This window comes from Lycorma delicatula, chromosome 1 (genome assembly GCF_047948215.1).
Source record: "Lycorma delicatula isolate Av1 chromosome 1, ASM4794821v1, whole genome shotgun sequence".
NCBI lineage: Eukaryota > Metazoa > Arthropoda > Insecta > Hemiptera > Fulgoridae > Lycorma > Lycorma delicatula.
The window spans coordinates 36,403,968-36,548,146 of NC_134455.1; the positions used below are offsets into that span (position 1 = coordinate 36,403,968).

Below are 144,179 nucleotides of genomic sequence, written 5' to 3' on the forward strand. Positions count from 1 at the left end.
TAAATCAATTGTGATATTATTTGTTGTGGGTTTCTATAAACTGATATTTCTATTACATTGTTTCTGTTTATCTCAATTTCAATATCTGAAAAATGTATTTTTCTGTTATTTTCTATTTCATATGTAAGTTTTAAATTCTAAATTAGTTTTAAAATAAATTTTAAATTGATGCAGGATCCTACGAAAATCAATTTTTGGAAATAATATGGTAAGTTTACCATATCTATTTACTGTGTTTTGATGATCTAAATGTCATTCAATATATATTAAATATTTTTAAGTATTATGTATAAAGTGAAATATTTTCAGCATTTTTAGAGTTGCATAATTTAATTAAAATAAGATTACATTCTTTCTATTTAATGAAATGTTAATTAAATAAGTTATCAGTTAGTATTTTCCTTATTTTTAACAACCTTTAACATGGCTTTTATGATATAATAGCTACGAATTTACAGAGCCCATGTCAAAAAACATAAAATACTATCCTCAAATAGTACCTTTTTGCATGAATGTCAGTCCTGTATAAATTTACAAGCAATACCGTGAAAATACATCTCCCATATAAGAATTGCAAACTTTTATTGTTTGGATGTTCAACCATTATGAGCTTTTCTTTTTGCACACCATCGCCTTATTAGAAGGGATCTAAAGAAATATTTATTCATAAAGCAGTGCCTTGAAAAAGATTTGGTAATACAGCTATATAAATTCATGCATAAATACATATACATATGTAAATTACGAGCTATCAATGTGCAAACGATACATTTGTAAGTGTAAAACGGCATGTGAATATGTAAAGCATTCTTATACAGCTGAAAAATACTGCAAGCCCTTGTTATTTTGGTGCTTATTTAGCATTACCAAAATGTAAAACCATCTCATTGTGTTCAAAAATTATCTTTCTTTCGAATATAAATTTCTAAGGCCATCTTGAATTAAAAAATAGTTATAAGATCCAGGTGACACTAATGCTGATAGTAATGTAAATGGAAATAGAATACTGAAGTTCATTATTCTCCACTAGAATTGACAGCTGTTACATATATATTATTTATTTATTTTAGTTTAACCTCAAGTTAAACTTGGGTTATCAGGTTGTGATAACATTAAGGCGTTGTACAAATGGCAATACAAATTTACATATTAGTAAATTATATTTTTCAACATATTCTAAATTTAACTCTTAAAGACTATTATTACACAGTAGTGAATAAAATCTTTCACAATTTTTTGCGATCATGCTAAATAAAGAAATATATAGAGAATAGAGAATTATATATTAAAACAATTAATTAAGCAATTTGAATTGCCTGCAGTTGAAACTGTTGCATTTTTTGTTGATTACTTCTAAAAAGACTAATATTTAAGTCTTTTTTAAGTTCTTTGTTATGCCAAAGAAAGGTTAAATTTCTGATTAAGAATAAATGGAAGTAGTTTTAAACACATAAATAATGTAGTATATGTCTTAGTAACAATTTTTTAAACAATTTGTTATTATTAACAAATTAAACACAATCACTTAAAAATAGTTATTGTAATTTCTTAAAATAATATATTTATGGTAATTTTTTTTTTGTAGTAGATAAAAAATACATGAATGATTCCATCTGGAATAGTTGGGCACAATGAACTGGTTAGGACAAAATGACATAAAATATTTTGAAAACCAAGTATTTATTATGTAATGAATCAGATACATGTAATATAACAGCCTACAACTAAGAAAAATATAAAATCAATAATATTATTTTGAATAAAGTTTATAATTATAAAAATTTATTCAAGTTATACAATATTTCAAAATTAGAAAACAATGACTATAAATATCTATAATTTAGAAAAGATTTTATTTTTAAAATAATAGAAATTATAAAAAATTATGCAATTGAAATATTTTTAGTTGTTAAGATAATATGTATGATTAAAGTGATCAAATTAATTTTTAAAAATAAACTTTTTCACGTGGAAAGTTTTGAAACAATTTTTTATGTTTGAAAAACAGTCAAATTACAATTAGAACATTTTACTAGCGATAAGGTTTGATGCAAAGCTTACATCGAGATTTGTTTTTCACATGTTCTGGCCAATGACCAATTGCATCATAATTGGCATGGCTGTTCTGGGCTTCCCTTTGGGTACAGATTTGCAGTAAATTTTTCCTGAGGATGTCCTTTTTTATCACTTGTTTTTTCAGTCAATAAAGAAGCTATTAACAGTGTTTTTATTCAAGAAACCTAATGAAATTTTTTTACCATATTAACAGCAGTGCCTGATATAAAAGCCATAAATTTACAGTGCTTATATCAAAAATATAAGATACTATACTATACTATAACAGTACCTTTTTGCATAAAATGTCAATCCTGTATACATCTACAAGCATGCCATGAAAATCTACACCTCACATATATGAATTGTAATTTTTTATTGTTCGGAGATTTCAACCACTATGAACTTCTTTTCTTTTGCGCACCATTGCCTTATATGCTCAATGGATTCCACTCTTAAGTAGAAAGATGCACAGTGGACAACCCTGTCAAACCAGTTGACATTCATAATGTGTTGCTAGATATTCCTTTCTGGTAATCGTATAAACCTCTACCAGGTTTATGCACATCTTTATTGGTGGAAAAATTACAATTTGAAAATTGATTTAACTGTAGCAGTAGAAAGAATGCTTACTTCTTTTAATCTATTAAGGGTATCCAAAGAAAACCAACTGACAAAAAATGACTGAAGTTTTCATACTTAGGATTATTACTTGATAATTTCATCACAATATCACCACTAATTCTTAATTTCATCTCTGCAGTAGTATCTTTTCCAACATAAATGTCAAAATGATGTACTATCCCAGCAGATGAAGCCAATGTAAACATCTTAATGCCTCATTTGAGAGGTTTATTTTTATAATATTGCTTTAATGTACTTCGACCTTTGAATGGAATAAACAACTCATCCACTGATGTGTATTCCTTGTAATGAATTTAAAAAAAAAATTTTTATACAAGATTTAATAGTGGACTTATTTTTCAAAGTTTATCATAATTGGGGTCATTTTACATTACACAGTTGCTGGTCAACTATCTGAAAATAACCTCTCAGTTTATCAAAGTGATTTTCACCTTTGCATCAGCAATCTTATCATACCTAGTGTCCTCAGCCCAGTACCTTCTATAAAATCACATATGAATAATTACAGTAAGAAAATGAATTGCTAGAAACTTTTCAATCTCCCATCTGTTTGTGTTTATGGAATTAATTTTCTGTACCGAATATAAATTGGTCTATTAACTATTTTATTAAGTATGTATGGTATTATCAATAAATATTTTAAAATATTACAACGGAGTTAACCATTCACTTCCTTAGAGTACTAGGAAGTTCTCCTTCATACTTAGAACTTACATAATCTATATCAGTTTTTCTCTATTAAAGTTTTAATCCTCTTTCTTCTTCTTCTTTGGTTGGCAACCACAGATTGATTTACAGCAGTTCTCTATCTAGTATTAGTCCCTTAAGAGTTTATATGACTGACCACCAAAATCTTGAATCATCTGACCAGTATACTCCAGCCAAGGTCCTTCTCTACAATTCTTACCTTACATGATATTTATCAACAAGAAATCATTCCTTCTTCCTAAATACACGTCCAATCCAGTTATTTCTTCTCTTCCTCATGCGATCCATCAAACATTGTTCTTTGATTTTTCCCAAAACCTCTTCATTGCTTACTTTCTCTGTCCATGATATTCTTTGGTAGTATCAAACTCAAAGGCTTCAAGAGCAATTCAAAAAAATAATAAATGCAAATTATCATCAAAATTAAGTCTAGTAAATTACAATAAAAGTTTGATATAAATATTCAACTATTCTTGTAAAAAAAAAAAAAAAAACTGTAAAAATATATGATAAATATATATTAGGTTATGTTTCCATTTAGGTTAAATTTTTCTTTTATAAAAATGCTTTAAATTTTATTTTACGTTTTTTTAATAATTATAACAAAATAATAATATTCATAAAAAATCATTAATATAGTGGATTTACTGTGTACATGTATTTAATAATGTTATATGATAAATTAAACATAATTTACAGTTTTTTCCCAATGATTCAAATTGGCGTCATTTGTATTTTAGAATTTTTTTTTGTCTTCAGTCATTTGACTGGTTTGATGCAGCTCTCCAAGATTCCCTTTCTTGTGCTAGTCGTTTCATTTCAGTATACCCTCTACATCCTACATCCCTAACAATTTGTTTTACATATTCCAAACGTGGCCTGCCTACACAATTTTCTCCTTCTACCTGTCCTTCCAATATTAAAGCGACTATTCCAGGATGCCTTAGTATGCGGCCTATAAGTCTGTCTCTTCTTTTAACTATATTTTTCCAAACGCTTCTTTCTTCATCTATTTGCCACAATATCTCTTCATTTGCCACTTTATCCACCCATCTGATTTTTAACATTCTCCTATAGCACCACATTTCAAAAGCTTCTAATCTTTTCTTCTCAGATACTCCGATTCTCCAAGTTTCACTTCCATATAAAGCGACACTCCAAACATATACTTTCAAAAATCTTTTCCTGACATTTAAATTAATTTTTGTGTAAACAAATTATATTTCTTACTGAAGGCTCGTTTCGCTTGTGCTATTCGGCATTTTATATCGCTCCTGCTTCGTCCATCTTTAGTAATTCTACTTCCCAAATAACAAAATTCCTCTACCTCCATAATCTTTTCTCCTCCTATTTTCACATTCAGCGGTCCATCTTTGTTATTTCTACTACATTTCATTACTTTTGTTTTCTTCTTGTTTATTTTCATGCGATAATTCTTGCGTAGGACTTCATCTATGCCATTCATTGTTTCTTCTAAATCCTTTTTACTCTCGGCTAGAATTACTATATCATCAGCAAATCGTAGCATCTTTATCTTTCACCTTGTACTGTTACTCCGAATCTAAATTGTTCTTTAACATCATTAACTGCTAGTTCCATGTAAAGATTAAAAAGTAACGGAGATAGGGAACATCCTTGTCGGACTCCCTTTCTTATTACGGCTTCTTTCTTATGTTCTTCAATTGTTACTGTTGCTGTTTGGTTCCTGTATATGTTAGCAATTGTTCTTCTATCTCTGTATTTGAACCCTAATTTTTTTAAAATGCTGAACATTTTATTCCAGTCTACGTTATCGAATGCCTTCTCTAGGTCTATAAATGCCAAGTATGTCGGTTTGTTTTTCTTTAATCTTCCTTCTACTATTAATCTGAGGCCTAAAATTGCTTCCCTTGTCCCTATACTTTTCCTGAAACCAAATTGGTCTTCTCCTAACACTTCTTCCACTCTCCTCTCAATTCTTCTGTATAGAATTCTAGTTAAGATTTTTGATGCACGACTAGTTAAACTAATTGTTCTGTATTCTTCACGTTTTTCTGCCCCTGCTTTCTTTGGTATCATGACTATAACACTTTTTTGAAGTCTGATGGAAATTCCCCTTTTTTATTAATATTACACACCAGTTTGTATAATCTATCAATCGCTTCCTCACCTGCACTACGCAGTAATTCTACAGGTATTCTGTCTATTCCAGAAGCATTTCTGCCATTTAAATCTTTTAATGCTCTCTTAAATTCAGATCTCAGTATTGTTTCTCCCATTTCATCCTCCTCAACTTCCTCTTCTTCCTCTATAACACCATTTTCTAATTCATTTCCTCCGTATAACTCTTCAATATATTCCACCCATATATCGACTTTACCTTTTATATTATATATTGGTGTACCATCTTTGTTTAACACATTATTAGATTTTAATTTATGTACCCCAAAATTTTCCTTAACTTTCCTGTATGCTCCGTCTATTTTACCAATGTTCATTTCTCTTTCCACTTCTGAACACTTTTCTTTAATCCACTCTTCTTTCGCCAGTTTGCACTTCCTGTTTATAGCATTTCTTAATTGCCGATAGTTCCTTTTACTTTCTTCATCACTAGCATTCTTATATTTTCTACATTCATCCATCAGCTGCAATATATCATCTGAAACCCAAGGTTTTCTACCAGTTTATTCCGCCAGTTTATTCCAAGGTTTTCTCTTTATTCCGCCTAAGTTTGCTTCTGCTGATTTAAGAATTTCCTTTTTAACATTCTCCCATTCTTCTTCTACATTTTCTACCTTATCTTTTAGCATATATATAAAAAATAAATGTGCAAGATTTGTTTAAATAATGTAAAATACGCATATATAAAAGAGTAATATGTAAGAAAAAAATTTAAACTTTATAAATTACCTAATTGCTAGTTGTTGACACAACAACAACTAAGAAGAGAATAATATTCTCTTAACAGAAAAGGCGGGAAATATTGGCAGTAAAGTTACATCATATTTTACCCACAGTCAACCTGATAGAAGGGAACAATTACATTTGGAATTACTGGACCTAAAAATGTTGGAGTTAATATATTAGACAAAAATCTGAATATTGCAGTTTGTAACACTTTCTACTATGAAAATAGTTTTTCTAAAAAATCTATTAAACGGAAAATTAACATTAATACAATAAAAAAATTACAATCTAAATATTAAAGTTTGATTAAAAACATAAAGCATCAAGAAGAAACAACATAGACAATTAATTAATTACAAAATATCATGACAAATTGTAACTAATAACAATAACAAACATAATATGAATAAAAATATCAATAAGGGCAACAATTATCCCAGTTAAAAAAAAAGAATTAAATGCAAGAAATCTAAATATTGTGTGTACATGAACTAACCTTAAATAATGTATTTCATTTTTGTGGCTTTTTGAACTTTGTTTTGTGAATAGGTTTTGCATGATAACCTTCATTCTAATGCATTTTAAAAAAAATGGAAAACTACCCATTCACACTTGTTTCCATGGTGGTTTGCATCTAAATATGTGTGGCATTTAAAAAGGATGTAATATTGTTTTTTTCTTCTTTATCAGTCCATTTTACTAGCTGCCTTTTTAGTTTTCTTCAGTTTGTTTCTTTACAACTTGCTAACTTGTTGGTTAATCTCCTTCCACAAGATCTTCTAATGGTAATGTGTCATGCATGTGTAACCTTATCAACACACAATCTTTTGTTATTCACATTAGTATTCTCCATCTCCTCCAGATTACCTCTAAATTTCATTTATTTATTTAAATTCATTCAGTTTTTACCATTTTTGACATTAACTAAAATGTAGTAGCCAAATGTTTTTTCCACTTCCTTAATGTTAATGTTTCAAGCACTTTTAACATTTTATATAAAGTTATTGAATTCATCGTACCTGGATTTGCAAAAATGAAATGGTTACATCCGTCAACTAAGTTCTTCCTTACTTTTATTAAAAAATTAATATGCTTCTACACATCATTGCTAAATAGAACAAGTTTCTTTTCTATAGCCTTGAATTATGACATTTAAATTTCTATATTAAAATAATTTTAGTTGGCTTTATTACATTTTCATATTTCTCAAAATATTGTTCAGAATTTATTTTTTCATGTAATTCAAATCTCTACAGCTCATCTATTCTTTTTCATCATAACAAATATTTCAACAGGCTGCAGACACTGTTTGAACCTTACTCAAAGATCAACCTTACTAAAGATTTTTATCATTTTTCTTTAAGCAGATGCTGCTTCATGCATATGACTCTCCACAAATCTTGCCACTGATACAATTATAACTATACTTTTAAACTGAAAGTTATTTGCAGCTTGATAAGAAATTTCAACTATTCATTTGATTTCAGAAGTAGAATCTTTCCTTTCTTTTCATTTTTAAAAGCATTCTCCTTTTTCATATTAAATATTATACCTATGTCACAGCTCCTTTAATGACGTGGCAGGTAGTATTCATGGCATACATTGGTGAATTGTCGTCATCTGTGTCTGGATCCTAAATTGCTGTTGATGTTGCAGCTACTACATTAAAATACTCTAGGTTTTAATATTTCGTTAGTTTTAATTATTTCTTAACTCCATAGGTTAGAAGAAATCTTTTTTCATTATTATTAAATCAGCTGCCGGCCTTGTTAATCCAATTCATTATTCAACATTTCTGGAGATGAAGCAAATGGTACCAGATCTGCAAACCTATTTTGTCAGACATCTGCCAATAACACTAATTCCATATTTTTTTTTTGTCCATTTCAGTTTAAAAATACTTTCTCTAACACTATATTGAACAAAGCCTGAAAAAGTATCTATTTATTTCACACCTTTTTCTACTTTAAAATATGAAACATCTTTGTTCATCACTACTCTGGCCTTATTGATATCTTTATTATTAAACTGAGATATTTAGGAGGCACATTTGAATCAGGTTATTTAAAACAACCTTGAAATAATCAGATTATTTCAAATAACCTGATTTAAAACATGAATGTGATCTATTTTAGAAAAACTGGAACAAAATCCTACTTGTTCTAGTGGTTGATGTTTTTCAAATTATGTTTAATTTTGTTAAAATAATTTTCATAAATATCTTGCTTATGGTAGAGGTAAGTGTTAGCGGTCTGTAATTATTTAAGTCTGAAGTACTTACTTCCTTGTAGATCACAACAATATCAGGGAATAACCACGACTGTGCTATTTCTTCTGTTTCTAATATTCTATTGAACAGTTGTCCATACATTTTTAAGTATTGGATAGGATATTTCATCATTTAATTGCTAATGGAATCACTTCTTGATGCTTTTTCACTCCTTTACATTGGCGCCACTCGTAAGTACTTATTCTGCACTTTCCTCAAGGCTTATGTCTCTAACAGCCTAACTACATACTTTTCTAAAGAGGTTTGATGCTATTTGAACAATGCCTTTCCTCTCTCTTTCCTTCTGACCAGTTTTATCTGTCAACCCAAGTGACCAACAAACTTCTCTGCTTATTTGTTTCTTGAGTTTTCTAACTGATTTATTATCTGGCACTGCTGTGATCAGCTGATTAGGTTACACATTCACATCCTTTTGGATTTTATATAACTAATTTGCAGAGTGCATTGAATTCAATCTTTTCTTATTCTGACTTATATTATAATTATATTTTTGGAATGCATCTTGAAAACTTTTACTCATTATGTTTTCACTTTATAATAAAAAGGATGTACTACCATATATTTTTGAACATTCAGACAATTCATCAACATACCGACCACTATGCCAAATAGCGTAAAATAACCACCAAAAACAGTAACAGAAACTAAAAAACTAATACCAAAAATCGACTTTCTCATATCAGTTTGTAAAAAATTCTAAAATTACATCAAACAAAAGAATAAATAAATAAAAACTAAAGATTTAGAAAACATGAACCCCCAGTACTTGAACAATATAACTCAATGCCAACTGGAATGATTACATATATATATATATATATATATATATGTATATATACACACACACCCACAAAGATCCAGTTAGGCTATTTTCTCTTCTAGTTAGTTTACTTCTAATCTGTTGATTGTTTTCTTCTATATAAATCTGAATTATGTTGTTACAGCTTGGTCTAGGTTTCATGTCTGCAATCTGCAAAATATTTAAAATTGAAATCGACTTCAATATTAGTAATTACTTCTTTATTTTTGCCAGAATATAGTCTATTTGTTTTTTTAACTTCTACATTGGGAACAATCCATACCCATTTTTTCCTCTGCGTTTCTTAAAAAAGGTGTTCATTATGAAAGGTTGATTTTCCTGGCAGAAATGGATTAACTGTCTTCCTCTGTGCATACCCACAGGGACCTGTCAGTTCCATTCTCCACTTCTTTATTCCCAACCTACTTTAAAAATCTTTTAATACTATCAATATATTCTTATAGTTATTTTTCAAGTTGTCCAAAACCATCTATAGATTCCTATAGAACTCTTCTTCTGATTTTTTGTAGGTGTGTAAACTTTAATTAATGTAATTTTTCTTTCTCCTCTTATTTTCATTTCAAGTAAAACTATTTATTCTATCTGTAATATCTTCAAAACTTATTAATTTATTCTTTAGATTCTATTTAATTAAGAATCTGATACTTCTTTGTCTGTAACTTATTCCATAATATGTAAATAAGTACAGACTTTTAGATAATTACTCTTTCAGTTCCCAACCTTACCTCTGAAATATCCAAAATGTTTATACTCGTTTCAAATGTTCAAGATCCATATATTTGTCTTCTGAGTGGGGTGATCTTACATTAAGAACTTAATGAATAACCTTCCTTAAGAAAGGTTATTAATTGGGGATGAAATCTACTATTTCTTCCTTGCTGACAAAGTTTCCTGGGAGAGTGTGGGGGGATTCTTTGAACAGGCTTAGTTTCAGTCATATACTAATCGTGTTTCTTAATTGGGCTCAGTGAATGGTATCTTTCTCAGAAGAAAGCACATATTTATTGTATTTTGATTACTTATATTTAGTTTTCCTCCAGAGTTCTAGTTTTCTTTTTTCATTTGTTATCAATCACTATAATGCTAGTTTCATCTTTAAGCTGGGTCTAATTAATATTTTTTTTGTTACTTTCCTGTTATACTCTGTTTTTTGTATTTTCTAAGTTAATTGTAAAGTTGCCCTCTTCCCTTGCTGTAAATAATCCACTAACAAAGTTCTTTCTTTTTTCAAGTATACTTCTTGGAAAATCTTTAGTTATGAACATATTTGTTCATAATTTATTTATTTAATTTATAATTTATTTAATTTAATTTATTCTTATTTTAGGTTTTCAATTTTCTAAACATAGTATTAAGAGTAATCATTACCGGTCTAATATTGTGTCTCTTTATCTTACCTATCTTCTGATGTCTATATCTTTTACAATTTTGATTTTCAAGTTTTTTCCAACATTTAAGTCACCTTTTGTACTAATGTTAAATTTGATAATTTATTTTCTTTTAGGCAATGGATCAATATATTTTTCTTTCTTACTTCTCACTTTAAAGCTTCAATTTACTTCCTGAATTTCTATCTTATTTTTAATTTTTTCTTTAGAATGTCTGTTGATTTCATTCTGTTGCTGTATTTCAGCTTTTATCTTGTTTTTAAATTCAAGTAAACTCCTTTACTATATTTAAATCCACGTTCAAAGCTGATAACTGAGATTTATAATTGAGTTAGCTTATTTCTTTTTTATGTAAACAAGACAATAATAAACACTTATTAAACCTGGCCTTTCTGCATATACCTCACCATCAATCTCCACTACTTTAAATGTCTAGTTATTCTTTTGTTTCTATTAAAAGAGAGTATATTATTTCACTTATTATACACTATTATTCTTGAAGTTATTACATTAAACCTGTATAACATCTCTTTTAATATTAAAATAAAAACCACAAAGTTTCAACTCAAACCATTACTAACCAGTAACAAAATATAAAGAGCATTAACATAAATATAAAGAGCATTCTCCAGTGGCAGTTGGTGTCCATGATGTTGGTCAAGATCATCCATTAAAAATAAGTTCAGAAAGTGGAGGGGTGAATAATTCCCCCTATATTCTCACTTGGGGCTGAGTTCATATTAAAGCAGGTCAGGCTCCAAGCTGATGTAACCGATTAAAAAAAAAAAAAATTAACCACAGTGAGTAAATCCAATAGTGTTTCATGCAACTTTTTGAGTACACAAGACTACTTGGCTGGTTCAATTTTGTTGACTTAACTGTAAAATATGTTCAATGCATGTTTTAAATTATATATGATCCAAAGAAATATTTATACATTGAATATTGTAATACAGCTCAATTCTGTTGCTATAAAATATGCAACTAAATTTCTGAAAAAATTCAATTTTTAAAGCTATTTAAAAAATTCTGGATGAAAACACAAATTTAAAGTGATAAAATTTAGTAAATATATAATAATCAAAAACAATTACAGTGAAATTGAAATTGTAAACCATATGGTGAGAGTCTCGCAGATATCATTTCTTCCACTCAAAAAACAAAAATTTCTGTAATGTAAATTAAACTAAGAAAACTATACTGAATCAAAAAAGGTAAGAGAATGCATTTTTATTTCAAAACCTGTTATTAATTTAGAATTTTGTTTAAAAGATACACAATAGATAATAAACGATGTTTAAGCGTTCCAAGCAAAAAAATAGAAAAAATTGTTACAAAACTCTTACCGTTCCGATTTCATTTATAAACAACGAATAATACATATCAAATTTACAGAAATAATACAACTGTTATGATTATTTGTGGTTTAATAAATGAAATCGGGGCATAAGAGCCTTGTAACAAATTTTTCTACTTTTTGCATGTTAACGCTTAAAGATCGTTTATTATCTATTACTGTATATATATATATATATATTGTCTATTACATATATTTAACATGTTTTTTTTAAACAAAATTCTAAATTAATAACAGATTTTGATAATAGAAATGTAATGTCTTTATCTTTTTTGATATCAGTACCATTTTGTTAAAAAGTTTTATTTACATTAGAGAAATTTTTGTTTTTGAGCGGAAGAAATTATATCTGTTAGACTCTTACCGTACGGTTTACAATTTCATTGTAATTTTTTTAGATATCGCTGTGTTTTGTTGTATTATTCTTTTATTTTTTTCATGAATTACTGATTGTTATCCTATGGATTTGTTATTAAAATTTATTGCCTTTCTAGAACAAACAAATATACACATATTTTTTAATTTCATGGCCAATTGTCCCCCATTTTCATTTCACTTTTAGGTTAGGTCACATTTAGAACTGTAAACATAGTTCATTGACTTCGCCATTTGCGGACTCTTACCAGCGAAGTTCTAACAAACTCAGTGTTAAGTTATTTATACAACAAATCAAAAAACCAGTTAATGCTCTTTTTATTGTTTATTTGTAGTTAAAAGAATGGATAAAATTATGCTTCATGGAAATTTGTTTATTTACAATTTTTGAGATAAAGGTTAGTCTTTATCATCCAACAAGTGTAATGTACTTGTGCATTGGCTATTACCATTGTTTCCACATATATATCTAATTTAATATCGGCAGGCGATAATGGTAGCAACGATGCGAGTGGGGCGCACAGTATATGGACACGTGGATACAAGCATCAATCCCGCCGCGTAATTCTCCCATCATAGTGGGGCTGCAGCCCCACCACTCTCAGACTCCAATAAAAGAGCATGTCTGAGAGTGAATTTGCAATTTATCATTGACCACCACCTGGAGAAGACTAAGAACAAGAAGAAGATAGAAGTTCCCTGGTCAGCTCAATGTGGGACCTCCTGGTGGATGCCAACATCCCCGCCAGAGCAGCTGGCCTGCCGAGGTAGTTGCTGGATGCAGATGCTACCTTCCTGCTCCAGCTCCAGCTTGCCGAGCTTCAGTCGTCCTGGCTCGTGGACTCCAGCCAGAGCCAGCAAAGCGTGGAATCGCTTGGGGAGAACCGCCTTGGCTGTGCCGGCGAGGAACGACCGACACCGACCCAACACTGCGGGGCTCTGGGGGCCACCACTGCCATGCTGTAGTGGGGAGCCCGGTTGAGGGCTCCACTGCTGAGGGAAAGCCCGGTTGGACTTCAATGGACGAGCCACAACTCTCCAACCTCGCTGGAGACCAACAACTCTTCTCAGAGGTAATGCAAAAAACAGCCCTTTTCAGGACCACCACATATGAAATACAAACCGTCAAAGCCATTCGATGACAAAATCGGCCCTCTTCAGGGCCACCATGAGATTAGTAATTGCCAAGTGCCGTTGAAGCCATTCGGCGACACCATAAATTATATGTGATTTACCAAATGTATGTCCAACTGCTACTACCATATACTGCAAAAAAATCTGTTAATAGATTTTTGTTGTAAATGCCATTTAATCTTATAAGAAATTTTAATATTTCACATAATTATTTTTCATTGAATTAACCAATACAAAATAATATCCTAAAAACAATCACATTTAGGAATCTTTATGTAATCTATTAATTTTAATTATTTTTTTAAGCGTTGCAACACATTGCTTTTAAGAATTGCAAGAGGTTTAATAACATTGCATGCATATGTATCTAGAAGTAACAGTAGCAATTGTAGTATTCTTTATATTTTTTTGTAAAACATTACAGCCCTTTGAATTAATTATTATCAATTTAAATAGAATTTGAGTTGTATGAAAAAAAAAACTTGAATATTTATAATCATTACACTTCACTATGAATTTGGAGTAGAGATAGTATAGATATATAAAATAATAATACTACTAACAACAAACCTGCAGAGAACCTAAAAATAATAAACTTACAGTAATGAAGTTTTACCTTTTATGAATCCAATCAGCCAGTTTATATGAAGAAGGATGAATCGCTCACTTCACAAGAATTATTTACTAGCAAGACGTAGGCTAGAATCATACCTCCTTTCTTTGAAATAACACTCAAAACACAAACCTAATGCTGTTGATGAATGCACACTCCTTCTGGCTAAGATCCTTTTGTGTGCCACCATCACTTTCATTACTACATGAACTCATTTAACAGTTAACAAAATGCAGACTAATAATTTAAACCAAAACTATTCAATAGCTAATATTCTGATTTTAGAGCCATTGATTCAAAAACAAATTTATTAAAAGTTCAAAGATAACATTGAAACGAATTTGTGCTTCAGTTTTATTTATTTGTTTGGTTTTTAATAATTATAACACAATAACATTTGATTTTATTATGTACTTAAAGATAACATTATTGCTGTATAATTGTAATTATACAGCAAAATTTTAAAGTTTCATTAGAATCCTGCAAAATTTAAATTAAAATTTTCTTAAATGTATCAACAGTTCTTAAAACTGTTTTCAATAAAATAAAATAGACTATTAATTTATATATCTGTATTATAAAATTTTTAATACAGTAATTGAAAAAATTTAAAATTAAAAATTTAAAAAAAATTGTATCTCAGAAACTACTAGAGATAATCAAGAGAGTATTTTTTTTTAAAGATTCACCTACTCAAAAAGTTTTTTACATATCTTAGAATGTTACAATATGAGCTCCGCTGGTTGCTCTGCAAACATCCAGCCAATAATCGACTTCTTCCCAGGTCTGCTGGATCATCGCAGATGTAACTGTGGCAATGACAGCGGTAATCTGCTGTTTTAAATGTTGTACATTCCAGAATTTTTCACTGTAGATGTTTTTTAATGTATTCCCAAAGAGTCTAGGGATGTTAAATCTGGGCTTCTCGGAGGTCCTATCTACCAAACCACAATTAGGGAATTTCTCAATGAGAGTGCATTGAATGCCTAGGCTAAAGTGTAGGAGCACACCATATTGTTGAAACATTGCAGCAAAATTACTTTCTCAATTTGGTAAACATATAGTTATAGCATGTCTAAATAAACATTCCCTGTGATAGGAGGTTCATGAAAAAAGAATGGGGCAATGACACGATCAACATCAAACCACACCACATGTTTATTTTTGAGGAATCCGACATACTCAATAACTTCATTGGATTGCTGAGATTCCCATATCCTACAATTATGACAGTTGACACAACCACTGACAATGGAAAGTCAATCATTGACTGGATGTTACGTTTGCTATCGATTGCTCCAATCGATAGCAAACTGTTGTTTGTTAACAGCTGATAGATGGTGAAGTCAATTATCGACTGCAGTGACTAACAGAGCTCATATTGAAACATTCTAAGGTATGTAAAAAATACTATTTCAGTTAGTGAAATTTAAAAAAAATACTCTTATGATTATCTCTAGTAGTTTGAGACACAATTTTTTAAAATTATTGCAACCTTTTTCGATGACTCTGTACTATAATATTAATAAAAGCAAAACAAGATAATTTAATAGCTACCTTAGACCTCAATTAGTGTGGATCATATCATAAAGCTAAAAATCAGTTAATGAAACTTGCTGAATGAACTTATTTTAAACCTACTGAAATTAAGTTGGGATACTTAAGTCAAGTTGGAATGCTTAGAAAGAGGGCAAACCATGACAAAAGATGATTTTTGGGATTTACTCACTAACGACCTGCTAAGTCAAAAATCTAACCAGATGAAAATTAAAAACTTACAATACACTACATTTTTTTTGTAATTGATTCACCAAAGGGCAATACACTGAAAGAATCAAAATGATAAAATTTAAAAAGAATTCTGTATGAAATAACTTATTTTATGACATTAAAAGATTAACTTTTGATAAAAATTATTTATTGTAAGTTAAGGATCTAGCAACAAATCCATTTTCATTTCAAATGGAAGAATCAAAACTAACATGTCTGCAGGAAAGTTGATTGAAAGTGTGATTCACAATTTTTTAGCTTCACGACCCCCAAAAATTATATAATCAATATTTTGCAACCTCCCAATGGAACCTACTTAAAACTATTTTGCTGCATTGATAGCAACATATATGAACATGCATGAAGTGTACCAACATGATATGTATGTGCTCCTTGTAATTTGGTCTGATTGCACAATATTCACTGTGAAAGCATCATGTTCAAACGTGCATATAATTTGAACACATCATGCTCTCAGCAATATAAAAGAACCATAAGGGACTGCAGAATGTCAGTTTAGTTTTGAATGCAAAGTGTGTATCTGAAGCCTTTCACCAGAAAAACGTAGTTTCATTGAAAATAATAACTGAGGTTTCGGTTTTCAGTGTGTGGTCAAACGATGTAACTGTTTTTTTTTCAATTCGATTCTTACGCAAAATGGATAAATTTATAAAGAAACAAAGTGAGCCATCTACATCCAGTGAATCGATTGGTAAAAAGACAAGATTGTACAATGACAATTATTTAGATTATGATTTTATCTCATTGTATGGAAAGCCACAGTGCATTGTTTGCTTTCAAGTGTTCCCCCATGAAAGCTTAAACAATCAAAATTAATTCAATACTTAGAAATTATACAACTGGATTATAAAAGCACTCAGTTTTTAAAAGAAAATTATATACTTTGACAAATTAACTAGATTCTAATTGTAAAGCTATAAGATCAAAGTACACTAGAAGCATATTATATCGTAGCAGAGTAATTATACTTTATAGCTAAGATGTCCAAACCCCATACAATTGCAAAAAATCGTATATTGCCTGCTGCAATCTATATGGTCAGTAATTATTAACAGGCATCAAAGAAGAAAAAAATTCCACTTTCTAATGACACAGTATAAAGACGAATCTATGACATGCTGCTGAAGTTTGGAATCAGATAATTCACAAACTGAATTTTTTAATATCCAGTTTGATGAATTGACAAATGTGGCATACATTTCTCAGCTCTTATGTTTCGTGAGATATAGATGCGATAAGGGTAGATTAATCAAAGAAAATATATTTTGCAAATTAATACGTGGTCATGCAACAGGAGAGTCTTTTTATGTTTTTTTTTGAAGCTACTAAAAGCTATAACCTAGATTGGACAGTATGTAGTGATGGTACAAAAACGATGATAGGAAAGAACAGTGGATTTCTGGAAAAATTAAAAGATAGTCTTATAACAAGGGTGGAATGGATGCACTGCTTCCTTCACAAACATGCTCTTGCCACAACATATATGGAGGGAAATCTCAAACAAATTCTTTGTAAAGCTGTAAAAATTGTTAATTTTATTAAAAGCCTATTCTTCAATAGGCGGTCTGCTAAAATATGGAATGAAATGGGCAAAAATGAAAAAAAATCTCTTCTGTTCCATATAGAAGTCAGATGGTTAATGCAGTGGAAAGTGTTAACCAGGATATTGGAAGTGCAAGATCAATTAATAATATTTTTCCACGATAAACAAATGCCATTCTAAATGTTTTTTGCATAATAATGAGAATGTTGCTGTTGGCTTACTTAGCTGATGTATTTTCAGATTTAAACGACTTGAATGTGAATATAAAAGGACATAATAAATTTTTTTTATTAATGACAAAGTTTATGCTTTCATTAAGAAGCTTAAAATCTGGATTATTCGCCTTCAAAGCAAAAATTCTGATATGTTTTCACTCACTACTGATTATGTCAAGAAAAATTTGGGTGAAAACATTATTAACACCACGGTTTGGATATCATGAAGATGCATTTGCATGGGCTGAAAATTCATTTGGCTAGTATTTCCTGGAAAATAAAAATTATTTCTCAAAGAAATGGGTACGTCCTACATCCATTTAGTGAAAATGCTGTTGCAGCTGCTAAATTACCAGTACTGAATCATTACGAGTTCATTGAAATGTGTTGATAAAACGTTACAACTTCAATTCATATCTGAAAGCTTAGATAGGTTTAGGCTTGCTCGTCAAAGTGAATATGGAAATTTACTCACGGAGGCGTTGAAAATATTAATCCCTTTTGTCACATCTTACCACATAGACCGACGTATGACAAATGCAGCCCATCTTTTTAATTTATTTTCTCTACATGTGTACACATAAGTGCAAGTAAATTATCTGAAATAAATGATTTTTTTCTCATAAAGTTATTTAATTATTATTTACATGTAAAGTTGTAGTTGTATGCTAATTTTATAACCAAATTTTAAATCACTGTAACCCCCAGGTTGAGAAACCATGTTCTAGGGTATGGAAAGTCCAATTTTTATTCACTTCACATCTGAACTTGAATAGTGAACCTGCTGTAATCACAGATGCAAAAATCAAATCCAAATGGCATGGGAAACTTTCAAAAGGTGTGATTTTGCTTTTGGATAACATTTGATCTCATATAACCAACAAAATAATCCTTTGCCTTTAAGGTCTTGATTTTGAGCTGTTAAACCAACCAAACATCTGACTTAACTTCAAGAGATTTTCATTTTTTGGCTCACTGAAGAAGAGCTGTGAGGGAATCATTTTTATTCTGATAGAGAGGTTATGGAAGAGATACAGAATTGGCTATGCACTAAACCAAAAGTTTCTTCCAGAGAAAAATTCAAAAGCTTGTTAAAAATGGTAAATTACATAGAAATAAGATGGGATTCTGTTGTAAAATGCATACTTCATTCACATAGGTGAAAATAAAAATGGCTTAAAAATTTCATTTTACTTTTTGACTTGGCTTTGCAATAAGATATGAAACGCTGTCAGTCATGTATTATAAATGAATATAGTATATATCTAACACAAATTACTTTAATGAACACTAGTCAATAAAATGGATACTAAATAATAATTTGTAAATAAATTTAACTGAATTTTTCAAAATAGTAAAGAGCCAGATAGCATAAAGCATATTGCTTTATCAAATTAAATAAAAAGGTTAAAAATAAGACATAAAGGGGTAACTACCAGAAAATATCAAGATTTATTCGCAATGACAAATACATTAAAAGTTAAAAAAAAAATTGTTTACAAAGAACCTACTTGATTTTCATACTTAAAAAGAAAAACATTAACATATTCAATTTTAATAAAAAAAAGGAACCAAATTTCTTTAATATTACTAGTCATTAACTGTAATGAACTAACGAATGATAGTAATGGATGAACTGTGTTCATCTACGTTCGTTTAGATAACATTAACAGACTCTAGTAATGCATTTATAATGTTAATGAGATAGTAAATATTTAATTTCTAAATAACTTAAACACAGATAAGGAATTTTTATGAACTAGTCAAAACCATGAAGACTAATCCACACTGTAAGATCTCAATAAAACTGATTCAATCTTGTCAAGCAATTAAATATTTACTTTGGAGAAAACATACTTATATAATTTGAATGAAAACAATAAATAAAAATCAATATAATAATGGTTTTAAACAAATTTATACAAGATATTAATACTGTTGGTTTTTCAAAAGTTTATTAAAAAAATTACTAAAAGAATAATGTCAGAATCCTCAATCACAAAATTAACAAGTATAACAATATTTTTCTATTGCCTGACAAAGATTACACATCATTAGAGATTTATACAGAAATGAAAAAAAAATCAAAACACATTTAACAAAGAAATTGATTTTCAAGAAATATGCGACTGTTTACTGGTAAATTAAGCAAAAGAAATACATTTATTCAATTCATGCTTGTTTTTTCATTTTGTTTACAACACAAAAAATTAAAATGTCATGTAAAGTTGGAAGTTAGAAATGAATAATCATCGAAATCATCAATGTCAAATTCGAAGCCATCAATATCAACAAAGAACTCATCAATCTCTTCATCACTATCTGTAATTTCATCATCATATTCGCCATTAAATCTAGCACAACACTGACAAGCTAAAAGGAAAACAACAAAACATAAAAAATTAATTAAAATACTTAGTAAAAGAGTATTGCACATATAACAAAATACAAACAGCCAATACTACAATTTATGACACTTAAATATTAAGCGATACAAATTTACTACAATCATTTGGTATAAATAAATTGCCAGCAGTAAATTATGGAGTTGTACAAAAATTGTTTAATTCTATTTTAGTGACCTATGTGAAGTTTATTTATGAGGGTGTGGTCATCTTTAGTTCACACCCTTCAATATTCAAGATACTACTCCATAGGCTGTTGAAGGTTTTGTGGAACCCACATGTTGTAAGGGATGCATTTACCAACTTACCCAAGATATATTCATTACTTATTAAAACTCAGCTAAACATTGTAAGAAAGATCTTTTTTCATTTTATAATAAATTATAATTCTGAGGCTTGAATTGGAATTCTTTAGAAAGAAAAAAAATTGAAATTGTCAAATCCTAACTTCTTTCTACACATGGCACAGTCACAGTGTTTCCTAAATTTGGTTACTTCTATCCCCAACATGCTATCTACATAAGTTAACAATTTTATATAAACATTTATGTTTATATATCTATGTTGCTAAGGAAAAATAAATAATAATCACATCAAATCTTAAGTTTAAAATTTAGAGACAAGATGTTAATATATTTTGATTTGACTGTCCCTAAACATTAAGAAATCAAAAAATCAAAGCGAGTGATTTCTTAATTAAAATGAATTCACTCTTATGTAATGCAACACCTAGGAAAGCGAAAATTATTTAACTTATACTATCAAAAAATAGCATTTTTTCTTTGGTATACGGTTATATATTTATAAAGTACAAGTAATGAAGTTGTGTATATTTTAGTAGGAGTTAAAAGATTTACATAATACTAGCTAGTTTTTTTTTCATTTCTCAAACATAGATATAAAAAATAATTCCAATTAAAATAACTGTTTTAATGTAATAACTTTAAATAAAATTCAATATTTCTTCTAATAATGAAGAATGTAAGTTTTAATAAACATCCTTAACTCTGTTACTCACATATTACATTACATATGAAAATTTAATTTTTTCAGATGAGATTAGTTGAATTTTCTTTGAAAATTATTCACAGTACCAGAGCAAGTCAATTATTATCCGCAAGATAGTTATAAATTTTATTGCAATACAAATAGGAAACTTACATGTACATCATTTTTTAACATAGTCCCCTTGCATTTCAATGCACTTGGACGATCTTGCTTGGTCCACAAGCTTCCTGATGCCCTCATAAAAGAAGGTTTTTGGTTGAGCTGCGAGCTAGGAATGCACTGCTTCTTTCACTGTTTCATCCGAGGTAAATCGACAGCCCCTTTGAGTAAACCAAACAAGTGGTAGTACAGAAGGGACAAGATCAGGTCTATTCGGAGGATGAGCCAGTACTTTACAGTTGAGTTTCTGGAGCGTTTCAGCAGTGTGGGCAGCAGTATGTGGACGGGCACACCGTCCACATACTGCTGCCCACCTTTTGACAGTAGTCCTCAGTGTTTGCTTCGAATTGCTGGCTTCAGCTTGGCAGTAAACATCTCACTGTAATGCTCACTGTTTATTGTCGTGCCCCTTTCCTTATAATGTTCCAGTACTGGGCCTTGTGAGTCCCAAAAAACCGTAAGCATCAGTTTTCCTGCGAATGGTTGAGTCCTGAACTTTTTTTGCAGGGCGAATTTGGATGTTTCCATTCCATACTCTGCTGTTTACTCTGTGGTTCGTAATGATGGATCCATGTTTCATCACCAGTGATGATTTTCTCTAAGAAGATATCCCATTCGTTACCATAGTGATCCAAATGTTTCTGGCAGATGACCAAGCGCGTTTGTTTATGCGACTGTGCGAGTTGTTTTGGGATCCATCTTGCACAGACATTATGAAACCCAAGTCTATTGTGGATGATTTCGTAGGCAGAACCGTGACTAATTTGCAGACGATGTGCCACTTCATCAATAGTTACTCGTCTGTCTAAGAAAACCATGTCACGTGCACGTTCAATGTTTTCCTCATATGTGGCGGTAAACGGTCGTCCGGCTCCTTCGTCGTGCATAACACTTGTGCGACCATTTTTGAATTTTTCAATCCATTTGTAGACACTCCGTTGCGGCAACATACTGTTCCTGTACTGTACCAAATGTCTTCGATGAATTTCGGCCCCTGATACACCTTCCGACCACAAAAAATGGATCTCACTGAACGCTGCTCTTCTGTGGTGCAAACAGAAAGCGAAGCAGCAATGGTTAACGGCAGAGCAGCGATAATGAAACTAACCTAGCAGCATCAAACCTGCACAGACATAACAACAATTAAATCACGCATGCATCATCTATGCAACACGACAGTACTACCAACATAAACAAAAATATAACTAAATTGCGAATAATTATTGACTTACCCTTGTATTTCTAATGAGAGCTACTTTATTCAAACAGAACACCGGTACAGATAATTCACTAAACCTTGTACATGCATGAGCTCTAGCACATTGTTAGTGGCATACCACACATGCACAGAAAAAAATAAAAATAAAAATCTTAACATATTACTGGTAAAATATAATATCAAATTCTCAATATACCGATTAAACTGACTATCACTGACTTTATTCTTAGAAAAAGAATTATTGCAATCACAAGTAAACTGGATTTTTGATACTAAGTTTTCTCTTCTAATCGAAGATAAATATAACTATTGTAATACTAAATTAATCCTATACTTAGGTAGTGTGGGCATTAAATTATAGAATGTATTGTTCATAATTTTGTCATGTTTACACAAGTATAATAAAAAAGTTCAAATACACATAGGTTTTCTGTTTGTTTTTCATCTTTAAAAAGAAATTCACAGTGTAAGATCCATGTTAGTATTTTAAAAGCAAATGCAGCAAGCAAGTGTTACATTTTCAAATTCTCAAGTAGTGATTACTTTCTCTTGTATATTTAATATTTTGTTAACTGATATTGGTTTATTAATGCTCTGAAAACATGAGATTAAAGGTCAAAGAAATAAGGTATAGGCAACAACTGAACACAAAATCACAAAACTTTCAGTATTCAGAAAGTTTTTTTAATTTTTCAACAGTTGAAGGTGAAAAATTTTAATTTTAGTATCCTAATTTAGCCACAGAAATTATTCTCAACCTATATGTTCAGTGGAATATATCCACCAATTCATGTAACACCACCACAGATGCTGTTTAATGTTAGGAGAGCTTTTCAACATTTTTACTAACCATGTCAGAAAAAAAGGAAGAACACTAAACATTTATGCTAAGGAAGATAATTACCATACTTATATTACCCCACAATTTTTTATTTTAAAGAGGCTTAAAACATTCACTGTCAGGCACTAAACATGATTTTTTAGTAGAATGATGGCCATTTTTCATGTTTTTCAAAAACTACTGATAGAATATCTAGGAAGTGACCAGTTACTGTACTTACTTTATGAGAAAGCTTATCATTTCTTCTTTATATGTTAAAGAGTATATGATAAAGAGTTATTTGAATGCCTTTCTCTTAAATGTTTGTTAAAATGTAACCCATTTCACACAAAAAATAAAATGTTGAGTGTACTATGTTATTTATTCTAATTAAAAAAATCATGATAAACTTATAATTTTTACAATTTTTCATAAAATAATTTTTTTTTTTCATAAAATAATACTAAAATTAATAAAAAAAGCCATTTTAAGTTAACTTTGTAGTTTTCTTTATGTATACATTTTTAAATTTTGTTCTTTACTTACTGGAATTTTACATTCGTTACATTGATATTAGTGTCTTCTCTGGTTGCTTTACTTGACTACTTATTCCTTACCAAAGCACACACATTACAATGCTTATTAATTCTTTTCTTGCCTGACGGAACAGGAATTTTTTCTAAACAGTGTTTTCAATCTTGCAGTCAGCTGCTGAGTTGTCTATCGCTGCTAATGGATGCAGAGAATCTTCTGGCTGTGCAAGTAGTCGCTGTATAGTTGTTTTATGAACTGGAATGTTGAGAACTTTTTTCTCTTTAGTTGATTGTGAAGGATATTAGAACTGACAATATACATCAGTAAATGGAGTGTCAAGTTTGTTCCACCACTTTAGAGAATTTTGAATAAAAAATTGGTTTGTGTGGAACTACATTTCGCACGAGATTTGAGCGTGACAACGTCTTGCAAAGACAGACAAGTTGCGGGCACTATGATTTGGATGTTTTAAAAAATTACTTGTTTAAACAAACAAATTGAATCGAAGCGATTGTTTAATTAGCTAATGAAACACGTTAATATTCCATTTTTCATTTCATTTAATAATAATAATTAATATTAATCATTTTTGCAAGTTTAAATTGAATGATTTGTTCAAAAATAATTATGAACAATTTGTTATAGAAATAAATTTTAATCAAATCAATGTTGATAAAGTGTCAATTTAAAACAATGAATTTTAAATCATAAATCAAATTCAAGAAATTGCTGTTTTTGAAAAGCCCACCAAAACCTGCTTGACATGATAGTATATTCCATTGCACGACGGTTCAACTTGTCATTAAAACTTCTAAATATTTTTAAAACTCGTGTTAAGTAAATCGAAATTCTGGTTAAAAAACATTAATATTCAATTTTTAAATATTATTTATAGTTTTTGCAATTTTAACTTAAATAATTTGTTTAAATATAATCATGAATAATTAATTAATTATAGAAATAAACTGAAATCAAATCAATGACAATAAATTGTTAATATGAAATCGAGTGGAAGAGAGATAAATGCGGCACAAACCGAACGGTTAGGCAGATTGTGCTGCGCTCTCGCTTGTACGCTCGGCTCAGGCGGAACGGGACAATGACTCATGCTTTTTCGTGCGTGCTGCCAGCGTTCATCGATTTATAAGACGTTGTCACATCATAAACATTTTGAAGAAAGCAACATTCAAGTGCTCCATAGCCAGGAACTCCTCAGACTAATCAACAACAGTAAAAAAACGACTCTCAGAAATGAATTGTACCATAAAAATTGCCTAATTAAAGCAGTAATATCAGTACAGTTTCATGATGAAGAAATAAAAAAAAGTGTTATACAGTAGTTGAATCAATGCCAAATCGTGTACATGAAGTGATTAAAAATAAAGAAGGACATTACTAGATATTCACAAATTGTACAGGTGTGATTTCTTTATTAAATAACACCTGTTCATATTAATTTGCATGCTACTATATATATTGGAATAATAAATAAAAATTTTAACAACAAAAAATAAAGAGTAGTGAGACAAGTTTGTAACATATTTCCAAATAACAAAACCGAAAATCAGTAAGAGCAAATAATAAAATTTTTTTAAAAGAATCTGACTAAACATTTATACTAACTTGAATTATGAGGAAATCCATCTTGAATATAAGCAATATATTGTCAAAACTATCACTTTCACTAAAAGATTGTTCAATTCTGCAATATTTTTTATTAGAAATACCACTTTGTTCCCCATTCTACTTTGTGTAAACAAGAACTGACCAAGTTAGGATAGCGATCAACAACGCACTATGGTCAGTGTCTTGATACAGAACATAATAGGTAAAATCGATGAACGTTTACAGCTTACAACTATGAAAAATGTTGAAGACTATAAGTCATCAATCGATTGATTATACAGATATGCCATCATCTGATAAATATCCTTAAAAAATTTAAATATGGATGCTATCAAATGACATTGTTAGCAATGAAAGTGTTATGATGATATTAACTAACAATAAATATATAAAAAATGTTTTTTAACTTTTGTTAGTCATCAGCTGATTTTATTTATTGTGTTTTAAACAACCCAAAAAATGCTGGAATCCTCAGGCAGCCAATAATTTACAGGTTTAACTGACTAATTAATAGTAAAAATATTTTTTAACCAGCCACTACTACTTTTTGACGGGTCAAATTATCAAGCACTGATTTTATCAAAACTGAATTATCAACCGCCATTCTATTTTCATTTAAAAGTAAATAAAGGATGCTTAATTACTGAAATATAATAACAATTTCTGACTTTTCTGAATACATTTATTAATTAATCACTTGATTTATAGTTATGGTGCTTCAAAATATCTATCTAGTCATGTTAAAAAAAAAAATTTAATATATTATAAGTCAAATATTGTCTAACATTGACCTTATGGATCATTAGATGTGTGTGTGTGCGTGTACATAATTTTTTTGAAAAGTCAAATAATTCATTAACTTATTGACCACACTGTGCTAATACAGTTTAATATTAAATGAAATATAAAACACCAAAACACAGTAATAAACAGATAAGTTAAATTTACCATGTTAATCCCAACCAAGAATCAATTTACACAGGATCCCCCATCTTCAACAACTGATTACAGCACTGGACAGCAGAATTTACATATTTGTCCAAATAAATTTCAAATTAAAAACAATTTTGACAAATTAACAAAATTATAAATAAATATGTTTTAATTTAATTATATAATTTAATAACACTGAAGATGCAGGATCCCAAAAAAAATTGATTCTTGGAATTAATATGATAAATTTAACTTATCTATTTACAGTGTTTTAGTGGTTTATATTTCACTTAATTTTAAATATATGTGTAACTATATTAAGTAAACATTTATATTATAAAATAAAATATGTGTTAATTTCATTTTCCTGCCATGTATCGACCAAAGTTTTCTACCCGTTTCGGATAGGCTATGGCTTTAATACATTCATATAATTATAAAAGAAAGTAGTTATATCAATTTTATATTGAAGTTTACAAAAGTTTTGAATGCTTATATTTTTTAACAAGAAAATATTCCTTCAATTAATTATTTATGAATTATACATTGGTGATTCTTTTTCAACTTATAAATGATGTAATATTATTTATATATATATATATAAAATACAAATAAATATATGTAGGTTTCCATCTGTGTTATATTTTATTTATGGATGAAGCATATCATTTATCTCTGGCTCAGAAGAAACCCTTTCTGTAAATTCATTATTAAGCAAATGAAATTCACATGCTAATTTAGCATCAGCTTCCTATTAATGTCTGGGCAGTTATTTTTATGAACAAAACTGGCTATTAGTTTTACTTACTGGGAAAGTATATTTTGAGTTTCTTGCTAATATGTTAGATCACCTATTATAGAATATTGTTCTTAATAATGTGACACAAATTTGGTTCATGCTAAGTGTACATGCTCATATTCTAATCGACTTTTTGGCAGTTTATAAATACTTCTTTTTCAGAACAGATTGGATGAGATGGTTCATTTGGTTTGTCAGATTTAAGTCCACTGGAGTTTTCCTTACGGTAGACTTAAATGATAATGTAAAAAAAAATTGCCTGAAATGTTTGAATCTATTCCTGGCTAATTTTTTTAAAGATTAGCTCTACAAAAAAAATCTAATGGTCAAAATTCTGCACTGAATAGTTCTTGGACGGGATTTCAACAAGCATAAAATGTTAAGAGAGAAATTGTTACAACCAGTACAGCTAACATGACATAATATGATATATGATATGTATAAATGTACCACAGTATTATCTAAACTAAAAAATATTTTCAAAAATTCACAATGAGGAAAAAATTACTATCAAGGAAGCAGTGGAAGTATCAAAATTAATTTTACAAATTTACGTTAATAAGACTTATAATGGAATATTTTTGCTACCTTTGTATTTTATTTAAATATATTATGAAATCCAGACTTCCTTTCAAATCTACAATGTAGCTATTATAAAAATGCTAAGGTGAAGAAAAAGGACTAACAGCATCTTATTTGTTTTTTTATCTAAAATATTATTTTTTTTCTTAAGTTTAAATTCAATAGAATCAAATTAATTTGAAAAAAAGAAAAAAAAAAATTTATTTATTTATTGTTGCAATATCATTACTTCCTCTCTGTTTTTTTTTTTGTGAGATGATGGACATTAACTGCTTTGGTCATTTTGCCTTATAAGATGGAAATTTGTAGCATATGAAAAATGCCATGCCTGACCGAGATTTATAATTAATAAAAAAGTAATAAATTATTACATTTACCTAATCATTTATAAGTTTTTAAGTGTGTGTGTGTGTGTGTGTGTGTGTGTGTGTGTGTGTGTGTGTGTGTGTATATATATATGAGTTTGTGTTATTGCTTTTTATCTGATATATGAGGTGTTAAAAAATATCTGATGTTCGGAAAGCAATACATAATGTATAGTTTCATAAATATAATGGATCAGAAGTAGGAGTTAGGTGGTCTGGCTTTACAAGCACTTCTGCCGCTAGTTTGGCTTTTTGTGAAACCCCTAAATAGGGGAAAAGAGTCCTTAGATAGTTCAACAGGTACATATGGTTGTTACTTCATTACCACCATAAAAAAGGTACTGCCCTGACAGCTATCAGCATGTTATTCCACAAGTGGAACCAGGGTGGTTGACCCAACTCCCATTTCACTTCTGTAAGAATGAAGGAAAATAAAGGATAATGAAAGAAAAGAAAAGAGGGAGGGGTCAACTCATTAAGGAACTGCCTCGTATCAGATTAGAATATGTTTTTAAGACCGAGTTCGAATCCCAGTCAGGCATGGCATTTTTAAACACTACAAAACTGCCATTTCATCTCATCTTCTGAAGTAATACCTAACTGTGGTTCCAAAGGCTAAAAGAAAGTAGGATAATACTGATGATCGATCTTATCATATTTTCAAAATTTTATGTTATAAATATCATTTATTTACATAAGCAAGGTTTTTTATACGACTTTCAGAAAAAAAATATGATTCTGATTTATCACCCTTCCCGATGTGTTACACGGCAGCATCTATTTTTGTAAAATACATTTCTAGATTTATATTACCAATATGAGATCAAAACCCATGTTTTAGTTGGTTTCTGTATGCTTTATCAAGATTTATTTATTCAGAGAAACCTATTAAAATATAAATGAACTTACCCGTGCCAGCTCGGAAATCATTGCCATTATCACATGGGAACAGGAACTCATCAATAAGATCAATGTGATTGTTGAAAGTGTTATCTGTGAAATCTAGTTTTAGCAGCCGATGAAAACATGATGGATCTTCTGTTATACATGTATCTACAAAAAATTAAATTAACAGCTTCAGAAACATTTAAAAAATAAAGTAAAATAATGCACTTCATGTTTTTAAAAGTTTAGGGCTAAGTTTTAAAAACCTAACTTTTACACTAAATGGTACTCAACAGGAGACACTACATCATTCACAATATTCATATCACTTAATGAGAAGTATTTATAGGTAGTAAGTTAACAAAATATTTCTATATGCCTTTGAATTTTCCAAAAATTAATTATGAAATAAAAATCTAATGAAATCATTAGTTTAATGTCCATTTTCAAAATTGGACTTTGGTAAAAAGAAATATTACAAGGAGAAATCACTTTGGGACTTTTGATATATATTTGCTTTAAACTAAGATTTTTTATTTAAATCACAATTAAAAATAAATAGCTAACGATTCAGTTACAGAACCGTGATGGATACCCTTGATTGTATTCATTATAATAAATAATGTTGGAAAACATCATTAAATTATAAAAGCTAACCACACAATGTAATTGTGAAAAACAATGTCTAATTTTATAGTGTAACTAAATAAAATAAGTAATACTTACTGTAAACCATAATAGTCAGCTGCACATTATTTGTTCTTCTTTTAACAATGTTTAACGCTTTCTTCACAGTTTCATTGGAAACAGTTATACAACCACTAAGATCAAATAATTCTAAGTCTTTATACAATGATAAAATGCTGAAACAAAACAATGTAAGTAAAATTAAAGAATTCCACATTTATAGTATTAAAAAAGTTCAGGTGCTGACAAGTTGGAAAAATTATACAAAGAATTACTAGTCAAAATTTACAAGCTGTGTCCATCATAATTTTGATTTTGTAAAATAATTCTTAATAAAATAGTTAATTGCCATTCACACCAACCTACATGTTTATTTATTATGATTTTATCATCAACAGTTTGAATAATCCATTTAAATTTTATATAAATAAATAAATGGAACATCTGTAAAAAAAAAAAAACGTAGAGCAGCGTTATAATTATAAATTTGACCAATAATCACTATCAAGATAAAACAAAACTACACAAATGCTGCATTTTTTATAAAACTGTTCAAAATGATCTTCTTGACTTACACTACCTAAGGTTCTACTAAGGCTCTGCTGGTAATTGTTAAAACCAATAAAATACTTAATGTTAAAACCAGTAAGTAGTATATGTTACAACATATCAGTGGTATGTTAATTTCAATTGTAATAGTTAGTATAAGCGATTACTATTAATTTCAAACAGATTTAAAATATAGAAAATATAAATTTTTTACCAGGATTAACTTATTCTGAATTACTAATTCTTTTATGATCCTACAAGCAATAATTAAGGTGATTTAGCCTTAAGTAAGAGAAACATTGAGACTAATTAATGGGACTTCCAAAATTAACCAAATTTCTGTTAACCAAATTTTATTTTGTTTTACTAAATAATTAAAAACCAACATAGTTATTAAATGAAAGTGTCTTGTACAGTAAATCTATTTGTGACGATTCAAAATAAAAAAGCAATCCAATATTGCAATAAAAGAATTAAAAACATATTGGATCTAAGTTTAATAGAAATCAAAGCAACAGTCTATTAACTACTTTCTTAATTGTTATGATAATTTCAGTATGTCGATATATGACCCAATCAGGAATCTTCTTAGGGGTGTTATATACAAATGCTTAAAATATATGTAAGGGTATCAGATAAATAAAATATGAACTGTTACAATGAAAACTGCTTTCCATTGAGAAGAATGTGTAATGTCAGTGCAGTTCTCAAGTATAATCCTTGATTATAGTTCCCATCATCCATGAATTCAATGGGGCTTCTCTCATCCTAAATTCTTCATACAATCCCTCCTTTCACTCTCGGGCTTTTATTCCCCTACACAGGAGTATTTAAGCAGATGAAATTAGAAAGTTATGAGAATGTACTACAGACTACTAAGAAGTGGTTATGCTTTATTCAAAAAGACTTCTTTCGAGTAATATCTGTAAGTACCATTTTGTTGCAACAAGTGCACTGCAAACCATTACACTGAAAAGCAGCACTTTCAGTTCAATAAGTGGATTCTGAAATATTAACCAATTATAATTAACTAAATATTAGTAATATTTGTGATATTATATTAGCCTACTAAAATTCATATTAGCACCTCTGACAAAAGTTTATGAAATAAAATGTTTTCTTGGTTTAATAATTTTAATTTTAGGAACAATAGTTAAGTGATTCTGGAAAATCTGGGTTTTTAAAAATCTTTTGAATGACCTAAATTAACAAGTAGTTTGTCAAAATTATTAATTTTAAGTAGACAGATTTATGTTGTTCTTCAAACAATAAAAATTTTCTTAAGGATACATACATACATACTGAATGAAACTACATTTTTGCTAAACCATAGGAATATTTTTAAAAATGCATGTTTATGCAGGATCGGTACATTAGGTACCCTAATGTGGGGAAGCAAAAATGACAAAACTGACAGCAAGGAAATAAGTTATCAACTACTATAGTAAAGTTTTCAAGGTATATGATCAACAATTATAAGCTTATTGTTCTAGTAAATACTAAATATCAAATGGAACTACCACTGTTACAAGTAGAACAAATGAATATCTTTATAATCTACAGCTAATTTGGATTTAACTATAACATCATAGTAAATAAAAGATATATCAAGTAAAACACTATATACAATGAGCCTTGAAACATGCAAGAAAGGAATCAACAAATGTGATAAAATGCTTTTTACCTTCTAATACTAAGATATTGACGGAATATAGAAATAAATTCACAAAATTGGAATATTTTAAATAAATGTAATATTACACGACTGCATAATATTCATTGTTTAATGCATTCTTTTCTATTAAAAGCCATTTAATTTAATTGTTTCAATTAAAATTATAAATTAATTAATTTTATAATAAACATTTTATGAAATATTACAAAGTATATCATTCAACAATCTTGAAGGCAAAATTACAAATTGGTAATGTCATAGTAATAATAACATATTTACCTTGAAGCACCTTTATCACCTAGTTTTTCACAATTGCAGCATATAAGTTTTTTAATATGTGATGGTGGTGAAGTGACAGAAAATAATTTCAGTGATTCATCATCTACTTGATCCAAATGACTAATGTTTAGTTCTTCCAGACTTTTTAATTTACTTAGCTCAGCAATTCCATCTCGGGAAATTACTCCACATTTTATTCGACCTGTAGTAAACAATAAAAAACAAAACTGTAACCACCATTGAAGTTACAAATTTTTTTTGGCACATTTTAAATAACTACAAAAAAAGGCGTTATAATGTAATTTGTATAGTGGATGTTTTCTTTAACTGATGAAGAGTAATTTAGAATAAAAAAAAAGAAAAGAAAAGAAACTAATGTTACATATAAATGAGTCGATGAGTTCTACAACAGAATATTCCATGATACTAAGATTTAAGGAAATGAGAATAACTTTTTTTTACTTGCAGCAGAAAACTTAATATTGACCATTACTAGTACTAACTCAGTACTAACAGTTTTGTTTAGTAATTTTCTCTAATAAGATTGCATAAAAGTTTACATATAACCTTTTTTACAGCCAGGAATATTCTCATTTTAGAACTCATTACACTTGAGACCTACAACTGTAGATGAAAAATCAGCTTTTAAAACTATCTATTTTATAAGAATACAAATGAAAGAATTTTGTATTTTTACATATATCTGAAGATTGTTTTATAAAAATACATTAATCTCTGTTTGATGAATATTATAATACTATTAACATGGATAAACAATCATTCATTTATCTTTTATCTGTTCTAATAATTTTCACTATCACTGACATCACTCATTCCAACTGATATTATTGCAGGCAAAGGCATAACCATTTCATAAAACTCTCGATTCTCACTTTGTATGTATTAATAACCTTTTTAATATCTGCAAGCTTTTTTGCTTTGACCGGAATCAGAATTTTGTATGCTTTTGACATTAGCAAGGTAACATCACTTGTCTTATATGGCTTAAACATACTGCATGTTGAAGGGATGTGCAGTAATGTAGCCTCGTTTAGCTGAATCATATTGAACATTTTTGTACTTGCTTATTGCGAATATTTCTGTTTTGTCTATGCTTTTAGTTATTTTTTTTTAAAAGATGAGATCACCTTTGAAGTTGAGAATGTCATAAGTTTTCTACATTTTCTATTGAAAATCTTTTTTCATTGACTTCCATTTTTCTTGACTTTTTTAATCATCAGAGCACACAGAGAAGGTATGTACACACGATCAAAGCAATGAACCACTCTTTTAACTGTTGCAAAGTTGCGGTGACAAGGCACAAAACTATGACCACAAACAAGAAAATAATGAATAACATTAAACAGATTGGTCATTGTAAAGGCCAAAAAAAGTCTAACCAGTGTATTATTATGGTTTTATCTGAAACATACCTCATCAGGTCCTTTTTAGGTGGGCCCTTCATGGAAGTATAAAAAACTGCTTCGTTAGTACCCAGATTACGAATACAAAATACAAGTATCCATAATTTTTATTATGGATACATGTATCCATAATTATACATAATTTTTTCCATAAAACATTTCTTGAACCAGCATTAAAGGTAACTGGAAGCTTTGCATGAAGTCAATAAACTTGCATCAACCTTTCCAAGTCTACAATTAAAATTTTCCTTAAAGTAATTTAAATAAAACCAATATTTCACTTGGCTACTCAATGATGGATTACTCTCCAGAAACATATCTTGCATTTTTTTAACTGTTAAATCTGAATCTAAATACGTTACCTTATTATTATTACTATTTGACAAATAATGGGATCTTAATCTTAAAAGCTACCAACAAATTCATGGATTTTTTTGGAAGAATGCTCTCAGATTTAAAAAAAAAATTGATTACCATGTCTTCCCTTGGCTATTCACCTTTATTTACAAGGTGAACCTTGATACAATTTATTACTCTTGGTTAATCTTGACACAATTTTATTTGAAATAGTATGTAAACTTATGTAAGCTTTTCTGCACACCTGAATTTTGGCGTTACCTTTTATGATAAAAAAATGAAATGATGACTGAATTTGTTTTGATCCTTCATCTATAGGTCTACATCACTTGACATCTCGTGTATCAATCAACTCCATAAAGAAATTACCACTTTCATTTTTTGGCCTATCTTTATAAATATTTTTAATAATACTGCTCTTTTCTTCATCACAAAATTGCTGCATGTACTTTTTCTGACAATCACAATCAGGACGTGATGTCAATTAGTTTACCTGTTTCATCACAAATTCAGCCCCACTTAACCTAGCTTTCTTTTCAGTTCTCTTTAATTTTCTACTAATCTTTTCTTGTCAGGCGAATTATCACTATCAAATTCTTACATTATTTAAAAATAAATATATCAATTTGAAAAATTAAAAATAAAAAAATTAATCACAAACACTTTATACTAACAAATACAAATCAAAACTAACACTTTTTACGTTAAATTTGAAGTTCGATTAGGAATGTACATAATTACCATATAAATTAAGAAAGTAAAAACTGTGATATACAAAAACACTAAAATCTTCTTATTGTGCAGTACTATTTATTATAATATGGATTTTTCACATTTTAAAACTGTTATACATAGTCAGTCAACACCGAATACAGAATAGAGAATATCTTGGAAATTTTACACTTTTGGAATTCCCTTTCATAAAAAAATGTCTTCAGATGTAACTATTTGAAGCAATGGATTATTTTTTTTTTCATCTTGATCTACACAGCATGGAAAAATGAATAAAATGGCTATTCCAGTAAAATCACATCAAAAATGGAATATTTCCCTTTTAGATCTCACAGATTCAATTTTTTATTTTCTTTTTTAAGAATACTCTTTTTTTGCAAATAAATAAACACAGGTATAAAATCCAATACACAAGTACACTTCCATTCCCTTCTATCAAACTGCACACGTATTTCTAGAATATGTCTGCTTGCGGCTAAGCTCTGAATGATACAATCTTGTCACACTGACATTAGACCTTCTTTCAATCAGTCATAAAATGATTCATTACTAGTGTCAGATGTTACTTATGTAGGCTGTATTTTGGGTAATTCCATGAATATATAACATGATTTGAAATAAAATGGTTGCAGTTCCATCTTAGATGTGTTTAATAATTTGTAGAGCTAAAAGGTGTACTTAATTTCTATACAAACCACACCAACTGCTAACAATAAGGTGTAAAAACTATTGTTTATTAGCACATATACTTCTTTTAATAATTATTTTTGTTATTTTCATATATCTGCCATTTACCCATCAGATATACAAAGTGCAATGTTAGAAAAATGCCAGCAAGAAAACATGTTCCTGGTACTTGAACATGTACCAGTTTAATTAAAAATACAGTATTAAATAAAAATTAATTTCCTAAAATAGAACTGGAGACCCATTATAATATATAAAACATAATAAAATGTTTAATATTAAACTACTACTAACAGTTTAACAATCTACACAAAAATTACTCTAAATTTAAATCACTTTTTGTATTAATTTAGTATTTTTTAATCGTTTATTAATTTATTTTAATAAACGAAATAATAATAATTTATTTTAATAATTTTTAATAATTTATTTTAAAAAATAATTTATTTTATTAATTTATTTTAATCGTTTTATTTTTTATTTTTTTTTTGTCTTCAGTCATTTGACTGGTTTGATGCAGCTCTCCAAGATTCCCTATCTAGTGCTAGTCGTTTCATTTCAGTATACCCTCTACATCCTACATCCCCAACAATTTGTTTTACATACTCCAAACATGGCCTGCCTACACAATTTTTCCCTTCTACTTGTCCTAATATTAAAGCGACTATTCCAGGATGCCTTAGTATGTGGCCTATAAGTCTGTCTCTTCTTTTAACTATATTTTTCCAAATGCTTCTTTCTTCATCTATTTGCCGCAATACCTCTTCATTTGTCACTTTATCCACCCATCTGATTTTTAACATTCTCCTATAGCACCACATTTCAAAAGCTTCTAATCTTTTCTTCTCAGATACTCAGATTGTCCAAGTTTCACTTCCATATAAAGCGACACTCCAAACATACACTTTCAAAAATCTTTTCCTGACATTTAAATTAATTTTTGATGTAAACAAATTATATTTCTTACTGAAGGCTAGTTTAGCTTGTGCTATTCGGCATTTTATATCGCTCCTGCTTCGTCCATCTTTAGTAATTTTACTTCCCAAATAACAAAATTCTTCTACCTCCATAATCTTTTCTCCTCCTATTTTCACATTCAGCGGTCCATCTTTGTTATTTCTACTACATTTCATTACTTTTGTTTTCTTCTTGTTTATTTTCATGAGATAGTTCTTGCGTAGGACTTCATCTATGCCGTTCATTGTTTCTTCTAAATCCTTTTTACTCTCGGCTAGAATTACTATATCATCAGCAAATCGTAGCATCTTTATCTTTTCACCTTGTACTGTTACTCCGAATCTAAATTGTTCTTTAACATCATTAACTGCTAGTTCCATGTAAAGATTAAAAAGTAACGGAGATAGGGAACATCCTTGTCGGACTCCCTTTCTTATTAGGGCTTCTTTCTTATATTCTTCAATTGTTATTGTTGCTGTTTGGTTCCTGTACATGTTAGCAATTGCTCTTCTATCTCTGTATTTGAACCCTAATTTTTTTAAAATGCTGAACATTTTATTCCAGTCTACGTTATCGAAAGCCTTTTCTAGGTCTATAAACGCCAAGTATGTTGGTTTGTTTTTCTTTAATCTTCCTTCTACTATTAATCTGAGGCCTAAAATTGCTTCCCTTGTCCCTATACTTTTCCTGAAACCAAATTGGTCTTCTCCTAACACTTCTTCCACTCTCCTCTCAATTCTTCTGTATAAAATTCTAGTTAAGATTTTTGATGCACGACTAGTTAAACTAATTGTTCTGTATTCTTCACATTTATCTGCCCCTGCTTTCTTTGGTATCATAACTATAACACTTTTTTTGAAGTCTGATGGAAATTCCCCATTTTCATAAATATTACACACCAGTTTGTATAATCTATCAATCGCTTCCTCACCTGCACTGCGCAGTAATTCTACAGGTATTCTGTCTATTCCAGGAGCCTTTCTGCCATTTAAATCTTTTAATGCTCTCTTAAATTCAGATCTCAGTATTGTTTCTCCCATTTAATCCTCCTCAACTTCCTCTTCTTCATCTATAACACCATTTTCTAATTCATTTCCTCCGTATAACTCTTCAATATATTCCACCCATCTATCGACTTTACCTTTCGTATTATATATTGGTGTACCATCTTTGTTTAACACATTATTAGATTTTAATTTATGTACCCCAAAATTTTCCTTAACTTTCCTGTATGCTCCGTCTATTTTACCAATGTTCATTTCTCTTTCCACTTCTGAACACTTTTCTTTAATCCACTCTTCTTTCACCAGTTTGCACTTCCTGTTTATAGCATTTCTTAATTTCCGATAGTTCCTTTTACTTTCTTCATTACTAGCATTCTTATATTTTCTACGTTCATCCATCAGCTGCAATATATCGTCTGAAATCAAAGGTTTTCTACTGGTTCTCTTTATTCCGCCTAAGTTTGCTTCTGCTGATTTAAGAATTTCCTTTTTAACATTCTCCCATTCTTCTTCTACATTTTCTACCTTATCTTTTTTACTCAGACCTCTTGCGATGTCCTCCTCAAAAATCTTCTTTACCTCCTCTTCCTCAAGCTTCTCTAAATTCCACCGATTCATCTGACACCTTTTCTTCAGGTTTTTAAACCCCAATCTACATTTCATTATCACCAAATTATGATCGCTATCAATGTCTGCTCCAGGGTAAGTTTTGCAGTCAACGAGTTGATTTCTAAATCTTTGCTTAACCATGATATAATCTATCTGATACCTTCCAGTATCGCCTGGCTTTTTCCAAGTGTATATTCTTCTATTATGATTTTTAAATTGGGTGTTGGCAATTACTAAATTATACTTTGTGCAAAATTCTATAAGTCGGTCCCCTCTTTCATTCCTTTTGCCCAGCCCGTATTCACCCACTATATTTCCTTCCTTGCCTTTTCCAATGCTTGCATTCCAATCTCCAACTATTATTAAATTTTCATCTCCTTTTACGTGTTTAATTGCTTCATCAATCTCTTCGTATACACACTCTACCTCATCATCATCATGGGCGCTTGTAGGCATATAGACGTTAACAATCGTTGTCGGTTTAGGTTTTGATTTTATCCTTATTACAATGATTCTATCGCTATGCGTTTTAATCGTTTTAAAATAAATATTTTTAAATCGTTTTATAAAATATTTTTACTTTTTGTAAAAGTAAAATTGTGTGTGTGCATACATTTAAGCTGCAGGATATAATATGCGGAAAAAACAGAAAATATCTTGTCTACACTCTTCACTTTCATCTACAGCCCAAAGTACATTTTGTCTATCAATCTATCTCATTCCTAGTTTATTCTAAATGTTTGCTTTAAGCTGTTAAGAAGTAACTTCTGAGTGTAATTATCAGTTTGTTGATTTTTTAAATAGTTTTTTTTTTAATTGAGCCTTTTAATAGTTTTAAAAATACTTTCATTTTTTATCGTTTGTGTACAAGTAATTCAGTGAATATCACAACAATTATTTAAATAATATTCTACTAAAACAGTATTATATTAAAAACGATAATTTTAAGAAATACTAGGGTTAGCTACAGCATAGGGGGAATAGTAAAGATATGTAATAATTTTAGTTATGTAAAATTTAACATTATTAAAACATTTTACTGAAGAGGAAGCGTTTCTGTTATGTACATGAATTCAGAATGTCCTAATTGTTTGTAGTTACCGTGATAAAATATTTTTTTGTAAATATAATCATATTTTTGAAAATATCTTATTAAAAAGTTCCTTTTTAGATACTTATTTATCACAGTATCTTCTAAATTGGATTTATGGAATTTTAGCAAGATCTTTAGTCAAAGACTTCCACATTGAAATATTAAAAAAAATGACTTAATTCTGAATAATTCCCATCCTCTAGTTTTCTAAGCAAATGGAAAGTAGGAAGTAAATTTCATTATATTAAACTGTAATGATGGCTCTAAGAGGATTAAAATAAAATTTAAACATTCAATATCAAATCTTTACTCTCTTAACTTTTCATATCAAATAAATGTCAAGTTCAGGGTAGTTATTACTCAAAACATGATGATGGTGATGTGATAATGATAATAGTAATAATAATAATAACTGTACCTGAAAACTAAAATAATAAAAATAATTGTAGCTTAAGTGTGAGTCTTTAATAATTCACTTATATAACAAAAATAATATCCTTTAAAACTGGAATGTTTTATAACCTACAAACCAAAATAACCCTTATGTATAACACAATGTCAATAGAGTAAATATTTATTTAATGTTTAGAGTAGATCTTTTTACTTATATGAGAGTACTGTAATATCTTTACAATTCACCTCATCAAACTGTTAAAAATAGAATATTTACAGCCAATGAATCTATTTTTTAACATCCACTAATTCCCAAAATATTCTATACCGCTTTTATCTTTAACAATATTTGTAAATAAAAAAATACACATTTGTTATTGTCTAAATACATATTAAAATCTTGAATTAACTATATAAAGTTCTTTTTAAAGTTAACAATCATTTACATATATCAATATAAATGATACATGAATGCAGTCTAGTTAGAATCAATCTTAATTTAACTGTAACACAGACAGTTAGCTACAAGCTCTTGAGTCCATCAGATATTTTTTGGTAGCATTTTATTAACCATATTACAGTCAATCCACAAACTGTGAGATGATATTGATGATTAGTTTTTTTTAAATACAAGGAATATTCACCTAACTGAAATTCATAGACTGCTTGAAGTCCATGACAAGTAAAATAACTGTAACAAATGTATGAAAATGATGTTGTTCAATAAAGAATAAGAAATGTATGTCATGAAGCAAGAGCGGGCTGTCCACCAGTCATTACAAACTTTTTTTTGTAACGACAGAGACATTCAATTATCTGCCTCAATGAGAAAACTACCATGTAGAAAGATAATATATACACACCTTAAAAAAACTATGACAAGCTACAAAGAATTGTCTATGTAGCCTTCGCTTGGCTTTGATATAAGCCGAGCAAAAGTTTTGATGGGAGATATTGGACAATTCTCTTTATAGTTCAGATCTGGTGTCATCGACTTTTATCTTTTTCTGAAATAAAAGGAATTTTTACAATTGTAAAAAAAAAAATGTGTGTAAACCACAATGACATCCGCCAAAATTGTCACTTACTAATTCATCTATAATTTTGAAAATGCTTGCATATCAACAGATATTATGTTAAAAATAGTTCCATTATATATTTTTTATTGTAAAAATATTATTTTCAGTTATAATAAACTACATTAGTTCATGACAAAATGATTTTTATTTAAAAAATTACTTTTGCTGTTGTACACAATATGCTATACATACCACTTAGATTCAGAGTCTTGAGTTGGCTACAGGAATCAACTATAATACGAATTATGCTATCAGTTACTAAACAGTTATTTGATAAATCAAGAGACTGTAGTTCAGTGAATCTGCTTAGTGCTTCTAAAGGACATGTTGAAGAAAATGGGTAAATATCAGATACATTAAGATGTTTTAAGTTAGGTACAATGTTTGCAATATGATGCATATCATAACAATATGAATTCATACAATCCTTTAATTCAAGACTTGTCAATGAATCTTTAACCTTTGTTAATCCCTGAAACAAAAGAATAAATTTAAAAAATGTACAGCGTTTTCATTCAAACAAATAAAATAAAATTGTTATTTTCCATTTTAAAGAGAGAGAATCGTAGATCTAATTTTTAATACTTGAAAAATTTAACATTTTTCTCTTTTCAAAAATTTAATGAAAAAAAAAAAAAAATAAAACATTTTAAAAAAATGGTTAAAAGATTATTTTATTACATTATATATTTTACATTACATTATAACCAAAATACATCAATCTGCTGTCAAACTGTACTATTTTGGAAAAAATCTGATGTGGGTACCACATTTCTTGTAACGCCTACTAAATTACATACACACATTTTTTTTAAAATGAAAGAATATAAAATTTTATTTTATTAATAACTTCTGATATTTTTTCATATTTTTTATTTTTTTATTATTGAATTATTATTTATCGTAAAACTTTTTTTACAATCAGAAGTTAATAATTATTAATAAATCAATATATTTAAAAAAAAAAAGAAGATTAAGTCTGATGTCCCTTCCCTTCTAAGATCCAAATAATTCATTAATTATAATTTCATTTGGCTATAACTCTGGAACTAATGAAAATAAATACCACTTATAATATACTGTTGAAAAGGTCTCAATGAGGCTGTATTACTGGAGTTAAGAAAAAGTCCAAAATCAAAATTGTTTTGGGCTTTTTTGGACACTTTTAGTTCAGTCAATTGCAATCAAAAAGGGAGATGGACAACTAGATGTTACAACAATCCTAAATACAAAATTTCAACATCCTACAGCTAATCATTTTTGAGTTATGCAAGATACATATGTATGTACGTACATACAGAAGTCAAACTGAAACTAGTCAAAATGGATCCAGGGATGGTTAAAATGGATATTTCCATTGAAATCTGAACACCAAAACTTTTCACGATCACAATACTTTCTTTACTTTGTACAAGGAAGTAAAAAGCATCTTGATCACTCTGAGACTGAAATACAAAATATCCATTACCAGAAGCAGACTGTAAAACACTTTCCCAAATAAGAATGTAGTTTTTTAAAATAACAGCAGATTAAATTTAAGAGTACAAATTTTCAAATGTCTTGGCTCAAAGGCAACATGAACAGTACATTAAATAATATATAAAGCGGAACAACAACCTATTTAGTTTGAACATTTAAATTTTGGATTCATGACAATCAGATGAATTAAGCATTACAGTCCAACAAATAGTTACAGAAAAAAACAAACTCTATGCATATAGAAAAAATAATTGCCTGAGTAAGAAAGATACAGAGTGGCTGTATTTAACAAATTATCTGCAGTTAGAACTAGTATTAATTTTTCCTTTGAGAATTTCATGAATTCTTATTTTGTTAAACAGCACCAGTGTATTATTTCTTCTTTTTTTTAAATATTATAGTAGAATGCATATAATAATTTAAATTTACTAATCTTGTTTATTTTCTTATTTGATATTTTACTTTCAAAATTTTGTTTTTTTTTCTAAAACAATAAATAACCTTTCTTTGTATACTCAAATCATTTTTATAAATTGAGAGGGTTGTAACAGCAAACAATTGTTAGTTAGGTATCAATTGAATATGTAAATTCATTTATTTTTCATACTTGTCTTTACTGCTTAAATACTAAAATTTTAAATGCTTAAAATACAAAAATAAAAAAAATATTCACTGACCCTAACTAAGTAGCTAAATATTGAAAATTGGCTACCAATATATAAATAAGTAAATTTCATACTACTTACATTAATAAAATTTTACAATAAATCTTTATATATATATTTCTTGTGTGCGTGTGTATGTCACTGAACTCCTCCTAAACGGCTGGACCGATTTTGATGAAATTTTTTGTGTGTGTTCAAGGGGATTCGAGAATGGTTTAGATTCACAATTTGATCCGATAGAAAATGTTTTTTTTGATTCATTAATTTATTTATGTGTTGTTGATCTTGTGATGGTTAAGGTTCACAATTAAATCCGGTAGGCAGCGCTGCGATCGCGTTTTATCATTTTTTTTTTAATTTTTGGCATATCAGTCAGAACCGGTAGTTGGTGGTGTGATAGGATTCTAGGAAATTTTTTTATTTTGTTGCTTTTTTGCATATCAGTTACTTGCGTCATAGCTTAATGCTGTTATTACATTAAAATTCGTATTTTTAAGCCTACTGTGTTTAGAGAGTAGTTTGAATTAAATCCGATAGGTAGTGCTGTTGTTTTGCCATTTGGATTTATTTACCTTCTGACTTTTATAAAGTGAAAGGTTAAATTTTTTGAAGTTCCTAATGTTCATTGTTTTTAAGGTTTTATGAAACTTTCAATTGTGTTCATTTAATTTGTATGTATACTCAAATCTAGCAATAGCGAAGCATTGCCGAGTCTGCTAGAATTGCGCGCTTATTGAGAATATTATTTATTTAAATAAAGTTTTAAAGTGTAATTTAAAAATATACATTGTGCAAATTTGTAAGATGCAGTATTGAAGTTAGTATTTTACATGATTTTTCATGAATTTTAATGATGTATACACCTGCATTCAATAACAATCAACTTAACCTACAAATTTAAATTGACAGTTCTCATTTGATTCTATGCAACTTATGAAGTATTGAACGGGGCTCTTTGAAAATAAAAATGGCAGTTTGTAAAATAAATTATAAAATTTATAAAATTAAAGTATAATTTACGTATAATAATTATAGTTTAAAGTATATTTAAAAAATTGAAGTTATAATTTTTGTAGCTGATTAATTTTATAAAAAATTTTCTAAAATTGTTTTTAATTTACAATTATCTAAAATTTGGTAAAATAGATGTTAAAGAATGAGAAAAATGATAAAAATTTCTACTAAAATTTTAACAATGTTGCTTTTTTTACAGTGCTTTATTTAATTTTGTATTAATTGATTAATTAAGCTTGCATGATTAATGCAAGCTTGCATTAAGCTCACATGGTTATGAAACTTCAAAATTATTAAAAAAAAAAAAAATGCAGGAGGTACTTTTTAAAATGATCTTAAGTGAAAATTAGAAGTAACGTGGATGAAAATTTAGGCACTTACGTATTAACGCCACCGCAGCTACAGCTTTATTTAAAAACAAAGTAGTCAATCTGATTTCGGTGGAAAATGAACAGTCTCTTTATTAATTTTAATAAATGGTTATTTATATTTATTTATTTTATAAATGTAATTTAACCAAACTTAACCTACGCTCGCTAACCTTGATTAATTAATACCGTAATTGTATTGTATTGATAATTGAAATTTAATTTGATTAATGGACTGTAGAATAAACACTGAATTGAACATAACAACTTTATTAACAAGAAATGATACTAACACTTTTAACAAAAGAATATTGATACATAATAGTTGGCGACTTGGCCATGTTGTGTAATTGCTCTCTTAGTGCACTAACAATTAATGAATAAAAATAAAAATAAAAACATTATGTAAAAAAAAAGAAGTAAAACTAATATTTCAACATATGTAAAAAAAGAAGAAAACCTAATATTTTGTATCACATGGTGTACGAGACAGTAGCGATACTGAGTGGCGCTACTTGAATAGTTCGATCTTATGCAAGCGACGCAACATACCGCCCACCAGAAATCGATATGATTTCTCACTTAAATGAAGTTACTGTTTAATTAACATAATATTAGTCACTGGAGGGTAACAGGCATAATTTTGTCACTGGCCTTTTAAACACTCCTAAGGAGTTTCGAATTGTTACCACATGAACTAGATTGTCTGGACCGGGATAAACGTTCTCAATTATTCCCAGCTTCCATTGAAGAGAAGGAATGTTGTCTTCTTTTATTAGCACTAGATTTCCAGGTTTCAGAGATGGTGATTCGGATTTCCATTTAGAACGTTGCTGAAGCTGAGATAAGTAATCAGCGGACCATCGATGCCAAACATGTTGAACACATCGCTGAACTAACTGCCACCTGTTTATAGGGATGTCAGTTACGTTATGATCTGGCAAGGAAGTAAGTGGGCCGCCTACAAGAAAATGTCCAGATGTCAAAGGTCCGGCGTAATCTATACCATAGTTCATAAACGGTTTGTATGTTACCTGTGTGCGATGACTCGGCAATTGACCCATTAATTGTTGTGACTGTTTTGCCTTAAACCGGAAGCATAATAGGCACTTGTGCAAAATTGATCTGATGACATTTTTACCATTTATTATCCAGTACCTCTCACGTAATTGAGAATGAACCAATTGAGGACCTGCATGTAACATTCTCAAATGCTCGTTTATGACTATTAATTTAGTTATATTGGATTTGGGTGGAAGAATAATCGGATGCTTGCCATCAAAATTCAATTGAGATAGTTGCAATCTTCCTCCTACTCTTAAGCAGTTCGTGCTGTCTAGGAATGGATATAACGAATACAATTTACTATTTTTGGAGATGCTTGAATTGGTGGTCAATTTCTTGATTTCAGTTTAAAAATTAATGTTTTGGGTATGTATGATACAACGTAACAAAGTAGATTCCTTTTACTTAACTGATAAGACATCTCTATTGATACTATTATCTTTAGTTTTCAAAATTTTAAAAAAATCTTTTACAATAAGAAAGCGTATTTATCATTTTTTGTAAAGACGAAAATGAGTCTGATAAATCTGACAAATTTGTGGTTACCGCAAATGAAGTAGATACATTGCGATGTTCACTTGAACAATCAGCTTCTAAGTTAGTTTCATCAAAAGGTTTATGATTCCAGTATTCTGACGGTTTGTTAAGCCAAGAAGGCCCATACCACCATAATTGATTGATCTGCAATTCAAATGCGTCGTTTCCACGAGAAAGTACATCAGCTGGGTTTTCATCTGTAGAAACATGTCCCCAAACACAGCCATCGGTTAAGTCTTGGATTTCTGAAACGCGATTTGCTACGAAGGTCTTCCATTTTGTTGGTAATGCTGATATCCAAGAAAGTACAACTGCAGAATCAGTCCATAAATAAATTTTATTTATAGTTAATTTAAGTGCAGGGTTTACAAAGTTGAGAAACCTTGCCATCAAGAGTGCTCCACATAATTCCAATCTTGGAATAAATATTTGTTTTACTGGAGCCACCAGTGATTTAGAGCAAAGGAGTTTAACTGATATATTTCCAAAGGTGTTAACTGAACGTAAGTATATACAAGCTCCATAACCATCTTTTGAAGCATCAGAAAATCCATATTAATGAAAATCCATATTTATTGTATATCAAATATTTTTCCAGTACACTTGACTAATCTAGGAATCTTAATTTGCTCGATGAATGGAAGTTTTTTACAAATGTCAGACCATTTATTAAGAAGGTTTTCTGGAAGTTTATCGTCCCATTCTAGATTTTGGAGCCGTAATTGTTGCATGAATACCTTACACCGCATAATAATTGGACCTAACAGACCAAGGGGGTCGAATATTGAAGATATTGTGGCCAATACTGATCTTTTAGTAAATAAGTTGTCGGTTTTTACATTAGTTGAAAAACATAACGTATCTTGAATGTGGTTCCAAATTAAACCTAATGTGTTGATTCCCTCGCTAGAAAAGTTAAATGTATGGTTTGAATCATCGGTTTCGGATACGGATTCCAGGAGAGTTGAGCTGTTAGAGCACCATTTACGTAGATCTTGCTTTAGAATCGCTGTTATTTCACCTTGCAGTTGCATTGCCTCAGTTAAATCATCAGCACCAGTTTGTAAGTCATCTACGTAGAAGTCATGACGTATCACTTCAGAAGCCTTAGGAAATTGTTTTGAGTTTTCGTTGGCCAGTTGTATAATGCATCTTGTGGCGAGAAATGGCGCGGATGCTGTTCCATATGTTATTTTTAGTTGGTAATGGCCAATTTCTTCTTCACTAGAATTTTGCCATATAATCCTTTGAAGATCATAATCCCTTGGATCAATCAGTACTTGCCTATACATTTTCGCAATGTCGGCAATCATAGCATATACATGTGTTCTAAAGCGTAATACTATTGATATTAAGTCCTGCTGCACAGTCGGACCTACCATGAGCGTGTCGTTAAGGGATATTCCATTGTCAGCCTTAACTGAGGCATGGAATACGACTCGTAGTTTGGTGGTACTACTGGTTTGTTTGATTACTGCGTGATGTGGTAGATAGTATGGTCTCTCAAAGGCATCATTGCATGTCAAAGCATCGTTTTTTGTTGGTTGTTCAATTACCTGCATGTGATCGAGTTCAAGATATTCCTTCATAAAATTGCCATAGTCCTCTCTAAGATTAGTGACTGTTTAATTTCCTTTCTAATAACAAGAATCTGCGATGCGCATTGTCGAAAGAATCGTCAAGGGGTGTATGGTTTTGTTGTCTAGGTAATCTAACAATGAATCTGCCATCTTGATTTCGCTTGAGGTTTTCCAGAAATTGTTGTTCACACATCCTTTCTTCTTTGGTGCAAGGAGTAGTTTTAATCTCCTCCAGATCCCAAAATTGTTTTAATTGATTATGAATATTTAGTTTTGAATTAATAAATAGTGACGTTATTTTAGGCGGGTTTTCAATTTCATTTGTTGATGGTAATCTACCTGCGACTATCCAACCTAATGTGGTTTCTTGAATGACTGGGAAGTTCTCAGTTTTCTTTATTCGACCTTTCTTCATTAAATGTAAATACAATTCAGATCCTATCAATATGTCTATATTACCAGGTGTGTTAAAACGATAATCCGCAAGTTTTACGAATTTTGGAAGGTTCTACGTACTCGTATTGATGGGTTCGGAGGGCATAGAACTTGTAATGCTAGGTAATACAAAACATTTAATTGTAGTAGCATATTCTTGATAATTTGAATGTAACTGAACGGTAAAACTGTATTTTACGGTGGCTGAAATGTTATTTATTCCATGAATTGGTAGATTTTCCCATTCACGCTTTAATTTTAAACGCTGAACCGTGTCTTCAGTAATGAAGTTAGCTTGCGAGCCTGCATCAAGCAACACCCAAGGTAAACACGCAAGGTTGTAGCGTTTTTTATGAATCCTTGACACCAACTATAGCAGTGGTTAGTAAAACTCGTGTCGCGCTCTGAATCTTTAAACTGCAATAGTTACTGCATATGTTTGGGTCAACCTGAGCTCTCCCTTTAACTGTGTCTTCTGTTTTATCCTTAGAAATACTGTTAGATTCCTTAACTTGGGAGAATGCATTGTCGTGCAAGATTTAATGATGTTTACGCTTACAGTATTTACAATAATGAGAATTATAACATTCTTTAACATTGTGGTTACTATTAAGACAGTTAAAACATAATCTGTGCTTTTTGATGAATGATATTCTACCATTTACTAGCAACTTAAGAAAATTCATACATTTGTAGAGTAAATGAGGTTGCTTACAGTAAGGACATTCCGAGTTTGCTATACTAACTGCATGAGCATGAATTTTCTGGGAAGACTTAAAGTCTTTGTCTCGCTTAAATTGATTGTATTGTTTCATGCAATGCGAATCTACCGAATATTTTTGAGAATTGTTGCCTTGGGACTCTGAAACAGAACTTTCTAAGATTTGTCTGCGCCTTTCTAGGAAACTGATAAACTGATCGATATCCAGGAAGGTATCAGTCAATATAGTCGATTACCAGGCCCATATAGTTGCTTGGTCTAAGCGCTGGACAAATAATTGGGTTAAAACCAATTCTGCATAATTAGTCTCGAGTTTTAATGCCTTTAACGCATTTATATTACTCGATATTGTATCAATAAAATTAGATATACCAGATGCAGATTCCTTTGGAATACTCTGAACATTAAGTATCTCATGAGCATGTTTTGAAACTATGAGTCGCTTATTGGCAAACCTAGTTTCGAGTAATTTCCAGGCAACAGTATAATTATCAGCTGTGACCGATAAGTTTCTGATCATTTGTAGAGCGGAATCAGTTAACGATGATGTCAAGTAATGAAATTTTTGAATTACCGTTAAATTTTCGTTGTCATGAACTACTGCACGGAAAAATTCACTAAACGTTAACCAGTCTTCATAAGAACCATTAAATTTCGGCAAATCTATTTTTGGTAGAATTATAGATTCATCTTTTTTATGATTGTTGCAGTTAGAATTTAAGATTTTTTGTAACTTTGATTTAAGAATAAGAAATATTTCTTCCACTTCTTCCCTATCTGCGTCTTCATTTTCGTGGTTATGTTGTAAAAAGGTTTGCACCTCATCATATTTTTGCCAAGTTGTTTCTAAATGATCCAGTTTGACCTTTACTAAACAAAGATCTGGTTTTTCAGACTTTAAAGACTCTACAAATGTTTTTATGAGTGTAATAGTGTGTTTAAATGTACCTCGTTTACGCCGGTTTTGATTCATTTGAGTTTCTAAATCTGTTGTAGACATCTTATTACGTAAATTTGGTAGTTAGGTAATTTGTAATTTGATAATTAACGTAGTATAAACAGGCTTAACAACTAACAATATTGTAATAAAAGTGACAGTCAGCTTACCAGTAACACCTCGTAATATTCGTATATTTTTATAAAAATACAGCATTCAGATCGTTGATTTATAAGTCCTAATTCATAGCCATTGTTCCATCATTGTTGAATCGTATATATTCGGCCCGGAGGACCAATATGTATTGTATTGTATTGATAATTGAAATTTAATTTGATTAATGGACTGTAGAATAAACACTGAATTGAACATAACAACTTTATTAACAAGAAATGATACTAACACTTTTAACAAAAGAATATTGATACATAATAGTTGGCGACTTGGCAATGTTGTGTAATTGCTCTCTTAGTGCACTAATAATTAATGAATAAAAATAGAAAGAAAAACATTATGTAAAAAAAAGAAGTAAAACTAATATTTTGTATCACATGGTGTACGAGACAGTAGCGCTACTGAGTGGCGCTACTTGAATACTTCGATCTTATGCAAGCGACGCAACAGTAATTTTTTGAGTATTTATTTAATAAATTCAGTAACTATTGCAATTATTTATTATTTAAATAGTCAAAACACTCCTGTTAATTAGTCAAGGTTAGCGAGCGAAGGTTAAGTTTGGTTAAATAATATTTATAAAACAAATAAATATAAATAACCATTATTAAAATTAATAAAGAGACTGTTTTGAATCTATGTTAAACTCTATGTCGGCCCATTTTCCACCGAAATCCGATTGACTACTTTGTTTTTAAATAACGCTGTAGCTGTGGTGGTGTTAATACGTAAGTACCAAAATTTATTAATTACACTAATTATTAATTTTACGACGTTTCGATTTTCGTCAGATATCTCAATATTTAGTGAAAATAAATATTACCCATACTACACATAATTAATCAATAAACCCATTACAATAATACAACAATCACAAACTGATAATATCATACTAATAGTCATTTTAATGATATTTTGAACACATTCCTGCTAATTTTAACTTAAATAAGTTACTTATATTTATGTGTCGTGCATTTATTACAGAAAAATCCCACGTCAGGACAATGTCTGTCGGGTTTGCTAGTATATATATATATATATATTGTTTCTTGTAAAGAAACTATCAATATGTATGCATCCATGAAACTATATGAGGTATAATCAGCTAAATATTAGGCTTGGTTCGTAGAAAAAAAATACTTATAATTTAATTTTACATGATTAACACACATATCTGAACAATTTTTCCAGTGCTGGACGAATTTATCAGAAGTCATTTTTATTGAGCACCACATATATTCTCTTGTTGCATTTTTTAAATCTCTTCTTTGTTTTCAAATTTCTTCCCTTTGAGGGTATTTTAAATTTAGGAAAGAGCCAAAACTCCAGGGGGCCATGACTGGTGAACAAGACAAATTTAAGCTTGTCTAGTGCAACTAGCACTCAAGTTTTCTTTTTGTTCACGAGTGAGAAGTTTGTCACTCAGCAGCAAAGTGACAAACTTTGCTGCTGAGTCATATCCTAAGATCTTCTGTTAAAATCAATGGCACTCAGCCAAATAAAATGTCTACTTCATCAAGCTCTCTTAATTTTTATTCAATCATCATTCACCACCACTGTCAAAAAACTTGCTTAATTTTTTGGAGTTTTTTGTTAGTAGAAGGTCTACCATTGTATTTGTCACTTTCAATAGATGCTTGGCTATATTGGATGGAGGGGATACAACCCTTTAATTTGTGGAACACCCATAGTTTGATTACCAAATCTATTTGAATCTTACTTATTGTCTCTACTTGTAAGTCACAAAGTTTCTGACAAAATTTAATACAGATTCTCTGCTCAACCTCTTTAGTTATTTTGAATGGTAATAAAAACATGACAAGCCATTACTCACACATTTTACTTTCATGACTGCTAAGCAGTGGCTGGCTATAATGGCATTAAATAAGTGAATTATATACAACCAATATGAATTAAGGTCATATTCCAACTTTTCTCCTCCTGCACTACAGCTAGTTAATGCGATTAAAAATTTGGATTCTTTTGATCTCAACTCGTATGAATGAGCATTTGACACAGTAAAATTGGAGCTCCTAAAATCAAATTTCTAATGTGGTGTGAAAAATTATCTTCAAATTTTACATTATATATATTTTTAAATTAGATATAGACTATACAGAAGTTAAAATACTCAACAAATTTTAATAGTAAAAATCCCATTTACAAAAAATTGTAACTTATAAAAAAAATTATTACCAGCATCAGAAATTCAGGTTTAAAACTGATACATCTTTCAATAATAATACTTTTCATGGGAGGCTGTAGATTGTAGAAACACTTTCCACGTATTTCAGACAGTTGAATTAGACTGATTTTTTCTAACTTACAATTACTGCGACCAAAAAGATATGACAATTCAGTATCTGTTAACTGCTCACAAGCTGAAAAAATAGCATTCTAATTAACTTAACATATAAAATCACTCACTAAAAATATAAATTTGAAAATAGACTATCTTGGGAAAGTAATTAATCTGAATTGCATTCTTAATCTGAAAATAATTTATTAATAGATTAAGAACTGCAACAGAAAATGCATGAATACAGCCTCTTTAGAGAACTAGTGCCAAACGCATAAGATTTTATTAGAAAAAAAAAGTTCATGCAGAAGAATCAACTGACCTAGCAAATATTTAAATCGTGGTTTTATGTTTGACTTTTATTATACATTGTATCTTCTGGTTTTGAAACCATACTAAAATATATGCTGAACTCTTAAATGCACTGACAATAGAATTGAGAACCAAAGACACTATTAAAAAATTTGTAATCCCATTACCAAATGACAGTGTAATATCTCTACCTGAAAATTAATATTCTATGTTCAAAGATTAAGGTATATATTGTCAATAATTTTTTTTTTTAATTTTGAAGCTAATCAATCTACAATTTTTAACTTTAGTAACAGTGTCCCCTTACTTTGAAAATACAGTCATTTCATGGTAATCTTACATTGTTAAATTTTATCCAATTAATTAGTACCAACATTGGCATAAAATATTATTTATTAATACAACTGGATTTTTTTTTCAGTTCTTTCCCTTAACCCACCGGATTGGTCTAGTGATAAACTCATTATAGCAAATCAGTCGATTTCAAAGTCGAGAGTTCCAAGGTTAAACAAGTCCTAGTAAAGGCAGTTACTCTCATACGGATTTGAATACCAGATTGTGTTCTATGGTGGTTGGATTTCAATTAACCATATATGTACATTGTACAGTCTTAGGAATGGTCAACCTGAGACTGTACAAGATTACACTTCATTCATACATATCATCCTCTGAAGTAAAACTTTACAATGATTCCGGAGGCTAAAAAATAGAAAAAAAGAGTTCTTTCCCTTTTTTTCTGTCAACATATATGTATATATATATATATATATTGTAATTTTTATAATCAAAAACCAACCTGAACAGCCCAAGTTCAGAATTAGAAAGTAAATGAAGTGAGACTTAATTTTCTTTTTCTTTTCTTTATTCCAATACCACTTTCGTGAGATCCCCAATCATTAGTTGTATGTAAATTATATAAAATTGCATATTAAAATAACAATTTTTTTTTTAGAAAAAAATTAAAATTACTATCATATATAAAAAACATGAAGTCTATTTAATAAAATAATTACACATATTTAAATACGAGATCAACTAAGAATTAAAAATTAAAATTAACTTTAAAAATAAAATAATTAGAAGATTTATACCATATAACCTGGCCAGCCAATGTAACATTACTGAGTGGATTTGAAATTATTATTACATTCCGATTATATTCATTATTATCTAAAAACATGCTGCCATCTGTTGCTGCTTTTATAATAGTGTCATCTTCATACTTTGATCAGTTTGGAAATTCTTTTGTACTTATATAATATATATTTGTGTAAAATCTCTCTAAAATGTCCAAACTTTTCTTATTATTATTTAAATTAAATTTCTTGATTCCCACTACTTCTAAATTTGTCTGAATATCAGATACAGAATGTTTGTTATTAATAAGGTGGTCAGCAAAATTAGATAAACCCAATTTACCATTATTATAATTTCTAATGTGTTCTAAAAATCTAGTTTTAAAAGACCTATTAGTTTTACCTATATATATATATATATATATATATGGTCACAATCATTGCATTTTATTTCATAAATTCCGCATGAATTATGTAAGTCAGTGTGATTGTTATTTTTTAAACATTTTATTATACGATTGTTTGTCTTGTATGCCGGTTTAAATTTACTTTTATCTTAATATTAGTTATATTTACAATTTCATTATCAGTGTATAAATATTTTAAACATTGTCAATTTTTTATGTATCATTTATAGGTATAAGAGTTGTGGCATTATTAATTTTTGAAATTTGTTTTTTGTATATATTATCAATTAAAGAAACATTAAAACCATTATGTTTTGCAATTTATTTTATAATTTCTATTTCTTTGTTTAATTTACTTTTATTTTTATTATGTTGCATATAATTAATTGCTCTATTAACCATGTGTGTATATGTACTAATTTTGTGTGACCATGGATGATTTGAATTTCTATGCAATGTGGTTTTTTATTGGTTGTGGGTTTCCTATACTGACATTTTTTTTTTGTCTTCAGTCATTTGACTGGTTTGATGCAGTTCTCCAAGATTCCCTATCTAGTGCTAGTCGTTTCATTTCAGTATACCCTCTACATCCTACATCCCTAACAATTTGTTTTACGTATTCCAAACGTGGCCTGCCTACACAATTTTTCCCTTCTACCTGTCCTTCCAATATTAAAGCGACTATTCCAGGATGCCTTAGTATGTGGCCTATAAGTCTGTCTCTTCTTTTAACTATATTTTTTCAAATGCTTCTTTCTTCATCTATTTGCCGCAATATCTCTTCATTTGTTCCATCTGATTTTTAACATTCTCCTAAAGCACCACATTTCAAAGGCTTCTAATCTTTTCTTCTCAGATACTCCGATACTGACATTATAAATTGATTATTTTTGTTAATTTTGATACTAACATCTAGAAAATTTATTTCTCTACTTATGTCAATTTCAGTCTATTATAATATGAATTTTGTTAAAAATTATTAAATGTTCAATGTGTATAATGGGATTATAAATACAAAAACATCAACATAACTAACTAGTCCTATACATTTAATATATTATACCCAATGAGCATTTAATAATTTTGAATAAAATTAATTCATATTATACCAGTTTGAAATTTACCTTTGAAATTAACATAAATAGAGAAATAAATTTTCTATATGTTAGTATCAAAATTAACAAAAATAATCTACTGATATTACCTATAATAATAATTTACCGGCATAAAAGACAAACAATCACATAATAAAATATCTAAAAAATAAATAAAATGCAATGATTGTGACCATATATATATATATATATATATATATATAGGTAAAACTAATAGGTCTTTTAAAACTACGATTTTTAGAACACATTAGAAATTATAAAAATGGTAAATAGGGTTTATTTAATGTTGCTGTGGTCAGCAACATTAAATAAACCCTATTTACCATAATGTAAAAAATAAATAAAATGCAATGATTGTGACCATATATATATATATATATATATAGGTAAAACTAATAGGTCTTTTAAAACTACGATTTTTAGAACACATTAGAAATTATAAAAATGGTAAATAGGGTTTACATAATGTTGCTGTGGTCAGCAACATTAAATAAACTTATTAATAACAAATATTCTGTATCTGATATTCTGACAAAATTGGACGTAATGGAAATTAAGAAATTTAATAGTAATAACAAAAGTTTGGACATTTTGGAGAGTTTATATATATAAATAGCAAAAATAGTATACACACAAAAGAATTTCCAACTTGATCAACTTCCAGACAGAGTATGAAGATGACACTATTATAAAAGTAACAGATGGCAATATGTTTTTAGATGAAAATGGATATAATCAGAATGTATGTAAATAATTTCAAATCCACTAAGTAATAACACTAGCTGGCCACGATACATGGTGTAAATCTTCTAATTATTTTATTTTTAAATTTAAAGTTAATTTTTAATTCTTAATTGACATCCTATTTAAATATAAGTAATTATTTTATTAAATAGACTTCATGTTTTCTTTATGACAGTAATTTTAATTTTTTCCTAAAAAAAAATGTTATTTTAATATGTAATTTTATATAATTTACACACAACTAATGATTGTGGATCCCACAAAAGTGGTATTAGAATAAAGAGAAGAAAAATAAGATTAAGTGTCACTTCATTTACTTCCTAAAGCTGCTTTTTGATTATAAAAAAATACAATATATTAGTACAGAGGAATATGGATCTTATAAATATTGACTTTAGAAAAAAAAAAATATATATATATATATATAAGTTGCAAAAATCTTTAAAGGAACGATGTGATCATGATCTCATGCATGCATTACAGACTTCTCAGATGTTCCATAAATTATTTGAGATTCTGAAATGCAGTTTTGTTAATCAGTTTTAAAATCTAGTAAATTTACTAGATGTGAATGTAAAGTAAAACTACATGAGTGACAAAATGAGTTACTCTTTTGATTTGTTGTCTTTAGGTTATGAGAATGTGCATAATGCTAAGGGAAGCAGGAGGCCAAGTGAAATAAATGATCATTTAGTATATGTTACTCAAACCCAAAACATCTTATCATTTGGCTAGAAACAAATAGATTTTTCCCATACAACACAGACAGCACCACCAATTGATTACAATCAGTTTCTGCAGCTGAAGAGATTCCTTCCTTTCTGAAGACCAGTGCAAAATTGTTTTGCAAATGGCTTCATTCTATGGTGAGGATACAAAAACCTGTAACCTGTTATGAAAAGGTTTTGCAACTGTGGAAGCTAAATAGAAAAATAGTTCAAGGTATGGGAGTTGATAAAAAATTTATGTATCTATGACTAAACACAGGCTGCATTATTTATTAATGATTTATTTTTAATTTAATTTGCACTTAAAAAGTTTCTCTGGCACTTAGATTACATATGTAAATGTAATTATTTCAAGAGAGTCTATTTTTTATTAATTGTTTTATTTCTACAATTTTAAAATTAATTTTATGTTAAATTTTGTTTTGTTTTTATATATAACTTTAGACATGTTTGAATATTTTTGATTCAATTTTCATATTTGCTACGTTAAAAAAAGCTTGTTTCAAATGAATAACTTACTTGTTCTTTCTCTGTATATTTTACTGTAATCACATTTTATTTTATATATATGTATAAAACATAACACTATTTTACTGCACTGCATTTAGTACAAATAACAGTAATTTGGAAATTTTAGTTACAACTAGGAAAATATGATGTCTTGGTTTCTGCTCCAAAGATTAAACAAAATCACTAAGAAATTCATGGGATTCAAATTAAGGGACTAATTTGCTGACTGTATAAGCTTTTTGTCTTTAAGATATAGTATACAAGTTCTGGAACCGTAGTTTCTGTAATGTGTGTGTGTGTGTGCGTGCATATCTATATATAAATTACTAAAAGTAGAAAAGCCTATTATCACTTTCATAATTTCAAACGACAGCAGAATCCCTCCCCACATGGTTATTGCTCTGAAGTACATCCTTTGCACAACACAATGCCAATTAGCATCTTTTATTCCCAAGTAAAATTTAAGATCCTGATAGCTCCAATCTTCTTTTAGTCTATAATTTTTTCTTTTTGTCCGCTCATATTTGTTGGATTTTCTACTGATCCTTCTCATGATATAGACCATTTAGCTTTTCAGTTCTAAATTGTTCTGATTAAGCTTCTATTTTTGTTCACTCCTCATTATATATACATTTTTTACTTTCTCTACTAATTTTCTCTGTGCCCATATTTAAAATACCTCCAGTCTTTCTTTTCCTTAACATAGAAGTTTCACATTCATACAGAAGTGCACTTCAAACGTAATACTTCAAGACGCTTCTTTAATTCTTATTAAATTTTAATTGAATTTGATTAAAAAAATACCTTTTTTTGGACTTGATATATTAATAGTATTATAACAGATCATTATTATAACAGGAGTTTACAAACAAAAGAGAATCAGTGAGCAGGAATAGTTGTCATGCGCATGAATTCACACTGTTTCTTTTCTTCATTATACAACAATAAAGTAGCGGGGCAGTGTTACACAAACTGTGTTTTCACTAGGACAAAACTTTCTTCTAAAAACATTTTTTCTACATGAGAAAATTAATGAACAATAAAAGGTAAAATTAGAAACATCATTGAAAATCATTAAAAAAAATCAAATAAAAAATGTATTTACTTACCACGAAGATGTATGTCTCTTAACTTTGGACACTGTTTAGCCAAGAATAAAAATCCTCGCTTTGGTATTTCAACACTGGCTATTTCTAATACTTCCAAATTTTTGCAATATCTTGCAACTGAAAAACATCAACATTTATAAGAATAACTTAAAATAGTAACATTCAGATGAACTATTAATTGTTTTAACTGCATTTACAGGTAAAAGTTTCTAAAAGAAAAAAGAAGTTACCTGGGAAGTTATTAATAGTTTTCTGACAGTTTTACCTGTACTAAATTTAAAAATTAAGGTTTTAACATACAGCTTACTGTAACAGCTTACATATCAGTTTATCAGTATCCAAACAGAAATACCATTCTACTTCTAGGTTTTAAATCCTACAAGTCATCTAGGCCACAGAAATTTAGCAATTTTATTTATAATACTTCTGTGATACTTATGATCTCTCTACACACAGAATCAAGGAAAGCTTTAACTATCTGGGATTCCATGAAGGGAAAATCCTGAAATTCACCTCCTCATGGTTGAGAGGAAGTAACAATTGTATATACAATGACTGTAACAACTCGTATATATAAATGGCTGCCAAATGAAGAGACCGAGTTACTGCTGGTATAAAGAGTCCGTTCCATTTTAAGTGCCAATGGCCTCCTCACAGGGCGCATAAGCATTGGTGAGTACCAATAGGGCATAAGCTCTATTGCCCAATGGGTGGGAAACTGCTCCAAAAATTGGAGAAACTTCTTTATCATTCAGGGCAGTTACACTTAGATCACCATACTGCCCTGAGTTTGTGAGATATAAGTTGCAGGTAGAAAATATCCCTTTGGTGACTGAAGACTTGCTAAATGAATTAAATATTCCATTTTCTTTTAATGAACTCAGATATGCTTTGAATAATTCTCGTGACACTTCCTCCAGATATATGACTCTGTAAGTTACCACACCTCCCAGATAATGCACAATGACATCTTCTGTGAATCTATAATAGGGTATTCTCGAACCAGGTGTTTTCAGGTTCTTGGTCAGACGCACTAATAATCCCCGTACTGAAACCTGGTAGGGTGAAACCATGCCAACAAGTTATCATCCTACCTTGTTGACCAGTACTCTGTGCAAAGTGATCGAACGAATGGTGTAATATCCTCCAAGACCCTCGTCACAGCTTTTTGGACATCTAGGGTTGTTTGAAAATGGTGTCCCTTGACCGCCATTTTGACTCTTGGAAATAGAAAAAAGTCGCACGGAGCGATATCTGGTGAATAAGGTGACTGTGGTAGTTCTGAAATTTGTTTTGAGGTTAAAAATTGCTGTACTGACAGAGCAGTATGGGATGGCGCATTATCGTGATGCAGAATCCAATTATCAGCAATGTTGGCACGGACACGAAGAACTTGTTTACGAAGTCTTTTTAGAAAGACTTCTAAATATTTCTTTGTAGAAATATTGGTTAACTGTTTGTCCAGAAGGCACCAACACTTTATGAACAATTCCCTTGGAATCGAAGAAGCACACAAGCATGCATTTCACTTTTGACTTTCACATGCGAGCATTTTTTGGTCTGGGTGATCCCTTTGAGCACCATTGCGAACTTTGGCGTTTTGTCTCTGGATCGTATTGAAAAAACCAACCTTCATCACCAGTGATAACGCGGTTCAACAAATCTGGATTGATTTCCGTTTGCTCTAACAGATCGGCTGCCACATTTTTCCGTGTTTCTTGCTGTTGTTTTGTGAGATTTTCGGGGACCATTTTTGCACAAATCTTTCTCATACAAAGATCTTTAGTTAATATTAGACGAACTGTTTCTCGATCGATGTTGAGTTCTTCTGCAATCATTTTCACGGATAATCTTCGATCAGATCGTACGATTTCACGCACCCTGGTCAAGTTGACATCTGTCCGTGAGGTTGATGGTCGTCCACTGCGGTCTTCATCTTCAACATTTGTTCTGCCTTCACTAAAAATTTTATGCCACCGAAAAACTTGAGCTCTTGACATAACCTCCTCTCCAAAAACCTTCTGAAGCTTACCGTAAGTTGTCGTCGCGTTTTCATCCGATTTAACGCAAAAAGGAATGGCATACCGTTGCGCAATATTTTGCGGTTTCATTTCTGTGACGAGAGACACAAACACGTGTTCACTTATTACAGCACAACTCACGACTGAACAGTTGCATCAATGTGCCGCTTGGACTAGAAGTAGCTTATAGACCAAGGTCAAAGATGGTGTGCCTACGCAAGCTGCAGGGTTGCCACATCTTGCAAAGAAAAATTAGTCTCATTACTTTATTGTCGCACCTCGTATATATATATATATATATATACAAAATAAATTTTACCTTGTGTAAAATCCTCATATTTCTATTAACTATTAAGTTTATTATAAACTTAAGTGTATTATATCTTTCATTTAATCTATATATTTAACTAAATATATTATTTATTTTATACTTACTAAGAGATATTAAAGAGTTGTTAATTAAAATGAAATCATCTGCAAGGTCACAAACTATTTTTTTCAGATTGGGACCAATGTATTCAAGTACAGTCTGCAACCTATCTACTTGTAAAATCTCAGCGCCAAAATGATCTCTCAGTCTCAAACTTTCTATTGATCTACACATATTTGAAATAACTGTCTGCCATCTCTTGCAAACTGAAATAAAAATAAATGTAACTACATACAAAATCATGAAGTCATAATTTTATAACCTACCATTTCAAACCCAAAGCAAATAAGAATTTTGGAAGTAAAAAGTTTAACATGTTTTTCCAAAAGGTTTTTCCTTATTGTGTTTGGAGCTAGTAGCACCAGACACAAACAGACTACAGGTCCGATGCCTCTGAAATAATTCCTTGAAGGTTAGTTGTAAAATATAATGTAGTGGAGTGTAGATGCAAGAATATAGTATACGGATACACAGCAGTAGGATTGGAAGTAAAAAGTACGTTAAAACAGTTTGAACAAGAGACTTGTTAAAGGGAATTTTTTTTGTTTGCACGGATTTAATAAACTGAAATTTTCACAGCAATAACGAACCTTTCACATATTTTTGAATTGTGAAAACTCTTCATCTCACCCAATGTTTGGTAGACTTTTTTTTATTGTAGGAGGGTTGATGTTTTCCAGTAGTGTTGTTATTAGAGTTAAGGTTTAGGAGTTTATTGAAATATTTAGCTATGATTTCTGCACTGTCTTTATTGTTATGGGCCATATTATAGTTCTCATCCTTCATTAGTAGGGTTGGGGGGTTCATATTTTTTGAGTTAATTTTTAAAGATTTTGTTGTAGTTTCTTAACTGTGTTTTGTTGAGTTCTGCTTCTATTGATTTCAGTGTCACTTTATGGTGTCTTTTTATTTTCCTTAGGGTTCAGGTGTTTCAATTCTTTGTTTTACTAGATTTTGGAAGAATGTTTCTGATTTTTGGGATTGGTGTAATAGCCATGCTTGATGTCTTCACTACTTCATTGCATTTGCTGTTCCATAATTGATGCTTTTTATGGGTTTTTTATTGGGGCAAATTCTTCTATGATTTGTTTTAAGGTTGTTGACTAGGTCTGAGTTTATCTAAGACTGTTATTTTTTGGTAATTTTGATTCTTGATTAGTTGGGTTGGGTATATAGACATTTTTTTTTTTGCTTCCTTTGGGAAGTGAATTTAATTTTAATTTTGACTATGTAGTGATCTGAGCCTGTGTCTACTCCTCGTTGGACTTTTACATGGTAGATCTCTTTCTGGTGGTACTTGTAGATGAAGACATGATCTAAATACCATTCTGTTTTTGTGTAGTTGGAAGTGTTTCCAGATTTAGAATTTTTGAGGTTTCCTCTTGAATATGTGGATTTCGAGATTACACTGTGATTTCTGCAGACATCGATGAGTCTGTCAGTTTTCATTTGTTCTCTTTAGGGAAAGCCATTTTCTGATGATGTTGCAGTATCTTCTTTCTCCTAGCACTGAAGTATCCAATTAGTTGTTTAACATGATTTTTGGGGATGTAATTTATGGTCTGGTTGAGTAGGTCCCAGAACTTTTCTAGTTTTTTACAGTCTTTTGGAGATTTGTTTTTATTATTAGTTAGGGTGTGGTGTAGATTTTATTAGATACTTTTAGGGTGAGTTTTAAGAGATTCTTGATCAGACTGTGACTTGAATTCTTGTATGGAGTTTATTATTTTGACGCTAGCCAAAAAGCCTGTTCCAAACTGTAAGACACTTTTCATCATTCTCTTCCCAGGTATATTTTGTACAGCCTTGGGATTCCATGGTGTCCTGGTCGGTGTTTCTTATTTCCTGCAGTCCCATGATGAGAATTTTGTGATGGCCCATTAATTGATTATTCTTATTTTATTTTTATTTTTTATTTTATAAATTTATTTACTCTATATTTATTACATTAAATCATATTCCCTCCTCTATGAATCATGAGACCTTGCCGTTTGCGAGGGGGCTTGAGTGCTCAGGGATACAGAGTAGCTGGACCGAAGATGCAACCATATCGGGGAGGTATCTGTTGAGAGCCAGACTAAGGAATGATTCCTGAAAGAGGGCAGCAGCTCTTTCAGTAGTTGTTAGGGCGTGAGTCAGAATGACTTAAACGGCCATATCAACATCACTCAGTCCTCTGAGTACTGCGCAGCTGAAAGCAATGGAAAACTACAGCTGCTTTTTTCCAAGAAAATGTAGCTCTCTGCATTTTCAAATAACAATGATGGAGGCGTCTTCCTTGGTAAAATATTCCGGAGGTAAACTAGTCCACCGTTCGGATCTCCGAGTGGGGACTACTAAGGAAGGGGTCACCAGAAAATTAAAAAATAACATTCTACGAGTAGGAGAGTGGAATGTTAGAAGTTTAAAAAAGGTTGGTAGGCTAGAAAATTTAAAAAGGGAAATGGATAGGATAAATGTGGATGTAGTGGGAATTGGTGAGGTTCGGTGGGAAGAGGAAGGCGACTTTTGGTCAGATGATTATAGAATAATTAACTCAGCTTCAAATAATGGGCAGGCAGGAGTAGGTTTCATAATGAACAAGAAGAGAAACGCATAGCGATAGAATCATTGTAATAAGGATAAAATCAAAACCTAAACCGACAACGATTGTTAACGTCTATATGCCTACAAGCGCCCATGATGATGATGAGGTAGAGTGTGTATACGAAGAGATTGATGAAGCAATTAAACACGTAAAAGGAGATAAAAATTTAATAATAGTTGGAGATTGGAATGCAAGCATTGGAAAAGGCAAGGAAGGAAATACAGTGGGTGAATACGGGCTGGACAAAAGGAATGAAAGAGGGGGCCGACTTATAGAGTTTTGCACGAAGTATAATTTAGTAATTGCCAACACCCAATTTAAAAATCATAATAGAAGAATATACACTTGGAAAAAGCCAGGCGATACTGCAAGGTATCAGATAGATTATATCATGGTTAAGCAAAGATTTAGAAATCAACTCGTTGACTGCAAAACTTACCCTGGAGCAGACACTGATAGCGACCATAAATTGGTGATAATGAAATGTAGATGGGATTTAAAAACCTGAAGAAAAAGTGTCAGATGAATCGGTGGAATTTAGAGAAGCTTGAGGAAGAGGAGGTAAAGAAGATTTTTGAGGAGGACATCGCAAGAGGTCTGAGTAAAAAAGATAAGGTAGAAAATGTAGAAGAAGAATGGGAGAATGTTAAAAAGGAAATTCTTAAATCAGCAGAAGCAAACTTAGGCGGAATAAAGAGAACTGGTAGAAAACCTTGGGTTTCAGACGATATATTGCAGCTGATGGATGAACGTAGAAAATATAAGAATGCTAGTGATGAAGAAAGTAAAAAGAACTATCGGAAATTAAGAAATGCTATAAACAGGAAGTGCAAACTGGTGAAAGAAGAGTGGATTAAAGAAAAGTGTTCAGAAGTGGAAAGAGAAATGAACATTGGTAAAATAGACGGAGCATACAGGAAAGTTAAGGAAAATTTTGGGGTACATAAATTAAAATCTAATAATGTGTTAAACAAAGATAGTATACCAATATATAATATGAAAGGTAAAGTCGATAGATGGGTGGAATATATTGAAGAGTTATACGGAGGAAATGAATTAAAAAATGGTGTTATAGAGGAAGAAGAGGAAGTTGAGGAGGATGAAATGGGAGAAACAATACTGAGATCTGAATTTAAGAGAGCATTAAAAGATTTAAATGGCAGAAAGGCTCCTGGAATAGACGGAATACCTGTAGAATTACTGCGCAGTGCAGGTGAGGAAGCGATTGATAGATTATACAAACTGGTGTGTAATATTTATGAAAAAGGGGAATTTCAGTCAGACTTCAAAAAAAGTGTTATAGTCATGATACCAAAGAAAGCAGGGGCAGATAAACGTGAAGAATACAGAACAATTAGTTTAACTAGTCGTGCATCAAAAATCTTAACTAGAATTCTATACAGAAGAATTGAGAGGAGAGTGGAAGAAGTGTTAGGAGAAGACCAATTTGGTTTCAGGAAAAGTATAGGGACAAGAGAAGCAATTTTATGCCTCAGATTAGTAGTAGAAGGAAGATTAAAGAAAAACAAACCAACATACTTGGCGTTTATAGACCTACAAAAGGCAATCGATAACGTAGACTGGAATAAAATGTTCAGCATTTTAAAAAAGTTAGGGTTCAAATACAGAGATAGAAGAACAATTGCTAACATGTACAGGAACCAAACAGCAACAGTAACAATTGAAGAACATAAGAAAGAAGCCGTAATGAGAAAGGGAGTCTGACAAGGCTGTTCCCTATCCCCGTTACTTTTTAATCTTTACATGGATCTAGGAGTTAATGATGTTAAAGAACAATATAGATTCGGAGTAACAGTACAAGGTGAAAAGATAATGATGCTACGATTTGCTGATGATATAGTAATTCTAGCCGAGAGTAAAAAGGATTTAGAAGAAACAATGAACGGCATACATGAAGTCCTACGCAAGAACTATCGCATGAAAATAAACAAGAAAACAAAAGTAATGAAATGTAGTAGAAATAACAAAGATGGACCGCTGAATGTGAAAATAGGAGGAGAAAAGATTATGGAGGTAGAAGAATTTTATTATTTGGGAAGTATAATTACTAAAAATGAATGAAGCAGGAGCGACATAAAATGTCGAATAGCACAGACAAATCGAGCCTTCAGTCAGAAATATAATTTGTTTACATCAAAAATTAATTTAAATGTCAGGAAAAGATTTTTGAAAGTATACGTTTGGAGTGTGTCTTTATGAGGAAGTGAAACTTGGACGATCGGAGTATCTGAGAAGAAAAGATTAGAAGCTTTTAAAATGCGGTGCTATAGGAGAATGTTAAAAATCAGATGGGTGGATAGTGACAAATGAAGAGGTATTACGGCAAATAGATGAAGAAAGAAGCATTTGGAAAAATATAGTTAAAAGAAGAGACAGACTTATAGGCCACAAACTAAGGCATCCTGGAATAGTCGCTTTAATATTGGAAGGACAGGTAGAAGGAAAAAATTGTGTAGGCAGGCCACGTTTGGAATACGTAAAACAAATTGTTAGGGATGTAGGATGTAGAGGGTATACTGAAATGAAACGACTAGCACAAGAAAGGGAATCTTGGAGAGCTGCATCAAACCAGTCAAATGACTGAAGACAAAAAAAAAAATCCTATTCTTTAATGATGTAATTTTTTTCTGAAATTATATTTTCTATTGCAAAATTTTTAATTCCGCAATTATTGCCGACTTGTAGATTGTATTTTTATTATGTTTTAAATAAAATCATCATCCTCGAATGTGATCTGGTGGTTCCAAATTTAAAATTTTTTCTTAAATATATTCCTTTTTTATCATTATTACAAATCTCGAAATTCTCTGAATTGTTTTTGCAATCTTTAATACTATGTTTGCATTCTAAGAGATGATCAGCTATATTAGATAGAAATCTTTTTAATTTTAGTTTAACATTATGATCCGTACACCTATTTTTTAAATGATTCTTTTTACTTTTTACAAATATTATTACAATCATTGCATTTAATTTAGTATACTTTTATTCCTCTAACAGTTCATTTTTATTACTGTTATTTCTTAAATATTTTATAATAATCTGGTTATATAGTTTATATACTTTTTTATATTTAATTTTTTTCATTGGCATTAAAAATTTTTGCTATTATTTTATTTGTGTAACTGTAATTATGGAAAAAAATTACAACTCCTTAAAGAATACGTTTTAATGTAATAAATATAGAATCTAATACAAACTGAAGATGTGGGGATACAGTGAACATCTGTAATTGGAAATTAATATGTAAAGTTTAACTTATCTAATTATTGTGTTTTGGTGGTGTTTATTTCATATAATATAAATTTTATTAACACTGTAGTCAAAATGTTAATGAATTATTTGAGTAGCTCAGAAACCAATGCAGTTAGTCGATTTTCTATATTTTCTGATTTTTGTAAATTTTAATGGAATAAATATTATTCTTAGTTATTAAAGGATTTACTCATTGCTTAGTTCTTTCTAGGTCAGACAGCCCTTTTTTTTATAGCTTCTGAATACATTGTGAAATAATTTCAGAAACAATTTTGAGTAAGTCCACTTTTTATCAATAATTTTTACATAAACGTTGAAATAAAAACTAAATTATTCTTTTTGTTTTGATATTTGTTGGTAACACTGAAAAACAACAAATTCATAATAACTGTTAACTATTACTTCCGCTATTTAGAATTGTTCGAGATACAGATTTCAAAAGAACGCCAATTTTTAGTAAGTTTTATGTGCATGGTTTCTTTTAATTTCAAATATCTAAACTTTGGTTAACACATAAAAATATTGTATTGAAGTGTTTGTGAAAATTTATTGTTATCAAAAACATTACATAATTTTTCTTTAACAACTGTAAAAACTTTTGACTTTTTAAAATAATAAAAATAGATTTATTGTAAGGGTATAAAAAATAAACGTCAAAGGAAATAACACAGTGAAAGTGATATGCCATTTTATCCAATTCAAGGAGAGTTAATCGTATTGAAACTGACACATTGTCAGAGAATGAAAATGTAGAAAATAATGCAAATGACTAAGTTGCTAGGATACATAGCAGGAATATGGTAAATGGTCTCGAAATACTGAAAAACTAAAAAGGATACAAGGTAAACAATATCAAATAGAAATAAGAAAATAATTCCTGCAAAGAAATTTGATAATAAACCTTGTAATTGTTTACGGCTTTGTAACCACAACATAATCTTTCTCAAAGAAAGAAGATGATGAAAAGTTGATACAAGCTTAATGATAATCATAAGCAAAATATTTTTGATTAAAGATTATGCTATCAAAAGATGACGACCCAGAAATAAATAACATCAAAGGACCATGATCTCAGTATTTTGAATATTTTATTAGACTTAACGGCCAAGATGTTGGTGTTTGCAAAAAAACATTTTAAGGAAACATACCAAATAAGCAAGCAGCAGGCAACTATATAATTTTGGTTGAAAGGAAGATCTGAAGGATCACTGAGGGCAGCATATTCAGGTAACAAAATAAATGATTCCCATATAATAAAACATGAAAGTTCATTTCCTGCTATTTTGAGTCATTATACAAGAGCTCATAATTCTAGATGCAGATAATTGGATTCAGACTTTTCTATTACAAAAATGTATAAACTGTATGTTGAATAATGTAATGAAGAGCAGCAAATGGTACTAGTAAAGGAAAAGTTTTATTACCATACATTTTCGACAAAATTTAACTTAGCTTTAAGCAACCTTCAAAAGATACTTGTCAAAAATGTGATTATTTGGTAATAAAAAAAAACCAATCTACAACAAATTAAGAAAAACATGCGGCTGAAGTTGAACATGATAAACACTTGAAAAATGTAGAAATTGCCTGTAATAGTATGGCTAATGATCGATTAAGAGCTTCAGACGAAATGTACATGTTTAGCTTTGATTTAAAAAAAGCATTACCACTTCCAAAACTTTCCATATCAGTGACTCATTACATGAGAAACCCATATGTTTAAAATCTTGGTTGTCATGATTTAAAGACTAACAACGGCTAAATGTACGTTTGGCCTGTAACCCAAGGATCACGGGGTTCACAAGAAGTGTCATCTTGTTTAACTAAACATATTAAATTATATGCAAAAAATTTTCTAAAAATGATAATGTTTTCAGATTCATGTACAGGACAGAATTGATATATAAAACTGTATTAAGTTTACTGAAATTGATTCAGAGTGAAGGCATAAAAGCTGAATCAATTGAGCTTAAATATAAAAAAAAAAACAAAAAAAGGTAGCCAGCAAACTTAAAAAATATAAATCAACCATTATTGTATCCTAATGGTAGAACAGTTTCAAAAGAAACAAAAAAAGACATGATGAATTTATTAAAGTATATACCTCCAATAAAATACACTTTAACAGGTCATTAAGAACGACACATGGAGAACAAAATTTAAATTTAGATAACTCGGAAGATGTCTGTTATGATGAATAAACATAAAATTTATGACAACATGTTACTGTATTATTTTTACATAAATTTCTTATATTGTTCAGCTGTCAAAAGGTATGTCCTAAAGTTTCAAAGATGCTGCCATTGTCCCAACAAATACTTATGTTTTTATTTAAAAATCCTGTACATATCTTGTTTTGTTGCAGAACCTACCCTTAGAAAAAAAAAACTTCTTTATATACTTTTCTGATCAAATTAATAAACCAAAAATGTTATAAATTAATGTATAAAAAACATCAATTTTGTCAATTTTAAATTTATTTTTAGATTAGTACTTTTTTTAAGCGTACCTTTACTAGCAGTAATCTGTGTATTAAGGGGTAGATGAGAGAATATATGCCAGAGGCAGTCATCATTAAGCCGACTAATTGGACACTGTTCTGCTTCTTGTGATGATAAATTGGTAACAACAATACTTCCAACAGAACCAACATTGTCATCATCGCTGTCTCCTTCATCACTCTGATTTTTTTCTGCCTGTAAAATTTATAAATATTCAGTATAAAAATGTTTGGTATTATAAGAATTATACATTTATTTTTCCTGGGTGAAAAACACTTTCGCATTATTATTGCCCAGATATAATATATTTCTTGGAAACAAAGATATATCGCATTATATATCTCAAAGTAATACACTAGTCAACTGGCATGAACAGCTGAAACTCACAACATGATTTAAATACTTGAATGTGAACAGATGACCTTAAGAAACTGTAAAACTAAAGATGGCAATATTTCATTATCCCCTAAAATGGTTTATATGTTAGGCCCTAGGTTAAAGTTGCAGTAAGCAAAATAGCTCTTAGGACACTTCCTTGAGGTACTCCATTTCCAGCATCAAACTTTCCGATATTGTTGTTCCAACTCGAACTCAGAAGGACTGACTACTGAGGAAACCCCTGACAAATTGGAGGAGATTACCTTGTATATCCCATTCATGAACAGTATTTAGGATTCTTCTCCTCCACGATGTCATACAGCTTTTGCGAATGAAAAACTACAGTAACCAGGTGTTGGTGATGTAAGAAGAGCATAATTATAGAATTAGGTTTTATATTCAATTTTACAGTGAAATTGAGCTCTCATGAAAGCTAAAATATAGGGATCCCTCGGTAAGTAATCCTACAGGTTTCAAAAACTACGCATTAACTGACACCATGTTATGTAAAACATTAAACATATGGAAAATATGAAAAATCCGAGCATTTTTTTTTACAATACTAATGAAAAAAATATTTTTCACTCACTAAAATGTCATAGTTACTAAAATTACTGACTAAATCTACATCAAATTACATCCCATCTCTCAACAGAAAATTAACAGATGTAAAGAATATATACAACTTTTAATCAAATATGTAAAAGGAAATGAGAGTTTGATAGTGACAGGAAACTGGAATGGCATAGCACTTGAAGAATATGGGAAATTAGTCGATGAGTATGGACTAAATCAAAGAAATGCATTAAGGGAACTATGCTTTCAGAATTTTGCAAATAGTATAAAGACGTGATTGCAAACAACCTGTATAAACAAAAAGAGAGAGATACATAAAGGCAAGACCAGGAGTTATGGAAAGCAATCATATAAATTACATAATTTTTTTTTAACCTCTGGGATCATTGTTAGGTTTTTCAGAGGATGAGAATATGTTACATAGTGTAACATTTAAGTATTCTAAGCTCAGGAGCAGAGTTAATGAGTTTTATTGCCAAATCTCACAAATAAATCCAGTTTAAAAAGTTAAATGAATTTAAAAAAGAGCAATAATTAACTAATTACGGTGGGAGATGAAGAACAAGTTGAAAGGTTGGCAGAAAGCCATTTTTAGAATTGATGAATGAATATAGAATATATAAATATTATAAAGATGATGAAATTGGTTAATGCAGAGATGTAGTGAAGGAAAGAAAATATAGTACTGGAAAAATAGGTGTATAGTAAAGTAACAGAAGACTTTGGTAAAGTTAGCTAAAACTGTATTGGAGTTAGAGATTGTACAACTAGGAATGGAAGAAAGAGCTAACAGTTAAGAAGAATATGAAGGGGAACTATAGAGAGGAGAAAATTATTAGATAGTTTTGGAAGAAGAAAGTAATTCCTATAGAAATAAGAATGTAAAATATGCTGTCAGAACCATATTTAGTAGAAGCAGTATTTAATTTACTGTATAGATTAGCATTTAGAGTTTACATAAGTGGACAAGTATACCGATTTAAAAAAAGTTCAACTGTTACCACACCAAAAAAAGTAAGAACGAATAAGCGTGAGATCTAGTGAACTATTAGTCAGAAATTCACTAGCTGTTTACAGTTGTGAAGGATATGTGTAAGTATACTAGATGTAAAATTCAATTAAAAACATGAATAAAGGGACTTACGAAATCCTTTTACAAGTAATCTGATAGGCTTAAGAAGGATAGTTATCTGTATAACATAAGTAGATCAGAAGAAGTTTAGTCATTTTGAATGGAATATTTTCAATATTTTTTTTAAAAATTAGACTGAAATAAACAGAAAAAAATTATAATTTGTAAAAGTATCACGTAGCAGTAAAGGATGAAGAGTACTCTAAAAATAAAACATGCACAAAAAAGCCAAGGTTAATGATTCAAAAAGAAACAATACAAGGATGGAGTCTTTAACCATTACCTTACAACACGTACATAGAAGTTAAAAACTGAGGACAGAACAACTATTCAAAGAGAAAAGATAAAAATTTTAGGATTAGCTGATAATATAGATATTTTGGCAGAACCAAAAACTGAATTAGAAAAATTTGAATGGCATGTTAAAAAAAAAGAACTCCAGAGTTTCAACAATGAATATTGTTCTTATTTTTTATCAGTCAATAGTGTATTATTCATAATCTTGAAGTAACAAGATTTATTTTAAACAGTCTCTTGTTAGATAACCGCTACATTAGACTGTTGCACAAGTCAAGCTATTATACATGTGGGCTTCAGAACCATGGTACTAACACAAGAGAAAGAGCATGTACTGGTTCACAAAAATAAAATCAATGACTATCATACAAAGAAATTATATGCGAATCTATTGTAGAAATTCTCTGAGTGACAAACGCATACATAAGTGGTGTGAACAGTTTCTGGAAACCAGAAGCATTTTGAAAGGAACTCACCAGGTAGGCCAAAAACAGCCAAAAGCACAGAAAGAATTCGACTGTCTTAACACAAAGTCTAAAACATTTAATTCATAATATTAGTTATAAACTAAACATTCCTAAAAGCACTATCCATGATGTTTGCAAGTGATTAAAATTTTTAAACTGCAGCTACTCCATGAAATTAAACCTAAAAACATTTTGCATGCATAGAGATGTGAATCACAATTGTTGAGTATGGGGTTCAGAAAAACCACACAAATTGGTGAAATTTGTCCACAACTGGCAGAAAGTGAATGTCTGGTGTGGTATCATATATAATAAAATTTTCAGGCTATTAATTTCCATGAGGATACCATTTCAGTCACAGTATACTTTGTAAAAAGATTTTAGATTTTATACTTTCATGTAGTAAAAGAGATACATTTTTAATTCTAAACGTAATAAAGTTTAATTTAAAACTATGGAATTCTTTTTCAGACAGCCGGAATACATTGCCATGAGAGAATTTTAATTTTAAAATAAATATAATAGAAAAGTGAATAAAATAAACGACATTTGACGATGAATAGGCAAGGAGAAAATTAATGGTAGAGTCTTATAGAGATGAACTAGACTAATATATTACAAATTCAGACAACCAGGTTTAGTTAATTTTATGAAGGATATGTAAAGAGTAAAAATTGTAGACAAAAAAACAGAAATTTCTGCTACTGATGTTGAATGTAATAACTACACTGAAATTAAAATGACACATAAAAGACTAACAAAAAAGAAACTAACATTTTTTATTAACAATATTATATATGTTTTATTTCAAACTTTTATAAATAAATCTTAACATATACTTGCAAAAAATAAATCCAGGTGATATTGAGACTTTTTTCAAATTTGATATATCTTAAGCGAAAGTCTTGAGAATGAAACCAAAAAATTAAACTGAAATTAAAGTTCATTAACTGCTGCTGAGCAGTTGTGCAAACTTTTTACAAGGTATTTTAATACTGTTTATCAACCTGATATTGGTGGTCTGAAAAGAGAATTGTTGAAAGTGATAACTTGATTAGTATTCCTGAAAGCAGGAAAAAAATTTGATTGTGGTTTGGTAATCTGCTTTGATGGAATTTCACCACTTTTAAGAGACTGTGATGTATGTTTATGCAAGTTTTAAATTACCTTTTGTAATTTGAGCCTTGGGTGTCGAGATTTTCCTTTTGTCTTATATTTGGAAGGTAGAAGTGGTCTTTCCTGAACAAAAAAAGGTATCGGACATAATATTCTGCAACTGAAGGCCAATATCAGTACTTGGAATCATCTCTGAAGTCTGTGATAAATGCCAAATCTCACACAAATTTGTCCCTGTAACTGGCAAAAGTGGTAAGCGCGATGACATATGTTGTTTGGTAAATGGCATCATTGCAATTGCGATTTATGCATACTTATTATGTTAACAATTATTGATTTAAGTAACATTAAATATTATCTGAACAGGTCATTTAGCTATGGTACCAACAGGTAATAGACTATTGTTATCATTACCATTTGATAGTAGACGAATTTCATTTCTAAACACGATTATAAGTTCATAAAATTGCTGTTGTATCTTGTTGTTTGGTTAAGTATATTACTGGTCTCACATGTGGTTTACTTAGTTCTTACTACGACTTATTTACTCGTTTTATTTATTTCTAATTTTTAAATATTCCATTATTACAATGAATCAAAATTTTCTTGTAATTCGAGTGGAATACGAGAAATACTTTTTGGCGAAAAATATAATGTTCCTGATTTTTAAATTAAGTGGTAACAATATTTCTGCTCAAGATATACCTTCAGACTTTTCTTTTGATTTTTAGTCAGCCAGTGATTGTAATTACAAACCTAATTTAAACAACAAAGAAGAATCTGTGTCTCAACATGATATTCAACCTGCAGTTCAAACATTTTATCCAGCAGAGAATGAAATTGATGTAAGTACCAATTTTCAGGTAAGAAATTATGGTTTTAGAAACTGTCCCCCTGCAAATTCACAACCAATTGAATATTTTGATTTATTTTTTATTAATATAATTTGAAACTTATCAGTTAAAGGCATATGTAAAAAAAAATAAAAATAAAAAGATTCTGGAAATATGAACAACTTTTCTCGGTTGTTTAGTTGGTTGATTTACTACAAAAATAATGAAGAAATTTATTGCTGGGGAAATTTAAAGATGGGGCTAACAAGATGAAAAACATATTACTCATTTACTGGGACATATCAGATGCACAGAGAATTCCATTTTATTCAAACACCATGTTCCTTAGGCATTTTGAAGTAATATTTTCAATGATTCACTTATCACAAGACCGTCTAACTAAGGGAACACCAGTTTATGACCTACGGACAAAAATTAGATTTTTTGTTGACAGTATGAATGTTTGAAAAAATATTTTGTACCATTTGAAAACATACGAGGTCTGTAAATAAAGAAATGAAACTAACTTTTTTTAGCAGCCAACTGGTAACACTGTAAAAGTACTAGTAAACATTTGGTTATATAACTGATTTATATTAGGTATTAATATTTTTAGTCTACTGTTGCCATGTGAGATGTAAACAAACTTTTCATAAAACGAGTTTTTGTTGTGAATTACAAAAATGAGTGATACTAATTAATTATGAGCAATGTTGTTTTGTAAATAAAATGTTTTTCTGAAGCAGACTTATTACTTTACTTACAGACCTTGTATATATAGATTAGAGTATAATTGGGATGAAGAACCGATGTGTGCACATTACATACATGGCAAATAAGCATCACGCAAGATTCGGAATAAAAAAATGTTGAATTAGTGCTACTAATTATGTTGTTCATGTGGTACTTAACAGTGGCAAACGTCTTTTGTCAAGTAACCCTGATCTATTTATACAAAAAGTTTTTGAATTATTATAAAAAAAGTAGACTTTTACATCTTTACAGACAACTTTTACACAAAGTTACCATTAGCCAAAAAATTATTTTCCAACACACTTACTTGACAGGCACTGTCAACAAAAATTCAAAAGATTTATCTAAAACAATTATACATGTTAAACTGGATGAGAGAGAAACCATTTATTTTAGAAAGGATGAGGTTCTTTTAGTTGGTTTTAGAAAAAAAGTACCAATGAAACTTGTTTATCTTATAACTACTGGCTGTCATGCCAAGGGTAAAGTTATTTTCAATAGAAGCGGTATAGAAGGTAAAAAGCCATTACTTATTCATAAGTACAATTTAAACATGGATGGAGATAAATCTGTATCATAACATCCTCTTGGCCAACCAAATATTTTTTATTGGAAAAAAATATTTTCTAATTTTGTTGATACTATGAAATATACTATAGTATATTTCCTATTCAATGCATATACTTTGTAAAACAAAAATCTGTGAACCCAATCAATAGATTTAGTTTTATAATAAATATAGTTAATTCACTGGTTGCTAAAGAAATACCTAGGCCTAATGGGGCAGTCTGGGGATGACGATGGAATCATCTTCCTACAAAGAAAGACTGTGTGCTGTTTGTGGACCAACCAAAAAACAGGGTTGCAGTCATTACTGGTATCCTGGGTGTAATTGTGGAGTTCATCCTGCCTGTTTTCACCAACTTCAGCACTATTTGATGACCTATTAAGCCTGGAAGGAAGAGGAAAGCAACTCAAGTGATTCAGAGTAAAAATATTACCAATTTTTTCAGTGTTAATATTTCTTGGTAAATAGTTAATAAGTGAAGTGTTACATATCATTTTAATCAGAATAAAATGACAATTATTTTATATATATCGGAATTAGTTGGAAACAGAAGTGGTTAATTACACAATTAAGTCAAATCTGAAAAAAGAAAATTTAATTTTACTCATTTTGAAAATTTAGAAAAAAACAGTTATCAAAAAAATCAAATAAGATTATTTTCAACATTATAAACATTCTATAAAATTCTCTGAATAAAATGATCTGTAATAATATAAGGTTTAGACGATTAAAAATTGTTCTTTTTGAATTTTACAATAAGTCTCTGCAAGTAACTTAAAATTCATCTGTCATTCAACCCTTTGAGGGCCAAACCTTTTTGGTGATGGTTAAACAACTGTACAGTGTCTTATAGTGACTACTTGTAACTTGTGCTAAAAAAATTATAAAATTTTTTATTACTAATATTTTTTAGCAATTCTTGTTTAAATTGTAGGAAAACCAATGCATTATCAACTAATCAACTACACATGTTTTTGTGGGCATACTTATTAAAAAATATTTCTAAAAATTAAAGAACCCAAAAAAATAAATAAATGAGTTTGAAGTAACTTAACTCAAAATCAACAAACAATTTTACAATGGGAATCAAGATTTTTAGAATTGTTGCCCTGTTTTATATTAAACCTGAATATTTCATGATTTTTGACAAGGTTAGATAAATTTTAGTCAGATATGTAAAATTACGTTTTTTAGAACTGTCAGTATACAAATCAGTATCAGATTGTTCATTTCTAAGCTCCCAATTATTTTCACTCGCTTTCAAAATACACTACTCATTTTGCATGTTATAGCAACACTAATAAATATTGCCAAAAAAAAGAAAATAAAACAATAAGATGAAATAAATATATTACAATCCAAACCTCACAAACAGCTAAAAACAATGATAAATGCACAATGCTCTTGGCTCATCTATGTAATATGCAACAGACCAATAAATACAGTATTGCAAAAAAACTAAATAAATAAAATAGAGCATTCCTTTTCATTTAGAACAAACTATAATTTCACGGCCAACTCAAAACAATAACAAACAAATGACATTTACGTATTATGTAAAATAAAAATGTAAACATTCGTTAAGATCGAAATAATAATTATTTTTGTTTACCATCTGATTATTAATTGTGATGTCATGTGCAGCTTTTTACAATAACAAATGCAACCTCCATCAAGCGGACTGTCACGTCTGCCATGACAACCAAACATATGATGATCAGTACAAATGTCATTTTGATACTGACAAATTCACCAAATCGTCTTTCACGCATAAAATGAAATTGATGAAAACTCGCCAGTTGGTCTTTTTACTATAAAACTGAACCTGATGAAAGATCATCACGTGGTCTTCAAAGAGTTAAGGTAAAATGACAGTTCTAGGGTTAAGAAACAAGCCTTCTTTAGTTTTGCACATGGTAAAAAAGGAAGGTTGTGGAATGTAAACCTCAATTTTAAAAAGCATCTGACCCTATTCGACACAGTTTGTCAGTTAAGAAGTTATTGGATTTTTTTGGAATTGTCAGGTCAATTTTAAGATGGTTGATGTCTTATTTGGCTGAGAGAAAGTTCACAGTTAAAATAATAAAAAATATCCTCTACACCAGAAAGGCACATCTGCCATGCCGTAACTCAATCTTAGGTAATTTATTTTTTTCTTTAACAACATTTCTGTTCAAATATCATCTATATATTTATATGATAATGATCTAAACGTGTAACAGATCACACTTCAACATGATAGGAAGTACAGAAGATTGAAGTTCGGGAAAAAATGAATCCCTTGATTCATAGAGGGGCTCCTACTTTTTTATAACCAGTTATGAAAATGTTATAATTTATGCACAATCAGGATGCAGTTAACGGATATTTAAAATCCATTACACAGGGATATTGAAGGATCTGTTGCAAGTACTGATCTGAAGATCATTTATGGGAAAATTTGTTCTTATAAGCAATATATGGTGCAAATGAATAAATTTATTTTGCAGCAATATACAATAAATAGTCAAGCAAAATCACTAATATGGTTACTTCTTTGAGATCTTTTTGCAAGCCTTCATGAATTCATATAACTATAAAGTGATGCTTCATAGTCATGTATGCTTATGTATAAGCATACATTACGTTATGTAGATCTAATAACTGAGAATACAGGATCCTGTGAAAACTGATTCTTGGAATTAATATGGTAATTTTAACTTGTCTATTTACTGTGTTTTGGTGGTTTATATTTCATTTAAAATTAAATTATAGTAACATAGTGGTCAATATGATAACAGAATTAGTTGAACTTTCAAAAAATAAGAATATATATATATATATATATATTACATAATTATATAATGACAGTAACAAACCACACACATATTCATTCTTTTTTAACATATTTATCACTAACTTTTAATTAATATTTTTATTATTTGACTACATATTTTTTATATATGGAATCTTTAACTATTAACTGGATTTTAAATCTTAAATTTAAAAGGAAAAAAATTTTAAATTTTAATTCCATTTTGATTTGAATTGATTTTACAGTTTATATCCAAACAAATTCTGTTTTACTGTACATAACAAGATTTTATTTTGTTAATGTTGTGTATTTATAATATGTAATTTTACATGAACAATTAAAAGATTAGATCACCTGAAGATGTGAGAATATATATGATATAAGGTAAGCGTCATCCTACATAATTTAATTTTATTCTGTACTTGACGGATCAAGCTATATATATATATATATATATATATATATATAAAATTAGTAAACATTGCTTTGTCTATTATTATAAAGTTATAAATGAAAATTAGCCCAAACAGTAGCAACATACATATGAGGTTTGCTCAAAAAGTATCCAACCTGAGGCCATGAAAGGAAAATTTTACCTTGAAAGTTTTTCAACACTAATTCCTTTTGACAAACTTCTCTTGTGACTCCATATACCAAACCCAATGGTCATTCTGTTGCTGTTAACATTTTTTTCACCATTTTGGAATGGCTAGCAAGTTCTGATGTCAGTCACATCTGTCGTTATGTCCTCTCACCTGTCAAATTAGGACCTTTCAGTGGCAACCAGAAATCATAAGGAACCAGGAAACTCTAGGATTCTGTGCTTAACCAACAAATTTTGTACTGATATGATGAATCAGCTGTGTTGCTAGGATGTAACCGAAATTTGCATGATTCCCACAGAAGTGATCTTTTGTACCAAACTGTATCACAAAGCCAGTGCAGAACTCCACATAGCATATTTGGCCTTCTGGTGTATATTTATAAAGGTGAATTCCACAATGTCAAAAAATACAGCTAATATCCCTTTCATTTCAGCTTGTCATGGTTTTTTTTTGACATTGAACATGATTGTGACTTCTTACTATCACCATTATTGGCAAGACTTCTTATCACTGAATTTTTAGTCTTATTTGTATAACCAAAAAATCAGTTAACAAATTTTAAGGAAGTTAGAATCACTGTTGGTACACTTCAGCATGTCCTGTGCATCATCAAAATAAACTTTCTTTTTGTAAAAGCTTTATTCAAGAGAAATTAGAATTGTGTGTATAGAACAATCACTAATTGCAATGTAATTTACAATCTTTTGGATAGTCAAATGATGATTTTATATTATAAATTGCATACAAGTTATAAATGGTATTTGAATCTCAGTTACTGTTAGCAACAGTAATCTGGTCACTCTCAAATCAAGTTTGACCATTTTGAAAACAGTTTTAACACTCTTTGTGTAATTTCCACAATTCAATTCCAAAAGCCTGCTTAGTTTTAAAAATTGTTTTGATTTGGTATCACCGACCATTTGATAGAACTTTATACCAAAATGCTATTCAATGCATTCTCTCATATGCACAAAATAAAAATTCAATAAGCACCTGCTACACTAGTACATACAATGGCTAGACAACTGATGCAACAATAAACATGTATGTGCACTAGATACTAGTGCTGCATTCTAATAACAAGTTTTACTTTGTATTAAAAAATACTTTTTTGGAAAAAATATATGGTTGATAATTTGAACAGTCAGAAATTTTAAAAGAAGATTAAAAACTATTATGAAAAGTGTAATAGTCAAAGGCTCAACATTGTTCTATTGCATTTACTTCTTCTGTAGTGATATATCCATAAAATTAACTTAGGTTGTATGTCACACTTCAACCCACAAATGTGACAGGCGATTGTAGGAATGTGTAGAAGTTCTGCTTAAAAAAAAAATTAAATGAACTTTATACTACAATGAATAATGTGACCTTCCTATCTACAGTGTATAGAAGCCTGGAAATATTTACATATTACTAAAACAGATTTCTCACATTTAAATGAGAAATTTTACAAATCTAATTTACAAAACGAATCAAGGAAGTGTATTACTAATATGCAATGTTTGACTAGACAAACTGATGACACTAGTAAATATGAGTAGGATGATTCTACGAGATGTTATGAGGTGTGATCAAAAAATACGGTGAATGAATTTTTATAGCGGCAACTGCCGACGCTATATCCATATGCTGTAATCTGTTCAATAGCGTGATCAACTGAGACAGGCAGGGACAAGTTGTAACACGTTCGAGTTTGCCAGTCAGCTGCCAGAGCCGCTAGAGTGAGGTTGTGTTTATCATGTCTGTCGCGCAACATGGATTTTGAACAACGCATTAACATTAAGTTTTGTTTTATGTTGCAAAAGAGTGCCAGAAAAGCTCACAAAATGTTAGAATCGGTGTACGGCGATAATGTGGTAACTTTGAAGACTGTGTACAAGTGATATGACCGATTTAAAAACGGAAACGAGTCTGTTGAAGACGAGCAGCGTACGGGACGTCCAGTAACCTAAAAAACAATTGAAAATGTCCAAAAAGTGGAAATAATGGTTCGTTCAAACAGGCGAATGACTATTTGAGAGCTATCGGAAGACCTTAACATCTTGTACTGTTCAAAGCGAAATGACGTACGAAGAAAGCGACCAGAAAAATGGACCAATGGCTTCCTTCTTCACCACGACAATGCGCCGTGCCACACTTCGCTTCTCATTCGCGAGTTTTTGGCCGAAAAAAGTGTTCCTGTCTGTCCACATCCGCCATACTCACCGGATTTAACACCATGCGACTTTTGGCTCTTCCCAAAAATTAAAACTGTGCTTAAAAGAAAACGTTTTGACACCGTTGCTGACATTGAGAGGGCCACGACCGAGCAGCTGAAAGCCCTTCCGAAAGACGCCTTCCAGAAATGCCTCCAGTCATGGAGTCAACATTGGGATAAATGCATTGCTAGTCAAGGACAGTACTTTGAAGGAAAATAAATCGAATTCTATGTAACCTTATTACTTTTTTTAATAAAAAATTATTCACCGTATTTTTTGATCACACCTCGTATTTAGTTACTAAAAGCAAAGCTGACATTTTTAATATGCTTTTATCAAATAAGAAATTGTAATAATTTTTTTTAAACATTTTTACTTAATTTAACATTAAGAAAACAACATTTTTTAGAGGTTTATTCACCATTTTTGTAAAATAAAAAAAATATTTATATATTATTTTAAAAATTTAATTCTCCAAGCGACTTAATGATAAAATCAATAAATAACGACTTTTTTCTATGCTACTGTCATACTTGAATGTATTATTTATTTGAAAAAACACACTTTTTCAACTGGAGGGTTCTTCATCAAAATATAAAATTTAAAAAACATTGCACAAACCCAACAAAAAATAATGTGCTATAGGTAAAACTGTTCTGAGGGTGTTGCAACTGGAATTTCAATGCACTAAAGAAGCTAGCAATAGAGTTCAGCAATTCTTCAAACAAATTAACTGGCAACTTTCTTTTAAAAAAATAAATAAATACGTACAATTTCTTCATTTATTTATATAAAATTCATAGACTTTTCTTGTATTCGAAATCAATGCATACACATATTGCTAAGTAGTGGTTTCTGTAAGTGCAAATTTAAAAATTTTTTATCCACATTCATGCTTTCCAGGATTAACAGTAGTACATCAAAATAAAATTTAGAATCATTTTTTGTCAAATATAATGCTTCATGTTTCCTAAGTATATAACACATTGTCCAGAGGCACCACGACTTCTTCACAGGAGTTGCAAAATATTACGCAATTTTCATAATTTTATTTCTGTTCAATGTTGTAAAATGCAACATCTAGTGGAGCTGACGTAAACCACTTACCTTCAGTTAATGGAAACATCTATAAATGGTTACCAGATGGTGTGACACTACTTTCTCAATAGTATTAGTAATTTCTCAATTTTTCTGTACTTTATGTTTGTTAGTTTGTAGCTGTTAAGTGTTGTATATACGAGGGTTATTTTTTTTCAAGGTCTGATCGGTCGCAAAATAAAAACCCGCGCAAAAATCAGATGAACCTTTGCGCATATGTGTTGCACAGCGTCTTTAGTATGGCTTTCAATCATGCCACATCACTTCGTTTAGTTCTGAACACGCAGCTAGCACGTAAACATGTCTACAACAATAGCATCTCCCACCAAGTGTGAAGTGCGTGCAGTAATTTGATTTCGTCAGGCTGAGGGGTGTAATGCAGCAGAAATTCATAGACGAATAAGTAATGTGTACATTGAAACTTCAATGAGTGACAGCAAAGTGCGACAATGGTGCAGGAACTTTAAAGCAGGACGTACAGATGTTCATGATGCAGGCAGTAAGGGAAGGAAGCGAGTGTCAACTGATGATCTTGTTGAGCGTATGAATGAGGCAATTCGAGAAAATCGTCGGTTCACAATTTCTGTATTGAGCGATTCGTTTCCAGAAATTTCAAGGTCAGCTCTCTACACCATTGAGTGAGAGACTTCAGTACTGCAAACTGTGTGCGAGATGGGTTCCCAAGATGCTATCCGACCATCACAAAACAATGAGAATGGACGCCTCTCTAACGCTTCTCCAGCGCTACCACAATGAAGGAGAAGATTTTTTGGATAAAATTGTCACAGTGGACAAGACATGGGTCCATTTTGAAACTGAAGAAACAAAAGAACAATCCAAACAGCGGATGCATTCTCATTCCCCCAGTAAACCAAAGAAGTTCAAGTGAATCTTCTCCAACAGAAAGTGTATGGCTACTATGTTCTGGGACCAAAATGGAGTTCTCTTGGTGGAATTCATGGAAGGTGGCATGACCATCACTGCAGCCTCATACTGCGTGACTCTTCAACGTCTACAAAGGGCAATTCAGAATAAGCAAAGAGGAATGTTGTCATCAGGCATTGTCTTTCTCCATGACAATGCTCGGCCGCACACTGCAGCTGTAACAAAGAAGCTCCTGCAGCGTTTTCATTGGGAAATGTTTGATCGGCCACCATACAGCCCGGACTTGGCTCCATCCGATTTTCACCTCTTTGCTCACATGAAATACTGGCTAGGAGGACAACATTTTGGCACAGACATGGAGCTGCAGACCAGCGTAGAAACATGGCTGCAAACACAGGCGGCTCCGTTCTATGACGAGGGTATTGGAAAGTTGGTACCACGCTACAACAAATGTCTAAATCAGAAAGGGGACTATGTAGGGAAATAGCGTAACTATGTAATTACTTGTTACAAATAAAAAATTTTTTATTTTCACTGTGGTTTTAATTTCGTGACCAATCGGACCTTGAAACAAAATAACCCTTGTATAAAAAGGAAAATATTTAAAAGCTACGTGTAATTTGTCATTATATTACAATATTATATATATTGTGTATCAGTGAAAATATATGTATGTGTGTGCATGCAAGAAAGAAGAATGTTTCTCTATTTCTTAAATTGTGTATTATTATGAATGTTGTCTACGAAGAATACTACAATGTATAAAAAATTCAGTTCTATGCATCACATACAATACAAATATGTATTTAAATTTTGTTATCTATTAATTTACATGTATATTCTTGATACGGACAGCCAGACTATTCATCATTCTGTATTGAATAAAGTGATATTTTTCACTTCATTTCACTTTTATTGTTTGTTTCTGATATCACCTTTTTGCTAATTGTGTGATTATTTCTATTAACACATTCTGTCTTGCAATCAAGATAACTTGATATGACAAAAACCACACATCAATAAGCCCTGCTACTTAGAATACTTAATAGTAAAAGTGCCTCTTTATATGAGAAACATACTTAATACACTAGTTTTATTACTTCTTTTTATAAAGGAGTTAAAAACATGCGTTTATTTCCGATTCTATTCTAAAATACTGAAGTACACATTAATAAAAATCAATTTACACCAATAAAAAAAGATTTTTATACAGAAAAAAATAAATAAAATCACTTACAAACTATTACTGTTAAGAGTGAATTTAAATTAGTTATAAATTGCATGCAATGATTATACATATTCCTCCAATATGCATGTGACAAGTAAAAAAAAAAATAGGCCAGGCTACAGGTGCAGTTTATCTCTGTGGTTACTATGGGCTGAATATGTTAAATATTCCATAACATTAGCCACTTCAATAATATATTATTCTTTCTTATACATACACTATAGATTGTCCACATCCATTCAGACTTAACTGAATGGTTATTTTGTCTTGACTTAACTTGTTAAGTCAGGTGAATTGGACTTCAGAGAAAATAAAGGAGATGGACAGCATGGTGTTGCCCTGTGGCAGGATAGATAGGATGAGACAGAGTGTGGGTGTTATATCTTTTCCCTAATGTTGTTGATTTGCGGGATACCTCTTGGGTACACCCTAACAAGTATGTGATGCAATTTCTTTCTGGGCATGGTGCTTTTTGGGACAGACTTCAGAAATTCAGCCTGGCGGACTCTGTTATGTGTCCGCAATGTGGGTTGTTGGATGATACTTATCATGTAATATATGAATGTGCTGGGTATGACTTAATATGAATGGGGACCATTTGTTGGCTTGATATTATTGGGTCGGCGCTTGATGTTCATGTTAATTGGAAAAGCTGGGCCAGGTAGAAAGTTTTATTACAATTTGGTGAAAGAAAGGATCACTGAAGGGGTGTAATGTTCCGCTTGGACTTTCCTTCTTTGTGTTTTGTTTGGTTTTATTGTTATTTTGTTTTGTGGTTTGTTAAACTGTTGCTGTTTTTGTTTCTGTTTAATTATAGATTTGTTTGTTTTTTGTTTGTTATGTTTTATGTTACTGTTATGTTACATTATTTGTTTATATTGTTATGTTTGATTAGAGTTTTTAGATTGCGTTTTCCAATTTCTTGTGTGTTTAACTCATTTTTACCATTCAAATAGGTAGGATTCAGTTTCTTCATTCTTAGAGAGTCATTCAGTCTTGTTTGAGATTTGGCTAGATGTGTTTTTTTTTTGAGTTTATGTTAGTTATTAACATGACACGATGGGAATGTTGCTTGTTACATTTGCACAGACGGCATCCTGGCTGAGGCTTGAGTGAAAGATGTCATTGCCGAGGTACTGAAGATGATCTCTGGTAAAGCCCATAAGGGCTAGGTACAGAGGGGGTGGTGTGGCGACCAACACAGTCAACATGGAAGGTGTCTTCCCCTGTAGGGTCAGGATGTCCACATCCATCACATTCATCTTTCAGTCTCTAAATATATTTGTTGATTAAAGCTCATTAACCTTTACCATTTATGTACTGATCTCAACATGACAAATATTGTTTACCTTAAAAACTCATCAAGCAAGCTGAAGCTGAGAATTTCAAACACAGCTAGACTGCATAATAGTTAATAATGCTATCAAATAATAGCCAGTTGTTAATTCTCATTTTTCATTAGTATGCTTTGATTGTTTGTTAACAAGATATCTACTAACTATTCTATTATACAGAACAATAAAAAAATATTTGGTTGGCTTGTATTCATCAATACCTCATATACATCCAAAAATTCAAACTAGTTTGGAAGGCTCAGCAAAACAGTGATCAGACTTACCAAATTTACAAATACATGAACTAATAATAGGGCTGAATTTTCATCTAACTGGTATTTACCTACCTTCTCAAGAAAAACTATCTGTCACAAATGAGCTGAAAAATCATTTAATTTTTTCAGACAGGATGAGAGAGGGTTGCTTAGGAGGGACATGAAAGTAGCTATATTTTCTATCTTTTATAACCCCATTATGGTGATCAGCATTAAAAGGAAAATGGCAGTAGAAGAAATCCAGAAACCTGGTTTTATTTGAGGTTATAACCAGTATATGGGAGTAATGTGTTTGCTAATCACTATCTATACCAGTTCCTGTATATCTCTGATTTAGAGTATTTAAAGAGTGGAGCAAAAGGTTTTTTCTCCAAGGCAACCATAGAAAATGCAGATTTCTATTTTAATAGTAAAAAGCTATATGTCATTTAGAAAGAATAATGAGGCAACTTGTTTGTTGACATAATTTGTAATACCAAGAACTAATAATGAGGAAGTCCTGACACACACCATGTTATTTGCCTTGCTGGAAAGCTGCTTCTCCTGTATCCAAACTCAGAGGGAAAACCAGACAACAATGTGTGCAGCAATTGTAAAATGTCTTTTCTTACACTGACTTCATTCAGGACTGTATTTTGAAATGTTCCAGCCCTTCAAAATTATAGATAGATGTTGTAAATACATGTTTTCTTTATTCTAAGAGAACTTAGAAACATTTATACTGATAAGTTTTGGCTAAACCTATCATAAATATTTCAGAATAAAAGTCATTCGGTTCAAGCATTAAATTAAAGTTTTCTAAGGAAGAAGATCAAAAAATAAAAAGGGTAAGAATTAGACTTTACCACAATATTTTTCCAAATTTAAATTCCACTGTTTAAAAAAAAATTGACGCTTTTCTCCAATTAAACTTTTAATAGATGTTTTTTTCAAAATAATCAAAAAAAGTAAAACAAGTGAGAAAAATCTCCAATATTCAAAATATACTTACATTATGTTTGTTTTTATTATAACAGAATGAAGCATAAAACTGAACAGAACCATCTGGATTGACAAGTGGCTGATGCCAACTATCAGCTGGTACAACTGTTAATCGTTTATGTCTGACTACCAATGGTTTTTTCTGTGACAGTGCACTGGAAAAAAACATATATTTATATAAATAAAAGAATATTTTAAAACATTTTACACATGAAAAAAGTATATGCATGATATAGGAATAATGGTTGTAAAATTGTAAGAAATTTATTAAATTTCATATGTGGCTCATTTTCCTTTCTTTTGAGAAAAAACTGATGTTATGGAGCACAAGATTTTTCTAGAATTTTAAACCTTTCTTATTGTGTTTTAGAGCTGTCTTATTACTGTCATTTAAATAAGGCACTTGGCTGAAAATAGTACCATCTATGAAAATTTTAATAGTTTCATTACATGTACTACTTACACATAAGAAGCTTTAGATAGATGTCTCATTAAAAAAACACTAAAAACCTTTTAACCCTTTCAGTTCAACATTTGGGCAATGATTTTTACTCTTGTGAACTGAATGCAACTTTACACACACAAAATTTGAATTTTACAAGTCTGGTTTCATCACTGTTCGGATAATAATTTTGCAAAATTCATTTAGTATTTAAAAATCCAAGGAAACATCACTGTTTAAAACATTTGTTGTGATAGATTGACTGCAATTTTTATGCAACAATCCATAAATATACTTTGACCACGTTTCAATACAGGAAACCTGTGTTTTGCATTTCAATTCATTATGAAAAATGAAAATTTTTATAATTTTATTTTATGTCTCCAATAATTATTTTCAGATTTCATTGAATCCAGTTCTGATGACTAAAGATGAAGGAATCATGAATAATTTGATTAAGAAAGTTCGGTTTTGATGTAAGATTATATTCTAGAATGTAGTTTTCTGTCTCTGTTTTTATGTAATAAACCAGAACACTTGGTTTAATTTTTCTGATCAGATACAGCTACATCTTATCAGCTGACACAAATGGTGGAGGAGTCTCCAATATTTGAAGAGCAGTGTGGTGTAGCTGTTCAGATATTTTAGTGTTTTTCCTACTTTTTTGCAGGGATAAGGCAAAAAAACTGAAACCAATCAATAACAGACTACATGTATTTAAAAACTTTAAAAAAATCTAATTAAGTGGAAGGTGACATCCATGGAATTTTAGCAAAACTGTATTTACAAAACCATTTCAGATATTTTTACATTTCCACCATCAAAATTCTTAATCTAATAATGAGACTACTTTGTAAGATATATCATAAGTATATGACAAAATATCATTAATACCTTTAAAAGGTAATTGTACCATTCTAATTATTTTTAACCAAAGAAATTAGATTCTTTTAACATTTTTGTTTCCCATCTGTTTTCGTATAGCTATGTCATGCCACTATTTAACTGCATGAAAGTAGGTGATGATTGATCACTTTGCTTGATGTACCACAACTAACTTTCTAATGATACACATTTCATGCCACTGTTTAACTACATATATGTAGGTGATAATTGTTAACAGCTAAACCTTAATAGTGTATAGGCATGGGAGAAATTTCAATGTTTACAGCCAGACTGAACTGAAAGGTATTGTTAGAAATACAGTACAAATTTCCAACTCTGAAGTATTGAATGTCTCCTTAGTTATTTCCTGGAGTTTGCAAAGACAGTATCCATGTCTAAACAATATATATATATTATATTCATCCATGTCTAAACAATATATATATTATATTCATCCATGTCTCAACAATCAATGCCTGCTTCTGTTCATAAAATTACAACTATTTTTTTATAAATAAACTTCCCTGTTCTTTTTAGATTGAAACTTAAGTAATTTCTCTGCTAAGTTTATTAATGCTCAAGGATTTTTGAATTTACTGATATACATTGGCGGAAAATGAAACTTTCCTGAAAATACGATAATTTTATGTTCATGAACAAACATTTCATCTTTTGCTACAAAAGATTCCTTGAGAAATAATTAAAAATTTAGTACCATTTCATCAGAATTAAAATGTTATTGTGAACTCTTTTAACATTTTTATGGTTTTGAAAAGTTTTGCTGCAGTTTCAACAACTGATATGCTTCTCTGAATGCTGTTATCTGGTTTCCCACCTACCCAACCACTAAAAACTATCTGTAAAGTATTTTTCTTGCATCTAATACTTCTAAAAATGATTTTTTTTAATGAGTGCAGATAATTGCACAAGCTAAAAAAAGTTATCAAATTAAGTTTTCATATATTAAGATGATTTTATATTTTTGAAATATTTAGTTGGATAATTTAGGACAATTCTGTTCAATTTGTCTTTATGTTTAATTCTACATGAAATCACTGAAATAGTGATTCCAACAATTATTCAATCACAAAAAATAGAGTTTTAAAATAAAATTCATAACTGTTTACATGTTCGTGATTCAATATTCAAACCAAATTTTATCAATTTCAATTTATAACATATACTCTTCTTTTTACATTCAACTATAAAGTATTTCTTCAAAAAAATTTCAGATTTCATATAAACTGATGTTAAATTATATTATTCACAATAATTTTATTATATAAACTGATTTGTCAGGTGATCATTTTAATTATTTTTCTTTGGTATTTTTTTGGATTGGAGAAAATTGTTCTTCTTCCATTTGATATTTCACTTAATTTAAATAATCATATACCCAATGTCAAATTGGCTTATTTGATTATTTATTCTAATCTGTTAAGATAATTTATTAAAGACTTGACTGCAATGCAAAGATTTTTACAGTCTGGATTTATGTTTTAAAGTTATGAAACACAGGAAAGTAAAAAATCTAATTAAAGTATAAAATTTCTCCATAAATCAGCATGGAATTGCATTTGGTTTATTTGAAGAAAAAAATTGCCTTTTACAAAAGAGTTATCAAAATACTCTCTGATAACTCTGAAACAAAGACATTTTCTTTGCAGAAATATTCTTTTAAAATAAATTCACTGGTAATTTTCTACTAGTTCATTAAATATAAATGCTCATTCAGAAATATATTATTTATTAACTCTAAAATACCTGAGGCACATCCAACTGAGTTTGATAAACTAAAAAAAAATTTGCTATGATACAACTGTGACTAAATCACAACAAAAAAAGTACAAAATGACAAAAAAAACCAGAATAATTCCGCAAATAAACTACACGAATCCCCTCCTAACTATAATGAAAATGTACTATTCTAAATAAACATACAAGAACCCCCTCTTGCATAAAAGTAATTAAGTAACTACCCACAGTAAGATAAATACCAAATAACCACATCAATATTGTTACACTAAGAGAATAGCATCAGTCTAATTTTATCACAACTGAAATAAGTACATTCAAAAACTTTTAAATGCACAAATAAATATTAATGCTTCAAAAAATTACAACAAATGCTTTATCTTTCAGTAAAGTTACATACACACTAATGATAAGAAGCATTCTATCATTAATATTCTTTCAGTTGAGATTATAATTTAAACTATCCTGAAGTTCTTTTTTTCGATTAGGCCTCTAGGGACCATGCAAGCTAAGTCAAATCAGAATTATTCTTTTTGTTCTTGCAGTATTCTCCCATTCTGCTACTTTGTTCTCGTCAACTTTTTTCAGTCATTTTATGCCTGTCTTTTGGTTTTCTCAGGGAGTCTACCGTTTTTTTATAAGTTAATAAATATAATTTTTGCATTATCCCAAAAAAATATTTTGTTTTTCTATCCTTGACAAAAACATTATTAACTGGGACAACTTATTAGAATTATTTACCTCTAGCATACAAGAAAAATGATTCAAAATTAAACTAAAGCCATTACTACCATTATTTCACAAATTCCAACCCTCTTTTCATTAAACCAAATGAAATATAATAAACCATTTCCTTAACTACCAATAAATGTAAAATTATAATCTGCATCACTACTTCTGTTGATAGAAAAATTCTTGAATAACTCATTTAATGCTTTTCCCATGGTTAGAAAGAAATCTCACATTGACTGAGGAGTAGATAAACTAGACTATCAAAAACTTTCTGCATTCCTCTGTTCAAATCAACTTATACTCTATAATTAAAGTTGCCACCAAACACATTAAAAAAATAAGGAAACCTGTGATCTAAATCTGCAATTCTTCCAGAATAAATATAACAGAAAAATGATGGGTTTAATTACCAAAAATTAATTTTAAGCCAAACAAACATGAATAATAATACAGAACATCATACTTATTTTCTTTATAAAAACTACATAACAGCTATTAAAACATTTCCTCGCCATAACTTTTGGAGATCATATTGAGGTTTCAGCAAAACGCAATCCTAAGTGACATGATTCATCTTACTACTTATTTTAGATTCGTTCAACTTTTTATTCCTCTTCAAAACATAAATTTGATATTAGAATTTTCTTTATAAATTTTTAGCTTACTTAAATAAATTGTATTTGCTTGGTGACATATATTCACTAATATAAATAATATTTTGTGGAGCTGACAACACCAAATAAGAAGTATTTATGTTACACTTCTCTCTTACTAGTTATAAATTTCTTCTTTTTCCCGATTAGATTGGAATTTCAAAATAATAGGTCAATCATCAATATTAAAGCTATTATAAGACACTTTAAATCTGCATCATAATTATTTTTCTCTTTTACCATATTTTAATTCCAACTGCATAATATCTTCAATCTAAGAATTTAAAGAAGCTACTTTACTATTAATTCTTTTGTTCTCTCTCTAAAATAGAAGTAGACAATTTACACAATTCCCAACATCCTTCTTAACCACCAATAATTATATTTTTAAGTGATTTTAAATCTATTAAAGACAATTCATTAGAAAATAATTTAAACTTGTTCAAAACCAACACAATCACCTTGCCACCCACGCCACTATCAACTCCACTTCTTCCATTACCAGACCTGACCTTCAATAAATATAAACAAGAAAACAATAGGTTACAACATTCAACTGAAATTCACAGATTTAATAAAACAAAATACAAAATTATCAGATGAAATTACACCAATATCACAAATTAATAAACACCAATAAAATATAATTGTGGCACATTCAAATTAAATGGACAAAAACCCATCAAAAATGATAACTACTGCAGAGCAAGATATGCACACTACTACTAAATTCTTATTGAAACCAAATTCTCAATGAAAAATTAGTCACTTGAATTCTTTTCTGTTAATTCTTTAGAAGCAATAAAATAATTTTTTATACAATTTTTAAATAATAATAATTAATAATATGATCTAAATAATACTATTATTATTATAGTAATTAATAATCTATCTAAATAATCTATAACATTTCTAAATAAAATTCTATTAGTATTTTTTCTGGAAATACAAATAAAATCAAAACCTTATTCTCTTTTTTTGGTAAATATAAATTATTAAAAACATTTAAAATTCATACACTTGAATGTTTCAAAATAATAAGTTGACATTCTATCCCATTTAGAGTGAATGTGCTTTCAATATTTCACCTGAAAAATAATTTTAAAATATGGCAGTAATTTAATATAATGTATCTTAACGTGTCAAAAATAAACATGCTAGGCAGGGGAAGTATTTCTAAAACACTAGTGCATATATTTAGGCAGATAAATGTACAAAAATTTAGTAACTGTAATAAGTTGGTAGTTCTGTTTAAAAAATTCTTTTCGCAAGACTTTGAAAATGATAGAAAAAAAACTTGCATTTTGTGATTAAGTATACCTTCTCTGACACTTTATTGTTATTTATTTACTTCCTTCAAAACTTATTTTAGGGTGTTTCAGATGTTGTTTTACCTACTCATAATTTAATACTTTTTACTATGTAATTTAATGAAGTGAAATAATGTGTATACAAATAAATAATTAATTATAAATTGTCTTGGTCTGTGATATCCAGAAAAATTTGGTTATTTTTGTCAATCTAACATCCCTTAACATGTTTTTAGCATAGGATATAAAGATAATGTAAACTTTTCTTTTTTCCTAAATAAAATAGGGAACAATTTATATACAACAAAATATAAGTATTAATGATTTATATAATTGTTTCCTAAAATAAAACCCGCACTAAATATTTGTTTTATTAAAATATCGAAGAAACACAATAAAAATTTAAGAAAGGTTATTATTAAATAGAATATAAGCTAATAGATATAGGTTACTGTTAAGTAGAATCTAGTTGCTAAAAAAAGTTTGTCTTAAATTTGATGTGAGAAATGCTTATAAGAGGCTCGGCTGATAAATTTTGCACACTAGCATGCTACACGGAGACAAAAGGTACTATCAAGTTGGGTGTGGCAGCACCCAACTTGCAATTAATCTGCAATAATGTGTTGAAATCCGTTTACTGGTTTATTTTCAGAAGCAATTAAAATGGAATTGAGTACAACCAACATCTCAACATGGTTAAACAACGCACAGTGATAGAATTTTTAACAGCAGAAAATATGAATCCCACAAATATTTTTCCGTTTAAAAGCTGTTTACAGTAGTGAAACTGTTGACAGGAGTACTATAATAGGCAAGCATTGAAATTTCATGAATGTGAAGCTGGTAAAGCAACAATAGAGGACGCACCTCGCAGTGGACAACCAGTTTCTATGACTGATGAGAAACATTGAAAGGAGATGGATGATTTGTTTCAAAGTGACTGGAAAATCACCCAGCAATGCATCGCTATTCAATTAGGCATATCTAAAGAACGAGTAGGCCATATATCCAGCAACTGGGTTACTGTAAAATCTGTGCACGATGGTACTGAGCAAATTCTCTGATGGCTCTCTGCAAGCTGAAGTTTGAGCCTATTCTGAATCTTCCATACTTGTCGGATTTGGCTATGTGCGACTTCCACTTCTTCCCTCATCTCAAGAGGGATCTCAAGGTAATCATTACACCACTGATGATGAGGTGAAGGAAGCTGTGGCCATGGATCTAAGAAAGACACCCAGAATTTTTCAGTGATGGAATGCAAAAGCTTGTCACACATTGAGAAACGTGTATCAGTGTAAATGGGGATTATATTGAAAAATAAATACTGTATTCTGTAGATAAGGTATTGTACTTCTACTCACTTTTCATTTCATTCCCATGCTACGCATATATGTGCAAAATTTATCAGCCGAGCCTCATATGTAAGATAATTGTTTTTTTTTTTTACTTTTTAAAAAGGCAACTGTATCCCTAAAAAAGTAGTTGACAATTTTAGGTGTTACCATTGCAACTAACAGTATTATATAATAGAACAGAATAAAAGCATATACAAAAAAAAATGATAAATTTTTTTCACAATAACAAACATAAAATTATATTCTATTTATATACCATGCTGCATCTTCAGTCTTTCGAAAAGTGACAAATCCAAAAGTTGTTTTTTTATTTGAATTTTTTCTAGATATAAATACTTGAACAATTTCTCCAAACTGTTTGAATATAAAGAATAATTCATTGTTCTTGACCTGGAATAATAAAGAAAACTAAATTAATATTAAAAAAACAAACATTTTTAAGACAGATAAAGATGATAAATATAAATTTATAAAAATGCAGCAATCCTGTGCAAAACACAATTTGTGTGAAGTATGGTGAAATAATAAAAAAAAAAAGTAACTTCAAATATATCAGCAATGATCTATAATAAATAATTTTTTTTATTTAAAGAAATACATAATTTTGAAAACACATCTCTCATGACCACAAAGACTGACATCATTTTTTTAATGATGACAAATAACAAGTAATGGAACATAGTTCACCGATAGATAAAATCACTAAAATCAATCTATAAATACAAAAATTAAACAATATCAACAAAATCTATTCTCTCACTTAATAAATATAAATTATGTAAATTAGTAAATATTATTATTACCATTATAAGTAAATCTGGATAAGTGCAAGTTAAAAGTTTTAAAAGTAAATGTAATATTATTTAAATGGTCATATTTTTCAGTTAGTGTGGTTTGTTTTTTGTGCTTTAGTGTTTAGTGCACTGAAGAAATCTTCAATGCATTTTAATATATTGAGCATTTGATTTTTCTGTTTTAATATTTTTTTATTTTTTCTGTAGTGAATCTTAAAAAAAATATCTCTTAAAAATAGTAGATTTTAAAATAAAGGGCTTGAGCTTGAAGATTTCTGACCTGGTGAAAGCAGTTCTGATCTTGATCCCCCAAAGTCGAGGAAAAAGGAGGGTAAACACAACCACTGCCAACCTTGATGTTGGCAGAAGATTGATGGCGGAGATGTTGTCTCTGAACAACGAAGTCACTGTAATTCATTTGAAAATGCCAAACCAATATAAGTTTGTGCGATTCTGTTGTAATATCTTACATCAGTTCAGATTCCTTATTAGGTGAGGAAACATTTAATGGTGATGGCTTCATGTTATCAAGTCAAGGAAACAGTGGAAGTAAAGGCTACTAAGACTTGTGACAACAGCCATTCAAGAGACTGCTAAACCGTATGTAAGGTTGTTTGGGTTTGGACTATTGTGTTACTTTGATGGTAAGGCCAGAAGGTCATCCTCTCCCATTTGTACTTCGAAGTCAGAAAACTACCTAAGAATTTTTACTCAGGGAAGTCACACTGCCATCATTGATAGGCTGTCAGTGCAGTTTCCCACGGTTTCAATGAGAGGCTGAGCCAGGCAAGAGTGTAATATGTTGACATCCTTCACCAGTCCGATACTTTCTGAAAGGAAAGTGTACAATTGTATGAGGAAACATATTGGTATGATGTAACACTGATTATAATGTGGGTCTCATGTGCTATGTGTACACGTTATATTTAAATTATGGTAAATTAGTTATGAACAAAAACTAATTACGCTTCCATACAATTACTAAAGATAAACAAAGCAGGGTGACATAAAATGCCGAATAGCACAGGCAAAACGAGCCTTCAGTAAGAAATATAATTTGTTTACATCAAAAATTAATTTAAATGTCAGGTAAAGATTTTTGAAAGTATATGTTTGGAGCGTAGTTTTATATGCAAATGAAACTTGGAGGATCGGAGTACCTGAGAAGAAAAGATTATAGAAGCTTTTGAAATGTGGTGCTATAGGAGAATATTAAAAATCAGATGGGTAGATAAAGTAACAAATGGAAAAGTGTTGCAGCAAATTGAAAAAGAAAGAAGCATTTGGAAAAGTATAGTTAAAAAAAAGGCAGATTTATAGGACACATATTACGGCATCCTGGAATAGTTACTTTGATGTTGGAGGGGCAGGTAAATGGGAAATATTGTGCAAGCAGGCAATCTTTGGAATATGTAAAACAAATTGTTAGGGATGTAGGATGTTGGGGGTGGCAGTCAAGTTTATCCAAATCCTTTTAAAATTTCAAACATTGATTCCTCGTCTCTTAAAAATATTAACTAACAATGACATTAAAATTTCCCGCCACGGAGCAAATTCAACCCCACATCCATGCAGTTACATCTCCATACATTACATCGTGTGGGGATGGGCAATGACAGTACTTATGTACTTGAAATTTTGTTGGCCAATGGGGCAATGGTATTGCTTAGAAGATCCCTGCAGAGTAATGGATTGGTGGTCATGAGCTGGTTGCAGTTGTGCTTCTTGGTTTTGCTGCTTGCAGTTGGGTGGAAGGCAGAACCATGATCTGTTTTTGCAGACACTTGAGTGTGAACAAGGAGTGCTTTTCACTTCTCCTGGTGATGGAAGCCAAGTTGAGGGTGGGCTAGCTGAGCTTGCTATGCCATAGTCTAGCATCACTCAGTGTATGTCAGTCACTTTGGTCCTTGGCAGGGACTATCCCATAGGTAGTTATTGGAGCCCTTACTGCTACATGCGAGCCTTGGGATGTGAGTATAGTGGGTCCGGCAGTCAGACTCTATGACCAAAGTTAAATTTGTAGGACATGGCTGACTGGGGTAACCCTCTTATTTTTCTGTTTAGCTTCCAAAACCACTACTTAGGGTACTTAAGAAACAACTCAAGGTACTACTTCAGAGGATGAAGGTGGATGACATGTATGAATGTAAATGAAGTGTAGTCTTGTAAGTTTCAGGTTGACCATTCCTGAGATGTGTGGTAAATTGAAACCTAACCTCCAATAAATACCGGTATCCACAATCTATACAAAAGTAACTGGGGGAACCCAGGAAGGATCAATGACCCTAGGCATTCCCAACCACCTTTCCACCCACACCTTGATACACACAACTGGCAACATTTAATTCATAGAAACTTCAACTTCCATGATTTCTGTGGCAGAGGGTCCACACAAAATCCCTTGTCCAACCTTGTCTTCACAAGCAAAGAAAAAGAAAGGTTTTGAGTTTAATGATATTGAAAAGAAGAATCAAACCAAGAAGTTTCAACCAAAGGATAATGAAGTAATGCCAAAATATTTAGTGATAACGAAGAAAAGGGATTTTACAAAGATCAGTCCTTTTGTCATTGCTCAAGGCATCACAGAAGCTGCAAAAGGAGAGTTATCAAACTGTTTGTTGAAATCATCAATGACCTACAGTCATCATGGCTACTAAAAGCCAAGAAGATGGGACTGATAGACACTGAGGTTATATCACAGGTAGGCTAAATTATCTCCAAGGAAGTAGTTGTATGCAGGGATTTGTTGATCTACATGGAAGACAAATTTTTTTAGGAACTCAATGGACAAAGATTGTTGCATTTGATGACTGAACACACGTCGCAATGGAGAAGTTTACTTTCTGTATCGCATGTCCTGATTTTCAACAAACCCAGGGTTCAGAGAAGATTAAAGTTGGCTTTCATAACTAAATGTTTGTCCTTTCATCCTGACTCCATTGCAGTGTTTTAGATATCAGAAATTTGCATGCAGCAGCATGATGCATGAGAAAGAAAATCTGTGTTTATGGTGAGCCATTGCATCCTGACGACGAATCCACCTGTCTAGGTCAATTGTAATGAGCATAAACGTAAAACTGTGGGTCACTCTGCAAGATCAAGATCACAAAACTGGCCGGTTTATAGCAGTTATAGCAAGAGGTGACCATACAAAAGGTCAAATAATTTGATGCTAGGAAATTTGTGCTAAGCATATCATCTACATTGCATCTTATGCTCAGGTTGCTGCACTCTCTTTTAAACCAAAAGAAGTAATCTCTGAACTGGCACCAGCTCTAGTGAATATGATTGAACACATCATTGAAACTGAAACACATGAGAAACTGAAAAGTTTCACATGAGAAACCAGTCGAAAACTGATACAGGAGGTAGCAGATGTTAGTACAACAAAGATTTCTTCTCCACCAATGAATTGATCTTTGACCAGCTCTAAGGTGGAGGAATATGAAGCGAAAGTTCAGAGGTAGCCTGAACCAAATGCATCAGTCAGGTATAGATCGAGAAAATCACAAATGAGGGACTCAAGAAGAAAAAAGATAATGAAGATAAAGAGAGCTTTGGACAAGCAGCAGTGGAGCTTTCAAAAGCATGGCCTCTAAATGAGGGGGGCAAACACTTAGCCACCCAAAACATTTTAGCAGGGAATGCATCAAGTCTCTACTCTGATGTAATGCTTACCACACCATTTGGACTGGTATCATCTGATGCTGGCAGCAAAACATTTTCAGTGATTTACTGCTAAGAATTGGTAGATCCATCTCCAAGGCCTCAGATCATTGGAATTAGTGAAGGCCATTAGGAAGATGGAAAAAAGAAACAAAAAAGGATGGTAAACCTAAATTAAAATAAAAAGGATGTTAAAAAAGGTAAACATAAGTGAAAAATAATATGAATGTAGTAGTTAGTATTTCAAGTCTGGGCAAATTTTCATTAGGGATAGGTTTTTGAGGATTGCAGGATTATTACACCCATTTTGGCAGATATTACAACATTTCTTTAAAATGGAAGTAGGTTTTTATGTGACAGGAACCACATATATATATATATATATATATAGTCTTGTCAACTTGTGCTTTTTTTGTTTTTAATATCCTATGACGCTATTTATGGATGATCTATCTGACAAAACTACTCTTTTGACTAGTTCGCTAGTGATTTTACCAGAAAACTAAAAAATTTTTTCTTTGTTTCTTTTTTGTTCGGAAAAAGTACTAATAACCAAAGCAGTCAATGCCCGTAACAAACAAAAAAATAAAAAAAATTTCCTATTTAATACTCAATGCCTATGAGATAAAATTCTTTCCAGTCACCAAATTTTGCACATTTTACAGAATATTGACTAATCAACACAGGATCCATGGAAATACCTCCTAAAATATTAGAAAATATTACAAAAATGGAATTTTAATAATTATTGATAAAAATAATGAAGTACTGACATTACATTAAACATATTTCAATATGATTTTAGGGAAATTATTGTCTAGTGACAGCCATTTTCCAGATTTTTGAAAACTGCATAGGTATGATAAAAGATTACATTTCTAATATTTCAATCAAAGTATTGCCTAACTGCGACTTTCCTACATAACGTTTATAATTACTTTTACACTATGATCGGTTGTTATGATTTTAATATTTTATAACTTTTCTAACTAATTATGTTAATTTTAATACTTTTAAATTAAAAAAAAACTTTTCCTGATGATGGTCAAATGACCAAAAGTACTCTAAAAATACAGACAAATTGTTGGTAAGGTTGAATTTTAATTTATTTTATTTGTACATAAATAATCTTATATACCAACAGTGCCATGCTTGAAAAATTAAATACACCTTTATTTGAAATGTAGAAAACAAAACATTCTATTTGGCTTATTCATAAATATAAACACAAGAAAAAGTTAACATTTTTACTTTTCTTAAGATCAATCACATGATTCATATTAAGATCTTACTCATACCAAACAATGATCTGGCAGCCTCTTATTGTACCTAGAAAACTCATTCTTACTCTTTGAGGAAGCCCAGAGATGATTTCAGACAGGAATGTACCTAAGCCTAATAAATATTTAATAATGAATGATTTTGTTTTATTAAGGTGCTTCAAATCATAACAGCATGATTTGATTTGTTTGCAAATGAGAATATTTCATCATGCCAAGAGAATTCATTACCTAACAAAACAACACAGAAATTTCACTGTAGACTATGGTTATCATTAAAGGTAAAATTTTATCAAAGCGATTAGCAACGTTAGATATACGTGAGAAACAAAATGTAATTGTTTTATCCTTATATTAGATTACTACAATCCATCTAGTAAGTAACCTTTCCAATTGCTAATGTGAATTTTCAAATTCTTTTAAATAATTTTCTTCATTTATACAGATATAGTTAACATTATCTGCAACGTAACAATGGACACTTCAAGATTTTTAGGGTAGATCTTTAATAAATAATTAAAAATTGTTTAGTAAATTTTCTTTAGCATTTCACATTTTAAATCCTGAGTAAGGACCTACAATTTGCATGTATATTCTTATCAAAAGTTGATATTTAAACTATTTTTCATGATTGATAAGATATGACCTTATCCAATTTTAAACAGCTCCTCTGAGACCATAGCTAAGTTCTGTTATGAATAAAAATGTGAAGCTAAATCAATCTTTACTACGATAGTAAAAAATTTAAAATCGAATCTTTTTGTTACCTAAGCAATTTTAAGCACTAAAGGTTTGAACAATTTGGTTGGAATTGTTATGTACGTTTATGTTGATTTTAAGTAAATTATATGTTTGATAATTATTAATTTTTATTAAGGTACAGTACAAAATGTTTATTTAAAATTATTCAGCATCTAAGAATATTTAATGACAATCTAAGCCTTATGGTACAAATATAATGCACAAATATGTTCATTTGTAAGCCTGCAGTTAAATCTATGCAGTGCCTGTTGTGGTTTCCTAATTGTATTTTGGCAGTCGTCACTCCACCACGGAACAGAGAGGGACATCTAGGGTTGGTAGATGTTTGTAAAATGTATCTACTACCAATTCCAAGTACTAGGGACATAAAAGAGGTAAGTTGATCAAGGGCGTCTGCACTATCATCATACTGTGATGGGAAGGCTTGAAGGTAAACTGTTCTAAATATACCTTTTCAATAATCCATCTCCATGGCCTTTTATTCATCCCATGGTTAACACCAAACAATATAATAATTGGCCTCTGGTCACTGCTGTAAAAGTCATCACAAACAGACTAATTACAACAAGGGAGTAAACTCAGTGAGCATAAGGAGTGGTTGATGTTGGACAATAAATTTTTTCACTTCGGTGGCGGCGGCTGAAGCCGCTACTCCTAGAGGCTCGGCCAGGAACATATATATGGTTGGTAGTCTCAGAATCTGACAGCAAGGAGGCAGTCTGTGAATCAACTCAGATGGGCAGCACAATGAGAGAGTGATCCTGATTGGCGTGCAGCCCTAACTGCAGAACAAGGGCTAGGTACTTTCATAACACTAGGTCCTCCAAGTGCAATTCCTGGCGCTCCTTCATCCAGGAGAAAAGGAATAGACCCTTGGGGTGTTGTGTATAGACACCTTGGACATAGTTCAGGAATGATGTCCTCTTGTCAGCTTTGTCAACCTGTGAGGGTGTGGTAATTGATAAGGACCATGTCCTTAATATTTTGCTAAATGATTTGCTCCCGGATGACACTACGGTGGATGAAGTTTCATACCACCAGCGTGTCAGGTAGGAAGTTGCGATTTTCGACTTACAATCTTCTGAGATCACCGAGGCGGACGTGGGCCAGGTGATCTGTAGTATGGCATGACACAAGGCCCTGGAGCTCCTTGTCCAAGCGCTTCCAGTAGTCCTTGGTCCTCCATTATATATAATAAGTTGCTCTTCACTGGCTACTTTCTGGCGTGGAGACTTGGTGTTGTTGTTCAAAGGTGGCAACGAAGATCCTACTGTTAGTTCTTCTTACAGTCCACTAACGCACTTACCTGTGATTGGCAAGGTTTTTGGGAAGGTCCTATATTTGCATATTAATGTTACATTGGCCACTGATATTTGCGAATGGACAACCAGTATGGTTTCCGACCGGGTAAGAGCACTGAGGATGCCGTACTAAAGATGATGGATATAGCTTCCTCTAGTCCATGTAAATATGTATTAGGGATTTTTCTGGACATATCCGGGGCAAAAAATAACTTATGGCCTCTGCCCTATTTCAGATGCAGAAGCGTAAGTGTACATGATGAAATGAATTAGAAATGCTCTCAAATTATTTCAGCCATTGAACCGTTTCCCGTGTGATGGCTGCTGGGAGGTTTGTAAGACCTTAACTAAAGGATGCCCTCAGGGCAGACTTCTTTGGATCATAGAATTCAATTCCATGTTGCGTTACGACACACGTGGTTGTCGTGTCGTCGCTTATGCTGATGATGCGCTGCTACTGATTGAAGGGGATTCACGTAACGAGGTAAAGTTCCAAGTTGTTCATGCTTATGAGACACTCTGATTGTGGATTCTCCAACATAAGATGATTTTCAGTCCAGAGAAAACCACAATGATGTTGCTTAAGGGCTGATTGGCTGCTTCATGAGGAATCCGGGTTTGGATGGCTGGTCTCCTTATTCGGTATGGTTACGGCTCAAAAATACCTGGGTGTTACCCCTGATGAGAATTTTCAGTTCACAGTATGTAGAAAAAAAGGCCGCTGATGCTTTTTATGGAATCCGTAGTCATTCATCTTGATTTTGGGTTGAATTACCCAATGAGTATCCTTTACAAGGGTGTCCGCAAAGCTATTATGCTATGTATGCTGTGCCTGTCTGGGCTCACCACATGGCTTTTAGGTATAGCACAGGCATTTTGCTATGGGCCCAGCGACTCTTCTTGCTGGCTGTTATAGGCAGTTATAGAACAGTCTCACGGGGGGCAGTCTGTGTTATAGCTGAAGTCAAACCAATAGATATGTGGGCTAATGACTGTAAGGAATGCTATATTTCAAAGGTAAATAACCTATTGACGTCAGAACGAAAGCAGGAAATAGAAAACTGGGGCCATGTGTCTTGGCAGGTCAGGTAGGATAAATCCCCCACAGGTCGATACACGCATAGTATATTTCCTATAGTCTGATTTAGGTGTGATTGGATGGGTCTCCCCCAATCGGTATATCACAGTTTCTCTCCAGGCATGGTGCCTTTCAGGCGAGTTTGGCTAGGTTTCGTTTGGTGGATTCGAGTCAATGCCTGGATTGTGGACTGATGATACAGTGGATCACGTCCTCTACATCTGTCCCCAATACGATGTTGAATGTTCACGAGCTGTTAGGGAACTTGAGAGAATACATTCCTTTCTGGATCTCCATATTAACTGGATGATCTGCGAGGAGTGGTCTATAGTGGCTGGTTTTCTTAGCGCCCTTGCGGTGTGTAGGTCTATCTGCAGAGGGAGTTCAATCGAGGTCGAGGTCGAGGTACTCGGTTGTGGTAGGATCCCAAGTGGCTAGGATTCTGGCTCAGGCATTGGATTGGTTGGAGGTAGGCACACTGGCATCGTGCCACAGTTATATTGGGGTACTCTGTTTGTGATTTGATTTGGGCTCCCACTGGTGGGAGTGGCTGCGCCGCCAGGGTATGTTAACCTATGTGACCAGGGGGCGTGGCTTCCCTACAACGGTGGTGGTCCTGATCGCGACTTGGTAGTGCCACACGAGACACTGTGATGGGACTATGTGAAGATGTGGGGTTTCTCCCTGGCTCCTCCGTAGACCGGAATGAGGTTGCATTCCCCTTGTTAGGTGACCTAAATTGGTCGAATTACTTGTGTGTAGGTCTGAATTTCTATGTTGTGTAAGACAGAATTTTGATTGGTATGAGTGTAGCACTGATTTAACTTTAAACTCATTCATTTTCTGAGGCATTTGCAGTCACAAACAGTGTAGTTGTACTAGGCGCAGGGTTCGTGCTTCTGTGGTTTTGTTGAGTTAGTTTGAGGAAATCATGTTACGCTGGATGTAAAGATGTCCATTTGAGGCCTACATGAAGGTGAAATTTGATATGTATTTTACTGATGAAAATGTCTGGCGAGGCATTTACATCAGAGGCATCCTAACCGAGGCCTGACTGATGACTGTGAGATGTAATCAGTTAGTGTCTAAAGACGACCTCTGATAAAGCCCCTCAGGTCTTGGAACGGAAGGGGTGGTGTGACTCCCTATGGGGTTGGGATGGACAATATACCAGACAATAATGACATGAACGCGCATGATCCATCATTAAGTAGACAGAGGTCCATGACTTGTCTCATTCTTTTTATCATATCTTCTAGAGAGGAGGTTACTGATGAGCTCCATGAGATACGGTGAACATTAAAGTCTTCTACTATTAATGATGGCGATGTAATTTGTATAAGGAGAAATGATATATCTAGAGTATTTAACTCATTCAACCCACCAGGTTGGTCTAGATGTGAACTCATCATTGCAAATCAGCTCAAAGTCAAGAGTTCAAAGATTCAAATCCTAGTAAAGGCAGTTACTTTTATACGGATTTGAATACTAGATCATGAATACTGATGTTCTTTGGTGGTTGGGATTCAATTAAACACACATCTCAAGAATGGTCAACCTGAGACTGAACAAGACTACACTTCATTTACATTCATACATATCCTCGGAAGCAATACCTTACAGTGATTCCAAAGGCTAAACAGAAAAAAGAGAGCACTGAACTCAGAGAGATACAAATTGTAAATATGCAATTTGAATGGGACAGAGATTTTTATAGTAACAGCAGGAATGGGGTATCCCATTCCTAGTGGTATCCTTATAACCGACACCTAATTCCACATAAAAATAACAACTCCACCTCTCTCTCTCTCTCTCTCTCTCTACTGAGAACAGACAGTCATATTTCATACGGAAATATCCTCTGAGTGTTACTGCATCTTGTTGTAGAAGATGTGGGTTTTAGAAGCACATTATTAATGGTTCTTGTGCGTGTATCAATATTCTAACATCTTCAATGTGACCATGTTCCACTGGATAATGTTAATAAATAAATGTCTACAGATTCAGAATTGCAAATAAATATATAGAAAAGTTAATTGACGTAATCCGGTTTTTCTTCATAGAATTTTTTATTTTAATAAACTCTGATGTCCTAAGGTCAAGTGGTTCTTCAATCATATCTTCCAGTAAACCAAGTGATGGAGAGGGAGATTTTGAACAATGGGAAGCACAGACAACCCAGAGGGGGTGATTGTATGGGCTTAACAGAAATTGATGGATTACCACACTGACCCAATACAGGAAGACACCTGCCTTGTGACAATCCTGGTCGCCACACCACCTCCTCCGTTCCCAGCCTTGATGGGCTTACCAAAGGTCATCTTCTAGACCCTCAATACTTGATTACATATTAGTCATCAGTAAGGCCTCTATTAGGATGGCACTAATACAAATGCCATGCAGACATTGCCATTATTGTTAAAACTCTTCAACTAACAAAAGATATTTTTCAAACTCACCTAATCGAATTACAAAACTGATAAATAAAAATTTACAAATTGGGCTACAACAAACATTAATCTCACACCAACAATTCTTCACAACATTCCAATTTTGACCTTCTATATTAAAGCATCTAAAATTATCAATCGAACCACAAATGTACCAAACAATAACTGGACACAATTGCCGAATGTGCCTACTCTGGTGGAAAAGCACCCTGACAGGTCCCTAGCCAACCAGACTACTATTCTACACTAAACACCCTCTGCAGTCCCTGAGCGCTAAAAACCCTCAAATTCTTTTAACAACATGCCACTCATCTTTAACTTTCCAGTTAGCCTGCAAATGCGAGACTTGAACCAATATCCTCAAGCTCTCTGATCACCTCTGCATGCCTAAACTCATATTTTGAGCAGACATACAGCATGTGAAATGCATCCAGCTTATACTAAGACACTGACCCAAGTCAGTCATGCCAAATCAAGCCGGCCTGTACCAAAATGCGCCATGCCCCAAAAGGAACTGACTCACATGCCAGTTCAGGGAAGTCCATGAGGTAACTCTCAACACCCTTACAACTGGAAAGAGACCATGCATATAACGGCCATTTTCCATCTCATCCCACCTGTCTTGCCAAATACCAAAACCTTCCTTCTCTATTTCCTGAATTTGCTGCAAGGTCAGTTCACCTGACTTCACAGCGTAATATAACTGACGTTCCACACTAGATAACTGACATCAATTGGTTTAAAACTCAGGATGACTAGAACTGCCTCACATAAAATAGTTCTATAGCCCCCAGTCACAGTAAATAACAGGAGATGTTAAGCCCTCAACAGAATATCGCAAGCCGCAGTATTCAGTCCTACCCATGCAACTTTAGGACAGATATCACTAACATTAGTTTCACTAGCTGCAACTACACACTTACTCATCTTAGTTAGCTCTGAAATAGTAGCTGTGAGTGAAGCTACTTGATTAAATAACATCTGAATAAGTATTTTTAGCTCACTGCAGAATTCGCACTGTTGATTACCTGCATTTGCAGGAGCCTTGTCTTGATGTCATGGTGACAAAAGAGACATCTGGTTTAATCAGGTTACGAGAATTCAATGTCTTTTTATATTCTCTTTGTACAGCTGGAAAAGATTGTTCGAAAAATTGCCTTCTCTTCTTTAAAAGTTGGGCGAGTTGAATGCGCTTCCCCATAGTTAGCACATTTTTTTTCCTCCTGGCAGTTAGTGTTGCTGCGATCTTCTTTGGCACATCGAGCGCAACTTAGTTTTTAAACCAGAATGGCCATACTCTTGACATTGTAAACATTCTCGTGGGTTGGGGATGAATGGTCATACTCAACAGCAGATAACCTACTTTTATTTTCTCTGGTAGTACCAGAAGGTTAAATGTTAATATAAGGGGAAGGTGCAAGTCTTCCATTCCGGTCTGCCATTTCGTTATTTGCTTTATATCTATAACTTTCTGGGGACGAAGCTCATCAGCTATTTCATTACCATCCATCTTAACAAAATCCTGGCAAAAAATTACTCCCTGGCTGGTATTTAGGGTTTTGTGGCATACCGCACTTATGTTTATATTGCCCATATTGTTGAGATGTAATAGAGATCAACTCTGTTCATCATTAAACATTTCAATCAGTATCAATTTGTCTTGTAATTTTCTGATTTTCTTCAGGGAATCACTTGAACCCATTAGAACTTTGTTAATAGGAAAGAAGAAAGCCACCTTCCTGATTATTTCACAGAACTACATACCTGATATTTTTATAATGTAGACGAGATGTATCACAATTCAAGCTATCTTCTACAGTACTTATCCTCATAAGACAATGCTGAGAAAGGCCTTTTCACTAGACAATTGGTGGTGGTTTTTTCTGACAGACCACCAGACATCATAAGGTTTTTTTGAGTACTAGTAATTTAGGTCCCACGAGTACTAGAGAAATATAACATCCACTGCAGAGCCCATGTGTACAAAGGCTTGTGCTAAATACAAATGGGTTGCCCAGGTGCCCAGAGGACATCATTCGAGACTCACAATGTACAGCTATCCATCCATTGACATGATAGTTTCCACTTTGGGTTACGGTTGCATTTTGAAAGGAGTCGTAGCACCATGAGTAAGAAGATATATGTGTAAGAAGAAACAGTGTAAGGTGTTTTTGCGTGGGTGTATGTTGTAATTTATGTTGTGTTTGTGGTATAGTGTATGGAGTAAAAGGTTTAGCAGTTCAGTGTGTAGTGGAAAGAAAAGCAGCTGCACAGACTAGGGCTGTGGGCATACCAATCTCCAAAGTCTTAAAGAGTAATAAGACTCCCATTGGGGCTCTTATCATAAAAATAACAGTATACCTGCACTCAGCAATTGTTAATTTTCTACCACTTTAGTTTCTTTATCTTTAGTAATGAGTGTAAAAGGGAAAAAGTTCGGGCAATGAGAATGAAGAAAAAATTCCTGCTACTTTAGATTTCTGTACAATATAAAGTTAGTGAATATTACTGTGCCAACATATTTAAAATGAGGTAAAAAAAGGTAGCGTCACCATCTTGCAACACAAAGATGCACTTAACAAATCTGACAGAAAACTTAAATGAAAAGACAAAAAAAAAGTTTCATAAAAAACTGCCTTTATTTTCTTAGGAACTAACTACAGCTTCAAATTGATGTGGATATTATTAGATACAGAAATCTTAAACTAGTTCAGTAAAATATGTCACAGAAACTGCCTACTAGATTACTTTCCAACAAATAACTTTAAAATTTCTTAATTGCATGGTTTGATAAACATTATGGTGCCAGATGGCTGGATGGAAAGATAAAGATATTATTCCAACATTTCATTAAAGGTTGTTTGTGGAGAAAGGATTTATTAATTTACAAGTTAGGCAGTGGTGCATTTAAGCATAAAAATGTCGATAAATTTCTTGTTGAATCGAAAAGTTATAACGGCACAAATTTTTAAATTAACAGACTATTCTGACAAAAGAATGTGAAAGCATAAAAGAAAACTTGTTTTGTTATTGAAAATAACAATTAATTAATTGATTGACAATAACAATTAGTTTTATTAATCGACAATATCAATCAAAACATAAAACAACCCAAATACTTTGCAAATGCAGGTCACAAACCTATATTTGCAGTCATCTGTACGTTAAACAATTACTACAAAAAGGGATGATTTTTTCTCAAGATGTACATGATGGTTTTGCTCTGAAATTTATGATATTAGAATAATAATAGTACTGATATATAACTACTGATTAAAATGTAACAGCCAATCCTTAAGAAATTCAATAAAAAAACCTTTAAAACTGAACAGTGTTCAACAGCATTTACAACATTAAATTATATAATTTATTATTATAAATGAATTAAAAATAAAATTAACATATAAAATAAAAATTCCTTGAACAAATAAATCTATTTGAAGAGATTTGTAATCTTTTGTTAAAATTTTAATTCTTAATTTTAATTCAAAGTTTTATATATCATTTAGAAGGAAAATATACATTAATATAATATTAAACAAAAGAAAAACTCAAATGACAGTCAACAGTAAAATTTCAAATAAATAAGAAAATCAACCCTTCTTAAAGAAACTGTTTAAGTAAAAAAAGGAAATGTTTCCAACATATATACTTAAAATGTATAATTATCTTAGAACAGCCAACTACAATATTACCAGAACAAACTTACCTTAAAATATCATCAGAAATTAACAAACTTAACATTTTTATTCGTTCATAAACTCGGTGAAGACTATAAGACATCATTATTTATTAAAAGAGGATCAGCTAGTTGGATTAGTATATTTTTGGAATTTCTTTTTTAAACATTTTACATGGGCTGAATTTAAATTCAATTAAAATATATAAAACGATCATTTTTGTTTGGTTTTCCTTTACTTTTTGAGATGACTAATTTCTGTAATTAAGTAATTTGCAAGAAATGTAATGCGTTAAAATAAGAACCTCTCCTTGGTTTTAATGTTATTTTGTAGAGATTTGTCAAGCTTTTAACTAAAACACAAAGACAATATGACTAATTAATTCATCTCACGTTCTTAAAAATGTGAAAATTCTAAGTGCTATGCATAATTGGTATTATTCTTGGTAATGATGTGGCTGAAATTGGCAAATCTAGAGCTTTTGAAGTAAAAGAATGTGAATGAATATTAATAATCATCCATTATCACCTAGATGAATTAATATTTGTGATTAAATATGTGATAACTTATGCAGAGAAAAACTAATGTTAACCATGTTACACTGGATTTTTAATTACTACTGTGTATGATGGCACAATAAAACAAGCTTCTAACTAATCATTTTTTTGTGAGAGTTAGTACATCACCTGGCCTGGTATAAAATATTTAATGTAGTAGAATTTTAAAGGGGGTTTTACAACTACGAGTTTTATAACTTTTTATTATACTACATATTTTCTTATACAGTTTATCAAAACATTCCATTCTTCAACTGAAGTGTTAATTCTTTTAAACGTCTAATAATTAGAAAACTGATGATCCAAAAATGTCCAAATTGAAGAAGGAAAATGAGCGATTAGGGCATATTAAATTTTCTTTTGTGAGGAGTTTCAATAAATCTAGTCAGCTTATACAGTACTCAAAAAGAGAACTTTTCTTCTGTTTTTAAAAGAAAAATTTCAGTAACGAAACAACTAAATAATTGGATGGATACGTGATTAGGAAGTAAACTAAGACCACCCTCATCACTTACTATTATTATGAAACAAGTAATTAAACTTCAACTTATCACCAAAGACACAGTAAATCAAGAATAGAAAAAAAAGTGATGTGATTTTTGTTTTGAAATAATTGATGTATTCTAATTCATAGGCTATCAGTTACAAAGAAATATAATCATTTGTTTAACTTATTTTTAATGATGTATCAGTAAATGCAAAAGTTCAAAAACTAATCGGCAGAAAAAAAATAGCATCAAGATAAGAAAGAAAGAAAGAGAGAGAGAGATACTGTGTTCTGCTACAGTATAATATGTACGGGTTGCATATACAGAAATAGGTGTAAAGAAAAAAATGGTTTTGTACAATTGAAGATTAAATGGTAAGAAGTAAGAATGTAGCAGATAGGATTTGATAAAAGGAGGGAGAACTATATATGAAAAAGTAATTAATTACTCAGTATATACATTGACAAGTTGACAAGTGCAGCAAAATGTTACGGAGAATATGCTGGTGTGTACAATCATATTTAACATCCAACAGAGTAATATACTGCTAATAAGCAGATACACTGCTGATAACCAGATTTTACTAGAAGTGTATGGAGTATATGAAATCTAGCCACAGTTAATTTTAAAATCCTCTATGAACACTACTGTACTGTAAATCACACCTTCCACATTTTTTTTCTTAATTTATACCTATATGAATATCTGCACTAGAATCGGATAGCAGTGACACAGATGATGTAGAGAAGCAGACTCTGATTTAGAAATGCATGAGACAAGGATGTAGACATAATTCATTACATTTCAACTTATATCTAGAAACAACACAAAAAATTGAAGACTATCTAACTAATAAGAGCAACCAATCAAGGAAAAAGAATTAAAAATGTTTAAAATTGACAAATATGGGGGGTAATATTCTTTTTTTCATAGATTCTTTGAAAAGAAAAATTTAATTTTAAAATAAGTAAAAAAGTTATGTAATGCAACAGAAATGAGGAAAATTAATAATTAAATGTGAAGATATTGAATCATAATGTAACATAAGTTGCAAAATTTTCAGATTTTATTTAAAGATTTAACAAGTAGTAAGATAGATATTAGGAGCAAGCCTTACGGGTAAAACGGTAGAAATATATTTTTACCGATTTCTTTAAGGTTTTATATAGTGTAACAAAAAAAAAATAAATAAAAATAAAAACAGTAGTTAAAAGAATAGAGGCCTTTGAAATGTGATGATACAAAAACGTAAAAAGATTAGAAGGGTGATTTTTTTTAATGGAGACCATTTGGAAATTGTAACATTAAATCTGGATTTTCACATGTGAAAGATCATGATTGTGAGATATTGATAGTGAATTAGTTCATGGAGGATAGAAAGTAATAGTGAATTAAATTAAAAATTAGTAAGTCACTAAAAATTTAAAAAACATTAGTAGCTAATAAATACAGGGAAAGGTAAAATTGAATTACAATATAAAATAATTTTGAACCAATTACCTCTTTAGGAATATTAGACACAAATACTTTTCTAATAGGAATCCCATCTATTTTTCTTTCAAGTATCATCCTCTTTTCCAATACTTGAGAATCTGAAAACAAAATAACTCTTACAGTGAAAACAAATTAGCTATTTATATACACACAACATTTAGCTGTATATATAATTAAACGTCCTACTGACATAAACAAAAGTGATAAGTAAACATGTACAGCAGGTACATGAACTTGTGAATAAAAATCTACAAGAATGGTAATATTTTTAACTTGACAACTGCTTTAACCATACTGATTCTTTAATTATTCTTTTAGTGTAACAAATTATTAAATCGTTTTTTAGCAACTGATATTTATGATGGCTTTTAGATTTTTCAAATATAACATACATAATAGTAGCACTAGACAAAGTAGCACTAATAAAACTGACCTATGAATTACAGAATTTGATCTAAAAAGTTGTATATAAATATGAAATTTTATAAATCGATTATATAAATTAAATTCAAATTGCAACAGAAAATTTATATTAATTGGCAATGAAGTTGTCAAATTGCATTAACGACTTTTTCAAATATATTTCCAAGTGTAAAATGGTTTCCCTTTATATTAAATGACAACTTTACATTTTGATTGCAACTCGTAAAATGTGGCTCTTTATTTACTTTATCCCACGTAAAATTAGTTTTAGTTGCACTGTAATTTCAACAGCAAGACATCCATCACCATTGGATTGCTAATTTTCTATTTCATATAATTTATTAGAAATTTCACTTTCTGCTGTTATACTGGTAATTAAAATGCCAATATTTACCCATCAATAAAATTGTAGTTGGGTAAATTTTTCGATCGTTACTGTTGTTAGCTTTCAGTCACTGATAATGAAATGTTATATTCAATATCATTTTAATGTAAATTGACATTGACTAAGTTTGCTTTCTTAAATGAGATTCTGTATGGCGAGTGAGGATACAAGTTCAGTGCATCATTATAAGATGGATTACTTCAAATATATTAATTGAGAAATGATCATATCATAGTTAAGATATTTAACACAGTTCATCTTAAAATAACCCTTGAAAGAAAGAAAGAATTATGGTGCTTAACTTTGGCACATCTAAACAAGGGCAGTTGTCCATTAAAAATAAAATGTTTTATTATTGATAAAAGTTTTGTCCACTTTTCATGGCAAGTTTCATCTTATTCAAAAATTTCAATTAGAAAGATTTCTGGCGTCATCTAAATTTTCTTCTCCGATAAATAAGCTATTGGAGGGCTTAACATTTTAATTTTAAACTATGGGTTTTACTGATTTTCAGATTGTTAGGGTTTGTTAGGTAATAGTTATAACAGAGAAATATTTTTTTTTTTATGATGACAGTACTCATACTGCCATAATATAGCAACACCACATGTTTTCTACATTTGTTTGCATACAAAACTAAATCTGTCGGTTTCATATAGTACTTGTGATAGTGAAAAATGTCCCCAACTGAACAACAGACAAATTTTCCATTTTGCTTAAAAAAGTTACTGTCAAGGGACTTTGACGCTGTTGGAATATGCAAATGAGTAGTGAACCAGTAATGAAAAAAACAATACAATTTGAATAAGCATTTTAGTGATAGTTGTGCTGAAGATTATATTGATAGTGGAGCTCTGTCTACCTTGACAGATGAAGAAAATATTGCTAAATTGAGTAACAAAAGAGAATTTGTCAAGAATATTTTCTTGGCAAATTTGAATTTTTCTTCAAATTTGATATTTTCTTGACGTGTCAACAATTGGAAAATCAGTTGAAAGTTACCACAGTATTCATAATTATCTGAACACATACTACATTTGTCAACAATTATTTAAAAGAAAAAGTTCTCAAAGATAAAAAACTCAATTCAGGCTGGCAAGAAACCTTTTAATAACTATGGCTAATTAAGATCAACTTTTAAGAACAGATCATAACATTTGAGACGTGTTTTTTGTACAATCCAGACAAAAAAAAGACGTCGAAGTGAAAATCAACATCATCTCTACAAAGAAAAAGTTATGTTGAACTTTTTGTTGATTCTCTCAGGTTATTTTCACTACAAATTCATTTCTAATGGGCAGACATTAAACAAGAAAAATGTATGTAGATATACATAATCATTTACAAGATGTAGTAAGAAGGAAGTGTCCCGAAAGATAAGAAACAAAGAATTGGATTTTATACATGAAAATGCATTGGCAAGATTGATCATGCTTGTCAGAGATCTTTTTTTTTATTTTATTGTTTACTCCACCTTGAACCTGCTTTAATATGAACACAGCCCAAAGAGAGAATCAGGGGAAAATATTCACCCTTGCACTTAGATAATTTTAATTAACACCATGAACACCTCGTGTCATGCTCGTTCGGTCAGCAGCATAGTCCCCCATTATGTTCTCTGGGAGATAAGCATACCAAATTCTCTTTAGCATGCTTCCCTATACTACGGGAACTGATCACACATGAACACTGTGTATTCTGTGGTATCACAGAAGATCTCAACCTTTGCAATCACAGGTATGTTTAAAATAAGGAACTGGGTCGATTTGTACCCTAGTTCCCTGTCATTTACAGTCCAGCCATCTCAGGAGGTCTGGGATCAGTATGCAAGTCCACTTGCCCTTTGTCCAGTAATCCCATCTCTACTGCTTCCAGTGGACAACTGATGCCTACACATCCACCTTACTCACTGTCTTGTACATCTCCTCCCTCTTCAGAACGAGGAGATCTGAAATGCAAGTCTGGCCATTATGCCAGCAGCATCACAGGAGATGGTCCTGTACCTGCCTCATATCCGAACAGAGAGCCCAGCGCATTTAATCCACAGGCCATCCACCGTACCAACTCAATGAACAAGATTGGTGCTACATTCAACACTTTTGAGAGCACCACCTGAGACAAGATCCTTGTCTTTGATGTGTGGGTGTTGGTTATCTTTCAACTGATGGTGGCTGCCATTCTTTTGAGCTTATCCAACATTTCTCTGATGTCTCTGAAATTTCAACTACAGCAGCATGGTTGCACGCAAAATGAGATTAGAACTCTCTCGAGCTATTTTGACAGAACTGTCGGACTTCATGACGGCAGTTCGGAGGTAGGAAAGACCCTGTCTAACGGTTGTCCACAGGGAAGTCAGTGTACTAGGTCCACTTGTTTGGGTCGCTGAGTTCAAATCTCTCATGTGATTGTAAATGCCCAGTGGCTGTTGCATTGTGGCTTATGCCGATGATGGGCTGCTGCTGGTCAAGGGCAATTTGCATGCCGAGATTGGGCTCAGAGCGACACAAGCATGTAAGGTATTAAGGTTGTGGAGACTTCAGCATAAGATGGTTTTTTTGTGTGGAGAAAACCACTATGATGTTCTTGAAGGGCCGCCTAGCTGCAACCTGTCACCTGCGGGTTGTGATGGATGGCCTTCCAATTAGGTATGTTACTGTTCAGAAGTATCTGGGTTTCATCCTTGATGAGAGGCTTCTCTTCAAGGAGCACCTGTAGTTTGTAGCAAAGAAGGCCATCGATGCTTTCTTTGGCGTCCGTAGTCATCCCTCCTGATTGAGGGTTGAATTACCGTACCATGCGTATTCTTTACAAAGGTGTCTGTGAGGCCATAATGTTGTACCCTGCGCCCGACTGGGCACATCATTTACAATTCCAATGCTGTAGGGGCATTCTTTTGCGAGCCCAGCGTCTTCTATTGTTAGCTGTTGTCGGTGGCTGCAGGACTGTTTCGCGAGAGGCAGTCACTGTAATTGCCAGCATAAAACCCCTAGATATTTTGGCTACAGAGCGTAGCCAGTGGTATATTTCTAAGGAGGGTGTCCTTCTAATGTCAGGGCATATGCGAGAAATTGAAGACCAAGGTTTTGACTCTTGGCAAGCTAGGTGGAATGATTCTTCTATTGGTCAATACACACATGGTATTTTTCCAAATGTTAGGGAGTTGGGTGCGATTAGTTAGGTTTCCCCCAATCAGCATATCACTCAATTTCTTTTCGGACATGGTGCTTTAAGGGATAGTTTGCTAGGTTTGAGTCGGTTGGCTCCAGCTTGTGTCTGGAGTGTAGGGTCGATGTCACGGTGGACCATGTCCTGCATTTCTGTCCACGATATGAAGCTGAGCGTACCAGAGTTATTAGAGAACTTGAGAGGGTAAACTTTGATCTGCAACTCAACTGGAGGACTCTTAGAGACTGGACAATTGTGGCTGGCTTCCTTCGATTCCTCGTCCAACAGAGGGCGGCCGAAGGGATTTAGTAGAGCAGGAACCCAGACAGCTAGTGTCCGCCTGGACAGTCTGATTGACCAAAGGTAGGCACTTTGGCAGCAACCCATGGTTAGTTAGAAACAGGTGACTATGATTGTTGAAGCTGTTAGTGGAACGGCGACTGCATTGCCGATGGGGTATGGGATGCCATGCAGCTGTGAGGTAGTGGCACCTCGACGATAGTTTATACGCTGAATGTCACACGGGACTCTGTAATGGAGCCGAGTGGGAGTAGGAGGTCTGTCCGTCTCTCCCTAGTGGACCAGACCGGAGTTCATAATTTAACCTAAGTCTTGGGTTTGATTAAAGTTTGAGTTCACTAAGGGAACTAGGACTAAATTTTCATTGTTGCGATCAACATGTTTGGTGGTATGTTGTTTTCAATTTGCCTCGAATTAAGAGACATTCATGAAATTGGCTCATAAGTAGAACAAGGCGCAGGGTTCGCGCTTCTGCGAGCTCGGTTAGCTAGTTCAGAGGGATACGATGTAGGACATTCAAGATGTCCAGACGAGGTCTACAGCAAAGGGAGTAAGCTTAGTTATTAACACCAATGCAAATGTCTATTGAGATATTTATAATGGTGGCATCCCAACGAGGCCAGGCTTATTACTATGAGATGTAAAAAGTCAGAGGGCGATAGACAACTTCTGTTAAAGCCCAACAGGGCAAGGAAAGGGGGGTAGTGACCGGAACGTCACTAGGCGGGTGTCTTCCCCTACGGGGTTGGGATGTTTTTCTGAAACGTGGTATTTTATCTACCCATAACTGTACATACTTCATTGCAGGAATAGTTTCGACTACTGTGGTTCTAACTCTAAATGAAATTGGGATCAGCTTACATCTACTCAAGAATACAACCACTTGAGTCTTCTCAGGTGAAAGATGAACCCCAAACTCTCATAGACACAAGATGATATTTATTGCCTCATTCTCCCCAGGGTCCACCACTGCCTGTCACAAGTGCCAAGTTGTTGACAAACCTGGTCACGGCTGCCCTTATGAAAAGTGTGATGATGAATAAGATTTCATTGTATGTGGTATTTCACAGTGTTTTCCCCAACATTGAGTTCAGTGGAACAACACAATTTAAGCTGATCTGTTCAGTGAAACTATCAGTCGTTGACCTTTTTGAGAGGTACATGACACAATTTAACAACTCTGGAGAATCCACCATACTCTCTCCTAACTTTATATACCTGATTTTACATGTTTTCTTGTTTGAAAAATGATGGGGAAAAGATATGAATGTGGATGACCAATTAAATGAAGCAGCTAAGGACAATATTTCAAAATGAGTTTCTGGAATGTTTCCAAAAAATGTTTACAGACATTGGCATAAGCGTATAGTTGCTGAAGGAAATTACTTTGAAAGAAATGAACTAATAACAGATATTGAAAAATAAATTAATTCTGGGAACCTTTTGAACTTACCTTGTAAACTAACACAGGTAAAATAGAATATTTAAAATAACAGTAAGCTTAGCATAAGCCAAACACTGGCAATATTAACACAAATTTAAACAGTAATGTTGTTTTACATTTACCTCCTGCACAATTTTAATTTTAATGCTTGATAAGGCATTAGAATTTAGTTATAAAAAATGCACGGTCCTTCTGCATTGAAGATATCACAATCCAAATAATTCCAATACCTGACCAAAAATTTTTCACCTAATCAATGTTTGATTAGTTTTAAAAGTTCCACCATTAATTTTTATGAAGTCAATCTACCCATGCTAAAATGAAATCTTGGAACCCAAGTTCAACTGCAACTTTTTGGTTTGTATCTTCAGAATTGATCTACTAGGCAACAAATTTTAATTTTAACAGAGCACTAAATTTTTAACCAACCCTTGATCAAACTATATTTATCATATTGTTAAAAAAAAGTTTACAATTTGATTAACGCTTTCAAAATACAATTTAATTATTTTCAACTGAAACATTAAATTTTCAACTGAATGTAGTACACAGAATAAAGTCTCTATACATGGATGTTCTGATTAATTTATTTATCTGCACTACTAGATAAAGACACAGAATCTATTAATTAGTTTGTCAGGGGTAATCTAAGAATTAAGAAACCAATATAAAAAAATTCCTTCACTATTTTAAAAGCTTAGCCCTTCCTGAGTACCATAAGCTATATATTAATTTTACAACCCCCCTTTATATGTTGACTCCTTTGGTAACTTCATGGTATAAGATTAAGAACATATAGATAAAAACATAAAATCTGACTATGAGTGAACAATTTATGACACAGCCACAAATTTCAGGATCTAATTCTTATAAAGCCAAAAGAGCATCATTTTACTGCTGAAAAGATCTGTCTTTTGACAGATGAGCACCCCTCAGCACTACTACTAATTTTCTTTTATAAAAAATTCACAAACTGTGATATTCAAAATTCATTCTACTTTCAGAAAAAACCAACCATAACGAGGGCAGATTCAGGGCCTCCACAGAACTCTACTAGCCCAAGCATCCAAAATTAACACAAAATTGCTGTGTACAGAAAATATAACATTTTTTTTTGAAAGCATTTTTCACACCATTTTCTTTTTTTAATGAGTTCTACTTACGAATACACTAAAAACAATGTGTCCAAGAATCTCTGATTCCCTTGTACCCCACAGACTTCAATCCCTAATCTGTTTAAATATCTGGAAAATTCCATTTCTTCTAGAATGTTCTTTATTTTGAAGAAAGGGTATATAAGCATCAAACTTTGGTGAATTACCATAATTGTTAGTGAATAACTTCTATAATAAGTTGTGACATTTATTATTATCTCCAATTATGTTTTAAATTGAGTGAAGTTCTTGGCCTCTGCCATTTTGGCAAGTCTGATGCCTCTGAAGGCCACAAGTCTTTAATGTTTAATTATGGAAAAGCTTTTTCATTGCCTGTGAAAGAATTATCAGCAATGGACAAAGAACTTTTACAGTGGCAATCTGGAATTACCTTTAACACATTCGCTACTGTTCTGGTCCCCTGTGCTAGGAAAGGTTATTCAATGAAGTGCGATGTTATAATTGCCTGCTTTGATGGTAATGCATTTCCCACCCACAGGGTGCAGAACATACCTTAGCAATAATGCAGCTCCGGTTGCTGGATACATGAATACAGTTGATATTTACGCTATCTATTGAAACAAGTTGTACTTTTCTGCTATGTTTGGTTTACGAATCTCTTTTCTTAGGTTAGTTTTGACATATTTTCACATAATTCATGTCACCGGGGTCTGGAGTAGCACTGCCAATGTATTTATGTTTCCTAATACTTAAGTTTGGAACCGTAGTAATAATTATGGGCGTAATCAGAATCCATTTGTAAATAAATTCACTCTTACCTTTTAATACTTTAATTAAAAGGAATTTCCTTTACTTTTAATAAATAATATTAAAATAGTTTAAATGCAAAATAATATATAAAGTTCAAATTAGTAAATAAGATAAAAGTAAAAATATTAAATTATATTTAGTTTATAATAAATAATCCTATTGTTTATTGTTAATTTAATTTTGTTGCACTCTTCTTTCAATAATTTATTAATTACATTCTAAAAAATTCCCCATTAATAATTAAAAAACAAAATATTGTGCAAAATGTCATTAAAAAAATCAAGTAATATAAGAATTAACGATAGACAGTAGAATTTATTAAGTATCAGAAAATGATTGTGGCCTATTGATATAGATTCTGCTGACCGATCAAAAGCTTTAACAAATTATGACTTCAAGCCAGGTCAAAAATTATGCCCACAATGTAGGCAAGAATTGGCTCAAAGAGAGATTCAGCCAAAGGACGATTAACCTAAATCAGAAACTAGTGATGTGGAAATGCTACAGGCTTCTGCAAGAATGGATGCCTGACTGTCATTACTTGAATCTCTCCTTTGAAGCTTAAATATGTCAGCAAATAGGATTCAAAACGGTACCTGAAGCAGACGTTAAGAAGAGCATACGATCCTATTGCTAATACAGCAGCAGCTGCTACTGCTGGTTTGAGCATTACTGATGTAATGCAAACATTAACGAGTAAGCAGTGTCAAGGATGTAAAGATCCGGATATCCTGATTGAGGGGCTCAATCAAAAGCCAAACTTTTGACCTCAGCTTGGCGACAACAAATTCAGATTTTGACATTAGTGCCCAGTAGCTGGAGTAATGGGAAAACAGCTGCTGAATTTCAGGTTTCAATGTGAATGGTGAAGCAGACCAGGAAGCTCAAATCTGAACTTGGTATATTGATGACACCAGATAAACAAAGGAAAAAAGTTGAAGGATGATATTAGATAATGGGTCCTCAAATTTTTTGAGGATGATGTATTTTGCCAAATCTGTGCAGGAAAGAAAGATTTTTTTGTTTGAATCAACAGTGAAAAAGTCCACACGCAGAAACATCTACTTCTGTGTAATTTAAGAGATTTTCATAGCTTACTGCACACATTAAGGCTATGAAATTGGCTTCTCAAAATTTTGTGAATTTAGGCTAGTGGTACATTACAGTTGGTGCTGCTGGCATACATTCAGTTTGTGTTTGTACCATTCATCAAAATGTTAAGCTCATGATAGCTACAATATCCATCAAGGATGACTACAAGGTATTGATTGAGAAAACTACATGCAGCTTAGAATCTAAGAAGTGCATACAACATTGTGAACAGTGTCCTGGAAAAAGTGGATTGGAGTCCTATTTATAAATGTTTTAGATACTGATACATCTAATCTTTCTTTTTTCTTTCCTGTTTAGTCTCCGATAATTACCTTTCAGATAATACTTCAAAGGATGAATGAGGATGATATGCATGAGTGTAGTCTTGTACAGTCTCAGTTCGGCCATTCCTGAGATGTGTGGTTAATTGAAATCCAACCACCAAAGAACACCGGAATTCAAATCTGTGTAAAAATAACTGACTTAACTAAGACTTGAACGCAGGAACTTTTGACTTCCAAATCAGCTGATTTGGGAAGATGCGTTCACTACTAGACCAAGCCAGTGGGTTTGATACTTCTAATCAAACTAGAAGAAGTCCACCATGATTAAAATAAAAGACTAACGAAAAAATTATAAACTGTTAAGTCAACACTGAGAAAAATAAGTTAATAAAAACACTAATTCTATTATAAGATCACCAAACCTGCACTGGTTAATTTTATAAGCAAAGATATGGTACCAAAAAATTAATTACTTGCTTCGTAACTATTAGAATTATTCTTACAATAAGGTTAGGTGGTAAAAAATCAGTTAGCACCTCAAGTAAAAAAGGTACACACTATTCCAGTACTTAAAATGAAAAATACCACAGAAAAGAACAGACCATATATCTTAAACCTTCATCAAGCAATTAGAAATTCACAAGTAATGTAACATAATACCACAAGTACTAAATTTAACACTGTCAAAATATTTCTTACACTTCTGGTAAATAAAAATTAAACTTAATGCATGTTAATTATGTCTCAAATTTACTAAAAACAAAGAAAAGGTTTGATCTCAACACAAGTAATACAAATCATATCTGATTACAACATATAATTACCAATGATATTATCTGGGACCCATGAAAATATAACATTAAATTTACTGCACATAACAACAGACAAAAAAGTAAAATCTAACGTAATACAAACTAACGAGAATATATAGCTAATCTACTAAGGAAGAAAGGTTAAAATTTGTACTTTAAACATCAATAGACACATAAAACAACAATAAAGATATAAAACTAAAATATTAATATGAAGAATAATTAATATACCTTCATCCCTATCTGAAGGGGTACTTCTGAAACTGTTAAACGAAAAATCGTTATTTTTTCCAATGGAAATTAAATTCAATGATTCGTTCCAATCAGGGTTCCACCATTCATCCATGATTTAATTAGATTAAAACGAAGTAAAATAAGTTTTCAGTCGGTGCAAGTATTAAATCTTTTCCTAATCATATGTTGACAAGTATATCTTCGAAAAGGATAAACAAAACAAATTAAACGACCATTCACTAATAATTCTTATTATATTTAAAAATAATGACGATCTACTAATAACACATGACACCAATTTAACAGATTATGAATTGGTAACAATTTTTATAAGTTACTTAGCACTACAAAATGTCCGGATAACCACCATTCGACTTTCTAAAACACGCTAAGCTAGCAGGATTGCCAACAACGAGTTCCTTCTTGTGTTTCAACAACTACATTCTTCCCGCGAATAGTAATCGACAGATTGTGGTGATATAGTTTCATTATATGAAAAACCAGTTCACGTCGGGGTGATTAGGTTTGTGCGTGACAAAATAAATTGTAAAACAATTATTTCATGTTCAAGAACAGGTTTCTTCTCACCTGAGTTTTATAGGTTACAATAGTTGGAGAATTAAAAGCAAAAGCTTTGTTAAAAAGTAGAATTCTCCGGCTGACAAATTTATTTTTCGTGAATTAATCCATTGTTATTAATAAAAGGAAAATGCCTGTGGTTGATTCTAATTAATCAGTTTACTCTAAACCAACATATCTGATTTCACGTATATGAACGATAAATAGGATATTCAACTTCTGGCGTAAACCAGTGCATTTTCTAAACTACGTTGATTTCTCTTTAAAACACTGAAGTAACGCTGTAACCCCGCGCTATTAGTGTTGTTAAAGTAACGATAAATTTAGTACTCGTATGTATTCAGTATTTTCCAGTTGGATACCCGTCACTGAATATTCGTTACTAAGATACTAGGTACTGTATGACAGTTACCAGTATCATATGTAGAAGTACTACGTTACAAAGAACGTTTGGTATAACTTACATCGTACTACATTTTTAAAAAAAGGACTTAACGGTTTTTACTATTCTAACAAGAATTAGATTATAGTGAAACAGATACTCGACTCATTCACTACACGGTTTTTTTTTCATAGAATTTTTTTTATAATTTTAAATATGATATTTTTATCTTAAGTAATCTTCCGTTGACGTTTAAAAATAACATTTTTTTCGGTTTTAATGATGCACGTCTTTCGGATAATATTTGTCCTGATTTAGAGAAAACTTTCCGTTGGCACTGATGTAGCCATAAGACAAATATTTTTTTTGCTAAATTAGCATGTTCCGGGTATAAAATTGCCCGTATATACCACCAACGGATCTTCTTTTCTATTGAATAGCCTTTCTTCAATATACTGCCTCATTGATATACTGGCAGCAACTATAGACACAAAGAAATTTTTCGATGTTCTCACGTCGAAGTCCATTCAGATGGAATCTTCATCTATTCCATCTGAATGATTTGGCTCTTACCTCTGGTCTTCCAGCACCATTCGTGTTGGTGATATTTTTTCTAAATCAGCTTTAATAGAGTCTGGCATATTCATATGAAGACTATACTGTACCAAAAGAGCTGCTTTCAACAAGATGTTGTGTCACGAACAATTTTTTAATTTTTTATTGAATTCTGAAATTAATTTTTCAAGTAAAGTGTTTTACAGTTCATTCTTTAAGACGCTACGCAAATTAATCATTATTTTTAATACGCTATCAGTGGCTGCCAAAACGTTTGATATTGTGACTACATGTAAGACATTTCTTCTGTTAATAATTTGAATGGCTTAAAAATCTTTATAATTTCTGAACTTAAACACCATTCACCTTCCGACAGATTTTTGATGGGATTGTGTAATAAACCAAGTGCTGCTTCTAATGGTTCTTGCAGATTTAAAATCCTTTCTAACATATCTACCGTACTATTCCGACGAGTTACAACATCTACTTTAAGTTTTACTGGTTTTATTCCGGGTCTCAGTTGTTCCTGCATGGCGACCAATTTGTTGGTGACTAGAGGACTTCTATGGAAATTTTCCGCAATAATTTTTACTTTCTAAATAATACTCTTAATTGATCCAAACTGGTTTGGACTATTAAATTATAAGTGTGGGCAATACAAGAGAAATGGTCTCATTGAGTTAATCGTATTGCGGCTTTCATATTGCTAGAATTATCCTCTATTACACAAACAAATATTTTTTTAGTTTATTTCCCAATCAATCGCAAGTCTTGTCAATTCCTGTTTAATATATTCTGGTGTACGTCGCTTATTTCATTCAAAACAGTCTAAAAGATCTGACTTTAATTCCTACGTGTCTCCTAGTATATGGTGAGGCATCACTGCTTGGTAAAAAGTTGTAGCACGAGACATCCACCCATCAGTCATTAATGATATAGAGGATGCAATTTTCAACTCTTTCTTCACTTTTTCTGTGGCTACTACATATTGTGCATCAAGTAGAGTGTTGCTTAAAATAAATCGTGAAGGCATTTTGTAATTCGGTCCAAGGTATTTCAATAACTCGTTAAAACCCGCAATCTTCAACTACAGAAAACGGTTGCAGATCTTTAATTATCATTTTTTAAATCAAATAATTAATTTTTTTTTCTCTCGGGAAACACTCATTGGCTTCGAAACAAAATGACAATAAGTTTGTCTGTTTTCTAACTAGGCTACTATTAGAATCAGATTGAGAAGAGCAATTGTTCCAGCTATCAGTATCGCTTACTTACGTTCCATCTTATTGTAGCCACTGATCGCTATTGCTAGACTGAGGAAGATTTGACATTTACAATGCGGATGTTACTGTTATAATTGTTGATATTATTTCTGATGGGAATTTGCTACTATACGTAAAAAGATGTTTTTTTAAAATAAGTGTTTAAATTTGTTGTTGAACCACCTTTTACAGAATATGAAGAGAGACACAAATCGCACTTCGCCTTATTTTCCGACTCTTCGCTAAAACGTTTCAGAGTCCTCCTATTCTTTTCCATGATGACAGAATGAAAACGACGAAAATAAAATTTAATTTAATCAAATAAATTAAATAGAAATGAAACTTAAATAAAAAATGTAATAGAAAGTTTGTATTCTGTGTTTTACCATTATGAATTTCAGAATTTAATTTAATCTCGTTGGACCTATTTCTGAAGAAAGATATATGTTTAAAAGTATGTAATAAATAATTTGCAATTGAGAAAACACAGAGTTGCATGACTGATCATGTTTTGGTGAAAAATAATTCTAAACAACTTTTTTGTATGATAAAAAGTGGGTCAGTATGACACTTTGAATTTGATCCCCAGAATTTTATTCTGTAGGGAAGAAATTGATTAGTATCCAATAAGTGAGTTAGAGATTGACAAATGGATAATATTCTAAGAAAATATAAAATTGAATTCATCTTATTATTAACATATTGTGACAGTTAAAATATATTGGTCTAGTTTAAATGAGAATCAAGGTTGATACCTAGAAATTTGAGATAATATTAATCATTCATTTTTGACATCATTGTAATGTCATTATTGCATACAGTTTTAGATGTTAGGTTACATATAAATGTTAGTTATGAGAGAACTGCACTTAAATAGGATTTAGTAAAAAAATATTATAAAATAGCTTACTAATTTAACATAACTATTAAAGAATGTTGTAATCTGACATATTGGCTGGATGTAATACCTTTGTATTACATATACAGGTGAGTAATACCTTTTGAAACTACTCTTCAGCTAGATTTGAATTTACTGATAACTCTATTAAACACATATTTAATTTTCTTCCACATAATATGATCAGTCATATAAAATTTCATGTGTTCTAATGTAAAGCTTCTAACATAAAATCAGATCTTATTGATCAGTTTGCTAAATGTGATTGCATCAAATACTCTATATAAATCAAGGAAAAGATCAGCTACTATTTCTTCCACCAAATTTGAATAAATACTACTCAAATAATTAGCTACAGCTATATTACAAGTGGATAATTATTTCTTGAAGCCATGCTTTGCAACCAGAATTATATTATTATATTTAAAAAATTATAGCCTTTTATGATGTCCTGACTTGGATAATTTTGAAATGGAAAATTGATTGATGATTGGTTAAATTTAACTTATCTAAGGCACAACATTAGTAAGTATTTTAGAATCTAAGGTTAATAACCAACACTTATTAAGAAACTGATTAATTGTGAAAAAATAGACTGTAAAACTTTACAACAGGTATGAAGTATTCTACAAGGTACTATTCCAATCACATGATAATTTTGATAAAAGCATTCTAATAAATTTTTTCAGATTATTATCATTGTCATAAAAATAAACAATATTAGAAGTCAACAGCTTATGACCTTCATAAGCTGACTTATTTGAATTTGACCTAAATTTAAAAAGTATCTTAAAATTTATTACAGAGTACAGTTTGTTCATTAATTAAGATACCACTATCTGAAATTTCATTGCTTGTTTGATGGTCACTATTTTCTCTGAATTTATTGTGTATGTTCCATACTGATTTACTTTTATTTTCTGATTATTTTTATATTTTTAGTAAAGGAATCAAATTTCAATTTAGCTGAGGCTTTTCCATACAAACTTCTTAATCTATTGCATTCATTCCTAAATTTCTATTAGATATAAAAATAAACAGATTCTTTGTTAGTAACACAGTTACTTACAATAATAATAGTTTTTTTTTTTAACTGGTTCACCTCCACCATCCCTTCTAGAGAATCCCTTACCACCATAGTTGGGCAGAAATAAAATCCCAGAGAGCTTGGAAAATCATTATGGAACATAAGTACTGGTGAAACAGTAGAACAGCTAAAAGCCATGGTATGCTGTGGGCACACAAATACTTAAATAAAAATAGTCATATAGATATAGAATATTTTAAAATTATTAACTAGTTAACAATACCATGCAGCTGTTTATGCTCTTTCAACTCCTATCTACAGAAATCTATTTCTGAAGTTAATCTATTAGCAATTTCTGTTATATGTTCATTAGGGGATGGTTTTCTTTTGATTCAGAGATGATTGATTTGATAAAATCTAAAATTATTAGCTACTCAAAATATTTCCAGGCAGGTTGCCATGAAGTAAATTATAGAAATAACACAAGTCAAATACTGTTCTTGTTGTCAAAGATGGTAACTTAAACTGTTTTTGAAAATGAACATTGGATAAATAAAAAAAGGTGACAAAATTTCCACCGAATCCTGGAGAGAAATCAGTTTTGCACACTCAATTATATAAGAGATATTGGCATGAGAATGTTTCCAGATGATGGTGGAAAACTTGAGGTAGCTTCTCATAGTGCTTTGTTTAATAGAACACAGGTTTGAAGGTGTACAAGATCTTTAGCCACCTACTGAATTAATCTCCGATTTCTCCTCGCCTTGCAGGTGATACCATACATGCTAAGTTAGAAACAATTTGAAACAATTTACTATTAAGGAAAATGTCAAGGTATCTGATATTCTCTTTTTCAATTACAATAGAGGAGCAATAGTAATTAAAAAATTAAATATTAGTTTTTCTATAAAAGTAAACTAATTTACTTTTTTTAATATTAAGCGGCATAAATTTTGATTAGCCCACCTTCAAATATTATTAATATTGTTTGGAAGAATTTGATCACAATTTGTATCAACCTTTTTATACATTTTTAGATCATTAGCATACAGCTGGGGTTCACTATCATTAGCAGGAGAATGATTGTTAATAAATAATAAGAAAAGAGGATGCCCCCAAATTGATCTCTGAGGAACACCAGATTTAATAATGTAAGGAGTTAAAGTAAGAGCCACCAAATTGTAAGAGAAAGATCTACTGTCCAAGTACAATTGAAACCATTTCACTCAAATTGAGGAAGCCAGAAATCATCCAAATTGAGTAAGTTTTTTCAATAGAAGGTGATGTGGCATTTTATCAAAAGCTTTTTTAAAATCGAAGACAACAACATATTGGGATCTATACTGAACAGCAGGTCCAACTTAAGATGAAAAGCAAGCTAAGTTAGTTGAAGTTGAATGGCCTTTAATAAAACCATGTTGAACTGACAAAATCCGAGGTTGAACATGGGAGTAGAGGTTTTCGTAGAAAAAGTGCTCCAGAACTTTGAAGATGGAACAAAGGAACGAGATAAGTCGGTGAGTATCAGTAGACGGAAGACCCGGGTTAGAAATCACTTCCTAACTAAAGAGCTTTTCAATATGGAAGGGAATATATCTGATGATAGACTCCAGAAGATGGAAGACAAAATTGGAGTTATAACATGGCTGATTCCCTTAATAATAAAGGTTGGAATGTCATTTGATCCTACAACAGATGCTCCATTCATATCACTAATAGCCATAAATAAGAATTTTTTCAGCTGATACGGGTAGCAAGTTTACCTCAGCTGGTTTAAATTTAGTTATAAGTGATGGAAGATCTGTAAAAGAAGATGAAAATTCTTGATACACCCATGAGAAGTGTCTCCAAATTCTTCACAGGTTAGTCTGTACAAGTCTGTAATCACTTCACCATCTTTAATTGGAGCAACAACTTTGTTGGTACTAAATTTCCTCTGATCAACATATTACCAAAAGTTAGAAGGTTTAAAAGAATTTTTTTCTTCAAATTTAAGAGAAAAGTTTGTCTGGAAAGCCAAAGTGGGTATTTCCCTTTTTTATAACAAGACAATGGAATATTATCTTCTACTGTTCTGTTTATAATACTCTGGAACTGAAATGTTGCAATTTCAATATCTGGAGAAAGGAGTACAATGCACCATGGAGTGTTGGTTACTTATAAAAACTGTTGATGGTAATCTACAAATTTATAATTTCCATAATTTGATCTTCAGTTGCAACATAAAGAACATCTTTTAACAACAGAGGGAAAGGAGGATGAAAATGATCAGATTTAACAAGACTCTGAACATAGAGCTTAGCTCAAGAGAGCAGTTAGTTAAAACCAAATAAGTACTGATGAAACCATACTCTCATTCTGACCGGGCATAATTTTATTGAGAGAGCCAAGATCAACAAATTGGAAAATAGCTGTAGCCTTAATTTTTGCATAAAAATTAATATTTGAGTGTCAATTTCAGGATGACTAGCACACATAGGAGAATTAAAATCAAACAGAACAACAATTTTATAAAACAAAAAATTTATATGTTGAAGCAAGGAATCAGAATAATTCTCAATGTAAGCTGGAGTGATAAACCGAGGAAATAATGATTGTTGATTAGGACACTCTTTTTCCCAGTTCGTGTGATTTCCCAGACTGCTTCTTCATGAAACTCCATATCAGATTTTCTACGACATTTGATCATGTATTATGATTTAAGACCAATAATACACAGCTGTAAAGCTTTAAAGATTCATTAATGTGGTCATAATCGCCCCAAAAAACATTGAAAGAGGTGGGAAAATAATCAATCAATATTTTCTTGGTGTTCATCTAACCAAGTTTCTGTTAAGGTTATCATATTATAATCACACTCAAACACAGAGAGAAAAATTCATCAGCCTTAGTTTTCAAGCCCCACAAATTTGGTAAAATATAGAAAACTTCATTGTTAATTAAATTTTTTCAGTGATGCATCATTAAACACATACCTCATGCCCTCTTTTAGAGAGCCAAAAAAATATAACTCCATGTGGCTAGGTGCTTGGGATGTTGATATTATTAAAATCCCTGACAGAAACTTTCAGATGAAAAGATTTGCAGGAAGGAAATGTAGTTTCCAACTGTGGGTAAGACAGTTAAAATATGATAAAAATATTTAAATATTAAAATTGTAGAGATGTACACTTATATGTTAGTCACCAAAAAATAAAAAAAGAATTGTATCACCAACTGAACTTTTCAAGTCTTTTTCACCTTGTTCTTTTTGTTAGTGAATGTTACAGCTTTTTAGCAGTCAAATGAGTTTTTATACTATATTAATATATAGTATTATGTCAGTTTTCTATGCATCTAAAAATAACAACATATACTTCTTTAATATCCTTAACTCAGAAGTAACACATTCTTTATAAGTATTTTTCTTATTTTGAAGGTTCTTCATTGAAGTTTGGTCAGAAAAGCAATGGTTAAAATATTTTATAACAACTTAAAAAACATTTCAAATGAAACATCATTTTCAGGGGCATTGAGAAATTGTAACAAAGCTAAACAAGAGAAAAATAATTAAAAATTTGAATTCTAGCTTTTGTGATACTTCTAAACACATCTACACTTTTCTCTTTCTTATTTTCTTCATATGTGATTGGAGGATTTTCAGCACTGAAGTCATGAATATCAAAGCATAATGAGGAAACAAAACAGAAACAATGATTGTATAGTTATAGTATCTTATATACAAATCAGATATAATGATTTAAGGTACTATTTGCTTCTTACAATAATTTTAGAACCACACGCAATAGTGTATTCTACCTAGATTGCAAGACCAATTACTGAATCTTATCTTTTCCTTTGTAATTAATTTTATGACCATTGTTGAATAATTATGAAAACCATCTCAAATTTCTTAATTCTTGCTGTAGCAACATACCCTTATTTTGCATATTTTTAATTACTAATATTTGAAAATGAGTTGATCTCTACCATGTATCCACAATTATATAAATACCATATGATCTTCAACATATCCTCAATTTTTGATGTTGAATTTTCCAGAATAACAGTTCATTCTGTTATGTGGTAGTTTCATTAACTGCCAAAGTCACTAATTAAGATATTTTTAAACTAAGGAAATTGTTCATTCTCATTAAAAAGAGTAAGTTGTTTTATTTTGGTTATTAAATGAGAAATAATAATTATCTATACTGGAATTTTCCCTTTATGAAAATGACAGGAATTAAGAGGTGTTTCAGAAAAAATTCAATTTTGAGAAATCAAAGATGGTGGTTAGCTAATGATATAGAAATAAAAGTCTGACTCCTTTAGCAAAAAATGAAATAAAGGATGGTCTGTATTAGTAGAAGGAAGTTTAGGAATAAAAAAAAGGTTAAACATTTTTCAAATGTTTTCAAGCTTGTGATATATTTATTGTCTCACCTGTTTTGCAATAATAGGATCAGTAAAATGGTTTCACCGGAAGTTGAATAAATTGAATTTATTTACTTTTAATTACAGAATAGTTAACATATAAAATAAAACAACTAACAATAATAATAATAATAATCTTAATTTGTATATTACATATAAAATAATATATATATTTTAATTACAATGTGAACAACCAAACATGTTTCAGTATTTTTATAAAATTTGGTTATTCTATGTTTAACAAAAAATTAAAACTTTTTTAATCTCTTAAAATTATTCTATATCAGTTATTAGATTTTCTGCACTGTTAATTATTAGTTACAAATGGTCACCAGTATCGCATCTTATTGAGAGAAATGTAACAATGTTCAAGTTCAAATTGAAGTTGACATTTCAGTTCAATTACTATAAAATTTGATGTATGAATTAAACACTTTTTAAAAACTTTTTAATTAATTAATACAGCACATTGACTTAATTTTTTTTTATTTAGTAAAATTAAAAAAGTAAAACTTGTTATTTTGGTATCATATAAGAAAATCCTATCATCAATTTTCTTATGTGGCAAGAAATAGTGTATAGGCTTTGGTAAACAACAAACAGTGTTAAAAAAATCAGAACTTACAAATCCAGTAGTGATCCTTTCAAAAAATTCATCCTATCTTAAAAAATGTTTGACTTCATTGGCCTACTTCTATATGAGGTAATCTGCTTTATTTTACTTCAATAATCATTAAAAATTTGAACTGTGTTGTTACATCCCTTACTCTGATCAAAATCAGATTGGTATGACAGAAAACAACTGGCATTTTATTATATTGTGTATTAATTATACTACTGCTGAAAAATTGGATAATAGACTATTGTAGTGTAAAATAATTTAAAAAATTAAAATAATGATGGATTCTCATTGTTGCTTCCAATTACATTAAAATGTTCAGATTTATCCATTTGAAATAAAAATTTTGTTGCTCTAAATGCTTATAAATTTTCCTGATTTATGGGCTGATTTTCAGATAATCTTTGTCATTAGCTGTCTTTGGGTACAGCATGCCTCTTCACCAGCTTACGATACAACTAGATGAATAACATTTTAAATGAATATTACCTTCTGCTATATCATGAAGCTATCATGTAGTGATAACAGTGATTTTTTTTGGATTATATTGCACATGATAGAAACTCAAGATTGTACAATATTTTATTAAGTTACAAGTTCAAATTTACATTATGCCTGGCATTAAAACATTAAGCGAGTTAAAACTCGTTATGAAAAGTAAATTTACAATAGCCCATTTTTTAAATACTTGGAAATATGCTTCCAGATCTTTTGAGAATTATTATAATGCTTACCTTGTAAAACATATGTTCAATGAGAAATAACTTTTTATTTTATTTTAATGATAGTCACTAAATGATTAAATCATATTTATTGATAAATAAAAATGAGATATTAAATTAGAGTTAAATATACTAATAATATACATAAATGATACAAAATGAGAGATAAATAAAAATGGGAGCTGGATACCTAGTGGTGGTAACTGAATGTCCAAAATAGTGCTGGTTCATTGTCAAAATTTTACTTAGGTCAAGTTGGCTTATTTTGTCTATGTGGGGATGTATATATGTTTTCTAATTAGCCCTTTTTTCATACTAAATTTTTTTTAGTTATATGGGCTGTTTAAATTTTTCTCTGAAAAGGTGATAATTTTTCATTAGAATTTATAAATAGATATGTTACTTAAATGGAAACTGAAGTAAATATATGAATACAAATGATTTTGAATTTTTTAACCATGTGTGATTTAATCTATGTATAACTTAATTGATAGTTCAATGTATGGTGACTTTTACGTTTATCTTTGATCTGTATAAAATATTAATAATTTAATATAGTTCAGTATGTTTATTATTATAGTCACAAATAAAAATTTATGATGTGTTTTATTTTCAGTAACATGTACGGAAATAATTTTTTGTAATATCACTGCTCCATAAATCAATAAAATCTTTTGAATAGTGTTTTGAGCCTGAAAAGTATGGGAAATTGATTTTTTAGACATTCTGCAGGAGCAAATTATTCTACATTCAACTATAATTCACATTCAATTTACTTATTTTTTTATTGAAAGATTCTTCCATTATAATGCAATGAAACTTTTAAAAAATACATCTATATAAATTTTTATTTTGATCATGTGTACCAGTGGTGACAGTAGGTTTTTTTAGTAGTATTATAATTTTTGGTAGTATTAATAATTTTTAATAGTATTATCACTAATTTAAAAGATAGTGATTCAGATTTGTAGCATTATGTTCATTATTATTATTAAAAAAATTAGTGTAAGAATAAGTAGTATACTTTACCATTTCATTGATAGATAAATAAAAACTAATTGTGAGTTTAAACAGTTATGTATTTAAACAGCTCATACACACCTGTTTTGTAAGACTAACAATGATATACTTGCTTACAGACAGAAAATTAGGTTAGTGTAAAAGTACAGAATAGGTGGTAATTCTGTATTTGTTTATGTAACTTAAAAAAACTAACTATTTTTTGGCATTACAAAAAATTAAAACTTTCTGACAATTTTAAAACAGTACATTTGTAAACTTTCAGATTGAAATTTATTTGAGTAGATTATGGTCAAATTATTTTTGTATGCAGTTACTTACTAAATATTGGATGCTTTACTTTTAATTTTTACAGAATTTTATTTTCCTGTTCTTGTATTAAATTGTAATATGTCTTTCATTACGTTACAAATCACAGTTTATAATGATAATTTAACTAGTTGAAAACAAATTTTATGAATTTAAATTTTCATTTATCTATCTTTTATTTTATAGTTGAATATAATTAACGTTCAGAGAAAAATGTAAACTTTACTATAAATAAATTTAAATACTGAATAATTTGTTTATTAAATTAGTGTTAAAATAAATTATAACAATATAAGATCAATCAGGCGTAGCTGAAAAAAAAAAGAAAAATACATATTATTTTATACAGATATTAACTTTTATAACTTAACCTATACAGTTTAAAATATTTTGTACTTTGTGGTATATTAATTTAGAAACCTAAGTGTACAGAGATTGAAGGAATGACTAATGTACTTCTTGTAGTATCTTATTTATTTATTTTTTTGAGTTTAATCAAGATTATTATTTTACTAATAGAACCCATTTTTCAATTTTAAAGTAATCTTTTTGGTCATCTGACTACCGTGTCTTTTTCTGGTGAAAGATATTATTTTAACATTAACATATTAATGAAACAAACAGAATGGAAAATAATTCTAAAACATAAACTAATAAAGCAAAAATTCAATTTATTAAATAATTTTTAACGTTGGTTGGTATATTTGTTAAAATAAAATTTATTTCATCAGAGAAAAAGAGAAATAAACAAAAAAGAACAGAAATAAAGAATCATAAGATAGGTAATAGAATTTCCTATGATAATTTGGCCTGAAGATCATGCTGGAAAAGACTTGAATTTCATTAGGTTGAAAATCTAATGTTAATGATGTGACAATTTATGTTAATTTTGAATGAAGACACAATTGCTATATATTTTACTTTTAACAAAATTATGCAGTATTTTGTCATTTCCTCTAATGTGGGTCTTTAATCATTATACATTTAATGAGATAGTTTCATGATTGGTCATTTTAAGACTAGGCAAAACCACAGTATATAATCAAAACTTGATGTATGTTCAGTAACATTATGCAATTGTTTGGAAATCCATCACAAAGTTTTTAAAACTTGGTTATCTGTTTTTAATTGTTAAAATTTTAAAAAATAAAATTTTTTTAAAGATAAAAACATAATGCCAACATTAAACTGATATAAAAGATATTTAAATGTACATGAATCATACATAATCAGTTTGTTAGTCGAACTGACAAGAGAAGATCAAAAATAGGTGACAACTTAAATCAATCTATTTCTTCCTTATGGGATTCTTTAAAAAATCTTATTTTGTTCCTGTAAACTATTAAAAATTTAGCTGCAGAAATGGTGCATAAGATCACTTTTTATCACAACCTTATTACTCATTGAGCAAAACATATGACTAAAAACTATAGATATAAAATTCTCTTTAAAACTAAGCCTACACATTTGTTGCTTTGATATGTTTAAATACACTACAAGAATCATAAGAATATTATTTATTTGTGAGAATATTAATACATCTTTTTCAGTATACTTCAATTGGTTATGTTATTATTTTATGGGAATATATCAATTCAATATTTTTTTTCTATAATTCATTTGTTCAGAAAAATACTGTAAAATACAATTACAGTATATGGCAATAGAGATTTATTAACATACTGCAGATAATTTATCATACACTTTTACCATTGTTAATGCTATTTTATTAGTTTTTTTTTAAATAAAATTTAATAATTGTTACATATTTGTATAAATTGTCCATTTTTTAAAAAGAAATCAAATAAAGTTTGTTAAAAACTGTATGATGCTTTAAAACTCATATCGTAATGTTTTCAGTGTTTTTTAAAAATATCATTGTGGTTAGAGCCACTGTTCTCAACCTGAGTCAGTTTATGTTTTTGTTGACAGTAATTTTTGAGTTAGTAAGAGCTATATTTAGAATGTGGTCAAAAAATAAGTTGGATTTGAATTGTGCCTGTTCATTTTGTATATCATAGTGTGTTTTTATATTTCATAATGCTTATGTTCAATTTTGTACTCCACTTTTGTATGAGTAGAATATCAAGGTTTGTTAATGAGATCTACAACATGAAGTATATCAAAATTTTCTTAAAACACTTACATTTCAATCCTAAAACACATGGAGCAGTAAAGTGTCAAGATCACATGACAGATACTTTAATTTTGCATTCACCGAAAATTCTTCTGAAAAAAAGACTAAATAAAGAAAAGGGTGAATGGTTACAGAATTAATTAAAGAACACTTTGGATTTAGGAAGAGAATAAGTGCAGAGATGTGATTGGGTTAATAAGAACTAACTAAAAATTGGAATGAATTAATGTATTCATTGAAAAATTAAATAAAACGCTAGAAAGATAAAAGACTAGTGGAATAAAATTTTCAGAATCTGAAAATTTGTAAAATAAAGGATACAGAATAGATTGACTTTGGAAGAGAAGTTAGAGACAAGAATGTGCTTGCCCTAACTATGTTTAATATGTATGCAGAAGACATAATGAAAATGACCCAGAAACGATCGGCAATAGAAGAAAAATAAATTAAGTTTATCAGATGATTAAAATAAATGATTTAAAAATTATAAAACTTCTCAAAATTAGTATTAGAACATGATAGAATATAAAATGAAAGTGAATTTTATGAAAACAAAAGTAATGAGAAAGAAATAGTAAGCCAAAGAATGTTTACATAAATGGAGAAATATTTGAACAAATAAAACAGTACAGGTAATTGAGTATCATGTTCATGGAATATTGTAAACCAAAAATGAAATTTAAAAAACTGGAATAAGAATGACTAAGGAAGCATTTATTAAAAAGTAACTGTTATTATCTAGTAACGTAATGTTAGATTTGAGGAATCATCTTGTGAAGTATTTTATTTGAGGTGTACCAATACGTGAGTGTAATACATGAACAGTAAGATAAAGGGAAGAGAAAGTTTGGAAGCATATGAAATGTAAACAGGATGTGATAGGAAAAAATTAAATGGACATTGTGAAAAATGAAGACATAATTAGGACAGTGAATAATAATGGAAACCTATTAAAAAATTCAATTAGCTAATAGCTTTTTGCCTAATTAGCTCATTACTTTCCAACTAGCTTAGGAAAGTTGATTAGTTAATTTGCAAAGATATATTATGAAAGGAGAACGGTTCATTAAAAAATTGTTAGAAGTATCTGTAGAATGTGCGAAAAAGAAATGAAGAAAAAAAAATAGATGATAAAAATAAAAAATTATAGATGATCTGAAAAAGAATGGAAACTCTAGTTGATAATAAAAGAGAATGGTGATAGATACAGTTGTTATCTACCTGAGGCCAGATAACAACATGATGATGATGTTAGTGTTGGCAGATTTGTGATTTGGTCTGGCAAGGTTTTGTTATTCACTGGTAAGGCTTTGAAGAATTCACTGCATCTTTGTTAAATGTAAGACTTCTTTGTTTAGTTTAGAATGTTGTCGATTGGTTGAAGTTTAGTTTCTTTAGTCCATGTGAATATAAAATGTTTAATGTTTTGTGTATTGTTAATGATGTATAATTGTAATATTACTAATGTTCTATGTAAATTAGTTTATTTTTTGTGTGTTTTTATTTGTAAGATTCCCAGTAATCTCCTATATTAAAAACATTTTCACATACTGGTAAGTAAATTAAGAATTCATCTCATAAATAATAAATACGTTAAAAATGTTTATAAAACAAAAAATTACTTTGCATTCTTAAACAAGTATAACCTTCCTATACCTTCCTATAGGCTACTTTATGTATACCTTCTAATACCTTCCTATTAGAGTAGCCTATAGGCTACTTTAAGTATACCTTCCTATAGGCTACTTTATGTATATCATAAAGACACCTTTTAGTTTCATATTGAACAAAGCAAATATATGCATTCATCATTAACAAATTTGACCAAAGAATTATATGCTAGGACAGATATGGTGGTGGTTCTTGTTGTTTCAAGGTAACACAAAAAATGTGAGCAGTTATTAATAGACATTAATTAAACATACCACAATTTAAAATTTATAACTTGAGTATAAAGACAATAAACAATAAATAAATAAACTAATAATTTTTTTTTTTAGTGGTGATTGGCCTCACCACCAACAAAGCAACCTACAAAAGCCCACTTTCAAACAACACAGAAAATGAGCAATGAGACACACACTCCCATTATAACTCCTCAAACTATCCAGTACATAAATTGTTTGTTTTTAGTAGCATGAGCAGACTATTCAGTACATCTATAATATTTAAAAAGACCAAACTACTCAATACCATATAGTGACTAGCACACTAAAAAGGAATGTTAGAACAATAATTTACTCACTCCTACAATTAAGAGATAAAATTGAAAAAAAAATAATCAGAACGAAGAATACATCATGTTAACTTATATAAATAAAAAAATTTAAGAAATAACTCAAACAATTAGAATAGGTGTAAGTAAAATAGACTAGAATAAAAGCCATTACACCCAAAAATCATTCATCACAGTAGTTCTTGAATATATGATCTAAACTTATCTGAATATTGTTCTACATTTGCCAAAAAGGACATTAGTTTTATAACTTCAAAACATACAGAGAAAAACACCTCATACAGAAAACACCTCATAGATGCAAACTAGTCCTGCAATATTAACTGTAAACATGATATTTAATACAAACATAAAAAATGTACAATGTAACTCAAAGGAATGTCATGAAACGTACACACATTACATGTATTAAACAACAACAATACATTAAATGAATAGACATAATTCAGATCCAATATATTTTTTGACCACATTCTACATAGATGTTGCTCTAACTAAAAAATACTATTGTACTATCAATAATAACATTAGCAGATGTCTGGTTGAGAAGGCACTCAACCAACTGGAGTACCAGTTACTAAAGATGGCTAAAAATAAAACAAATTATCTATTGAGCTGATGCTATTTTTTTGCAAGTGGTGTTTGTATACCTTAATTTATTTTTAAATTTGTTGCAACTCAAAAAGTATTTCTGCTATCAATATTTGTCCAAAAATGTACATAATGTTACTGTAGTTTTTACATTCAATATTACCAGTGTTTTCTTAATATTCAGTATTTAAAAAAAAAGTTTTTGAATGAAAATTAAATATCTGGAGAATATAATTGTCATTAAAATTTAATCACATAATAGCAAAAAGCAACCAGAATGATAGAATGACATATGTATAAACAATAAGAAAGTGAAGCTAACATTTTGTTAGTAAATGTATTCTACTGAAGTATTTTTCTCCTCTAATATTTCCTTACATCAACTAGTTGCTTGCAGGATGTATAAACTTTGTGTGATGATGGTTAATGCGATTCGTATAGACTAAATTTTAATAGTCATTTATTCTTTAATTTTCACTTCTAACATGCAAGATCTAAGTTCTCAATATTATCTTTGTATTACACAGCATGATACTTCAGTCTACAAGGGTCTTTATTAGGCTTTATTGTCATATTTATTTATTTAAAAAAAAACTAATGATATAAAATAAATTTCTTTTAACCAATTTATTAAAAATTAGCTTAAATCATTTTCTTTTAAAGAACATCATTCATTCAATTGGTTTTGAATAATAATAATTAAATACACTTGGATTTTCTGCATTCTTCTTCAATATGCACTTAATTAAAGAAACAAATATTTGTCAAATAATTCATCATTGTAACATCAAGTTTGCATTTTATAATGTATTCTAATCATTGTTTTCCACAATTGCAAATACTGGAATATTTCCTTTGTTCCAACAAAAGAACAAAGGAATGGTTAGGGTACTACACCAACCATGAAATGTTTACCAAATTAAATAATTTTTTTAAATAATGTTTGGTAAAATATAAGTTTTAAATAAAAGGTGATATAATGAGTATATGCTTGTGTGTAAGATTATTCTAAGCTTAACATTCTAGAAATGATTTTGTACAGACATACTGAAATGTAGTTGTTATTCACCCCACAAATTTTTGATCTGTTCATTACAGGGGCTGGTTATATAATGAATATCATTAATCTCAGAGAAAGGAACTAACTTAGTAGCTCTGACTTAGTGGAACATCTTGGATTCTTTACATTGTATTGCTATATTCATAGCTATGGCTATGAAAGATAGTATAAGCAACAAAATAATAATTTTTTTAGGAAACAATGCATTATATACACTGTCCCCAGTCAGCAGGAGAAAGTGCAGAATTATATGCTCTTAAATTTTGTTAAAAGCAAAATAACATAATAACAAATCCCAATTTATTAATTCTGTTTCGATCTTCTTATTGATTGGGTTACATCTCAAAACTTAAGAAAGCTGGAATTTTTTTTTGTTAACCATAATTTTTACATTTTAGTAAGAATATGTTTATAAATAAAAAAAGTGCTTTAATGAAAAAAATAAAAATAAATACTGTGTTGCTGCTAAGATATAGTTTTGCTGTTTACTTATAACAAATAAACTCATTAAAATATCACAAAACTTTTCTAAAAGGTTTTCATTAGGTCTAAACTAATGTTTTCTATTAGTAAAAAGGTTCCGTTACTGTTATTCTTTTACTTTATTTACTATTGTTATAATGCGATACTGGTTCTCACTAGTTACAGTATTTAATAAATTATTAGTTTTATAAATCCAACCCAGTCTTCCAAGACTGGAAAAATCATTATTTTTTTTTAAAAAGTACTGACAAATTACAACCAATCAAATACAATATTTCATGGATAAATAGTTATTAATTACAAAACTGCTATTTTATTTTTTTAAGATGAATTATAAAATAAATATGGATGAACATAATTAACAATATACTTTTAAATATTTAACAATTTTATCTTCTTTTTTTTTAACAATAAAAACTTATATATTACATTTGTAGAAATAAAAATTAAATTAAATAAATTATCATTTACATAAAACTGTTTATGATACTTACTCATCTTCTTTCTGGTTAGGCTTATTACTATAATACATTAAAATGAAAACAGTTGCATAACTGAAGTATTTTTTATAGGATGAAACATGAGGTTATTATAAGTTTGTTATTTAAGGTTTATTTTTCATTATTTATTATTTGAAGCAAATTAATTTTTATAAAATGAAATAATCAATATAACCACAAAAATAATTTCAGTATAACTTGACAGTTCTTCCATTCACTGTTAGGTCTGTAGCACTGAAAGTTTCCTAATTTATAACTTTCTATAAGTATTGTTTTGTGGAATATTATATCTTTCACTGGAAAAACTGCTACACAAAATGCACTTCAGGATGAAATTGCCTTTATGAAAGAGAATAATTAGTTACAGAGGTATGTTTTGGAAAAATTAAACATCTGATTTATAAGAGGTCTTGTGTTCTGAGAAGTTATTAAGGTATATACTGACTTTTAAGATAGCAATCTAAAATTTAAGAATATACTAGAAGATATTTTCATTATTAAATTCAATCTATTTTTTAAAGTTTCTGTTCAGTTGAATCACCTCTATTTATCAGGCCTATGAAATGCTGCACATGATATTTGAAAAAAAAACTTGCCAAAAACTAACAAATTCTTAGAATTAAAATGATATTAGAAAAAAATGAAATTTTATTTCTTATTAATGTCAAGTATCAGATCTCAGCTCATAAATGTCTGTTTTTTGGAATGATATAACGTATAAGTTTTGAAAATTTATATAAAAAAATTTGAATGAATCTAATATTTATAATTATGTAAATATAATAATTTTTCAGCTTATAAGCTTCATGAATATAAAAAAAAAAATACTGATCCTTACAGAATGTGATTAAGGTAGTTAACACAATTAAGTTTAATATGGAGCTTAATTTGCTTGAATTAGCATTCTATCATAGGAAACATTATGATACTTACCTTTGATGTTAACATAGCATGATGTTATATCTATGATCATGCTTGAGTCTGATACATGCAGTGTATCACGCACAGAACCAATGATAATATTTTTGTGTCATTTATAAGAAAATACATTGCCAAATAATGTAGAGTTGGATTTAAAAAAAAAAAAAAAAAAAAAAATACTACTTAAAGGTTGCATAAGCTGGACTGACAGTGTTAATATTCTAAACATTGAATAAATTACCATGTTTGTTGAATTGGTTCCTACAGATCAACAAAATTAAACAATACAGTGTTATTTCCCAGCATTCTGTTGGTATTTATTAGTAGTTAATGATGATGAACACGGAAAAAAATTATTTTATTTCTATAAATGACATTTATTATAGGTAAAGTAAATAAATTACATCAAGGGCTAAATAAAATTTAGACGAGGGACTAAAATGTCAGGGAGGTGAAAACAATCTTTTGTTTTAGTGACTGACTTTTTAATCTAATAAAAAAATTGCTGCTCAGTAAATGCATATGTTGGTCAACACAAATAATATGATTATAAAAAATAATGAATTTAAAAAAAAGAAATGCATTTCAAGGTTTTTCTGTTTAATAAATAAAGAACAAGCCATCTTACGTTGAATATTTGTATGAAAATACATTTTTCAAAATCAGCATTAAACCTTTATACTTTTTCTGTGTATGGAATTATATTAAACCTTTCTCAGCCTTTTTGGGAAAGCATTGTCTTCAATCTCTTCTGGAGAAGTGTAAATATACATTAACACCAGCGCTTTACATAAGTAAATTACATACCAACAAAGACATAACATTGATTTGCCAGGGCACTTAATTATATTATAATGAAATATGTAAAAGCAAAGAATTTGTTAGTGTTGGAAATTATTTAGCAATCAATGATGTATTTATGTAACAGATTTTCTAAGCATTTAAACTAATGTATTGACTAATAAATCAATACATGACTTTGAGCAGTTACTTTTCAGTATAGGACCAGAAGAAGATAATCTTTTTTCATATAGTTTTCATTGTTATTTTAACATTTCTACTCTTTTCAATCTATTCTACCTCTAGCATTCTTCTCTATGTCCATATTTCAGAATATCTTTTATCATTTTTTTTGTGTCTAATTCTATGTTTCACAACTATACCATAACTAAAAACAAAAGTTTTATACCAAAAACATACCATGGAAAAATGATTTTGCAAGTTGTTTTTCTACTTCTGATCCATTTTTCCTTATGCATTATAGTACTCATTTACAATTCTTTTAACCTCAAATTTTTTATTTTTTCAACTCTACTTGCTTTTATGCATTTCCAAGCGCACCATTTCTCTCAATGTCTAATTCACAAAGTCTTGTGTCTTCTACATGACAAGGGATATTTTATTTTCTTTATCCAGTGCTTATACTACTATTTTTATAACACTCTGGTATTTCTTCTCTAAACATTGCAGGCATGTACAAATGTGGAATGTTAACAGAAATATATATTTGAATATGCCAATAAAAACCTTATATTTTTGTCTCTTTGATGTGTTGCATGTACTAAAATGTCTGAAAAAAATGAATGATTTAGCATCACTTTATTGTTGAAATTAGATCATATTTGAATGTGATAGATCTGAGTTGGGCAGTAATGCTATAGAAGTTTCCAGTCTTTTCAGACTCTATTTTTATTACTTTATATTCACAACATTTTAATTTGTTTACTTCTTTGGTTCTTGTGTTTGTTGACTGTTTATTTAGTGTAAGGTATGATCATGCCATAGATGAGCTTTTCTTCGTAGTTCTGAAACTAGCAAGAGTAAACTCCTTTGTGGCCAGTTGATGTTCATACGCATTCCTTTAATGGATGTGATTTTTATTTTTTTTCAGTATTTTATGAAATTTATTGTCTGTTTGTTGTATATTTACAAGTACAGCCAAATACATATTCTAAATACTGTGTTGAGATCCCAGTGAAGATATATCAATGGCATTTGTCAGTTGATATTAGCGTGAGTATTAGGTGGTGTAACTTCTATGAAGAAGGTTCCTTTTTTTATGAATATAAGCTTGTTAACTATGGTGGATCTTTCAAATTTATTTATTTTTTCTAGCAAGTTGAGCACATTTATTTCTTGAACATTGAGCTCAGTGTCAGTTATATATGAACTGATTAATCATACTTAATATATACATGGTGATGATAAGAGATATATATAATAATTACACATAAATTTATTTCAAACTGTTATTTAAAGGTGTTGGAAATTGCGAGATCTTTAGTTTATATAATGCATTGAACTGTAAATTGAAATATAGTTTATTGATGAGAGGGAGAATCTGTACAAAATGTTTTTGTGTAAATGTATGAAGTCACTGTCACCAGTAGACTACCATAACAAAATATTTTGTCTTGATACTTTTTATTGCTTAGTTTCTCTCTCTTTCTATATCTGTGTGCATGCATTTGTATGCGCATATGTGATAAGCCTCTTGTTAGACTTTCTTCTTTTTCTGTTTAGCATCTGGAACCACCATAAGATATTACTTTTTGGGGATGATATATATAAATATAAATGAAGTGTTTTCTTGTACAGTCTCAGGATGACCATTTCTGAGATGTGTGGTTAATTGGAACTCAACTACCAAAGAACACTGGTATCCATGATCTAGAATTCAAATCCATGGAAAAGTAACTGCCTTTATTAGGATTTGAACCTTAGAATTCTCGACTTCAAAATCAGCTGATTTAGGATGACAAGTTCACCAATAGACCAACCTGGTGGGTTTTGTTGTTAGACCTGATTTAGTGTAATGTAGAATGAATAGTTTTGCGTAGTTAACACTTGTGTTGTGTTTTGATAAGTTCTGTTAGATGTTATATTGTTTATGTTTTTTAATGTTTCCTTGGGCTATGTTTAGAGAAGTATTAATTACAAATCAGTTATGTCATGTATGCAAAATTTAGTATGTATATAACCTTAATTTTGTTGTTAGGTTGGTTTGAATTTTTTGTGAAGACTGTATTCACCAATATTATGAACATGTACAATATTGATGATTCTATTCATATGTGCAGCTAATTTGTATCAGGAGCGGCTGTTTAAATATATGTCAAATAGGATGTCTTATTTCTGAATTTTAAGCTGTATTTTTATTGTGGTTACCGGATATATTTGTGTAACATGGCAATTTTTTCATGTTTCTAAAACATATATGTATTATATTTATTAATTAAATAATTTCTCCTAGGTGTTTAATTTGTCAAAAAAACACCATAAGTGATAAAACAACTCATCAAACATAAAATACTTGGCCACATACTATCATTACGTTAACAATCTATCTTATGTTAACACATGTACCACCCACCCTACAACACCACTGAAAAGTGGAGGTAAGTATAAGCACTGGAAAAATCTTCTCC

General features: G+C 30.5%; 1 protein-coding gene across 2 annotated transcripts; it reads right to left on the reverse strand.

Moving 5' to 3' along the window:
• Window positions 1–19,249: 19,249 nt before the first annotated feature.
• On the reverse strand, window positions 19,250–121,432 carry LOC142317537 (putative RNA-binding protein EEED8.10). 2 transcript variants are annotated; one of them, XR_012754757.1, is made up of 14 exons: window positions 121,035–121,432; window positions 110,980–111,071; window positions 93,680–93,813; window positions 86,302–86,446; window positions 68,779–68,965; window positions 60,412–60,612; window positions 57,956–58,072; window positions 51,852–52,036; window positions 40,873–41,152; window positions 32,346–32,547; window positions 29,882–30,018; window positions 29,180–29,323; window positions 23,978–24,220; window positions 20,054–20,193 (listed from the first exon to the last, which is right to left on the reverse strand). XR_012754757.1 is itself a non-coding variant. In XM_075354100.1 (13 exons), exons 1-13 carry the CDS (start codon window positions 121,147–121,149, stop codon window positions 20,039–20,041), a joined length of 2,094 nt encoding a protein of 697 aa, XP_075210215.1. In that variant the 5' UTR covers window positions 121,150–121,432; the 3' UTR covers window positions 19,250–20,038. The 2 variants fall into 2 exon arrangements, 1 of the variants encoding a protein (XP_075210215.1); XM_075354100.1 differs by lacking the exon at window positions 23,978–24,220 and having other exon boundaries at window positions 19,250–20,193.
• Window positions 121,433–144,179: the final 22,747 nt, after the last annotated feature.

Excerpts from the sequence above, each read along its gene's own strand:
- LOC142317537 (XM_075354100.1), bottom strand. The coding sequence starts at position 121,149 with ATGGATGAATGGTGGAACCCTGATTGGAACGAATCATTGAATTTAATT. Across the intron at positions 111,072-121,034 it reads CCCTTCAGATAGGGATGAAG|ATTCTCAAGTATTGGAAAAG; the intron begins GTATATTAATTA and ends TTTTGTTTTCAG. Across the intron at positions 58,073-60,411 it reads CAACTCTTTAATATCTCTTA|TTGCAAGATATTGCAAAAAT; the intron begins GTAAGTATAAAA and ends GATGTTTTTCAG.